General features: G+C 46.0%; 1 protein-coding gene across 1 annotated transcript; it reads left to right on the top strand.

The window, feature by feature from the left end:
- The first annotated feature begins 31,021 nt into the window (after nt 1–31,021).
- LOC139276474 (transmembrane protease serine 3-like) lies at nt 31,022–99,386 on the top strand. Its single transcript, XM_070894515.1, has 10 exons — nt 31,022–31,169; nt 33,096–33,219; nt 38,257–38,382; nt 40,540–40,583; nt 48,470–48,635; nt 53,418–53,587; nt 62,328–62,423; nt 64,484–64,626; nt 69,496–69,648; nt 99,207–99,386. Exons 1-10 carry the CDS (start codon nt 31,022–31,024, stop codon nt 99,384–99,386), a joined length of 1,350 nt encoding a protein of 449 aa, XP_070750616.1.
- Nucleotides 99,387–122,299: the final 22,913 nt, after the last annotated feature.

The following is a 122,299-nucleotide window of genomic DNA, read 5'->3' as shown; positions in this document are numbered from 1 at the left end:
CCCCCTCTACACCCCCCCTCCCCCTCTACCACCCCCCCTCCCCTCTACCACCCCCCCTCCCCCTCTACCACCCCCCCTCCCCCTCTACCACCCCCCCTCCCCCTCTACCACCCCCCCTCCCCCTCTACCACCCCCCCTCCCCCTCTACCACCCCCCTCCCCCTCTACCACCCCCCCTCCCCTCTACCACCCCCCCTCCCCCTCTACCACCCCCCCTCCCCCTCTACCACCCCCCTCCCCCTCTACCACCCCCCCTCCCCCTCTACCACCCCCCCTCCCCCTCTACCACCCCCCCTCCCCCTCTACCACCCCCCCTCTCACCCCCTTCCTGCCCCCCTCCCTCTCACCCCCTTCCTGCCCCCCTCCCTCTCACCCCCTTCCTGCCCCCCCTCCCTCTCACCCCCTTCCTGCCCCCCCTCCCTCTCACCCCCTTCCTGCCCCTCCCTCTCACCCCCTTCCTGCCCCCCCTCCCTCTCACCCCCTTCCTGCCCCCCCTCCCTCTCACCCCCTTCCTGCCCCCCCTCCCTCTCACCCCCTTCCTGCCCCCCTCCCTCTCACCCCCTTCCTCTCACCCCCCTCCCACAAACAGCAGTGTGATAATGGCCAGACAATTTGATTTGTTGCTGTTGATTGAGGGATAAATATTGGCCAGGGCACCGGGGCTAATGGCTCGGGCCTCTTGTTGAGACATGGGACAAGCGGCGCGAGCGCACTGCTTGCCACCTGCACAATGTCCGCCCAAGGTGAAAATTGGCCCCACTGAGTTTACACCAAGTCGCAACTAACATTCACTCCTGTGCAGCACTATTTGGACCTTATCTGCCTCACTCTTTGTTATAGTAAAGGTAGAGTACACAATTGAGGTGAGAAACTTTCTCTTGAAAGCAAAGCTGGAAACGTATTGTTTAGAAATGTATATATAATTTATCAACAGCTAGTACCCTAAGTCACTCATTCTCCGTCCAGGACTATATAGATCACGTAAGTCAAATACACACTTGGGCCACAGTTGTCACTTCACTCACCTCTGCTACAGTACTGATGCTAAACAAACAAAATATACCTCAATGAGGTACTGTTTGTTTAAATTTAAATGAACATAGAAACATAGAAAATAGGTGCAGGAGTAGGCTATTCGGCCCTTCGAGCCTGCACCACCATTCAATAAGATTATGGCTGATCATTCACCTCAGTACTCCTTTCCTGCTTTCTCTCCATACCCCTTGATCCATTTAGCCGTGAGGGCCATATCTAACACCCTCTTGAATATATCTTACGAACTGGCATCAACAACTCTCTGCAGTAGGGAATTGCACACGATAACAACTCGCTGAGTGAAGAAGTTTCTCCTCAGCTCGGTCCTAAATGGCTTACCCCTTATCTTGAGACTGTGTCCCCTGATTCTGGACTTCCCCAACATCGGGAACATTCTTCCTGCATCTAACCTGTCCAGTCCCGTCAGTATTTGATATGTTTCTACCAGATCCCCTCTCATTCATCTGAACTCCAGTGAATACAGGCCCAGTCGATCCAGTCTCTCCTCATATGTCAGTCCTGCCATCCCGGGAATCAGTCTGGTGAACCTTCGCTGCACTCCCTCAATAGCAAGAACGTCCTTCCTCAGATTAGGAGACCAAAACTGAACACACTATTCCAGGTGAGGCCTCACCAAGGCCCTGTACAACTGCAGGAAGACCTCCCTGCTCCTATACTGAAATTCTCTCACTATGAAGGCCAACATGCCATTTGCCTACTTCACCACCTGCTGTACCTGCATGCCAACTTTCAATGATTGATGTACCATGACACCCAGGTCTCGTTGCACCCCCCCTTTTCCTAATCTGCCGCCATTCAGATAATCTGCTTTCGTGTTTTTGCCACCATAGTAGATAATCTCGCATTTATCCACATTATACTGCATCTGCCATGCATTTGCCCACTCGCCTAACCTGTCCAAGTCACCCTGCAGCCTCTTAGCGTCCTCCTCACAGCTCACACCACCATCCAGCTTAGTGCCATCTGCAAATTTGGAGATATTACACTCAATTCCTTCATCATCTAAATCATTAATGTATATTGTAAATAGCTGGGGTCCCAACACTGAGCCCTGCGGCACCCCAGTAGTCACTGCCTGCCATTCTGAAAAGGACCCGTTTATCCCGACACTCTGCTTCCTGTCTGCCAACCAGTTCTCTATCCACGTCAGTACATTACCCCCAATACCATGTTTTTAAATTTTATACACCAATCTTGTGTGGAACCTTGTCAAAAGCCTTTTGAAAGTTCAAATACACCACATCCACTGGTTCTCCCCTGTCCACTCTACTAGTTACATCCTCAAAAAATTCTAGAAGAATTCCCTTTCATAAATCCATGCTGACTTGGACCGATCCTGTCACTGCTTTCCAAATGCGCTGCTATTTCATCCTTAATAATTGATTACAACATTTTCCTACCACTGATGTCAGGCTAACGGGTCTATAATTACCCGCTTTCTCTCTCCCTCCTTTCTTAAAAAGTGGTGTTACATTAGCTACCCTCCAGTCCATAGGAACTGATCCAGAGTCGATAGACTGATGGAAAATGGTCACCAATGCATCCACTATTTCTAGGGCCACTTCCTTAAGTACTCTGGGATGCAGACTATCAGGCCCTGGGGATTTATCGGCCTTCAATCCCATCAATTTCCTGACTAATAAGGATTTCCTTCAGTTCCTCCTTTTCACTCGACTCTCTGTCCCCTAGAAGGTTATTTGTGTCTTCCTTCGTGAAGACAGAACCAAAGTATTTGTTCAATTGGTCTGCCATTTCTTTGTTCCCCATTTTAAATTCACCTGATTCTGACTGCAAGCGGCCTACGTTTGTCTTCACTAATCTTTTTCTCTTCACATATCTATAGAAGCTTTTGCAGTCAGTTTTTATGTTCCCGGCAAGCTTCCTCTCACACCCTATTTTCTCCCACCTAATTAAACCCTTTGTCCTCGTCTGCTGAATTCTAAATTTCTCCCAGTCCTCAGGTTTGCTGCTTTTTCTGGCCAATTTATATGCCTCTTCCTTGGATTTAACACTATCCTTAGTTTCCCTTGTTAGCCACCGTTGAGCCACCTTCCCCGTTTTTATTTTTACTCCAGACCGGAATGTACTTTCACCAAAGTGTTTGTCTCGCATATCAAGTTTTCGAAAGAGCATAAGAAATCAGAGCAGGAGCAGATCATTGATGGAGCAGGCTCGAGGGGCCATTCAGTGAGATCATGGCTAATCTTCTACCTCAACTCCACTTGCCTGCACTATCCCCATATCCCTTGATCTCCCTTAATCAACAAATATCTTTCATCTTTCGAACAGTATGCTCATCACTATAGCGGTTCCTTAATTACCATCAGTAACTGCCCATCAAAGTTGATTGGTTAACCCCTAACTAAACCCATGAGCACCACTCCAAGAAGGACAAGGGTAGCAGGTGCATGAGAACACCACCGCCTCCAATTTCCCTGCCAAGTCATGCACCACTCTGACTTGGATATATATATATATATCGCCGTTCGTGGATCAATATCCTGGAACCCTCCTCAAGAGCAGTACTCCTAATCCTAGGTGCCCTATGTCCTATTGCCTTTTCCTTCAACTGTCTATCAAACCTATTCTTAAATGTTGATATGGGGGAGAGGGCGAATGATCACCAGTGTTCTCTCGATATCAGGTCATAACTTCCGCGGAAGGTCCAAGGGAACCCCAAATAAACCATTTCTGTCATTTCTTTGGTGTTTCCGCGGACCTTACGGCAACATTACGGTTACGTGAGACCTCCCACAGAAATTAGAGGCTTTGACATAGAGGTGGCAGATATAAATGTGGGCAAATGTCTGCCGGTTGAAGCTGGCTCCAAATAGGGCCATCTTGGTTAGGCACGTCGAGTGCGTTGCATAATTGACCGGGAGGTCATCGATCGGTCTCCTTGCTGATGGCATTGGTCATCCTGGATTCTGCAAAAGAGAGGTCCAGGTGAAGGTTGTTATCATCTTCTCCATCCTTCTGATTTAGTCTATCGACTGAATGTGAATTAATGCTGAATTAGAGGCAGCTTTGTGTTGTGTCCTTTTGCACCAGACTCTGCCTTGAAGCTGTCCAAATAAATTTCACATCGCTGAGTGGAGAGGGATTTTAACCCTACCCTGCAACAGAAACTGGACCGGCTGGGGGCGCAGTTAAAATGCACCGGGTTACTTACCTGCTGCAAAGCCGGCTGGGTCCTGCCGTTTCCAGTTTCACCAGGCTGATTCGCCCACCCAAAGCAACGAGGTCCTCTATGCCAATTAGGGTACCATTATGTCATCGGGTCCCGATAGCAACTTTAATTTTGACCTTTTCCAGGCCCTTGTGAAGAGGATGGGAAGCTGAAGAGGCCCCTTCAGGTACGTTCAGATCCATATTTTTCTTTCCTTTCCGGGATCAGAAGATCAGGATTTGCCAAACGGTCTGTTTCCATGTTGTAATTTCGATGTGTCTTTTGTGGCTTTGTTCATCATTGCTTCAGTGTTGAGTGCAAAATCTACTTGCTCCCAGATCCTTCTCGACCTCAAATGTCTACAGTTGACCCGTGAGGGTAAATAATGCAGAGAGACACCTTATTCTATAGTCTAAGATGGCGATAGCTAAAAATAATTTAACATTCTGGTTGCTTAAAAGAATCTTTTTCTAACCTTGTTTAGGAAACCAGGACAGAACCTCTTCAAAGTGCCATATTATTTCATCCAAGAAGCTTCTGATTTTAGTTGCAGCGGGCGTGTTGATCGCTGCCGTATTAGTTATAATTGCCATCGCTGTGGGTGGTGAGTACAATCATATCTCTACACTCCTCAATATTTCAGCTGTATGCGTTGGGTGATCTCTCTTGTAAATTGACAATATCCTTTTTTATACATGTTTTAAGGTTCTCAATCCTCTTTTTAGTCTCTTCAGTCCTCCAGGTTGGGGATAGGGATGGAGGGGGAAGAAATGTCCTACATCACTATGTGTTACTATAACAAGCCAAAATTTGTAAGTTTGTGTGAGATTTTAAGGACATTTTTTGTGGCTCAGTGGGTAGCACTCTCTCGAGTCAGAAGTTGGTCGGTTCAAGCCCCACTCCAGAGACTTGAGCCCATAATCCAGACCGACTCTCCCAGTGCAGTACTGAGGGTGCTGCACTGTTGGATGTGCCGTTAATGAGGCGTTAAACTGAGGCCCCGTCTACCCTTTCAGTAGGATGTAAAAGATCCCTTGATGCTATTGGAAGAAAAGCAGGGACATCCTCCCCAGTGTCCTGCACAATATTTATCACTCTTGTTCCCTCTCCCCACTCCTCCTCCATCCTTTACTCATGTACTTACTTCTCCTCTAACCTTTCACCAACACTGGAAGCTACAGACGAGACCAAAGAGGAGTTCGACTCCAGCCTCGAACAATTCCTATCCCGAGTACCAACGGACGACAAGCTGATCCTTCTGAGAGACTTTAACGTCAGAGTTGGAAAGGACACAGACCTTTGGGGTGTGATTGGCAGAGCGAGGATAGGGAAAACCAGCTCCAGTGGTACCCTCCTCCTGGCGAAATGCCTAGAACATGGCTTTGTCATCATCAACACCTTGTTCCATCAGAAAGACAAATACAAGGCTTCATGGCAACACCCTCGCTCCAAGCACGGCATCTGCTAAACTATGTCATCGTCTGAGCGAGGGACCGCAACGACATGTGCATCACCCACACCGTGACAGGAGCTGATGACTGCTGGACGGACCACCGCCTAATCCGCTCTGTCATCACCATCAACGTAGCCCCAAAACAGCGACGGCAACAGAAACAATGCCGCAGGAAAATCAACGCTGGAGTACTTCACAACCCGGCGAAGAAAGCACTACAACTGCCAACCTGGCAACTCCCAGTGACCCAGAGATGCAGAATGTCAAGGGCTTCATTAGCACCTGTGAAAAGACGCTCGGTCACTCGACCAGGAAACACCAAGATTGGTTCGACGTGAATGACCAGGAGATCAAGGAGCAAATAAGCCGCAAGTGCAAGGCATTCTTGGACTGGAACCAGTAACACAACTTGAGAGCAAGAAAGCAGCTCTACAGACGTCTGAAGGCCGAGGTCCAACAAAAAACTCGCAACCTAAAGAACAGATGGTGGGTGGAGAAAGTGCCAGCTACTAGCCGACAACCGCGACATGCGTCGATTCTTCAGCGCAGTCAAGACCAGCTACAGCCTAAGCACCCAAGGTCCTACCCCGCTGCTGGCCAAGAATGGAGAGGTACTCGTCAAGGACGGAGAGGCAGTCAGTGCTCGCTGGAAAGAATACTTTGAAGATCTCCTTAACCGAGACTCTGTCTTCAACGTGAGTGTCCTCGACTCCATCCCGCAGCATGCTATCTCAACACAACCCCAGCCAGGCATGAGGTCGAAAAGGCTATCCAACAAGTGAAGAACAAGAAGTCACCAGGAGCAGATGGAATCCCCGCTAAAGCACTAAAGCACATTGGACAAGGACTTTTGGTGTGAATACACAATCTCCTCTCGCTCATCTGGAAGGAGGAGAGCATGCCAGGGGATCTCAGAGATGCTGTAATCATGATCATCTTCAAGAAAGGCGACCAGTCCGATTGCGGTAACTGCAGAGGAATTTCCCTGCTGTCTGCCACAGGGAAAGTCATCGAAAGAATCCTCCTCAATCGCCTTCTCCCTGGGGCTGGAGAGCCCCTCCCAGAGTCGCAATGCAGATTCCGCCCACTAAGGGGCACAATGGACAAGATCTTCACCGCGCGGCAAATCCGAGAGAAATGCAGGGAACAGCACCAACCCTTGTACATGGCTGCCTTTGACCTCACAAAGGCCTTCGACACTGTCAACCGTGAGGGATTATGGAGTGTCCTCCTCAAATTCGGCTCTGCCCAAAAGTTTGTCACCATCCTCCGCCTGCTTCACGGCGACATGTAAGCTGTGATCCTGACCAACGGATCCACCACAGACGCAATTCAGGTTCGGACTGGAGTCAAGCAGGGCTGTGTCATCGCTCCAACGCTCTTCTCGATCTTCCTCGCTGCAGTGCGCCATCTCCCCCTCTCAGCTCCCCGCTGGAGTGGAGCTAACCTACAGAACAAACGGGGAACCGTTCAACCTCGGCTGCCTCCAGGCTGGATCCAAGGTCATCCCCCATCCTCTGTCATCAAATTACAGTACACAGACAACACCAGCGTCTGTGCACACTGAGGCCGAACTCCAAGCCATCGTCAACAGCTTCACCGAAGCGTACGAGAGCATAGGCCTTGCGCAAAACATCCGTAAGATAAAGGTCCTCTACCAACCTTCCCCTGCCATGCAGCACTGCTCCCTGATTATCAAAACCCATGATGGGGCCTTGGACAACGTGGACCATTTTCCATACCTTGGGAGCCTAATATCAACAAGGGCAGACATCGATGATGAAGTCCAACACTGCCTTCAGTGCAGCATTCGGTCGCCTGAGCAAGTCAGTATTTGAAGACCAGGACCTCAAATCCAGCACCAAGCTCACCAGGACCTCAAACCCAGCATCAGTCCACAGAGCAGTGGTGATACCCGCCCTCCTATATGCTTCACATGGACTATATACAGCAGGTACCTCAAAACACTGGAGAAGTACCACCAATGCTGCCTCCGCAAATCCATTGGCAGGATAGGTGCATCAACGTTCATGTTCTCGCTCAGGCCAGCATCGAAGCACTGATCACGCTTGATCAACTTCGTTGGGCAGGCCACATCGTCTGCAAGCCTGACACGAGACTCCCAAAACAAGCACTTTATTCGGAGCTCCAACACTGCAAGCGAGCCCCAACTGGGCAGAGGAAATGCTCCAAGGACACACTCAAAGCCTCCTTGAAAAGTGCAACAACCCCACCGACACCTGGGAATCCCTGGCCTAAGACTGCTCCGAAGTGGAGGAGAAGCATCCAGGAAGGCACCGAACACCTCGAGTCTCTACGCCGAGAGCAAGCTGAAGCCAAGCGCAAATCGTGGAAGGAGCGCACGACAACCCAAGCACCCCACCCTCCCGTCCCTCCAACCACCGTCTGTCCCACCTGTGACAGAGACCGTAGGTCACGCATTGGACTCATCAGTCACCTGAGAACTCCTCTTTCATGTGGAAGTAAGTCATCCTCGACTCCGAGGGATTGCCCAAGAAGAACTTACTTCTGCTCTAACATTTAGTCCTTCTCTCTCCCACCCTCAATCCTTCTCAGCAGAGCAGGAGAGTTCTCCCCGGTGTTATCCCTTAACCAATATCACTAAAAACAGACTCTCTGGTCGTTATCACATTGTTGTTTGTGGGAGCTTGCTGTGTGCAAATTGGCTGTTGCGTTTCTTGCATTGCAACAGTGACTACATCTCAGAAAAGTTATTTCATTGTCAGTAAATCGCTTTGGAACGTCCTGAGGTCGTGAAAGACGTTACATAAATTCTTTATTTTCTCTCAAAGACAGATGGAGTTGCACCTCCGCTGGGTTTCTCCCGATCGTCCACCATAACTTTGGCGGGAGATCGGCAGGAACGCTGGTGAAACGTTTTTGCCGTTTCTCCAGAGCTCGCACAGATCTGCTGCCAAGGTATCGGCCGGCGATCCGGAAAACCCACCGTGGAAATTCAACCCCACGCGATATCGGGTTTCCCCAACGGGGCAAAGTCTTGCTGCTCCATTTACAACACTGCCCGCCCACAAGGCAGACAGCCGACCTGTTCCGAGTCTCTGTCATTGCAGCTTGGAGGAGGTTGCTTGGCGTTGGGAGACAGTGGCTAGGTTAGGGTAATTGTCTAATTCCCCCTGCTCCGCCCCGACCCTCCCGGACACACTCTGGTGCCTTCTCCACGGATGTGCAACTAGGAATTTAAAATGTCTGCACATGAAGTAGCTCCTCTCTGAAATCCCTTGGGATGTTTCCTTCTGATTAAAGCTGCTACACGGCTGCAAGCTGGTGTTGTTGGATTTCCGTCTGTCTTTTGGCAGCAGGTTGTGCGAACACAGGCATTTGTATTGTTACATCGAATTTTACAGCACAGAAACAGGCCATTTGGCCCAACAGGGAGGTGGAGGTAAGGGGATTGGGGGGGTGAGGTGGAGAGGGGGGGGGAGTTTGAGGTGGTGGGGGGAGAGGTGGGGATTGGTGGGGGGGGAAGAGAGGGGGTGATTTGAGGGGGAGGAGAGGGGGTAGATTGGGGGATTTGGGGGGGGGAAAGAGGTGGAGATTGAGGGGGAGATGGGGGATTGGAGGTGGGGGGGAGAGAGATGGAGGGGAAGGGGTGACAAAATTGGCTAGGAAGAGCTATGAATGAGGTTTTAAAATAATGAAGCGAATAGATTGTGCCCGGTTAGATAGCATATTTAAGCAAAAAGTTAGGTTAGATGTCAGGAAGTATTTCTCCCCAGAGTCCGCACCCTCTGGAACAGATTACCAAAGCATGCAGTGAGTAAAGATTCCCTACAATCCTTCAAAAGGGAACCGAACACATTTGGAGTCGGCTAATGCCGGAATTTACCTTCTTCCTTCGAAGTGCCTCCTCAATGCAGCAACAAGGCGGCCCAACGGTTAATTCAGATGGACAGACTCACTCGGCTCGATTGGCAAGTCGCGCTGTTTCCGAGAGCCCCTTGTGGCTGGAGGCGTGGGGAGGAGGGTGCATATGGGAACGTCACATTTCATGGAACAACGGAAGTATCTCCACTTTACATTCAGAAAGTGGTTTTCCTATGAGAAGTCCTGAGAAAGGGTGGGGCGAGGTGAGGTGTACATTGAGAAGTGTGGATAGTGAATGAATCCTGGCCTAAATACACTCGTAACTGGTGTAAGGTTTAAAAAAAGTCCATCCACACAACACTAATTTATCACGAGGCTGGGAGGGAAAGATTGTTTGACTATATGATGTGTGGAGACAAGCTAGCCACAATAAGGAGTACCGGAATTTAAAACGTCTAAAGCCTGCCTCCTACATATATTTCACAGTTCGCAGGACTCGAGCCAACTCTCAGAGGATTGGAACATAGCAAATGTGATTTCATGGAATGAAGAATGAAATAATAGAATGAAAGGTTAATATAGCACAAAAAGAGGCCATTCAGCCCATCATGCCCTTGCCTGCTCATTGAAAGCTATCCACCACCCTTCCAGGCAGTGCATTCCAGATCACAACAACTCGCTGCAGAAAACAATGTCCTTGTGTTGGGGCTGGTTTTTTTTTTGCCAATCACAAATTTGTGTCCTCTGGTTACCAACCCTTCCGCAACTGGAAACAGTTTCTCCGTATATACTTTGTCAATACCGTTCTTGATTTTGAACACTTCTATCAAATCACCTCTTAACCTTCTCTGCTTTAAGGAGAACAAGTCCAGCTTCTCCAGTCACCGCACAGAGCTGAAGTCCTTTATACCTGGCAGCATTCGAGTAAATCGCTTCTGCTCTCTCTCCAAGGCCATGGCATCCTTTTTTTAATTATTCGTTCCTGGGATGTGGGCGTCGTTGCCAAGGCCGGCATTTATTTCCCATCATTAATTGCCCTCGAGAAGATGGTGGTGAGCTGCCGCCTTGAACTGCTGCAGTCCGTGTGGTGAAGGTACTCCCACAGTGTTGTTAGAGAGGGAGTTCCAGGATTTTGACCCAGTGACAATGAAGGAACACTGATATATTTCCAAGTCGGGCTGATGGGGAACTTGCAGGTGGTGGTGTTCCCCATGAGCCTGCTGCCTTTGTCCTTCTAGGTGGTAGAGGTCATGGGTTTGGGAGGTGCTATCGAAGAAGACTCTTGGCGAGTTGCTGCATCTGTAGATGGTACACACTGCAGCCATGGTGCATCGATGGTGGAGGGAGTGAATGTTTAAGGTGGTGGATGGGGTGCCAATCAAGTGGGCTGTTTTATCCTTGATGCTGTCGAGCTGCTTGAGTGTTGGACCTGCACTCATCCAGGCAAGTGGAGAGTATTTCATCACACTCCTGATTTGTGCCTTGTAGATGGTGGGAAGGCTTTGGGGGGGGAAGTCTCTGACCTGTACTTGTAGCCACAGTATTTATGTGGCTGGTCCAGTTATGTTTCTGGTCAATGGTGACCCCCAGCATTTTAATGGTGGGGTATTCAGCGATGGTAATGCCAATGAATGTCAAGGAGAAGTGGTTAGACTCTTGCTTGTTGGAGATAGTCATTGCCCTTTGGTGTGAATATTATTTCCTAAGGTGTGGTGCCCACAATTGAACACAATACTCCAGCTGAGGCCTTGCCATTGCTTTATAAAGATTTAGCATAACTTCCTTGCTTTTGTACTCTGTACTGCCTCTATTTATAAAGCCAAGGTTCCTTGTACAGGAAACCCAGAAGGTTAACATGCAGCTTCAATAAGCAATTAGGAAGGCAAATAGCACGTTGGCATTTATTGATTTTAACAGTTTCCTCAACTTGTTGTGCCACCTTCAAAGATTTGTATATATACACCTCCAGGCCTCCCTATTTTTGCACCCCCTTTTAAAATTGTACCATACTTTCCACCGAAATGTATCATTTAACACCTCTCTGTGTTAAATTTCATCCGCCATGTATCTGCCCATTTCACAAGTCTGTCTCCATAAAAACATAAAAATTAGTTGCAGGAGTAGGCCATACGACCCCTCGAGCGTGCTCCGCCATTCAATAAGATCATGGCCGATCTTCGACCTCAACTCCACTTTCCCGCCCGATCTCCATATTCCTTAATTCCTTTAGAGTCCAAAGATCGGTCTATCTCAGCCTTGAATATACTCATTGATTCAGCATCCACAGCTCTTTTTGGTTAGAAAATTCCAAAGATTCACAATCTTGTGAGTGAAGAAATTCCTCCTCATAGTCATAAATGGCCGACCCTTTATCCTGAGACTATTCCTCCAGTTCTACACTCTCCAACCACGAGAAACAACCTCTCCGCATCTACCCTGTCAAGCCCCCTCAGAATCTGATATGTTCCAATGAGATCACCTGTCATTCTTTTAAACTCGAGGGAGTATAAAAACATAAGAAATAGGAGTAGGCCATACGGTCCCTCGAGTCTGCTCCACCATTCAATAAGATCATGGCTAATCTGATCATGGACTCAGCTCCACTTCCCCGCCTGCTCCCCATAACCCCTTATCCCCTTATTGTTTAAGAAACTGTCTATCTCTGTCTTAAATTTATTCAATGTCCCAGCTTCCACAGCTCTCTGAGGCAGCGAATTCCACAGATTTACACCCCTCAGAGAAGAAATGTCTTCTCATCTCTGTTTTAAATCGGCAGCCCCTTATTCTAAGATCATGCCCTCTAGTTCTAGTCTCCCCCATCAGTGGAAACATCCTCTCTGCATCCACCTTGTCAAGTCCCCTCATAATCTTATAAGTTTTGATAAGATCACCTCAGTCTTCTGAATTCCAATAAGTAGAGGCCCAACCTACTCAACCTTTCCTCATAAGTCAACCCCCTCATCCCCGGAATCAACCTAGTGAACCTTCTCTGAACTGCCTCCAAAGCAAGTATATCCTTTTGTAGATATGGAAACCAAAACTGCACGCAGTATTCTAGGTGTGATCTCACCAATATCTTTTAAATATCTGTAGCAAGATTTCCCTGCTTTTATACTCCATCCACTTTGCAATAAAGGCCAAGATACCATTGGCCTTCCTGATCACTTGCTGTACTATATACTATCCTTTTACGTTTCATGCACAAGTACCCCCAGGTCCCATTGTACTGCGGCACTTTGCAATCTTTCTCCATTTAAATAATAACTTGCTCTTTGATTTTTATCTGCCAAAGTGCATGACCTCACACTTTCCAACATTATACTCCATCTGCCAAATTTTTGCCCACTCACTTAGCCTGTCTATGTTCTTTTGCAGATAGGCTCATATTTTGTAGATATAGGTCACTATATATTTTGCAGATATAGGCCCAATCCAATTAATCTCTCCTCATAGGACAACGCTCTCATCCCAGGAATCAATCTGGTGAACCTTCATTGTTCCGCCTCAAAGGCAAGTATAATCTTTCTCAGATAAGGAGACAAAAACTGTACACTAATATATAGCTCCACCCAGTGGACTACTGTGGTAATGCAGCCATTGCTGTTTACAACAATAAAGAGGGAACAGGTCACCTATCAGCCATCTTAGATCCTGTGTGTTTGTGAGGTCGTACAGAAGATATCACATTGGCGATGAAGGATAGGATTTCTGGATAACCTAGTGAAATTTTTGTTGGTGGATGATTCAGCCAACCGACAGAGAGACTTTGCGAGCTGCTTTGTTTTGATTAACGGCTAAAAATCCAAGGTAAATTATAAGTCCACTTGGCTGAACTGCCAGAGTCCAGATGGCTGCACCTATGGGAATAATAGGGCACTTGGGTGAGTTTAAACGTGACCGAGAGACTTTCGGAGCGTATATGGAGCGGCTAGAAATGTTTTTCACCGCGAATAGTATCATCGAAGTCCCCAATGATGAAAACCATAACGGGGTGGTGTTGGAAAGAAAATGAGCTAATTTCTTAACTGAAGCAGGCCTCAAGGTGTATGAAACCCTGAAAAATGTGCTTGTGCCCGTCAAGCCAAAGGACACATCACTTAAGTAGATTCTAATCACTACAGTCCTGAGCCCCTGGAAATTGCTGAAAGTTATCGTTTCGGAATACGAGATCAGTTAGCTTACGAAAGTATCAATGAGTACATTGTAGCATTAAAAAAGCTATCTATTCACTGTCATTTCTGAAACTTTCAGGACCGAGCATTGAGTGACCACTTTGTGGGATGGAAAATGAAGCGATCAAAAGAAAGTTGTTCACAACTCCTAACTTGACTTTTGAATTAGCTTGTCAGATAGCTATGTCAATGGACAATACCGAACAATATTCCATAACATTTCGAGTCGTCAGATAACCGAGGTGAATCGCCTGCAGGTTAAAAGTAAAAGGCAGTTGGGGGCCAAGGCCTCAGAAACTGGCCAAGATAACAATACATTGAAGTCAAGAATCGAAAGGGAAGCTTTGCCATTAATTTTTGGGGTCAAGAAGTTCCACAAATACTTGTATGGTCGTAAGTTTACAATCATTACGGACCATAAGCCCCTAACAACAATCCTCCACCCAAAGTCCCCAGTTCCAACATTAGCTGCAGCCCGAATGCAGAGATGGGCTTTGATTTTGTCAGCATATACATATGATATTGAATACAGACGATCAGCTGATCACAGTAATAGTATAGTAGCATTAGGCAGTCCCTCGTATCGAGGATGTCTCGCTTCCACACCAGAGAGGGATGAGTTCACAGGTGTTTCAATGAGGGACCTGACATTCTAGGTCCCGAACTACATAGTGAAGGGTGAAAGATTGCTGTGCGTGGATTCTTTTAACGTGGGGTGGCCGTTACACACCAGCCACCACACGGGCTTGACAGAGCTAGGTCTTGATCCAGTGGCAAGGGTTAAACAAGACGACTGGAGACCAAGCCCTGCTGCACAGACCTAGTGCGCACACATGCTCCTACTATCCATAGATCACAGTGTGGGCTGGCCCGTGCTGTCCCTGGGCCCCGAACCCTCGCTCCTGAGCCCCGATCACAGTGCTCCTGGGCCCTAATCTCTCTCCGCTCCTCCGCCCCAATCAAAAATGGAGCAGTCAGAAACAGGACATCAGTTAGTCTCCTCTTATCTTGGAGACATCAAATATCGACACTGTTATTTGAAATATCAAAATATTAAACTCCAGCCTAGTTGAAGGTTATTAACATTGGCAGAAACAAACAGAAACTAACAGAATGAACAGTAACGCAGATGCCATGTCTATATTGCCTTCCCCGCCAGAAGTTACACCCGATAGGGAAGAAGTGTTCTATTTTTCATACTTGATGAACTGCCAGTCACAGCTGAAGAGATTGGTAGAGCAACCAAACATGACCCAGTTATGTCAAAGGTGTATGATTACATCGCAGATGGCTGGCCAAACCAGGTATCAGAGAAAGATATTCATCCATTCTTAATTCATTTCTATGAATGATCAGTCGATAAAGATTGTATTATGTGGGATGCAAGAGTGGTTATACCAGATAAATTCAGGTCCAAGTTATTAGAAGATCTTCATGACCAGTACCTGGGATGTGCTTGACTAAATGTTTTGCACGCAGTTACTTATGGTGGCCAGGTCTAGATAAAGATATAGAGTACATCGTGAGTCAGTATACTACATGTCAATCAGTAAGCAAGAAACCACTATCAGTACCGTTATAGCCATGGAAATAGCCTCCCAGGGTATGGCAAAGGTTACATAGTGATTTTGATGAGCTAGAAGGACAACAGTTGTTCATTGTGATTGATAGCCATTCGAAGTGGGTAGAGGCATTTACAATGCGGAAAATAACAAGTAAAACATTAGACATTTTGCAAAGATTATTTTCTTCATATGGCCGGCCTCCCAGAAGAAATTGTGTCCAATAATGGACCACAATTTTGTTCAGAAGAATTTGCACAGTTCACAAGCAAAAATAGTGTGAAACATAGAAACATAGAAAATAGGTGCAGGATTAGGCCATTCGGCCCTTTGAGCCTGCACCGCCATTCAATAAGATCATGGCTGATCATTCCCTCAGAAACCCTTTCCTGCTTTCTCTCCATACCCCTTGATCTCTTTAGCCATAAGGGCTATATCTAACTCCCTCTTGAATATATCCAATGAACTGGCATCAACAACTCTCTGTGGCAGGGAATTCCACAGGTTAACAACTCTGAGTGAAGAAGTTTCTCTTCATCTCAGTCCTAAATGGCCTATCCCTTATCCTAAGACTGTGTCCCCTGGTTCTGGACTTCCCCAACATCGGGAACATTCTTCCCGCATCTAACCTGTCCAGTCCCGTCAGAATCTTATACGTTTCTATGAGATCCCTTCTCATCCTTCTAAACTCCAGTTGATCCAATCTCTCCTCATGTGTCAGTCCAGCCATCCCTGGAATCAGTCTGGTGAACCTTCGCTGCACTCCCTCAATAGCAAGAACGTCCTTCCTCAGATTAGGAGACCAAAACTGAACACAATATTCCAGGTGAGGCCTCACCAAGGCCCTGTACAACTGCAGTAAGACCTCCCTGCTCCTATACTCAAATCCCCTAGCTATGAAGGCCAACATACCATTTGCCGCCTTCACCGACTGCTGTATCTGTATGCCAACCTTCAATGACTGATGAACCATGACACCCAGGTCTCGTTGCACCTCCTCTTTTCCTAATCTGCCGCCATTCGGATAATATTCTGCCTTCGTGTTTTTGCCCCCAAAATGGATAACCTCACATTTATCCACATTATATTGCATCTGCCACGCATTTGCCCACTCACCTAACCTGTCCAAGTCACCCTGCAGCCTCTTCGCGTCCTCCTCACAGCTCACACTGCCACTAGGTTCCACCGTACCACCCTGCTTCAAATGGTGCAGCAGAGCGCACTGTACAAATTGTAAAACGTGCCCTCATCAAAGAGATGTTGGATCCAAATTCAAACAACAAGTTGTCATTGGACCACACATTGGCTAATTTTCTAATTACATATCGTAATGCACCTCACACAACTACTGGTGGAACACCAGCAGAGTTGTTTCTTAAATGACAGTCACGAACCAGATTCTCGTTGTTAAAACCAAACTTGGCACAGTTGATAGAAGAGAAATAATGAAAACAGAAAGAGAATCATGACAGAAGTAGAGTAAGAGAGAGAAGTGTGAAATTAAATCAGAAGGTGAGAGTGAAGAACCATTACCATAAATGGTTAAAGTGGTTACCAGGAAGAGTGGTGAGAATATGTGGTCAAGATGTTTGATCATGGACAGGTTAGGTTTGTTCTCATAGATCATATTTTACCTACAGATGTGGAAGGAGTTGAAGGTTGGGATGATTTGTGACTCATCAGATAGTTTTGATACAAGTACAGTACCAGTAGCATATCCTACATCAAATATACTGGAAACAAGTCCAAGAGAAAGTCAGAATTTAAGTCGGAGTCCGAGTCAGGCAGACAAACAATCTGAAGTTGTAGACAGTTCAAATGTAAATCAAGGGCATCCCTTGGAGGAAAACTTTCCTCAGGATCAGCCTAGAATGAGTCTAAGTTCGACACTATGTTTGGGAAGGTTCTGTTCGAGAGTGAAGGTAAACTCTTCGAAACAGAAAACCAGTGGTTAAGCTTGATTTGTAAATATGGCAAAATAAGTCCATATCTTTTGTTATGTATAACTATGCAAGTTATGTATGATTGTTTGTTATTAAGGAGGGAGAATATATATTCAATATATATATATATCTCCACCCAGTGGACTACTGTGGTAATGCTGCCATTGCTGTTTACAACAATAAAGAGGGACAAGTTAACTGACAGGTTCCTGAAGTTATCAGCCATCTTAGAGCCTGTGTGTTTGTGAGGTCATACGGAAGATATCACACTCAGTACTCCAAGTATGGTCCCGCCAAGGCCCTGTACAATTATAACAAGACTTCATTACTCTTGTACTCCAAACCCCTTGCAATAAAGGCCAGTATGCCATTTGCCTTCCTAATTGCTTGCTGTACCTTCAAGCTAACTTTGTGTTTCCTGGTATGAGGACATCTAAATCTCTCTGAACACCAGCATTTAATCATAGAGTGGTTGCATCACAGAAGGAGACTGTTTGGCCCGAGCCGGCTCTCTGCAGAGCACATTAGCTAATCTCACTCCCCCGCCCTTTCCTCATAGCCCTGCAAATGTTTTCCTTCAGATACTTATCCAACTCCTTTTTGGAAGCCACGATTGAGTCTGCTTCCAGCACCCTTTCGGCAGTACATTCCAGATCCTAGCCACTCGCTGCATGAAAAAGTTTTTCCTCATGTCGCCTTTGGTTCTTCTGACAATCATCTTTAAATCTGTGTCCTCTGGTTCTCGACCCTTCTGCTAATGGGAACAGTTTCTCTCTCTTCACTCTGTCTGGAACCCTCACACTTTTGAACACCTTTATCAAATCTCCTCTAAACCTCTCTGTTTCTAAAAGCTTCCCCACTATCGAGGTTACACTGATTGGCTGTAGTTGCTGGGTTTATCCTTGCATCTTTTTTGGAACAAGGGTGTAACGTTTGCAGTTCTCCTGTCCTCTGGCACTACTGCTGTATCGAAGGAGGATTGGAAGATTGTGGCCAGTACCTCCGCGATTTCCTCCTTAACTTTCCTCCGCATCCTAGGATGCATCTGCATTAATGACTTGGATGAAGGCACTGAATGCAATATATCCAAGTTTGCTGATGATACAAAGTTAGGTGGGAAAGTAAGCTGTTAGGAGGACTTATCAACTTTAAGTCATGACAGCGGGCCAAAATTCAGGGTCCGGATAAGACCTGTTGCCACCAGTTTGTGCCGGCCATGCGGCGGAATCCAATGGCCTTCGGCAGCTAAATTCAGCGGGGCGGGGGAGTGAGGGGGGAGGTTTCTGGCGGTCCCCACTTTCACCCCGGCCGCTGCCAAGTGACCGTAAGTGCATCATCAGTGCCCGCATCGCCGGGACCCCTCACCTCCGTCCATATTCAGCCCGAAAAATCGAATCCCCGCCGAGCGGTGCCCCCCACAGCTTTCTCTGTCAGTGCACCTTCTATTCTCACTGCGAGCCCTGGCAGTGCGGCAGCCATTAAAGGCAAGGGCCCAATGCCGCCGCCATTTTAATTTTTTTTTGCTGGCCGACTTCCATGTTGACCGGACTGTTGTGCCCCCAGGTTCGGCCGGGCCGCCAAGAGGCAGCCTGGCACCCCCACTTGGGTGACAGGCCACTGGTCACGCCGAAACCGCCCTGGTGACCCAGTGGCCGAACCTCCATAATAACCGATTCTCTCACCTTTAAAGGAGGGGAGACGCACAATGATGTCACCGCTGCTCTGCTGATGAGTGACAGCGGCGGAGAATCTGCCCCGCCTCCACTTCCGCCCCTCACCAGCACTTACCTCCACACTTCCGCCCCCATTATGACCGACTTCCAATCTGCTCAAAAAAAAAAAGACACGGAGCTGAATTTCAATCAAGAGTCGACCTCTTCCGAGACGGCGGTAAAAGCATTTTAAAAATGGTAAATACGTCAGCTTTCTGACGGGCCTGAATTCCGGCCCAGCCTTTCTAGTACCTCCTCTTTATCAATTTTTACCTCATCCAGTATCTCCGTCACCTCCTCTTTCATTATGACTTTGGCAACATCTTCTTCCAAGTTGAAAACAGATGCAAAGTACTCATTTAGTACCTCAGCCATACCCTCCGCCTCCACACACCGATCTCCCTAATTGGCCCCATGCCTCCCCTTACCACCCGTTTACTATTTATATGCCTATTGAGGACTTTTCGATCCCCTTTTGTGTTAGCTGCCAATCTTTCCCGTCTGAACTTTCTATATTCAGCCTGATTCTCACTTGTATTCTCAACCTGATATCTGTCATATACGCTCTTTTTCTGCTTCATCTTACTCGCTATCTCTTCCGTTATGCAGGGAGCTCTGGCTTTAGTTGCCCTACCTTTCCCCCTTGTGGGAATGTACCTCAACTGTACCCAAACTACTTCCTCTTTAAAGGCAGCCCGTTGTTTGATTACAGTTTTGCCCGCCAATCTTTGATTCCAGTGTACCCGGGCCAGATCCATTCTCAACCTACTAAAATTTGCCTTCCTCTAATTAAGCATTTTTACTCTAGATTCCTCCCTGTCCTTTTCCATAGCTAATGTAGACCTTATGTTACTGTGATCACTATTCCCCAAATGTTCCCCTACCGACACCTGCTCCACTTGACCCATCTCATTCCCCAGAACCAGATCCAGCAATGCCTCCTCCTTTTGTTGGACCGAAAACATACTGATCAAGAAAGTTCTCCTGAACACACTTCAGAAATTCTTCCCTCTCTGCGCTTTACACTATTACGATCCCAGTCTAAATTAGGATGGTTGAAGTCCCCCATTATCACCACTCTATAGTTCATGTACCTCACTGTAATTTCCCTGAAAATTTGCTCCTCTATGTACTTCCCACTAGTTGGTGGCCTGTAGTAGTGTAATGGCATCTCTATTATTTCTTAACTCAAACCATATGGATTCTGTCCTTGACACCTCCAGGATATCCTCTCGATGCAGCACTGTAAATTCTCCTTAATCAATACTGCCACCCACCTCCTTTCATTAAAGATAGTTAAAGCCAAGGAAGAGGCATATAAATTGGCTAGAAAAAGCAATAAACCTGAGGACTGGGAGAAATTTAGAATTCAACAGAGGAGGACGAAGGGTTTAATTCAGATTAGAAAAATGGAGTACAAGAGGAAGCTTGCAGGGAACATAAACGGACTGCCAAAGCTTCTATAAATATGTGAAGAGAAAAAGATTAGTGAAGACAAACGTAGGTCCCTTGCAGTCAGATTTGGGTGAATTTATAATGGGGAACAAAGAAATGGCAGACCGATTGAACCAATACTTCGGTTCTGTCTTCACGAAGGAAGATACAAATAACCTTCCGAATGTACTCGGGGACAAGTGGGTCTAGTGAGAAGGAGAAACTGAAGGAAATCATTATTAAGAGGGAAATTGTGTTAGGGAAATTGATGGGATTGAAGGTCGATAAATCCCCGGGGCCTGATAGCCTGCATTCCAGAGTACTTAAGGAAGTGGCCCTAGAAATAGTGGATGCATTGGTGATCATTTTCCAACAGTCTATCGACTCTGGATCAGTTCCAATGGACTGGAGGTTAGCTAATGTAACACCATTTTTTTTTTAAAAAGGAGGGAGAGAGAAAACGGGTAATGATAGACAGGTTAGCCTGACATCAGTAGTTGGGAAAATTTTGGGATCAATTACTAAAGGTGAAATAACAGAGCATTTGGAAAGTAGTGACAGGATCGGTCCAAGTCAGCATGGATTTATGAAAGGGAAATCATGCTTGACAAATCTTCTGGAATTTTTTGAGGATGTAACTAGTAGAGTGGACAAGAGAGAACCAGTGGATGTGGTGTATTTGGACTTTCAAAAGGCTTTTGACAAGGTCCCACACAAGAGATTGGTGTGCAAAATTAAAGCACATGGTATGGGGGGTAATGTACTGACGTGGATAGAGAACTGATTGGCAGACAGGAAGCAGAGAGTCGGGATAAATGGGTCCTTTTCAGAATGGCAGGCAGTGACTAGTGGGGTGCCGCAGGGCTCAGTGTTGGAACCCCATCTATTTACAATATACATTAATGATTTGAATGAAGGAATTGAGTGTAATATCTCCAAGTTTGCAGATGACACTAAATTAGGTGGCGGTGTGAGCTGTGAGGAGGACGCTAAGAGGCTGCAGGGTGACTTGGACAGGTTAGGTGAGTGGGCAAATGAAATATATTGTGGATAAATGTGAGATTATCCACTTTGGGGGCAAAAGCACGAAGGCAGAATATTATCTGAATGGTGGCAGATTAGGCAAAGGGGAGGTGCAACGAGACCTGGGTGTCATGGTTCATCAGTCATTGAAAGTTGGCATGCAGGTACAGCAGGCAGTGAAGAAGGCAAATGATATGTTGGCCTTCATAGTGAGGGGATTTGAGTAAATGGAGCAGGGAGGTCTTACTGTAGTTGTACAGGGCCTTAGTGAGGCCTCACCTGGAATATTGTGTTCAGTTTTGGTCTCCTAATCTGAGGAAGGATGTTCTTTCTATTGAGGGAGTGCAGCGAAGGTTCACCAGACTGATTCCCGGGAAAGGGTCCACAGCCAGCTAGTGAATGGAAGATCAGCAGGAAGAGCAGTGCAAGGAAGGTAGTGCAGGGGTCCCCTGTGGTCATCCCCCTGCAAAACAGATGCACTGTTTTGAGTACTGTTGAGGGGGATGACTCATCAGGGGAGGGCAGCAGCAGCCAAGTTCATGGCACCGTGGCTGGCTCTGCTGCACAGGAGGGCATGAAAAAGAGTGGGACAGCAATAGTGATAGGGGATTCAATGGTGAGGGGAATAGATGGGCGTTTCTGCGGCCGCGACCGACACTCCAGGATGGTATGTTGCCTCCCTGGTGCAAGGGTCAAGGATGTCTCGGAGCGGGTGCAGGACATTCTGAAATGGGAGGGAGAACAGCCAGTTGTCGTGGTGCACATTGGTACCAACGACATAGGTAAAAAAAGTGATGAGGTCCTACGAAACGAATTTAATGAGCTAGGAGCTAAATTAAAAAGTAGGACCTCAAAAGTAGTAATCTCGGGATTGCTACCAGTGCCACGTGATAGTCAGAGTAGGAATCGCAGGATAGCGCAGATGAATACGTGGCTTGAGCAGTGGTGCAGCAGGGAGGGATTCAAATTCCTGGGGCATTGGGACCATTTCTGGGGGAGGTGGGACCAGTACAAACCGGACGGTCTGCACCTGGGCAGGACCGGAACCAATGTCCTAGGGGGAGTGTTTGCTAGTGCTGTTGGGGAGGATTTAAACTAATATGGCAGGGGGATGGGAACCAATGCAGGGAGACAGAGGGAAACAAAAAGGAGGCAAAAGCAAAAGACAAAAAGGAGATGAGGAAAAGTGGAGGGCGGAGAAACCCAAGGCAAAGAACAAAAAGGGCCACTGTACAGCAAAATTCTAAAAGGACAAAGGGTGTTAAAAAAACAAGCCTGAAGGCTTTGTGTCTTAATGCAAGGAGTATCCGTAATAAGGTGGATGAATTAATTGTGCAAATAGATGTTAATAAATATGATGTGATTGGGATTACGGAGACGTGGCTCCAGGATGATCAGGGCTGGGAACTCAACATTCAGGGGTATTCAACATTCAGGAAGGATAGAATAAAAGGAAAAGGAGATGGGGTAGCATTATTGGTTAAAGAGGAGATTAATGCAATAGTTAGGAAAGACATTAGCTTGAATGATGTGGAATCTATATGGGTAGAGCTGCAGAACACCAAAGGGCAAAAAACGTTCGTCGGAGTTGTGTACAGACCTCCAAACAGTAATAGGGATGTTGGGGAGGGCATCAAACAGGAAATTAGGGGTGCATGCAATAAAGGTGTAGCAGTTATAATGGGTGACTTTAATATGCACATAGATTGGGCTAGCCAAACTGGAAGCAATACGGTGGAGGAGGATTTCCTGGAGTGCATAAGGGATGGTTTTCTAGACCAATATGTTGAGGAACCAACCAGGGGGGAGGCCATCTTAGACTGGGTGTTGTGTAATGAGAGAGGATTAATTAGCAATCTCATTGTGCGAGGCCCCTTGGGGAAGAGTGACCATAATATGGTGGAATTCTGCATTAGGATGGAGAATGAAACAGTAAATTCAGAGACCATGGTCCAGAACTTAAAGAAGGGTAACTTTGAAGGTATGAGGCGTGAATTGGCTAGGATAGATTGGCGAATGATACTTAGGGGGTTGACTGTGGATGGGCAATGGCAGACATTTAGAGACCGCATGGATGAATGACAACAATTGTACATTCCTGTCTGGCGTAAAAATAAAAAAGGGAAGGTGGCTCAACCGTGGCTATCAAGGGAAATCAGGGATAGTATTAAAGCCAAGGAAGTGGCATACAAATTGGCCAGAAATAGCAGCGAACCTGGAGACTGGGAGAAATTTAGAACTCAGCAGAGGAGGACAAAGGGTTTGATTAGGGCAGGGAAAATGGAGTACAAGAAGAAGCTTGCAGGGAACATTAAGGTGGATTGCAAAAGTTTCTATAGGTATGTAAAGAGAAAAAGGTTAGTAAAGACAAACGCAGGTCCCCTGCAGTCAGAATCAGGGGAAGTCATAACGCGGAACAAAGAAATGGCAGACCAATTGAACAAGTACTTTGGTTCGGTATTCACTAAGGAGGATACAAACAACCTTCCGGATATAAAAGGGGTCAGAGGGTCTAGTAGGAAGGGGGAACTGAGGGAAATCTTTATTAGTCGGGAAATTGTGTTGGGGAAATTGATGGGATTGAAGGCCGATAAATCCCCAGGGCCTGATGGACTGCATCCCAGAGTACTTAAGGAGGTGGCCTTGGAAATAGCGGATGCATTGACAGTCATTTTCCAACATTCCATTGACTCTGGATCAGTTCCTATGGAGTGGAGGGTAGCCAATGTAACCCCACTTTTTAAAAAAGGAGGGAGAGAGAAAACAGGGAATTATAGACCGGTCAGCCTGACCTCAGTAGTGGGTAAAATGATGGAATCAATTATTAAGGATGTCAAAGCAGTGCATCTGGAAAATGGTGACATGATAGGTCCAAGTCAGCATGGATTTGTAAAAGGGAAATCATGCTTGACAAATCTTCTGGAATTTTTTGAGGATGTTTCCAGTAGAGTGGACAAGGGAGAACCAGTTGATGTGGTATATTTGGACTTTCAGAAGGCTTTCGACAAGGTCCCACACAAGAGATTAATGTGCAAAGTTAAAGCACATGGGATTGGGGGTAGTGTGCTGACATGGATTGAGAACTGGTTGTCAGACAGGAAGCAAAGAGTAGGAGTAAATGGGGACTTTTCAGAATGGCAGGCAGTGACTCGTGGGGTGCCGCAAGGTTCTGTGCTGGGGCCCCAGCTGTTTACATTGTACATTAATGATTTAGACGAGGGGATTAAATGCAGTATCTCCAAATTTGCGGATGACACTAAGTTGGGTGACAGTGTGAGCTGCGAGGAGGATGCTATTAGGCTGCAGAGTGACTTGGATAGGTTAGGTGAGTGGGCAAATGCATGGCAGATGAAGTATAATGTGGATAAATGTGAGGTTATCCACTTTGGTGGTAAAAACAGAGAGACAGACTATTATCTGAATGGTGACAGATTAGGAAAAGGGAAGGTGCAACGAGACCTGGGTGTCATGGTACATCAGTCATTGAAGGTTAGCATGCAGGTACAGCAGGCGGTTAAGACAGCAAATGGCATGTTGGCCTTCATAGCGAGGGGATTTGAATACAGGGGCAGGGAGGTGTTGCTACAGTTGTACAGGGCCTTGGTGAGGCCACACCTGGAGTATTGTGTACAGTTTTGGTCTCCTAACTTGAGGAAGGACATTCTTGCTATTGAGGGAGTGCAGCGAAGATTCACCAGACTGATTCCCGGGACGGCGGGACTGACCTATCAAGAAAGACTGGATCAACTGGGCTTGTATTCACTGGAGTTCAGAAGAATGAGAGGGGACCTCATAGAAACGTTTAAAATTCTGACGGGTTTAGACAGGTTAGATGCAGGAAGAATGTTCCCAATGTTGGGGAAGTCCAGAACCAGGGGTCACAGTCTGAGGATAAGGGGTAAGCCATTTAGGACCGAGATGAGGAGAAACTTCTTCACCCAGAGAATGGTGAACCTGTGGAATTCTCTACCACAGAAAGTAGTTGAGGCCAATTCACTAAATATATTCAAAAGGGAGTTAGATGAAGTCCTTAATACTCGGGGGATCAAGGATTATGGCGAGAAAGCAGGAAAGGGGTACTGAAGTTTCATGTTCAGCCATGAACTCATTGAAAGGAGGTGCAGGCTAGAAGGGCTGAATGGCCTGCTCCTGCACCTATTTTCTATGTTTCTATGGCTGGACTGATATATGAGGAGAGACTGGATCGACTGGGCCTTTATTCACTGGAATTTAGAAGGATGAGAGGGGGTCTCATAGAAACATATAAAATTCTGATGGGACTGGACAGGTTAGAGGCAGAAAGAATGTTCCCAATGTTGGGGAAGTCCAGAACCAGGGGACACAGTCTAAGGATAAGGGGTAGGCCATTTAGGACTGAGATGAGAAAATTCTTCACTCAGAGAGTGGTTAACCTGTGGAATTCCCTGCCACAGAGAGTTGTTGATGCCAGTTCATTGGATATATTCAAGAGGGAATTAGATTTTGCCCTTACGGCGAAAGGGATCAAGGGGTATGGAGAGAAAGCGGGAAAGGGGTACTGAGGGAATGGTCAGCCATGATCTTATTGAATGGTGGTGCAGGCTCGAAGGGCCGAATGGCCTAATCCTGCACCTATTTTCTTTGTTTCTATGTTTCCCTATCTCCCCTGATCACTTCGGGGCCGAAATGCAGCCCCGCTGCAAACCTGGTGCCCCTACATTTTTCAAAGTGTTTTTACCGCCGTTTAGGATGAGGTCACCTCTTTCCCAAGTTTCAGCTCTTTGTCTTTTTTTAAGCAGTCAGGAAATCGGTCATAATGGAGGCAGAAGTGTGGCGCTAAGTGCTGGAGAGGGGCGGAAGTGGAGGCGGGGTGGATTCTCCGCCGCTGTCACTCAGCAGCGGTGAGGTCATTGTGCGTCTGCATCACCGCGTATCTCGCCTCCGTTAAAGGGGAGAAAATCGGCGGTTATTTAGGATTGGCCACTGGCTCAATCGGGTGGTTTCGGCCCGGCTCGCAGCCTGGCACCCAAGAGGGGGCGCCGGGCTGTCTGTTGGCAGCCCGGCCGAGCCAGGGGGCGGAATCGTCCGGCCGACTTGGAAGTCGGCCGACAAAACAAAAGTAAAATGGCGGCGGCGGTGGGCCCTTGCTTTTAATGGGCATCACGCAGCCAAGGCTCACCAAAGGAACGAAAGATTCACCGACCAAGGGCGCATCGCTCGGCGGGCATAAGATTTTTCGGGCTGATTTTGTGGGACGTGGGACGTGGGGGGTGGGGTGGGGGGGGGTCCCGGGGTGCGCGCGCTGATGACGCACACACGGTCGGTCGGCAGCAGAGGGGCGGAAGTGGGGACCGCCAGAAACTCTCCCTCCCCCCCCCCCCCCCCCCCCCGAGCTGAATTTAGTTTGCAGCGGCCATTCGCCCAGAAATCGGTGGCCATTGGATTTCATCGCATGGCTGTCGCAAACGGACAATAACAGGCCTTATTCGGGAGTTGAGTTTCGGCCCCAGCCTTGTATCCAGGAATATTTGAAACCCTATCCTACCCTTTTTTTGAGTCAAGTCTCCGTTTTCGCCATTTTCTCCCAATTTCTCACCATTTTAAAAAATATTCTGTGTTTCTATTCTTCCTACCAAAGTCGATAACCTCACATTATACTCCATCTGCCACCTTACTGTCCACTCAGTCAACTTATCTATATCCCATTGCAGCCTCTTTGTGCCCTGCTCACAGCTTACTGTCCCACCTAGCTTTGCATTATCAGCAGACCTGGATACATTACACTCGGTCCCCTCATCTAAGTCATTGATATAGATTGTAAATAGGTGAGGCCCCATCACAGATCCTTGCGGCACCCCACTAGTTACAGCCTGCCAACCCGTTTATCCCTACTCTCTGTTTTCTGTCCATTAACAAAACCTGCATCCATGTTAATATATTACCCCCAACCTCATGAGCCCCAGGAGTCTACGTCCTCCTGAAGTCTGTTACTATCCTCCTCTTGGCCTCTATATTTCAACAAGGATAACTAGGAAGGAATAGAGTTGATTCCAGAACTTAAGGGGATTAAAAAAATTAATTGACAGGATTAAAAATATTAATTGACGGAATATGGGTGTCGTTGGCAAGGCCAGCATTTATTGCCCATAAGAAGGTGGTGGTGAGCCGCTGCAGTCCGTGTGGTGAAGGTACTCCCACAATGCTACCTTTGTTACAACTGAGTAGGGCAGAGGGCAGTTAGAGACAACCACATTGCTGTGGGTCTGGAGTCACATATAGGCTGGACTGGGTAAGGACGGCAGATTTCCTTCCCTAAAGGAAGGACAGTAGTGAACCAGATGTTTTTTTTTTCACAACAATCCAGTAGTTTAATAGTCACCATTACTGATACCAGCTTTTTAATTACAGATTTTTTTAAATTAAGTGAATTTAAATTCCCCAGCTGCCATGGTGGGATTTGAACTCTCATCTTCGGATTATTACTCCGGGTCTATGGATTACTAGTCTAGTAACATAACCACTATGCTACCATACTCGTATGCATGACACATAAGGAAAGATTGTTTACTCTGGCTCTTTTCTCGCTTGAAAAAAGTCTGAGAGGATATTTATGAAATGTTTCAACAACTTGGATCCAAGTAAGCTTTTCTACCGTGTACATACTTTAAACACAAGGGTTCATATTTACAAATTATTGACAACAAAAGAAAATGGGAAATGCCGGAGGAACATTTTTACTGTGGAGGATGGGGAGTATGTGACAGATTATCAGCATGGGTGGTGGAACAAGAATCCTTAATGACTTTCAAGAAGAAACAAGACTGGTTCTTGTCAACAAATGGGTTCTGGGGTTATTTAGAAATGCGCCCTGAGGGAATACTGTGGCTAGGTGGACTAGATGGAGCGGATTCCTCTCCTGTCGGAAACTGTTTACTATGCTACATAGTGTACAAATCTATTAAAAAGAAAGAACTTGCATTTATATAGCACCTTTCATGACCTCAGGAAATCCCAAAGTGCTTCATGGCCAATGAATTACTTTTGAAATGTAGTCACTGTTGTAATGTCGGGAAACACCCCAACCAATTTCTGCACAGCAAGCTCCCACAAATCAAGAAAATAAAATTGAATTGATAGCTTGCCGTGAGGACTCTGTTGGTAAAGTTGACATATCACTGAGCCATGTAGACCAGAGGTCCTAGATTCAATTCTTGATCTGTGTTGAGTTAGGTGCCCTCACAGTTTATACGAGGGTGATGCAGTGACCCTCAGTGAACATGTATCAGGGAGGGCAAAATATCTCTTCACCTCAATTTTCCAGTGAGCTGTGCTGGAAGCAGACCTGTGATTCCCACATGGTAAAATAGCCTTGTTATTGATGTACACACATTGTACAATGGTTACTTGGGTCAGGTACCAGGATGCTGGTGGGACTGTTTCAAAGCCAAGGCAAATATGTTAATCAAATTTCAAACATAATTGCTTGTTAGATATTAGGTTGCTTTAAGAAGAAAAGCTTAACTTGATCTCAGTTCATCTAACCTCGGTAAGTCATTGATCGGTCATTCTATATCACATTGTCCCTGTTACTGTCACTCGATCTCTCTCACTCACATTTCTAGAGAGAAGCCATCACCTGAGTCTCCAAGCATTTGGAAAAAAACACACTATTAGAGCCATGTTGCTCCGATGAGCTTTTTCTGAGCTAGTCTTTAATACTGTCCATCTAATCATTCACCTTGCTGTGTTCCAGCTAACTTCAATGCTGCTTATAACCTTAGCTAACACAGGCGACATAACAAAATTAGGATTCATGTATCCTTTTGAAATAGACCCAGTTATTTGGCTTTTGCAGATCTGCATATCTAGACAGTCATTGAGGCAAGATGTGTACACACACGATTGGTGCAGCAGGAGAGGTGAGATCGGGGCGAAGGAGCTGTGAGAGGCTGTGGAGGGACGTGATCGGGGCCCAGGGGAGGCGGGAGTTCGGGGCCAGGGGCCCAGGGGCAGCACGGACCAGCCCACACTGCGATATGTGTGCGCACTAGGTCCGTGCAGCAGAGCTGGTCTCCAGTCGTCTTGGGTAACCCTTGCCACTGGACCAAGACCTCGCTCTGTCAAGCCCCGTGTGGTGGCTGGTGTGCAACGGCCACCCCACGTTAAAAAAAATCCACGCACAGGCATCTTCCACCCTTCAACATGTAGTTCGGGTTCTTCTTTCGAAACACCTGTGAACTCATCCTTTTTTGGCGTGGAAGCAAGTCATCCTCGTTTCGAGGGACCGCCGATGATGATGGTGATGTACACACCCATATGCTTAGGAACCTAAGGGCTGGAAATTCGGTGTTGCCTGCTTTGAGGTGGTGAGGTCGCCGAGATGTTAGCTTTAGCACCGGGTGATATCTACTGCCTCAAAGTGGGATATTCAGTCATGTCGCCCCAAGGAGAGTGGAGCGCTAAGGGAGGCGTTCCACACTCCTCTTTGGGTGCTAATGGAGCGATAGCGCAGGAGGCCTACTGAATCTTTGGCGCTAGGAAGCCGGTATTCTAGTGGCTAAGGATGAAAAAAAAATCATGTTGAAAAATTCAATCAACCTCACCCACACTTCCGCACTACCGCAGCAATTAAATAAACGTTTAGAAAGTGAAATGTCAGCATTTAACTTGCACTCCGGACGATATCGGCCTGGGATCGACGCTGGACCGACTGCTTCCTCCGGCTGGTCTCAGCGCCAGGCACTACGGCAGGCAAAAGGCTGAATTTTGCAAACGCTGCACTATGGGGGCGTTGCACACTCAGTGACATCACCGAGTGGGCGGGGCTAGCGAGCGCAGCACAAGCTGTCACTGAAGTTCGCGGTAGGCGCTGACAGCACGGCGCTCGGGCGGGAGGTACTTAGCGCCCCGTTAACACCCCTCTGGGGCACTAACCAACCAAATTTCTAGCCCTGACAGGATGCAACCTTCAGTTTTGATGGGGGATAAAATGGGCAGTCACAGGTCAGCTGCCCATTATAAATACCTTTCTTCCTATTGGAATAGTAATTGTAGCAGAATGAATGAATGTAAGTAACTAGGTAAATGTCTGAACAATTCATGCAGCGTGTTTTCATTTGAATTGATTGACCTGGCGCCTCCCTCAAGCAAAGCGGGCAACAATCAGCCAAACAATTGTTGCAGCAGAGCATCCGCTGAACCCGAGGGCTGATTTCTGAGAGTGAGCTTGATTTTTAACCCCTTGTGTAACATGAAAGTATTAAAGAAGCCAAAACGAATCTAGATGCCACCGTTAACTCTTGTCACAGCTGCATTTACTGTATAGCGTGGCGTCTATACAAAGTGGTTTCACTTCACACCAATGCTAACGTGTAAGGAATAATTTTGAGAGGCTGGGCTCAAGTCTCCACATCATCAATTACTCCGACAGAGTAAATCTTGAGTCAGGGGCACAACCTGACTCCATAGTGAAGTGGAGAGTCCCTGGAGGATGGAGTCGTTTCACCATCACTCTCGAGTAAATGAGATTGAAGTCATTATTTTTCAGGGGGGAAAAAATTAGATGGACAGAAAGTTTAACCCAAAACGCAGGAATGGAAGATCAGTCCCGTTGTTTATTTAATTTATTCTTGAACTAAGCTTATTGTAAGACAACAACTGTTCAAAGCCGGTAATGAATATTTCACCATTTAAAATTCTTTCAGTCACATACAGCTGCATTGGTAAGTTCCAGTGCCATACTTCCTCATCGTGTATATGGTACTCGGCTCGGTGTGACGGTGCTAAAGACTGCCCTTCGGGAGAAGACGAGCTGGGCTGTGGTAAAGCAGAAAATTCATTTCTTTACATGTACATTTTCTTAATGGGCCAAATCTTGCTGGAAAAATTAAGCGTTAATGCCACTCACCGTTATTAATGCGCAAATGTTCCAGCAAGTTCAGGGGATCAAGAGTTATGTGATGAGCTGTGATTCTCCAGAACTTGCTGCTCGATTTACACCGCTCCACCGTTTGCTTCACTCAACCGGCACCTCACCTCAACCTTCCCGTTATTGTTAAGAACTTGCTGGATTTGCACATTACTTGCCCGTTAAACTCACCGCAGAGAATTAATAGTGTAAATATCCTTTTAACAATGTGATCATTGTTAATACAATGTTAATACAATGCCAAACAACCCCTCTGGCCCAGAAAAGGAGCAATTTAACATATTCAATCTCATTTCTGCAAGTAGTAAATTCTTCTCCGACATTTCAAAAAATTCAAACCTTAAATTTTAACATTGTCACATTTTTCCTTCCTCCCTCTCTCTCTCTCTCTCTCTCTCTCTCTCTCTCTCTCTCTCTCTCTCTCTCTCTCTCTCTCTCTCTCTCTCTCTCTCTCTCTCTCAATCCAATCTTTCTCTCCCTCTCTCTGTTGCTCTCTCTTTTCCTGATATGACTCTAATTCACCCAATTTCCTTCCCTTGTTCCTCTGATTCTTTCTCTGTCCTTAAATCACATTGGTTCAGGAGATAATGCACGACAGCACCAACAGTCTAAGGTCCCAGGTTGCCTCGTTGCCCTCTCTGCACCGTGATCAGCTTCCAGCAAGTCACAGCACAACCATTTTTTTGAGCTGAAGCAAGATTTGGCCCAATTAATTTTTTGTGTTTTTTTTTTATAACGCGGGGGGACTATTGCTGGGAACGGGACTTAATTCCAATTCAAACAATGAGTGGACCAACTGATATGACAGATGAGCCACAGGCCTTCAGCATGGTGTTCATGTCTGTTTGGTTTGAAGAGTTCTGCAAGAGAATGGCTGCTGTTTATGCCTTAGAGTAAGGCCTAAGACAGGCTAAGTGAGTGTGCAAAAAGTTGGCAGATGGAGTATAATGTGGGAAAGTGAGGGGTTATCCACTTTGGCAGAAAAAATAGAAAAGCAAATTATAATTTAAATGGAGAAAAAATGCAAAATGCTGCAGTACAGAGGGACCTGGGGGTCCTTGTGCATGAAACACAAAAAGTTAGGATGCAGGTACAGAAAGTAATCTGGAAGGCAAATGGAATGTTGGCCTTTATTGCAAAGGGGATAGAGTATAAAAGCAGAGAAGTCCTGCTATAACTGTACAGGGTATTGGTGAGGGCACACCTAGAGTACTGCGTACAGTTTTGGTCTCCGTATTTGAGGAAGGATATACTTGCATTGGAGGCTGTTCAGAAAAGGTTCACTAGGTTGATTCCAGAGATGAGGGGGTTGACTTATGAAGATAGGTTGAGTAGGTTGGGCTTATACACATTGGAGTTCAGAAGAATGAGAGGTGATCTTATCGAAACATATAAGATAATGAAGGGGCTCGATAAGATGGATGTAGGGAGGATATTTCCACTCATCGGGGACATAGTCTCAGAATAAGGGGCCACCCACTTAAAACTGAGATGAGGAATTTCTTCTCTGAGGGTTGTAAATCTGTAGAATTCTCTGCCCCAGAGAGCTGTGGACGCTGGGTCATTGAATATATTTCAGGCGGAGATAGATAGATTTTTGAGCGATATGGGAATAAAGGGTTATGGGAAGTGGGCAGGGAAGTGGAGCTGATTCCATGATCAGATCAGCCATGATCTTATTGAATGGTGGAGCAGGCTTGAGGGGCCAAGTGGCCTACTCCTGCTCCTATTTCTTATGTTCTTATACTGTTGGCTGTGGTTTGGGCTATTACCCGGTCCAGCTGTAACCTTACCCTCTTTTTGCGTTTGGTTTTGTCAGTGCGAGTCAGTGGGAAGAGTTCAGTGGTGCAGATTTACACGGGTGGCACTTGGAGGACGGTGTGTTGGGAGGGGTGGAACGCTGTACACGGGACCGCTGCCTGCAAACAACTGGGATATAGCAGGTAAATTGAATCAGAATGTTGTTGTTTTTTTATTATTATTCTTCTCATAACCTTGTCTCCTAAAAGCATTAGTTCTCTGCTGAGGTCATTCAGTGCTGCACTGTCGGAGGTGAGATGTTAAACCGTGGCCCCATCTGCCCTCTTGGGTAGATGTAAAAGATCCCACAGCACTATTCAGAAGAAGAACAGGGGAGTTATCTATAATATTTATCCCCTCAATCAACCTCACTAAAATAGATGTTCTGGCCATTTATCTCATTGCTGTTTGTGGGATTTTAATATGCGCATATTGGCTGTCGTGGTTCCTACATTTCGACAGTGGCTACTCTTCAAAAAGTATTTAATTGGCTGTATTTAATTTCCCAGGGTCATGAAACATGCTATAGAAATGCGATTCTATCCTTTTTTTTTCTTTGTATATTTCCGTGCCAAAACAGCACTCTTTGTGACTTTGTCCAGACAGCCTTAATAGTTGGCAGAGCTTCGGTGGTGAACATCAGCTGCTAATTCAATCGGCAAGGCCACAACAGATGAATGCAATCTCACACTTGCCCAGTTTGTACATCCAATGGGGGCAATTATGAATTGGGGCCATAGTGTATAACAGATGATACGAGATCAGCTGCCCACAATATATCTCTCCCGCTCTTCATTTCAATTCGGAGAAATCTATATTGGCCAGCTAATCTGATATCGCCCGTTATACATGGTTGCCCAAGGTCATAATGACTCCCAGTTTCTTTGAGCAGGGGTTACTGGATAGCAATCAGGAGATGGGGACTTCTGCTTTATTCCCCCGCCCTAGCTCGGGGACTTTGAGAGCACCTATGGTCCCTGATGAGCTTAGATAGCGACTTCGGGAGAGTCCAAAAGCGGGAGAGTTGGCGAGTCAGTGAGTCGTGAGGTCAGCGAGTCGGTGAGTCGTGAGGTCAGCGAGTCGATAGGCCCCGAGGTCGGTGAGTCGTGAGGTCAGCGAGTCGGTAGGCCCCGAGGTCGGCGAGTCGGTGAGTCGTGAGGTCAGCGAGTCGGTAGGCCCCGAGGTCGGCGAGTCGGTAGGTCCCGAGGTCGGCGAGTCGGTAGGCCCTGTGAAGTCGGTGAGTAGTAAGCAAGGAGGTCTTCCTGTGCTGAATGGTATATACTTTAATGCAAGGAGTATAGCGAATAAGGCGGATGAGCGAAGAGCACAGGTAGACACTTGGGAGTATGACATTATGGCCATTACAGAAACATGGCTGAAAGAGGGGCAGGTTTGGTAGATCAATATTTCTGGCTACAGGATTTTTAGACCAGATCAACAGGGGTGTAAAAAGGGTGGGAGGGGGGTTTGCGGTACTGATTAAAGAAACTATTACAGCGGTGAGGAGGGATGATATGTTAGAGGGATCATTAACTGAGGCCATATGGGTCGAATTGAAAAATAAAAAAGGGGCGATCACATTGCTGGGCTTGTATTATAGACCCCCAAACAGTGGGAGGGAGATAGAGGAGCAAATATGTAGGCAAATTGCTGTGAAGTCTAAAAACCATCGGGTAGTAAGTAGGGGATTTTAACCATCCAAATATTGATTGGGACAAACTTAGTGAGAAGGGTATAGAGGGTGTGGAATTCTTGAAATGCATTCAAGAGAACTTTTTTAGTCAGTATGTAGCACAACACGAGAGGATTTAGTTTTGGGCAATGAAGCTGGGCAGGTTGAAGGGGTATTAGTGGGAGAGCACTTGGGTGCCAGAGACCATAATTCAGTCAGATTCAAGTTGTTTATGGATAAGGACAAGAATAGGCCTGGAATAAAAGTTCCAAATTGGGGAAAAGTGATTTAGCCATGGTGGACTGGAAACAGCAACTTGTGGGTAAATCAGTGTCGGAACAGTGGGAGGCATTCAAGGAGGAGATCCGGAAGGCTCAGGCCAAACATGTGCCCTTAAAGAAAAAGGCTGTGAAAAATAATTCTAGAGCCCCTTGGATGTTTGGGGACTTACAGGGGAAGATTAAGAAAAAAGGGATGCTTTTGTCATATATCAATGGCTAAATACTACAGAATCTTTAGAGGAATATAGAAAGTTAAGAGGCAAAATGAAAAAGGATATTAGGAATGCTAAGAGAGAACACGAAAAATTCTTGGCCAGTAAAATTAAGGAAAACCCTGAGATGTTCTATAAATATATTAAGAGTAAGAAGGTAAATAAAGAAAGGGTAGGGCCTATTAGAGACCATGAGGATAATCTTTGTGTGGAGCAGGAAGATGTTGGTAGAGTTCTTAACGAATACTTTGCATCTACTTTCACAAAGAAAGGAGGTAATGCAGATACTGCTATCGAGGAGGAGTGTGATATTCTGGATGAAATAAATATAGTGAGAGAGGAAGTATTAAGGGGTTTAGCAGCTTTGAAAGTAGATAATTTCCCAGGCCCGGATGAAATTCATCCCAGGCTGTTGAGCGAAGTAAAAGAGGAAATAGCAGAGGTCTTGATCATCATTTTCCTGTCCCCTTTGGATTTTGACATGGTGCCGGAGGTTTGGAGGATGCTAATGTAGTACCCTTGTTTAAGAAGGGAGAAAGGGATAGGCCGAGTAATTACTGGCCTGTCAGTCTAAGCTCAGAGGTGGGAAAGTTATTGGAAAAAATCCTGAAAGACAGGATAAATCTGCATTTGGAAAGGCAAGGATTAATTAGGGACAGTCTGCACAGATTTAAGGGAAGATCGTGTCTGATTAACCTGATTGAATTTTTTGAGGAGGTAACCAAGAGGGTCGATGAGGGTAGTGCGTACGATGTGGTATATGTGGACTTTAGCAAGACTTTTGATAAGATCCCGCATGGTAGACTGGTCATGAAGGTTAAAGCCCATGGGATCCAGGGCAAAGTGGCAAGTTGGATCCAAAATTGGCTTGGAGGTAGGAAGCAAAGGATAATGGTTGTTGGATGTTTTTGTGACTGGAAGGATGTTTCAGTGGGGTTCCTCAGGGCTCAGTAATGGGACCCTTGCTTTTTGTGGTTTATATCAACGATTTAGATTTGAATATAGGGAGTATGATTAAGAAGTTTGCAGACGACACTAAAATTGCTGTGTGGTTGATAATGAAGAGGAAAGTCATGGGCTGCAGGAGGATATCAATCTACTGGTCAGGTGGGCAGAGCAGTGGCAAACGGAATTTAATTCAGAGAAGTGTGAAGTGATTCAGTTTGGGAGGGTTAATAAGGAGAGGGTATACACATTAAGCGGTAGGCCATTTAATACTGTAGATAAACAAAGGGACCTTGGAGTGCTTGTCCACAGACCCCTGAAAGTAGCCGACCAGGTGGATAAGGTGGTTAAGAAGGCATACGGAATGCTTGCCTTTATTGGCCGAGGCATAGAATATAAGAGCAGGGAGGTTATGCTTAACTTGTATAATACTTTGGTTAGGCCACAGCTGGAGTACTGCATGCAGTTCTGGTCGCCGTATTATAGGAAGGACATGATTGCACTAGAGAGGGTGCAGAGGAGATTTACTAGGATGCTGCCTGGAATGGAGAATCTCAGATTGGATAGGCTGGGTTTGTTCTCATTGGAATAGTGGAGATTGAGAGGAGACCTCAGTGAGGTGTACAAAATATTGAGGAGCCTGGACATAGTGGATAGTAAGGGTCTATTTCCATTGGTGGAGGGGTTGATTATGAGGGGGCATAGTTTTAAGGTGGTTGGTGGAAGGTTTAGATGGGATTTGAGGAGGGGGCTTCTTTACGCAGAGGGTTGTGGAGATCTGGAACGTGCTGCCTGTAAGAGTGGTGGATGCAGAAACCCTCACCACTTTTAAGAGATGGTTGGATGAGCACTTAAAGTACATAATCTGCAGGGTTATGGACCTAGAGCTGGTAATTGGGATTAGACTGGATGATCTTTTGTTGTAAGGAGCAGATATAATGGTAAGTACTGCAGGGAATAGAATCCGGCCAGGATGATCTCCCGGACTAGTTTCGATCGCCTGGATGGGTCGGAGAGGAATTTTCCCAGGTTTTTTTCTCCATAAATTGGCCTGGGTTTTTATCTGGTTTTTGCCTCTCCCAGGAGATCACATGGCTCCAGTTGGGGTGTAGTGTAGAATGTTTTAGTATAAGGGGTGTCACAGTTGTGTGAGGTGGACTGGGTGCTCTTTGCCTTTCCGTCATTGTTCATAGGTGAAGTGTCTCAGTGCAGCGCCCGTGGAGGGAGGCAATGCTCATTGAATTATGAGCATTGATGAGTATCTGGAGGATCTCCCCCAAATGGCTATGGATGTTGGGCCAATTGAAACGTTCAAGACTCGGGCCGATCGTTGGGTAAACAATAGCGAGGGATATGGATTACATGTGGCTAAATATAGTTGATGTACAGATGAACCATGATCAAATTGAATGGTGGAACAGACGCAAGGGGCTGAATGGCCTTCTCCATTACCATACAGCGCAGCATTCTCACATACCACTGCAGGCAGGGCAAGTGATTTATTCATGATCAGATCCACTCAGAAACTGGCACTTTCACTGCCTCTGACGTGTAATAGTTGGACAGCAGATGTACCACCTCATACAAAAGGTAGGTACATACTACAAAAATTTATCGGGGACAGAGAGATCTCGTAGACTTGGGACGGAGGGGGGTTGGTGGGTAGGGGGGAGAGGAATTTCCGAGGTTTTCTTTATATTAATTGGCCTGAGCTTTTAAGGAGATCACATGGTTTGGGTGAGGTGGAGAATGTATGTACTGCGATACATAAGGTGTCACACAAGGTATTGCTATTGTGTGGGACAGGCTGAATGGACTAGTGGGTCTTTTCCTTTCTATCATTGTTCATATGTTCGTACACGCAATGAAGCGTGGAAATTTCCTGGATTTGCCCCAGGACGTCACATGGTGCTGGGACAATTGCCCTAGACACGACTTCCCAAGCTGAATACATGCTTAACGTATTTTGCATCTTCTTTGAATATTTATTTGGACGGTTGTAAAGTGCTGTTGGATTTGTCTTTGCGGGCAGTGAGACCTGTTCCTTGTGTCTCCCTTTTGTGTTTCCAGCTATATAAACTCCACAGAGCTTCCCATCGCATCCATCGAGGAGAAGCTAAAGCATAACTTTGTGGAAGTAAATTTTAGCGAGCCCAGAATCCACAGCCCCAGGATACAATTGGTGATCCCACTGAGGTACGATCCCCAAACTATTAAAGCTTGGTAGTGCTGTTTGGTTTTATTAGCTTAATGCATTCATATAAATTACTTTGTCTTGGTATAAGGACATAAGAAATAGGAGCAGGAGTAGGTTACTTGGCCCCTCGAGCCTGCTCTATATGATCAATAAGATCATGGCTGATAGGATCATGGTCTCATCTTCACTTTCCTGCCTGTTCCCCATAACCTTCAACTCCCTTGTAGTTCAAAAATCTCTCTCAATTTGCCTTGAATATATTCAATGACCCAGCCTCCCCAGCTCTCTGGGGCAGAGAATTCCACAGATTCTGAGAAAATAAACTCCTCCTCACCTTTGTCTTAAATGGGCGATCGTTCTGAAACTATGCCCCCTAGTCCTAGATTCCTCCACGAGGGGAAACATCCTCTCAGCATCTACCTTGTCAAACCACCTCAGAATCTTGTATGTTTCAATAAGATCACCTCTCATTCTTCTAAACTTCAATGAGTACAGGCCCAACCCTGCTCAACCTGCTCAACCTTTCCTCATCTCAGGAATCAACCTGGTGAACCTTCTCTGAACTGCATGTATATCCCTTCTTAAATAAGGAGACCAAAACTGTACGCAGTACTCCAGGTGTGGTCTCACCAATACCCTGTACAGTTGTAGCAAGTATGTCATTAGCCTATTCATTTTAAATTTAGAAATATTCCCAGACAATATGTATTGAAAATATTACTAGGTTAGGAAGCCCGTGGGTCAATAATTTGATTAATGTATGATAATTTTGGTCAGACTCACCAGTTATGATTTATTTCAGTCACTGCCTTTTCCTTTAGAATTGATTTTCTTCCTACATTCTGCTGGAAAGTTTATTGCAAGTTGAGAGATTGCGAACGGTTTGAAGCTACTGTAGTTTTACTGTGATCATAAGGTCACAGGAGCAGTCCGCACGAAGAAAGCTCTGCAGTCCATTTTATCTCACCTTTTCAGGATATTAACTCATTACAATAGCTAGCTTGTTTTTAAGAGTTTGAGGGGATGGGGGTTACATAAGAACAAACATGGCTGATCTTCGACCTCAACTCCACTTTCCTGCACCATCCCCATATCCCTTTATTCCCTTAATATCCAGAAATCTATCGATCTCTGTCTTGAATATGCTCAAAGACTGAGCTTCCACAGCAGAGAATTCCAGAGATTCACCACCCTCTGAGTGAAGAAGTTTCTCCTCATCTCAGTCCTAAATGGCCGAGCCCTTATCCTTAGACTGACCCCTGGTTCTAGACTCCCCAGCCCGGGGGAAACATCCTCCCTGCATCTACCCTGTCGAGCCCTGAGAGAGTGTTGTATGTGTCAATGAGATCACCTCTCATTCTTCTAAACTCTAGAGAATATAGAGTCTACTCAATCTCTCCTCATAGGACAATCCCCCCATCCCAGGAATCAGTCTGGTGAACCTTCGTTGCACTCCATCAATGGCAAGTATATCCTTCCTTAGGTAAGGAGACCAAAACTATACACAATACTCCAGGTGTAATCTCACCAGGGCCCTATATAATTTCAGTTACAATTTTGAGGTCTGGAGTAAACCTAACTTGTCATTGGGCCTGTAAAAGTGACAGGTTATTTTAAAAGCATATGGAAGATGTGTACAGGAATTATTACAAAGTTGTTCAAAGTTCATTTCCGTCGAAATAAAATTAAAAATGAATCTTCAGAGAAACTCAATTATCTTTTTTTGTTCCACAGTATTATTTGTTATCTTAATATTTTAATATAAAATTCTTACAGGGCTTGACAGGGTAGATGCAAGGAGGATGCTTCCCCGGGGCTGGGGAGTCTAGAACCAGGGGTCACAGTCTCAGAATAAGGGGTCAGCTATTTAAGACCCAGATGAGGAGGAATTTCTTCACTGAGGGTGGTGAATCTTTGGAATTCTCTGCCCCATAGGGCTGTGGAGACTCAGTCGTTGAGCATATTCAAGCATATTTTGAGATCAAAAGATTTTGGGATATTCAGGGAATCAAGGGATATGGGGATCAGGTGGGAAAGTGGAGTTGAGTTTGATGATCAGCCATGATCCTAGTGAATGACGGAGCAGACACTGCTCCAAGTTGTTATGTTCTTATTTATTTACTCAGTTTTGATTTGTTTTCTGTTTTTCTTTGCAGCACCGAGTGTAATTCAGGCAAGGTGACATCGCTAAAATGTTTAGGTGAGTTTCGTAGAGAGAAGGTTATGTTCAAGTCCCTGATTATTATTGACAACAATTTGCGTTTAGATAGTGCCTTTGCATAATCAGTCACGAGACACATAAGGAGATACAGGTACAATGTCTCAAATCCAGCAGCTTCGGAACCGAGACTGTGCCAGTTTTCGGATTTTTCCGGATTTCAGACAAGAAAATCAAGAGCTTCCGAGACAGACAAAGTACTAATGGCAGTGTGGGTCAGGTCACTTGGGCCGGTTCAAGTGTCATTCGGCAAGGCTCGGATCAATCGCACGGCACTTAAAACACAGCGGCAAAGTCGATAACTAGTCCGGCCCGCTGGTCTTTGGACAATAATTCCAGATTTTATTTTACTGAATATCAAATGGAATTTTCTCAAAAATGTCCAGTTTTCGGACAGTTCTGATTTTCAGACCGCCGGATTTGAGACGTTGTACCTGTATTAAGAGAGGTGATCGAAAGCTTGCTCAAAGAGGTTGATTGTAAGGAGGTCTTAATAGAAGAGGAAGGAGGCATAGAGGTTTAGGGAGGGAATTCCAGAGGTTATGGCCTAGCTGGCTGAAGGCACGGCCACCAATGGTGAGTCGAAGGAACCCAGCACAATTTTACCCTCCTCCCAAGAAATCCCTTTAAGAAATTGCAAGAAGGATAAACTTCCAGCCCTACAACCCTCCGAGATCTCTGCACTCCTCCAATTCTGGCCTCTTGCTCATCCATGATTTCCTTCATTCCACCATTGGTGGCCATGTCTTCAGCTGCCGAGGACCTAAGCTCTGGAATTCCGTCTCTAAACCTCTCCGCCTCTCTAAGACTCGCCTTAAAACCTACCTCTTTTACCAATCATTTGTCATCTGTCCTGATATCTCCTTTGTAAGCGGTTTTGATCCTAGTCCAATTGCTAGACGGACGGTTCGAATCACCCCTGCCTTACGAGAATTCTATACCCGGGGATTATTATTCAGAGTGTAAATGGAATGAGTCACGGACAGGAATGCTTTGGTGAAAAATCATACTTATATTTATTTAGTCTAACATACACTGATTAAAACATGTACTACTAAACAGAATCACTGTCTCTGTGGAGAATAAGATCCAGGTTACAAACAACATCCAGTACAACGCTGAGGACCGCTAACATGCGGTAATTCCCTTGTTGCTCTGGTGGATTCGAACTCCATCCCTACCAACAAATTACCCAGTTGCAGCCTCTTTGCCTGACTAAACCAAACAAAGCTTCCTCCCGAAAAGCTTCACTTCTGAGAAAACCCCGAGCCCTTACACCTCACCCAGCTCGCCTGGGATATCTGGTTAGCGGGTTGGGACACTCGCGACCACGCTCACCCCCACACACACACTGGGTCTCGATCGCTCAGCTCAGCTGTGGGAAGTCACTGGAGGTCGTTCCCTGTGAGGGGTATGCGGTTCTCTGTCTCAGCGGCTTCTTCTGTGGGACTGCGGCTTCTTCCTCTTGTACCACTTGTTACGTCGAGAGCGAGAGGGAGAAGGGATGGCGGGGAGCGAACTGGTGGAAGAGTCTATCTTTGTAGGAGTCTTGCTACCCCTATCTTTCCCGCCAATCTTTAAAACCCTTTGGTTTCTAAGCACGGGCACTTAGTCAGTGATGGGCCATCAGACCCATGTGTATTCCGTGATTGAACTAATGGCCCTGAGTCTGACACATATCTCGGTCTTTGGCACCTCTTTGGCTGGCCAGGCTAGTGGGTTCATTGTTCTGCTTCTCTTCGGAGATGGTGTTGAGAAGTGCTTTTGCCTATGGCCCCTTCCTTTAGCGAGGACTGGTGGGCGAACCCGTACATTCTGGATGACTGACAGTTCTTTTGGCGCAGCCAACTGCACAGGGTGATCCCATCGCAGGGAAAAATACCCCAGAAAAATCCCATAAAGTCCACTAAATAATCTCGACTGAGTCCATTCTTTAAACAGCGACTTTGCGATCTCTTCACATTATACAGAGCACCTTTAACAGTAAAATATACCTTGCAGTTGCGGGTCACAAAGGTTATTTATAGAAGTTAGAGAGGCTAACAAGGCTTCTTCAAACAAAAATATCATGAGAAAGTGATTGACAGACTGAAGTGTAATATGCTGTAAATCTCAAACAACAAACACCCCGGCTAAATAAATGAGATGGTCAGGGTGCAGTACCATGCATTGCCTTCAGGTGGCACTGCTGAGATCATTGTCTTTTATTGGTGCAACACCGCCACCTCTTGGAAGGTAATTGAATTGCAGGTTTTTGCAGACTTGGTGTAAAAATGGGCTAACTACAAATGTGCAGATACTATGGGGGAGATTTTCATCCCCATTTTCGAGTGGGAAATAGGGCAGGTAGTGTTGTGTTCCTAACACAGATGAGACTGCACACAGGGAGGCTAAGTAACAGTGACCTCAGCCTTTATTAAGACACTCCAGAGTGAGTAACAGTCTTGGGTGCCAGCTTATATACAGTGCTCCCAAGGGATGCTGGGATCCCTTGGGACTTCAGTAGATGCGCTCCCTGGTGGCGGAATATGGGAGTGCATGCTTTACAAATACACAACATCACTCTTTTCCCCCCCCCCCACCCCCCTGAGCCAAAAGTCGAAGTGAAAACTATTTACAAGGTGAGGGGGTCGGGAGCCTTTCTTTCCCTGGTGGACCGCCTCGGTACAAATGTCTGTTCTGGTGTGTTGGCTGTATCCTCGCTGGGCTGGCGTGTTGTTGGCCCTGCAGGGCTGCTGGGTGAGCCTGGCCTTGCTGGGCTGTTGGGCGTGATGGGTTCGATTTCCTGGTCCAGGGTGGTGTCGTTGATCCTTTGGGTGTGTGTTGTGGGCTCGAAAAAGGTGGTGTCTGCTGTGGGTTGTTCAGGGCAGTCTGTGAACCGCAGCCTCATTTGGTCCAGGTGCTTTCTGCAAATTTGTCCGTTGTCTAGTTTGACTACAAACACCCTATTCCCTTCTTTAGCTATCACCGTGCCCGCGATACACTTGGGACCATGTCCATAGTTTAGCACATATACAGGGTCATTCAGATCAATTTCCCGTGACACAGTGGCGTGACCATCGTTTACATTTTGTTGCTGCCGCCTGCTCTCTACCTGATCATGCAGGTTGGGGTGAACCAACGAGAGTCTGGTTTTAAGTGTCCTTTTCATGAGTAGCTCAGCCGGGGGTACCCCTGTGAGCGAGTGGGGTCTCATGCGGTAGCTGAGCAGTACTCAGGACAGGCGGGTTTGGAGTGAGCCTTCTGTGACTCGTTTAAGGCTCTGTTTGATGGTTTGTACTGCCCGCTCTGCCTGCCCATTGGAGGCCGGTTTAAACGGGGCCGAGGTGACGTGTTTGATCCCATTGCGGGTCATGAATTCTTTAAATTCGGCACTGGTGAAACATGGCCTGTTGTCACTGACCAGTATGTCAGGCAGGCCGTGGGCGGCAAACATGGCCCTCAGGCTTTCAATGGTGGCGGTGGCAGTGCTTCCCGACATTATTTCACATTCAATCCATTTTGAAAAAGCATCCACCACCACCAGGAACATTTTACCGAGAAACGGGCCCGCATAGTCGACATGGATCCTCGACCATGGTCTGGAGGGCCAGGACCACAAACTTAGTGGTGCCTCTCTGGGCGCGTTGTTCAACTGAGCACACACGCTGCATTGCCGTACGCAGGACTCTAAGTCAGAGTCGATACCGGGCCACCACACGTGGGATCTGGCTATCGCTTTCATCATTACTATACCCGGGTGTGTGCTGTGGAGATCCGAGATGAACGTTTCCCTGCCCTTTTTGGGTAGCACTACGCGGTTACCCCACAACAGGCAGTCTGCCTGAATGGACAGCTCGTCCTTTCGCCGCTGGAACAGCTTGATTGGTTCTTGCATTTCAACAGGAATGCTGGCCCAGCTCCCATGCAGTACACCGTTTTTTACTAGGGACAGCAGAGGATCTTGGCTGGTCCAAGTCCTAATCTAGCGGGCCGTGACGGGTGATTTATCATTTTCAAACGCTTCCATGACCATCAACAAGTCTGCGGGCTGCGCCACCATCATCAAGTTTGCAGGCTGTGCCATTTCCACCCCCGTGGTGGGCAATGGTAGCCGACTGAGAGCATCTGCACAGTTCTCGGTGCCTGACCTGTGGCGGATGGTATAGTTATACGTTCATAGCGCGAGTGCCCACCTTTGTATGCGGGCTGAGGCATTAGTATTTATCCCCTTGTTTTCAGTGAACAGAGATGTGAGGGGCTTGTAATCGGTTTCCAGCTCAAATTTGAGGTCAAAAAGATACTGATACATTTTCTTTACCCCGAACACACACGCTAATGCCTCTTTCTCAATCATGCTGTAGGCCCTCTCTGCCTTAGACAAGCTCCTGGAGGCATAGGCGACAGGTTGCAACTTCCCCGCAACGTTAGCTTGTTGTAATACACAACCGACTCCGTATGACGACGCATCACATACTAGCACGAGTTTTTTACACGGGTTATACAATACAAGCAGCTTGTTGAAGCATAAAATGTTTCTGGCTTTCTCAAAAGCCATTACTTGGGGTTTTCCCCATACCCTGTTCTCACCTTTACGCAATAACATATGTAGGGGCTCTTAGATGATGCTTAACCCCGGTAGGAAGTTACCAAAATAGTTGAGGAGTCCCAGGAACGACCACAGCTCCATGACATTCTGTGGCCTGGGCGCATTCCTGATAGCCTCTGTCTTGGTGTCTGTGGGCCGAATGCCGTCCGCCGTGATCTTTCTCACCAAAAACTCCCCTTCTGTTGCCATGAAGACACATTTCAACCTCTTCAGCCGCAGCCCTATGCGATCCAGTCGCTGGAGGACCTCCTCCAGGTTTTGTAGGTGCTCGACGGTGTCCCGACCCGTGACCAATATGTCATCCTGAGAAACCACCGTGCGTGGTACCGACTTGAGTAGGCTCTCCATGTTTCTCTGGAAGATCGCTGCAGCCGACCGAATTCCAAAAGAGCATCTGTTGTAGATGAACAGTCCCTTGTGCGTGTTGATGCAAGTGAGGCCCTTCGAAGACTCCTCCAGCTCCTGCGTCATGTAGGCCGAAGTCAGGTCAAGCTTGGTGAACGTCTTGCCTCCTGCCAGCGTCACAAATAGGTCGTCTGCCTTAGGTAGCGGGTATTGGTCCTGCAGCGAGAAACGATTAATAGTTACTTTATAATCGCCGCAAATCCTGACCGTGCCATCACTTTTGAGTACTGGAACAATCGGGCTGGCCCACTCGCTGAATTCCACTGGGGAGATGATGCCCTCACGTTGCAGCCTGTCCAGCTCAATTTCCACTCTCTCCCTCATCATGTGAGGTACCGCTCATGCCTTGTGGTGAATGGGTCGTGCCTCTGGGACCAAGTGGATCCGCACCTTCGCCCCGGAAAAGTTTCCAATGCCTGCCTCAAAAAGGGAAGGAAATTTGTTAAGAACCTAGGTACATGAGGCCTCATCGACATGTGATAGCGCTCGGATGTCATCCCAGTTCCAGTGGATTTTGCCCAGCCAGCTCCTTCCAAGAAGTGTGGGGCCATCGTCCGGGACAATCCAGAGTGGCAGTTTGTGCACCGTGCCCTCGTAGGTGACCTTGACCATGGCGCTGCCCAGGGCAGTGATAAGCTCTTTGGTGTACATTCTCAGTTTCGTGTGGATGGGGCTCAGGGCTGGTATGAGTGCCTTGTTGCACCACAGTCTCTCAAACATCTTTTTACTCATGATGGATTGGCTAACGCCAGTGTCCAGTTCCATAGCTATGGGTAAGCCATTCAATTTTACATTTAGTGGTGGACATTTCGTCGAAAGTGTGTGCACCCCGTGCACTTCAGCATCTGCCTCCTCTCTCTGAGGCTCGAAATTGCTTTGATCCACCATGGACCAATCTTCCTCTGCCACGTGATGGTTAGCAGGTTTTGCAGAGCTTGCAGCTCGTCTGCAAGCTCGTTGGAGGTGCCCCATCATTCCACAGCTCTTGAAAACATACCCTTTGAAGCGGCATGAATAGGCTGAATGGAAGCCTCCACAATGCCAACAAGGTGTGAATTGCCTTGCATTCATCCTTTGTTGCAGACTCTGAGTCATCTGGGCCACCTGAGGCCTGCTGGCAGTTGCAGACTTGTGGTTTCTGCCCTGTACATTTCTGCTCGCAAACACAGTTCTAGTTAATTTTTGAACATTGCTAGCACTTGTGTGCTGAGAGATTTGTTTGGTGTTATCACTGGTGGACATAAACGTCTGTGCTATTGCAATGGCCTTACTGAGGGTCTACAGTCAAAAGTTTTCGTAGGATGGTCTCGTGGCCAATGCCCAGTACAAAAAAGTCTCTGAGCATTTGCTCCAGGTAGCCATCAAACTCACATTGTCCTGCAAGTCGCCTTAGCTCAGCGACGTAGCTTGCCACTTCCTGATCTTCAGATCGCTGGTACGTATAGAACCGATACCTTGCCATCAGCACACTCTCCCTCGGGTTAAGATGCTCCAGAACCAGTGTACTCGGCTCCTCATACGACTTATCTGTGGGTTTCACCGGAGCCAGAAGATTCTTCATGAGGCTGTAGGTCGGTGCTCCGCAGACCGTGAGGAGGACCGCTCTCCTTTTTGCAGCACTTCCTTCTCCGTCCAGCTCGTTGGCTACAAAGTACTGGTCTAGCCATTCGACATCGGCTTCCCAGTCCTCACCCTCCGAGAACTTCTCCAGGATGCCCACAGTTCGCTGCATCTTTGCATTGGATTCGTATACTCGTCGCCAGTTGTTGTGTTCTTAACACAGATGAGACTGCACACAGGGAGGTTAAAGTAACAGTGACCTCAGTCTTTATTAAGACACTCCAGAGTGAGTAACAGGCCTTAAGGGCCGGCTTATATACATTGCTCCCAAGGGCTGCTGGGATTCCTTGGGACTTCAGGGGATGCGCTCCCTGGTGGCGGAACATGGGCGTGCATGCTTTACAGATACACAACAGGTAGCAGGCCGAAAAATGTGATGCACTACATACCGCCCCATTCCGACTGACGTCAGGCCCGATAAGATTTTGGATCAGGTAACGAATCAGGCGAACAATGATCATGTCCGAAACAGGCGAGGGACTCATTAAATTTGAAGAGCAAGGTAAAGAAAAGAAGAAGAAAGAAGTTGCATTTATATAGCGCTTTCACGACCACCAGACATCCCAAAGCACTTTACATCAAAAGAAGTATTTTTTGAAAGTATAGTCACTGTTGTAATGTAGGAAATGCAGCAGCCAATTTGCGCACAGCAAGCTCCCACACTCAGCAATGTGACAATGACCAGATAATCTGTTTTTTAGTGATGTTGAATGAGGGATAAATATTGGACCAAGATACTGGGGAGAACTCCCCTGCTCTTAGAGAGGGATTGAGGGTGGGTGAGAGAAGGACCAAAGGTTGGAGAAGTAAGTGAGTGGGTAAAGAACGGAGGAAGAGTGGGGAGAGGGTACAAGAGTGAGAATGAGGGAGTGAGCGTGAAGGAGGGAAGGGGAGCGTGCGACAGTGAATGGGGAGAAGGACTGTGGTAGGGAGAAGGAGGGATTATGAGGAGTGAGTTAGTTGGGGAGAGTGGGTATGAGGGAAGGAAAGAGCACAAGTGAGTGTAGGAGACGGTGTGAGAGGGAGTGAGGAAGAGAGAGAGCGCGATTGAAAGGGAGTGAGTAAAGGAGGGAGTGTGTTCAGGAGTGAGTGAGGGAGGATGTAGTGATTACACGAGAAGGAGCGAGGGAGGGTGATGGAGGGAGAGAGAAGTGACAGAGCACGATGGGGGAGGGATCGGCAGAGAGGAGAGAAAGAAGACAGAATCTGAAAGCGCGTTGTTTGCCCTGAAATTGGTGTGGCTTCCCCTGTGCAGAGTGTGGCTCCAGATCCAGATACTCGCCCCGGATTGTTGGTGGGAATCTCTCGGTGGTTGGCCAGTGGCCGTGGCAGGCTAGTCTTCACTTCGATGGACAGCACCTGTGCGGAGGATCCATCATCGCCTCGCAATGGATAGCAACCGCTGCACACTGTGTTGTCGAGTAAGTCACTGCCTCATAACTCAAACCAACACAATGACTGGAACCAAATTACTCGGTGTATCGATGGGAGTGATGGCTTTTAGTTACAATAAGATAGCATTGTTCTTTCAGCAGATCACAGTGGTCAGTGAGCACTGGTCAGACCTGACTCTACGATTCCGCTTTCCATTTCCTCTAGAGTTCCACCCGGCACCTACCTCCCCCCACAACAGTCAGCTTAAACGTTGATTGAGCTGAAGTAAACGAGCAAAAATACATTGAATTAACCTCTCCCATCCGCCCCCTGACCTCCCCTTTTACATTTCCTCCATGTCCCATTCCCCCCTCACTCAATGAACCGTTCTCAGGTGGAAGTCGAGAAGGTAGACCTGGATGGGGGAAGGCCATTCAGCCTCTTCCCAGCTCCTCCATCCCGGAAAGACCCATCATTCCCTCCGTCACCATGTCTAACTGTTCCTTAAATTATTCCCAGGGTTTTCCCCCACAGGTCCATGCCACATGTTGATCACGTTAGGTGCCATCTGCACCCACGCTCTTTTGGAAGCTGAGGAACAGCATCTCGCCTTTCTACCAGGCATCTTGCACGAGCACTGTGAATTGTGTGTGTTAACCTCACCCTTCAGATCGGATTACTTTTGCACCATAAATTGCTGGAAGTGCGAGCTGGTCACGGTCAAAGGGGCCTCTGGGACCTCCCGAAAGTCGGGTCCAATGATCTATCTCCTTAACTAATGAGAGCAGTTCAGAGAAGGTTCACTAGGTTGATTCCGGAGATGAGGGGGTTGACTTATGAGGATAGGTTGAGTAGGTTGGGCCTCTACTCATTGGAATTCAAAGAATGAGAGGTGATCTTATCGAAACGTATAAGATAATGAGGGGGCTCGACAAGGTGGATGCAGAGAGGATATTTCCACTCATAGGGGAATCTTGAACTGGAGGACATAGACTCAGAATAAGGGGCCGCCCATTTAAACCTGAGATGAGGAGGAATTTCTTCTCTGAGGGTTGTAAATCTGTGGAATTCTCTGCCCCAGAGAGCTGTGAAGGCTGGGTCATTGAATATATTTATGGCAGAGATAGACAGATTTTTGAGCGATAAGGGAATAAAGGGTTATGGGGAGTGGGCAGGGAAGTGGGAGCTGAGCCCATGATCAAATCAGCCATGATCTTATTAAATGGTGGAGCAGACACAAGGGGCCAAATGGCCTACTTCTGCTCCTATTTCTTATGTTCTTACCTAAGGATCGAGAAAGAAACCGAGTTAATGATGGAGAATGAAATTGGGTGAATTTGAGTCAAATTGGATACAGAAAGAGAAATAATGAGCGAGAACTGAAAACAAGTGGATTAAGAGAGAGCGAGAGAGCAATGAGACAGAAAGGGAAAAAAAATTCACATTTGAAATTTGACAAACCTCTAGGAACAATGTACTACCTGTGGAAGTGAGAGTCCACGGTTTCAATTGCTCCCTTTCTGGGCCTTCGAGGCTGAGTGGTACTGCAGGACCATAAATCATCCCATTAACGGATGAGACTAAGTCACATTTACCGTGCAAATCCAGCAATTTCTTGGCACTCAGTGAATGTCACGGGGAGGTTGAGGGGGAGATCCGATTTTCATGAGGCTAACGGCAGAGAGGCAAATTGTGGCGATTCACAACTCACGGCGTGTCTCTTTCTCGTCAAAGAGTGCTGTGTTTTTTTTTACACACTAGTAACCGTGGGTGTCATGAGCTAGCCATTATCTGCCCAACAATTGTCAGACCTTTGACTTTAATGACCTCAGACCTGAACTATAGCTCTCACTTTCTATCGTGCATTCCTACTCTACCTGCTGATCCTCCATTTATCTGTCCCCTTCAGATAGTCACGCACTCTCTCTATCTCAAATATTTATCTCATTTTTTTGATTTCTTTCATTATTGCCTCTTTTTGGCTTACGTTCTGTTATTTAACCTGCTGTGTAGTTAAGCACTGTACAGTCATTCTTTTGCTGTAATGTATGCTCACACGTTTGTAGAGCTGTTACGAGAGGTGGGCACTGGAGGTGTGTCATCACCCCCGGCAACCACATTTTAATTTGATTTAAGTTTACGGTCAGAAGTTTAATTTGTTTCATTTGTCGATTTTAGTGCCCTTTTAATGGGCTCAAGTTTCGGCTTGAGTTAGTCATATTTTTTTGGAGCAATTAGCTTAGTATGGAGTATCTTAGAAATTGCAATTCTCGGCATTTAGTTTGCTCCAATTCTAGTGAGTTAGAACAGTTTTTTTTTCAAAAGGGGGCATTACCAGCCACTTACGCCTGTTTTGAAAGTTTAGGCAGCGAAAACTTACTCCAAACTAACTTAGAATGGAGTAAGTGCAGATTTTTGTATGCTCACAAAAACCTTGTCTACACTTAAAAATCAGGCGTAGGGTACGAGAGATGGGGGGTGGGCAGGGAGGGAAGTTTACAAACACTTAACACTTCAGTTTTACAAATAAAGAGCCATCATCAATAATAAATGATAAATAAATCAATAAATCAACCAATAAATCAATCAAAAAATTAAAACAAAAAATAATAAAAAATCAATAAATAAATAAAAAATTAAGTTTCTACTCACCTACTGCAACACCGGGAGCCCTCCAACAGCGTGCTGGGACACCCCCCCTCCCCGCCCAAGTGTCTGTCTCTCTCTGTCTGTCAGTGTCTCTGTGTTTCTGACAGTGAGGAGTGGGGGGAGGAGGGACGAGGGAGGAGGAAGAGGGGGTGAGGATGCGGAGGAGGGAGAGAGAGAGGGAAGGGCTGAACGGGAGGGGGGGAGGGAGGCTGAACGGGAGGGAGGGGGGGTGAGGATGAACGGGAGGGACGGGGGTGGGAAGAGGCTGAATGGGGGGAAAAGGGGAGGCTAAAAGGGAGGGGGTGGGAGGCTGAGCATGGGAGCGGAGAGGGGAGGCTGAACTGCAGAGCATCGGGCTGCAAGAAGCTTCTGCACATGCGCGCACACTCTAGCACGCATGTGCAGAGGTCCCGACACTGTTTTCAGCGCCGGGACCTGGCTCCACCCCCTCCCTCACCCCTTGTGCTGTGCCATGCCAAGCACGTCCTGAGAGCGGGGAGAATCACAAGGTAAGTTTTTGACGCCCTTTTTATTCCCGAAAGTCTGCGCACCTTATGGAGGTGCGCCGTTTTTACAGAGGGCAGAAACTTGGGCCCCATAAGGGGGGGCACTTGATTTATAGTTTCAACTTAAAATAGTTGTAGAGCTGTTGCATTGTGAGTGGTTCAGCCAGTCACGTGATGGTCGCAAGACTTAATAAAACCCCAGTCAGTACATGTTAATACCCAAATAGTCCTTAATAGCAATGTGTTGAGGCCAATTCACTAAATATATTCAAAAAGGAGTTAGATGAAGTCCTTACTACTAGGGGGATCAAGGGGTATGGCGAGAAAGCAGGAATGGGGTACTGAAGTTGAATGTTCAGCCATGAACTCATTGAATGGCGGTGCAGGCTAGAAGGGCCGAATGGCCTACTCCTGCATCTATTTTCTATGTTTCTATGTTTCTATGTTTCTATGAATTCTTAAGCAAAGAACCCATGAAGCAAATCCATTACAGGGTCCTTTGTGCGGTTCCTTTTTAAATGCTGTGTGGCTGTAATATCTTCCAGTTCTGAGGAAGGGTCTGTACCCAAAACAGCAATGTTTCTCTCTCTGCAGACCCTGCCTGACCTGCTGAGTGTTTCCAGCATTTCTTGTCTTGGTTTTACATTCACAAAATCCACAGTATTTGGCTTCCAGCTGAGGCCTGTTCTCGCCTCAGTCTAACACCTCCCCAAGGGAAGGGCCAGGACTGACTCTTCAGTTGCCAAGTTTCCCGAGGCCTGGGAAACCCGGCCGCCTGGGGTTAAACATAGAATGGCTGTTAAAATGAAGGCAGGCAGCCCCCATTATAATATTTAAATTATCAACCCGCTACCCGCACGCAGATTGGTCTGATAAAACTGGAAGTGGACGGGTTCGGTTCCTGTTCCAGATATTTTGCATTTTAACCTCTGGCACGACCCCGACCCACCCGTTTTGGGGGCGGTTAAGATTCGTCCCCTGTGGAACAAATTCTGCAATCCCACGCTCGCTGTGCGTGCAACTTTCTGCTCGGGAGAGGAAGGGGAGGTCGGGCCATGGCATTAGTCTCTTTAAATTTAAACTTAGATTTAAACATCTGCATCTCCCTGACAACGGAGGCAGCTCGAGCCTGGAGCTAATACAGGTCCTGTCAAGGGGAAAAAATGAGAAATAAAAAGTAACAAAATTATGACATCACAATGATGGAGGGCGGTGATTGGTTCTTCCATATTAATTGAATCACTGGACAGGGAATGAATCTTAAAGAAAGCTAATAACTGATTTAATTTGATTCAATTGCTGATTTTCTAATTTTAATTTAATTTATAATTATGGTATATATTAATTTTGTTTAATTATAATTAATCATTATTATACCGATTTTACTATTGTGTACTCCTTATTGTATTGCAATGTAATTTGAATTTCTTTTTTAAACATTTTTTTACGCTTGTGTCTATCTGCATGCGCATTTTCACTGCTGCTTTGGACCCAAGCCTTTACTCTCTTTTTACACGTCCTTCTCCCGCTTTTTCTCTTTGGTCAATATCTAACGTGTTGTAAAATTGTTGTGAAGCGCCTTGGAATGTTTCACTATGTTAATGGCACTATATAAATAAAAGTTATTATTATAAAGTTTATAATCTAATTCAGTTCTGACCCTTCTGGCCTCAGGTTTATATTCCTCTCCTCGTGGAAAGTGTATGTTGGCATTGTTGAGCAACCTCTGACTGAAAATTCATTCTACATTGTGGAGAAGATCATATACCACAGGAAATACAAAGGAAAGAACTACGATTACGATATTGCGCTCATAAAACTGTACAGGCCGCTGGCGTTTAATGGTAACTCTACCTCCCATTTTGCTCTTGAAACCTCACAAAAATATCCTTAACTTTGTTTTCTTTTTGGACTGTTTTTGAAAATGAAATACAATAGCAATTGTGTTATGGGACATGTTAGCAAGCTGGCCTTTCACATTCATAGAAACATAGAAACATAGAAAATAGGTGCAGGAGTAGGCCATTCGGCCCTTCGAGCCTGCACCGCCATTCAATGAGTTCATGGCTGAACATGCAACTTCAGTACCCCATTCCTGCTTTCTCACCATACCCCTTGATCCCCCTAGTAGTAAGGACTTCATCTAACTCCTTTTTGAATATATTTAGTGAATTGGCCTCAACAACTTTTTGTGGTAGAGAATTCCACAGGTTCACCACTCTCTGGGTGAAGAAATTCCTCCTCATCTCGGTCCTAAATGGCTTCCCCCTTATCCTTAGACTGTGTCCCCTGGTTCTGGACTTCCCCAACATTGGGAACATTCTTCCTGCATCTAACCTGTCTAACCCCGTCAGAATTTTAAACGTTTCTATGAGGTCCCCTCTCATTCTTCTGAACTCCAGTGAATACAAGCCCAGTTGATCCAGTCTTTCTTGATAGGTCAGTCCCGCCATCCCGGGAATCAGTCTGGTGAACCTTCGCTGCATTCCCTCAATAGCAAGAATGTCCTTCCTCAGGTTAGGAGACCAAAACTGTACACAATACTCCAGGTGTGGCCTCACCAAGGCCCTGTACAATTGTAGCAACACCTCCCTGCCCTTGTACTCAAATCCCCTCGATATGAAGGCCAACATGCCATTTGCTTTCTTAACCGCCTGCTGTACCTGCATGCCAACCTTCAATGACTGATGTACCATGACACCCAGGTCTCTTTGCACCTGCCCTTTTCCTAATCTGTCACCATTCAGATAATAGTCTGTCTCTCTGTTTTTACCACCAAAGTGGATAACCTCACATTTATCCACATTATACTTCATCTGCCATGCATTTGCCCACTCACCTAACCTATCCAAGTCGCTCTGCAGCCTCATAGAATCCTCCTTGCAGCTCACACTGCCACCCAACTTAGTGTCATCCGCAAATTTGGAGATACTACATTTAATCCCCTCGTCTAAATCATTAATGTACAGTGTAAACAGCTGGGGCCCCAGCACAGAACCTTGCGGTACCCCACTAGTCACTGCCTGCCATTCTGAAAAGTCCCCATTTACTCCTACTCTTTGCTTCCTGTCTGACAACCAGTTCTCAATCCATGTCAGCACACTACCCCCAATCCCATGTGTTTTAACTTTGCACATTAATCTCTTGTGTGGGATCTTGTCGAAAGCCTTCTGAAAGTCCAAATATACCACATCAACTGGTTCTCCCTTGTCCACTCTACTGGAAACATCCTCAAAAAATTCCAGAAGATTTGTCAGGCATGATTTCCCTTTCACAAATCCATGCTGACTTGGACCTATCATATTACCTCTTTCCAAATGCACTGCTATGACACCCTTAATAATTGATTCCATCATTTTACCCACTACCGATGTCAGGCTGACCGGTCGATAATTCCCTGTTTTCTCTCTCCCTCCTTTTTTAAAAAGTGGGGTTACATTGGCTACCCTCCACTCCATAGGAACTGATCCAGAGTCAATGGAATGTTGGAAAATGACTGTCAATGCATCCACTATTTCCAAGGCCACCTCCTTAAGTACTCTGGGATGCAGTCCATCAGGCCCTGGGGATTTATCGGCCTTCAATCCCATCAATTTCCCCAACACAATTTCCCGACTAATAAGGATTTCCCTCAGTTCCTCCTCCTTACTAGACCCTCCGACCCCTTTTATATCCGGAAGGTTGTTTGTGTCCTCCTCAGTGAATACCGAACCAAAGTACTTGTTCAATTGGTCCGCCATTTCTTTGTTCCCCGTTATGACTTCCCCTGATTCTGACTGCAGGGGACCTACGTTTGTCTTTACTAACCTTTTTCTCTTTACATATCTATAGAAACTTTTGCAATCCGTCTTAATGTTCCCTGCAAGCTTCTTCTCGTACTCCATTTTCCCTGCCCTAATCAAACCCTTTGTCCTCCTCTGCTGAGTTCTAAATTTCTCCCAGTCCCCGGGTTCTCTGCTATTTCTGGCCAATTTGTATGCCACTTCCTTGGCTTTAATGCTATCCCTGATTTCCCTTGATAGCCACGGTTGAGCCACCTTCCCTTTTTTATTTTTACGACAGACAGGAATGTACAATTGTTGTAGTTCATCCATGCGGTCTCTAAATGTCTGCCATTGCCCATCTACAGTCAACCCCTTCAGTATCATTCGCCAATCTATCCTAGCCAATTCACGCCTCATACCTTCAAAGTTACCCTTTTTTAAGTTCTGGACCATGGTCTCTGAATTAACTGTTTCATTCTCCATCCTAATGCAGAATTCCACCATATTATGGTCACTCTTCCCCAAGGGGCCTCGCACAACGAGATTGCTAATTAATCCTCTCTCATTACACAACACCCAGTCTAAGATGGCCTCCCCCCTAGTTGGATCCTCGACATATTGGTCTAAAAAACCATCCCTTATGCACTCCAGGAAATCCTCCTCTACCGTATTGCTTCCAGTTTGGTTAACCCAATCTATGTGCATATTAAAGTCACCCATTATAACTGCTGCACCTTTATTGCACGCACCCCTAATTTCATGTTTGATGCCCTCCCCAACATCACTACTACTGTTTGGAGGTCTGTACACAACTCCCACTAACGTTTTTTTCCTTTGGTATTCTGCAGCTCTACCCATATAGATTCCACATCATCCAAGCTAATGTCCTTCCGAACTATTGCCTTAATTTGCTCCTTAACCAGCAATGCTACCCCACCTCCTTTTCCTTTTATTCTATCTTTCCTGAATGTTGAAATCCCCTGGATGTTGAGTTCCCAGCCCTGATCATCCTGGAGCCACGTCTCCGTAATCCCAATCACATCATATTTGTTAACATCTATTTGCACAGTTAATTCATCCACTTTATTGCGGATACTCCTTGCATTAAGACACAAAGCCTTCAGGCTTGTTCTTTTAACACCCTTTGTCCTTTTAGAATTTTGCTGTACAGTGGCTCTTTTTGTTCTTTGCCTTGGGTTTCTCTGCCCTCCACTTTTCCTCATCTCCTTTCTGTCTTTTGCTTTTGCCTCCTTTTTGTTTCCCTCTGTCTCCCTGCATTGGTTCCCATCCCCCTGCCATATCAGTTTAAATCCTCCCCAACAGCACTAGCAAACACTCCCCCTAGGACATTGGTTCCGGTCCTGCCCAGGTGCAGACCGTCCGGTTTGTACTGGTCCCACCTCCCCCAGAACCGGTTCCAATGCCCCAGGAATTTGAATCCCTCCCTGTTGCACCACTGCTCAAGCCACGTATTCATCTGCACTATCCTGCGATTCCTACTCTGACTATCACGTGGCACTGGTAGCAATCCCGAGATTACTACTTTAAGGTCCTACTTTTTAATTTAGCTCCTAGCTCCTTAAATTCGTTTCGTAGGACCTCATCCCTTTTTTTACCTATGTCATTGGTACCAATGTGCACCACGACAACTGGCTGTTCTCCCTCCCTTTTTAGAATGTCCTGCACCCGCTCCGAGACATCCTTGACCCTTGCACCAGGGAGGCAACATACCATCCTGGAGTCTCGGTTGCGGCCGCAGAAACGCCTATCTATTCCCCTCACCATTGAATCCCCTATCACTATTGCTCTCCCACTCTTTTTCCTGCCCTCCTGTGCAGCAGAGCCAGCCATGGTGCCATGAACTTGGCTGCTGCTGCCCTCCCCTGATGAGTCATCCCCCTCAACAGTACCCAAAGCAGTGTATCTGTTTTGCAGGGGGATGACCACAGGGGACTCCTGCACTACCTTCCTTGCACTGCTCTTCCTGTTGGTCTTCCATTCCCTATCTGGCTGTGGATCCTTTCCCTGCGGTACGACCAACTCGCTACACGTGATACTCACGTCATTCTCAGCATCGTGGATGCTCCAGAGTGAATCCACCCTCAGCTCCAACTCCGCAACGCGGTCTGTCAGGAGCTGGAGGCGGATACACTTCCCGCACACGTAATCGTCAGGGACACCGGAAGTGTCCCTGAGTTCCCACATGGTACAGGAGGAGCATAACACCCGACCGAGCTCTCCTGCCATGACTTAACCCTTATATACACTTAAATTGGCAACAACAATGTTAAAAGTTACTCACTGATATAGAAGAGAAAAAAGAAAAACTACTCACCAATCACCAGCCAATCACTTACCCTCACTTATTCCTGACCTGGGTCAAGATTTAGTCCAGACTGACGGAGCGAAGGTGTCTACTCTCTGCCAGATTATATTGATACCAGCGAGCCTGGACCCATAGTACAGAAGCTATTCATAATTAGGGTCACAGTCTGAGGATAAGGGGTAAGCCATTTCGGACCGAGATGAGGAGAAACTTCTTCACCCAGAGAGTGGTGAACCTGTGGAATTCTCTACCACAGAGAGTTGTTGAGGCCAATTCACTAAATATATTCAAAAAGAAGTTAGGTATAGTCCTTACTACTCGGGGGATCAAGGGGTATGGCGAGAAAGCAGGAATGGGGTACTGAAGTTGCATGTTCAGCCATGAACTCATTGAATGGCAGTGCAGGATCGAAGGACCGAATGGCCTACTCCACCTATTTTCTATGTTTCTATGTTAATTAGACAGCAATTGGCCTGTGGACATTCAGTTGGCAGATGGAGTATAATGTGGCGAAATCTGAGGTTATTCACTTTAGTAGGAAGATTAGAAAAACAGAATATTTTTCAATGGTGAGAAACTATTAAATGTGGGTGTTCAGAGAGATTTGGGTGACCTCGTACAGGAAACACAGAAAGATAGCATGTCGGTACAGCAAGCAATAAGGAAGGCAAATGGCATATTGTCCTTTATTGCAAGCTGGAGTATAAGAGTAAGGAATTCTTGCTACAATTGCACAGAGCCTGGGTGAGACCAGACCTGGAATACTGTGCACAGTTTTGGTCTCCTTATCTGAGAAAGGACATACATGCCTTAGAGGTGGTGCAACAAAGGTTCACTCGATTGATCCTTGGGATGAGAGGGTTGTCCTATGAGGAGAGATTGAGTAGATTGGGCCTACACTCTCTGGAGTTTAGAAGAATGAGGGGTGATCTCATTGAAACATATAAGATACTGAGGGGGATTGACAGGGTAGATGCTGAGAGGTTGTTTCCCCCGGGCTGGAGATTCTAGAACTAGGGGGCACAGTCTCAAGATAAGGGGTCGGCCATTTAAGACCGAGACGAGGAGAAATTTCTTCATTTCGAATTCTTTGCCCGAGAGAGCTATGGATGGTGAGTCATTGAGTATATTCAAGGCCGCACCTCTCGGCTAACCTGGCATGCCTTGATGACCCCGAGACGCAGAGTGCCCACAGCGCTTGGTCTGCCCTCCAGGCCTCCATAACCAGTGTCTGCGAAGAGACGCTCGGTCACTCAACCAGGAAACTCCAGACTGGTTTGATGAAAACGATCAGGAGATCCAAGAGCTAATAGATCATAAGCGCAGGGTAATTCTGAGCCTTAAACAACAACCCAACTTGGGAGCAGCAAAGCAGCATTACAGGCAGCTCAAGGCTGAGGTCCAACAAAAAACCCGGGACCTAAAGAACAGGTGGTGGACAGAGAAAGCACGGGAGATACAGCAGCTGGCTGACAGTCATGATGTGCGAAGATTCTTCATCGCAATCAAGGCCACCTACGGTCCAAACTCCCAAAGCCCCACCCCACTGCTGGCCAAGAATGGAGAAACACTCATCAAGGACACCGAGGCAGTCAGGGCCCACTGGAAGGAGCACTTTGAAGATCTCCTCAATCGAGACTCTGCCTTTGACCCGAGTGTTCTCGACTCGATCCCGCAGCATGTTACCTGCCACCACCTCAGTGAGACCCCAACACTGCACGAGGTAGAAAAAGCCATAAGACAGCTAAACAACAAGGCTACGGGTGTGAACGGAATCCCTGCTGAGGCACTGAAGTATGGCGGAGGGGCACTGTTGGGGCGAATACATGACCTCATCTCTCTCATCTGAGGGAGGAGAGTATGCCGCGAGATCTCAGAGATGCAGTGATCGTGACCATCTTTAAAAAAGGGGACAAGTCCGACTGTGGCAACTACAGAGGAATCTCCCTGCTATCAGCCCCTGGGAAAGTTGTCGCTAGAGTTCTCCTCAACCCTCTTCTCTCTGTGGCCGAGGAGCTCCTCCCGGAGTCACTGCGGATTTTATCCCCTACGGGGCAAAACGGACATGATCTTTGCAGCGCGACAGCTGCAGGAAAAATGCAGGGAGCAGCGCCAGCCCTTATACATGGCCGCCTTCGATCTGACAAAGGCCTTTGACACTGTCAACCGCGAGGGTCTATGGAGCGTCTTCCTCTGTTTTGGATGCCCCCAAAAGTTCGTCACCATCCTCTGCCTGCTCCACGACAATATGCAGGCCGTGATCCTTACCAACGGATCCATTACAGACCCAATCCACGTCCGGACTGAGGTCAAGCAGGGCTGTGTCATCGCCCCAACCCTCTTCTCAATCTTCCTCGCTGTCATGCTCCACCTCACAGTCAACAAGTGGAACTAAACGACAGAACCAGTGGGAACCTGTTCAACCTTCACTGTCTCCAGGCCAGGTCCAAGACCACCCCAACCTCTGTCGTCGAGCTACAGTACGCGGGCGATGCCTGCGTCTGTGCACATACTGACGCTGACCTCCGGGGCATAGTCTGTGTATTTGCTGAGGCGTACGAAAGCATGGGCCTTGTGCTAAACATCCGTAAGGCAAAGGTCCTTCACCAGCCTATTCTCGCCGCACAGGGTTGCCCCCCAGTCATCAAGATCCACGGCACGGCCCTGGACAACGTGGACCACTTCCCTTATCTCGGGAGCCTCCTATCAACAAGAGCAGGCATTGTCGACGAGATCCAACACCGCCTCCAGTGCAGCTTTCGGCTGCCTGAAGAAAAGAGTGTTTGAAGACGGGGCCCTCAAAACTGCCATCAAGCTCATGGTCTACAGGACTGTAGTAATACCCGCCCTCCTGTATGGCTCAGAAACATGGACCATGTACAGCAGACACCTCAAGTCGCTGGAGAAATACCACCAATGATGTCTCCGCAAGATCCTACAAATCCCCTGGGAGGACAGACGCACCAACGTCCTCGACCAGGCCAACATCCCCAGCATTGAAGCACTGACCACACTTGATCAGCCCTGCTGGGCAGACCACATAGTTCGCATTCCAGACACGAGACTCCCAAAGCAAGCACTCCATTCAGAACTTCTTCACGGCAAACGAGCCAAAGGTGGACAGTGGAAACATTTCAAGGACACCCTCAAAGCCTCCCTGATAAAGTGCAACATCCCCACCAACACCTGGGGGTCCCTGGCCAAAGACCGCCCTAAGTGGAGGAAGTGCACCTCGAGTCTCATCGCCTAGAGCATGCAGAAATCAAGCGCAGGCAGCGGAAAGAACATGCGGCAAAACAGTCCCACCCACCCTTTCCCTCAACAACTATCTTCCCACCTGTGATAAAGACTGTGGCTCTCATATTGGACTGTACAGCCACCTATAACCTCATTTTTAGAGTGGAAGCAAGTCTTCCTTGATTCTGAGGGATTGCCTTTGATGATTCAAGGCCGAGATATAGATTTTTGTACTCTAAGGGAATCAAGGGATATGGAGATCAGGCAGGAAAGTGGAACTGAGGTCGAAGATCAGCCATGATCTTATTAAATGGCAGAGCAGGTTCGGTGGGTGGGGGGTGGGGGGGGGGGGGTCATATGACCCACTCCTGCACCTAATTCTTATGTTTTTATGCTGTCACTACCACTCAGAGTGGCTACACAAAAGACTAATGTTGCAAATGTGCATCTCACAATAAGAGTAAGACTCTTCTGAGAGTAAGACTTTATCAATCTTGGCTGTCCCAACTCAGCTAAATCTAGGCTCCCTCAGGGTTTGGAGGATTTCTGATGTGGGAGATGAAAATCTCACTCAAATAGGCATTCTTTGTCCAAGGATGGGTTTTGATGCAGACAGAGTAGAGGGAGCTTTATCTGAATCCGGCCCTGATCTGTCTGACATGCAAGTGCACTGTGGGTGAAAATATTGTTCCATTCTCTGCGACGGGCATCACACAGCCGGCCAGGAGCTCCCAGAGAGACTTCGGCAAGATTCAGAGCACCTTCTGGTGCCCAGTGGGGTCAGGAGAAGATTGGGAGCAGATCACCTGGTATTTCAGCGAGGCGTGGTGGAGGAAGGCCGAGAATGGGCTCCTGGTCCGGCAAGTTTAAGGTTCTCTTCCTTGTTTTCAAATCCCTCCATGGACTCATCCCTCCCTATCTCTGTAACCTCCTCTCCAACCCTAGAACCAACCCGAGATCTCTGCGCTCCTCCAATTCTGGCCTCTTGCACATACCCAATGCCCATCGCTCCACCATTGGTGGCCATGTCTTCAGCTGTCTAGGCCCTAATCTCTGGAATGGAGAAAGAGAAAGTACTTCATCCACTCTCTCTCTAACCCCCATTGCCACATCCACTCCCCCAAAAAAGAGCTCATTAACTCAAGGGAATCAAAGGCTTGTTTATCAACCTGTGCTATTTTAGGATTTTGTTTAGAAATTCTAGTTTTGAAAAGTACTTCCAGGGAATGATGTCCAGTTTTTTTTTGCAAAACACAGATTGGATTCAGCCCATCTGCCTTCCCAATTCGGGGCAGGACTTCGCAGAAGGTAAAACCTGCTGGATCTCGGGATGGGGTCTGACCGATGAAGGAGGTAAAGAGAGTTTTAGGAATAATTACGTGATCTCAACCAACTGGCACAGTACAACTCGGCTCAATAGTGCTGGGCCATGGAGATGCAAGGTTACCCAGGGGCCCTGCTCCTGATTGTGTAACGACCATTGTTGAGAAATGCATACGGTGGAGGCTTTAGATGAAGCCAAAATCTATCTCCAGGGTCAAATGAGCTGCTGACACTCGCATGCAAAGAATGGCCACTTGGGTGATGTGCCAGAGGGCTGCCCTACCCAAGGAATAGGCCATTCAGCCCCTCGAGCCAGAGCCAGCGCCTTCGAAAGGGGAGGAGTGAAGTTTGAAAGAGGGAAAGTAGGTAACATCCTGCTGGGGGATGGCACAGTGCTACAGTGCATTAATACACAACCATGTGGGGGATGGCGGGTGTGCCTTGTGATTTCCCCATATGCAATAAGTCAGATTTAGTAACAGGCAGGAGAAAATCAGTCAGGGTTGCTGCTCCTGATCCCGATCCATGCTACAAACATATGGGCATTGGGTTAGTGAAACTTGGCGATGATGTTATTCACTGTGTAGTAGTCCACCAGCCCTTACCGTCCAGGCTCACATATAAACAGTGAGCGAGGCTTCAGAGAGTTGACTGTTCACCCACAGAACTGTAGCACAGCAAGGGCTCAATGGGGTGATTTTGACTTTGGGCCAAAGTGTATCAATATCGGATCAATAAAGTCAATGAAGAGCGACGTATAACGGGGACCTGAAATGTTATCACCCAAAGTCAAATACCCCCAATGTCTACATGAGAGGAGAGGAGGGGAAAGGGAGAACTTAGGAAGGAAGGAAAAGTAGTCAGTTTCGAACGGGTGTGAATAAACTAGGCGCTAATAAATTATGTAACATTACCAAAAACTCTGCAACCAGGGGTATGGACTCGGGCTCAGGAGTGGGAAGGTCAACGGACAATTGAGATTGAATAGCTTCACACACACGGTAGTGAATGTTTGGAAATGTAAGAGGGAGCTGGATGGTTTTTTGGGGGCAAGAGATAGTGTGTGATTATTTGTTGGAACTTTGGGACCAGCTAGATCAACTGTGAAGGGTTATGGGGAGCGGGCAGGGAAGTGGAGCTCAGCCCAAGATCAGATCAGCCATAATCTTATTAAATGGCGGAGCAGGCTTGAGGGGCTTATGGCCTACTCCTGTTTCTATTTCTTATGTTCTTATGTTATGTAATGAGCTTTTCCAATCCTGTGCATCGCTTTGTAAATTAAAAATAATAGCTCAGATTTTGTTGGAGTGTGGCATCTCACACCGTGCCCCGCGAGTTAGACATTTTCCCTCACCCTTCAGCTCGAAAAACATTTGCCCTGTAAGTTGCTGGAAGTGCAAACTGATAACGGCACACCAAGGGCAACAGGACATCGGGACCTTGGTAAAGGACGGGCCCAAGAATCGATCTTTGTAATCAAGTATTGCGAAAGAAACAGAGGAACGGCAGAGAAAAAAATAGGGTGAATTAGAGTCGAAGCGAAAGAGAAAAAAAAGAGAGGAAAAGAAAGATTGGATTAAGAGAGAGAAAAAGAAGAGATGGAAAGGAAAAGTAAGAAAAATTGTTAACATTTAAAATTTTAAAAATCTCTAACAACAATTTACTACCTGTAGGAATGAGACTCCACAGTTTAAATTGGTCCCTTTCTGGGCCAGAGAGGTTGAGTGGCATTGCAGGAACAAAAATCTTCTCATTGAAAAGTACCAGGCCTAACTTTCTGTGGCGAGTGTAATTAATTCACAAATGCAGTAACTTAATGAAACATTCTGGGAGGCTGAGGGTGAGGGTGAGATGCCGTTTTCATGAGGCTAATGGCGAAGAGGCGCATGTCATCCAACAACTTGTGGTGATTGGCAGTTCACGAGGTATCTCACCCTTGTCACCAGTTGCTGGATGATGTATACATTAACATCATCGAGCACCATTAAACCCGTCGATATTTTGCCAGCAAAGCATATGTCAATATATTTTTGAATGTGTCATCCCGTTGAGTGAAACGTACTGAATGACGTGCCTTTGTAATCCAGCAGATGAAATTTCGCTCAGTCTGAGGGAAGCCCAAGTACCTCTGATACCCAATAACGTGTGCAGCCGGCCTGAAGTTTACTATAAGAGGATAAGCTCCAGAATGATTTGTGCTGGGTACCTGCAGGGAGGCATTGATTCCTGCCAGGTACGGTTTCTACCTGGATTAGGACTTTATTCAAAGATGCGCTACAATTCTTGTCAATTCTTCTCAATTCTGTCTTTCGGATGAGACGTTAAACCGAGGACCCGTCTGCTCTCTCAAATGTACGTAAAAGATCCCATGGCATTATTTCGAAGAAGAGCAGGGAAGTTATCCCCAGTGTCCTGGCCAATATTTATCCCTCAATCAACATAACAAAAACAGATTATCTGGTCATTATCACATTGCTGTGTACAAATTGGCTGCTGCATTTCCCACATTACAACAGTAACTACACTCCAAAAGTACTTCGTTGGCTGTAAAGCGCTTTGAGAAGTCCGGTGGCCGTGAAAGGCGCTATATAAATGCAAATCTTCCTTTCAATTGGTCACTAAAATGGACTTACAGACCCTTTTTTCAGCAAGACTTCTCACCATCATAGAAACATAGAAAATAGGTGCAGGAGTAGGCCATTTGGCCCTTCGAGCCTGCACCACCATTCAATAAGATCATGGCTGATCATTCACCTCAGTACCCCATTCCTGCTTTCTCTCCATACCCCTTGATCTCTTTAGCCGTAAGGGCCATATCTAACTCCCTCTTGAACATATCCAATGAACTGGCATCAACAACTCTCTGCGGTAGGGAATTCCACAGGTTAACAACTCTCAGTGAAGGAGTTTCTCCTCATTTCAGTCCTAAATGGCTTCCACCTTATCCTTAGACTATGTCCCTTGGTTCTGGACTTCCCCAACATCGGGAACATTCTTCCTGCATCTAACCTGTCCAGTCCCGTCAGAATTTTATATGTTTCTATGAGATCCCCCCTCATCCTTCTAAACTCCAGTGAATAAAGGCCCAGTCGATCCAGCCTCTCCTCATATGTCAGTCCTGCCATCCCGGGAATCAGTCTGGTGAACCTTCGCTGCACTCCCCCAATAGCAAAAACGTTCTTCCTCGGATTAGGAGACCAAAACTGAACACAATATTCCAGGTGAGGCCTCACCAAGGCCCTGTACAACTGCAGTAAGACCTCCTTGCTCCTATACTCAAATCCCCTAGCTATGAAGGCCAACATACCATTTTCCTTCATCACTGCTTGCTGTACCTGCATGCTAACTTTCAATGACTGATGTACCATGACACCCAGGTCTCGTTGCACCTCCCCTTTTCCTAATCTGCCACCATTCAGATAATATTCTGCCTTTGTGTTTTTGCCACCAAAGTGGATAACTTCACATTTATCCACATTATACTGCATCTGCCATGCATTTGCCCACTCACCTAACCTGTCCAAGTCACCCTGCAGCCTTTTAGCATCCTCCTCACAGCTCACACCGCCACCCAGCTTAGTGTCATCTGCAAACTTGGAGATATTACACTCAATTCCCTCATCCAAATCATTAATGTATATTGTAAATAGCTGGGGTCCCAGCACTGAGCCCTACGGCACCCCACTAGTCACTGCCTGCCATTCTGAAAAGGACCCGTTTATCCTGACTCTCTGCTTCTTGTCTGCCAACCAGTTCTCTATCCACATCAGTACATTACCTCCAATACCATGTGCCTTAATTTTGCCTACCAATCTCTTGTGTGGGACCTTGTCAAAAGCCTTTTGAAAGTCCAAATACATCACAACCACTGGTTCTCCCTTGTCCATTCTACCAGTTCCATCCTCAAAAAATTCTAGAAGATTTATCAAGCAGGATTTCCCTTTCATAAATCCATGCTGACTTGGACTGATCATGTCACTGCTTTCCAAATGTGCTGCTATTTCATATTTAATAATTGATTCCAACATTTTCCCCACTACTGATGTCAGGCTAACCGGTCTATAATTACCCGTTTTCTCTCTCCCTCCTTTTTTAAAAAGTGGTGTTACATTCATTAGCTACTCTCCAGTCCATAGGAACCAATCCAGAGTCGATAGACTGTTGGAAAATGATCACCAATGCATCCACTATTTCTCGGGCTACTTCCTTAAGTACTCTGGGATACAGACTATCAGGCCCCGGGAATTTATTGGTCTTCAATCCCATCAATTTCCCTAACACAATTTCCCGCCTAATAAGGATTTCCTTCAGTTCCTCCTTCTCACTAGACCCTCGGTCCCCTAGTATTTCCGGAACATTATTTGTGTCTTCCTTCGTGAAGACAGAACCAAAGTATTTGTTTAACTGGTCCACCATTTCTTTGTTCCCCATTATAAATTCACCTGAATTCGACTGCAAGGGACCTATGTTTGTTTTCACCTAATCTGTTTCTCTTCACATATCTATAGACGCTATTGCAGTCAGTTTTTATGTTCCCAGCAAGCTTCCTCTCATACTCCTATTTTCCCCCTCTTAATTAAACCCTTTGTCCTCCTCTGCTGTATTACAAAATTCTCCCAGTCCTCAGGTTTGCTGCTTTTTCTGGCCAATATATATGCCTCTTCCTTGGATTTAACACTATTCTTAATTTCCCTTGTTACCACGGTTGAGTTACCTTCCCCGTTTTATTTTTACTCCAAACAGGGATGTACAATTGTTGAAATTCATCCATGTGATCTTTAAATGTTTGCCATTGCCTATCCACCATCAATCCTTTAAGTATCACTCGCCAGTCTATTCTAGCCAATTCAGTAATGATCAACCTTGGTATTTTGTGTTGATTATAGGAGTTTGCATTATCTAGCTCTCTCAGCGCAATGGCTGGATCACTAAATATTCATTTCCATGCCTTTCAATGGTGTCGGAAAAATGTTGGCTACAAATTTCCTCAGGGCCATGGACATATCTTCGGTGGAAGGCTGAAAATGACGGGAGGAGGGTGCCGGAATTGGGCGGGACCCACTGACGCTGTGTCTGTGGCCCTCTGATGGCTCATCAGGAATTTCCACAGTTCTGCCAATCCTATTGAAGACTTGGCATGATTTCTCAGTGCACCTGCCTCCTCGGCCCCAGTTAACTGGATCCCAGCAAGGTGCCGCTGTCTAGCCTGGGACAGGAATGACTTGGAATGTAGCACCCTTGCCTCTGCGTCAGTTGGTTATGGATTCAAGTCTCACTCCGACAACTTGAGCACATAGTTTAGGCTGATGCTTCAATGCATTGCTGAGGTGACCTCAGGACATCCCACAGAGCTTCACAGCCAATGAAGTATTTTGAAATGTCGTCACTGCTGTAAGTAGATAGTGGCCGAAATTGATGAACTTACCGTCCACTGCCGCCGACGTTCCTCTGGTTTAACCGCCAGTGCCACTTTCGACGTGACCTGGAACAGGCGGGAGGGAGGGGAGAGCTGCCGGGAACCGCCCACTGACATCAGCGGACAGCCGAGTCGCGCAACGGAGCTCCTGCCCGCCGAGATGCGATATTGATGCGGGCGGGACTCGGGGACAGAATGGGGGGGGGGTACCGCTGGCTGGAGGCTGGTCTGTCCCCAACGGTAAGTAGGAAGATGCTTCAAAAAAAGGTTGGTGAACTTTTTGTAATTTATTTCTTTATGGGGACTTACCTGGATGGGGGTCCCCTGAAGGTCTTCAGATGTTTGTTTTTTTGTTAATGTTTTTTCTTTCCAGCTCTTCGACCCTCCCTGCGCCCGACCCCATCCTCGGCGGCACTTAGGCGGCAAGTGCCTTTGCCGTCCAGATTGGTGGCGTAAGTCACTCATTTGCCGCCCGCCGACCTTCAAGGGACCTTGTTGATGAATATCCCACCCAAAGAACCACCAGGGACCTCGGCAGCCATCAGCAGTCACTTGGGTGGCACTTGGGTGGGTGGAGGCCTTCATCAATTTCGGGCCCATAGTATTTACAGCATAGAATCAGGTCATTCGGCCCAACATGTCCATGCTGGTGTTTCTGCTCCACACAAGCCTCCTCCCACCCTACTGTCAGAAATACAGCAGTCAATTTGCACACTGCAAGGTCCTACAAACAGCATTGAGATAATGACCAGATAATCTCCTCTAGTGAAGTTGGTTGAGTGTTTTGGCCAGAAGGAATGACAACTTTTGACAATGCAGCTCTCTCCCAGTGCTCTCCCAGTGTAAGCGTACAGGCAAATAAGCCATACTGATACGAAGTAATTGCGGAACAATACATGGCGTAAGCAGTTTTATAGAATCTTACAGTACAGAGGAGGCTATTCCGCCTATCGTGGCTGTGCTGGCTCTTTGAAAGAGCTCTCCAGTTAGTTCCCCTCCTGTGCTCTTTCCCCGTAGTGCTGCAAATTTTTATTTTTCAAGTATATATCCAATTTCCGTTTGAAAGTTATTATTGAATCTGCTTCCACCATCCTTTCAGACAGCACATTCCAGATCATATCAACTCGCTGTGTAGCAAAATTCTCCTTATCTCCCCTCTGGTTCATTTGCCAATGACATTAAATCTCTGTCCTCTGGTTACCCACCCTCCTGCCAGTGGAAACAATTTCTCCCTATCTACTCTATCCAAGCAGCTCATCATTTTGAACACCTCTGTTAAATCTCCCCTTAAGCTTCTCTGCTCTAAGGAGAACAATCCCAGCTTCTCTACTCTCTCCACAGAACTGGTGTTATTTTTTTAGATTTCCCACATTTCAATGTTGGCAGGTCAACAATTCCAATGTCCCGTGCTCCACGGATCCACCCCATTAGGCAACGCAGCCCTTGAACTGCAGAAAATTTGAATGTTTCTCAGTTCTGCTCCCCAAAGCTGTGCATAATTAGACATGTATATTTATTTGCGTATATGTACCTGTGTACACCTGCCCTTGTATTTGCATTTGTGTGTGTCCCCATGTATATCTGCATGCATGTGACATTCACATATGCACCCAGACTCCCTTTAGAGGGACAGGTAACCCCCGATTATCGCTTCATCTTTGGATTTCCTCTTTGCTTTTCTACCAGGGAGACAGCGGAGGTCCCCTCGCCTGCAATGAGAACAATGCTTGGAAGTTAGTTGGAATTACGAGCTGGGGAGCGGGCTGTGCAAACCAGAACAAACCCGGCGTGTATGCTCGGGTCACCGAATACCTAGACTGGATCCACCAGCAAATGGAGGTACGCGCGGCAGAATCTGGACTCCGTGCTCATAGCTTTTACTTACTTTGCGTTCCCCGGTCTGTAACAATGTCTGTTCCCTCTCCCTGGGCTACTTCCCCATTCTCTGATCTAGTGGGCAAAGAACCAAGGCCTCTAACAAAACCAATCAGTTGGTAGGACATGGGTGTTATAGAGTTGCCTGCTGGTCCGGACCGTTCCTCAGGGCCCGTTGGGTGATTTTTGGACAACGAAAGTCTGGTTTCAAAATATGTAATTTTTTCCCCCACTTGCCTCTGTGTCTCATAACCATATCATTGAAGTTATGGCTTTAATGGCTGCAGTTTTCAGCTTTGCTTCCTTAGTTCAATGGACTGTCAATCGGGTGGGCTAGACGCGGGGCAGTTCCACAGGGGGCAGGCTCTACAATGGGCGAGGGATCAGCTCCACCAATTACTGCCCATGCGGCAGAGTTCAAACTTACCCCTTGTAATTACACATATATGCAAACTGTCATGGGGGAGCTCTGTCTGTCCTGGCCAGAGAGCAGGCATAAACCAGAGCCTTAACCATTGTATATGGGAAGGCTAAATCCTCCACCTAGGCTCTCTGCTTCTCCGATACAAGACTGCACTTTCCACTTCACCACTAGCGGCCGCTCACTCAGCCATTGTGTCACTCTTCACTGGATCTCCCCTCAATCCTTTTTCTTAAAAGATCCTATGGCATTATTTCGAAGAAGAGCAGGGGAGTTAATCCCGGTGTTCTGGCCAATATTTATCCCTCAATCAGCATAAAGAAACAGATGATCTGGTCATTATCACATTGCTATTTGTGGGAGCTTGCTGTGCACAAATTGGCTGCCGCGTTTCCCATATTACAACAGTGACTGCACTCCAAAGTATTTCATTGGCTGTAATGTGCTTTGAGACATCCGATGGTCGTTAAAGGCGCTATATAAATCCAAGTCTTTCTTTATTTTCTTTTTCTTCCTGACCACTCTACTTCTGGTGTCAAAAGACCTCCCAAAATACTTTATCTTCCTCTGTTCCTTGATTTCCTCCAAACCTGTCCCTGCTCCCGTTCTGCCCCCTGCTGTCCCTTCTCCATCACTCGTGCTCTGAGATCTCTCTCGCTCTCTCGCTCTCGCTCTCTCTGCATGTCAAAAAGGGAAGTTGTTGTAGCTAATCGTGCTTTCAATTAATTTTTATTTCACAGAAAGAAGAGTCCAATGACTGAAGACAATAAAAAATAAAATATTTTAATAAAAAGTCTCCTAAACTTTGTCCTAATTATAACATTAATTGTATCTTTGGAGTGAGGTTTTATTTTTAGCACGTCTTCTCGCTCTTCCCTTGGGAAACAGTGTGAAGCAGTGGAAGGAACAGCAGGCTGATTAACAGTCTGACAGGCCATAACATGGACACACATTCCAGCGCCGTCACCATCTTTAATCCAGCCAATAGGGTGGGAGGGTTTTGTGAGCTGCCCCAACATGAGTCGCTTTTTTTCGACCCAGATCGAGCTATGAATGTTCCGTATTTAAAATATAACTATCTATTGGGAATGTGAGAATTATTGACCTCTTGCTTGGCAGATACTCAGTCCATTGAATGAGTTGTTATTGGGGGAAAGTTAAGACCATTCGCCCCCTTTACTTTGTGGAAGGAAGAAACGCTAATGTGACCTGACTGAAGTCCCAAAGAGTATAAGAGATAAGAGTGATACAGTGGAGAAGGACAAAGTCCAGGGGATGTGACGTTAAAAATGAGGAAGTTAAGAGAGGGAAGTGAGCTGGAATATTTTTATACAAACGGGAAGGTTATTATTAACACAGTCATTTGGGGTAAATGTTCATCTTCACTTCCTGGGCAGTAATCTGCTGAAGTGGATCTTCAGATTATTAGATGAACAAAAATTGTTAGGTGAGGAAGTTGTGTCAGAAACGAGCGTACTATGCTTAAACAAAGGGGACTACAGTGGGATGAGGGCAGAGTTGGCTAAAGTAGACTGGAAACACAGACTAAACAGTGGCACAATTGAGGAACAGTGGAGGACTTTTAAGGAGCTCTTTCAAAGTGCGCAACAAAAATATATTCCAGTGAAAAAGAAGATCGGTAAGAGAAGGGATAACCAGCCGTGGATAACCAAGGAAATAAAGGAGAGTATCAAATTAAAGACCAATGCGTATAAGGTGGCCAAGGTTAGTGGGAAACTAGAAGATTGGGAAAATTTTAAACAACAGCAAAGAATGAGTAAAAAAGCAATAAAAAAAGGAAAGATAGATTACAAATGTAAACTTGCGCAAAACATAAAAACAGATAGTAAAAGCTTTTACAGATATATAAAACGAAAAAGAGTGACTAAAGTAAATGTTGGTCCCTTAGAAGATGAGAAGGGGAATTTAATAATGGGAAATGTGGAAATGGCTGAGACCTTAAACAATTATTTTGCTTTGGTCTTCACAGTGGAAGACACAAAAACCATGCCAAAAATTGCTGGTCACAGGAATGTGGGAAGGGAGGACCTTGAGACAATCACTATCACTAGGGAGGTAGTGCTGGACAGGCTAATGGGACTGAAGGTAGACAAGTCCCCTGGTCCTGATGAAATGCATCCCAGGGTATTAAAAGAGATGGCGGAAGTTATAGCTGATGCATTTGTTATAATCTACCAAAATTCTCTGGACTCTGGGGAGGTACCAGCGGATTGGAAAGCAGCTAATGTAACGCCTCTGTTTAAAAAAGGGGGCAGACAAAAGGCAGGTAACTATAGGCCAGTTAGTTTAACATCTGTAGTGGGGAAAATGCTTGAAACTATCATTAAGGAAGAAATAGCGGGACATCTAGATAGGAATAGTGCAAACAAGCAGACGCAGCATAGATTCATGAATGGGAAATCATGTATTAACTAATTTACTGGAATTCTTTGAGGATATAACGAACATGGTGGATAGAGGTGTACCGATGGATGTGGTGTATTTAGATTTCCAAAAGGCATTCGATAAGGTGCCACACAAAAGGTTACTGCAGAAGATAAAGGTATGCGGAGTCAGAGGAAATGTATTAGCATGGATAGAGAATTGGCTGGCAAACAGAAAGCAGAGAGTCGGGATAAATGGGTCCTTTTCGGGTTGGAAATCGGTGGTTAGTGGTGTGCCACAGGGATCGGTGCTGGGACCACAACTGTTTACAATATACATAGATGACCTGGAAGAGGGGACAGAGTATAGTGTAACAAAATTTGCAGATGACACAAAGATTAGTGGGAAAGCGAGTTGTGTGGAGGACACAGAGAGGCTGCAAAGAGATTTGGATAGGTTAAGTGAATGGGCTAAGTAAGGTTTGGCAGATGGAATACAATGTCGGAAAGTGTGAGGTCATCCACCTTGGGGGAAAAAAACAGTAAAAGGGAATATTATTTGAATGGGGAAAAATTACAACATGCTGAGGTGCAAAGGGACCTGGGGGTCCTTGTGCATGAAACTCTTTTGGAGTTTACCTGTAAAACATAACATTAATCGATTCCACCCGACCTGGATGACACACCAGATATTTACAAGGCCCATTTTTTTTCTTTTTTGTGTTTTTTTTTGTGTTTTTATTTTTTTGGGTTTTTTTTTTGGGCACTAAAATCAAATTTTTTTTTCCTCCAGTGCCCCCTATAAAAGAGGAGGGGGACACTAAAAGCACCGGCAATTAAAACAAATTAAACTTTAAAACGTAAAATCAAATTAAAATTTGGTTGCCGGGCGTGATGATGCACTCCAGTCCCTCCGGTGCCCACCTCTCGCGGAAGGCCGCGAGCGTACCGGTGGACACCGCGTGCTCCATCTCCAAGGACACCCTGGACCGGATGTAAGAGTGGAAGAGAGGCAGGCAGTCAGGTTGAATGACCCCCTCGACCGCCCGCTGCCTGGTCCGGCTGATGGACCATTGGTGCATGAAACTCTTTTTGAGTTTATCTGTGAAACAAAAAACATTAAACCGTGCCACCCACTCTGGATGACACAGCAGACATTTACAAGGCCTTTTTATTTTTCCTTTTTTGTGGGGTTTTTTTTGTGTTTTTTTTTTGGGTGCTAAAATCACATTTTTCCAAGTGCCCCCTCTAAAAGGGGAGGGGGACACTAAAAGCACCGGCAATTAAAACAAATTAAACTTTAAAACGTAAAATCAAATTAAAATTTGGTTGCCGGGCGTGATGATGCACTCCAGTCCCTCCGGTGCCCACCTCTCGCGGAAGGCCGCGAGCGTACCGGTGGACACCGCGTGCTCCATCTCCAAGGACACCCTGGACCGGATGTAAGAGCGGAAGAGAGGCAGGCAGTCAGGTTGAACGACCCCCTCGACCGCCCACTGCCTGGACCGGCTGATGGACCATTGGTGCATGAAACTCTTTTTGGAGTTCATCTGCAAAACAAAAAAAACATTAAACGGTGCCACCCGACCTGGGTGACACTCCAGACATTTACAAGGCCCTTTTTTTTCCCCCCTTTTTTTTTGGGCACTAAAATCACAATTTTCCCCAGTGCCCCCTATAAAAGGGAAGGGGGACACTAAAAGCACCAGCAATTAAAACAAATTAAACTTAAAAAACGTAAAATCAAATTAAAATTTGGTTGCCGGGCGTGATAATGCACTCCAGTCCCTCCGGTGCCCACCTCTCGCGGAAGGCCGCGAGCGTACCGGTGGACACCGCGTGCTCCATCTCCAAGGACACCCTGGACCGGATGTAAGAGCGGAAGAGAGGCAGGCAGTCTGGCTGAACGACCCCCTCGACCGCCCGCTGCCTGGACCGGCTGATGGCACCCTTGGCCGTGCCCAGGAGCAGTCCTACGAGGAGGCCTTCGGACCTACCCGCTCCCCTCCGCACAGGGTGCCCAAAGATCAGGAGAGTGGGACTGAAGTGCAGCCAGAATTTCAGGAGCAGCCCCTTCAAATAATAAAACAGGGGCTGCAACCTTGTGCATTCCATAAAAACATGGAACACGGACTCTTCCAGACCGCAGAAATTGCAGGCGGCCTGGGAGTCCGTGAACCGGCTTAAAAATTTGTTGCACGGCACTGCTCCGTGCACCACCCTCCAGGCCAAGTCCCCGATGAATAGTGGGAGGACCCCTGCATAGAGTGCCCTCCATCGGGGACCCCCGCCTCCTCCGGACGGCAAGATGGACATTGGTGCATGAAACTCTTTTGAGTTTATCTGCAAAACATAAAGACATTAAACGGTGCCACCCGACCTGGGTGACACTCCAGACATTTACAAGGCCCTTTTTTTCCCCCCTTTTTTGTTTTTTTTTTGTGTTTTTTCTTTTTTTTGTTTTTTTTTGGGCACTAAAATCACAATTTTTCCCCAGTGCCCCCTATAAAAGGGAAGGGGACACTAAAAGCACCGACAATTAAAACAAATTAACTTTAAAACGTAAAATCAAATTAAAATTTGGTTGCCGGGCGTGATGATGCACTCCAGTCCCTCCGGTGCCCACCTCTCGCGGAAGGCCGCGAGCGTACCGGTGGACACCGCGTGCTCCATCTCCAAGGACACCCTGGATCGGATGTAAGAGCGGAAGAGAGGCAGGCAGTCAGGTTGAACGACCCCCTCGACCGCCCGCTGCCTGGACCGGCTGATGGCACCCTTGGCCGTGCCCAGGAGCAGTCCTACGAGGAGGCCTTCGGACCTACCCGCTCCCCTCCGCACAGGGTGCCCAAAGATCAGGAGAGTGGGACTGAAGTGCAGCCAGAATTTCAGGAGCAGCCCCTTCAAATAATAAAACAGGGGCTGCAACCTTGTGCATTCCATAAAAACATGGAACACGGACTCTTCCAGACCGCAGAAATTGCAGGCGGCCTGGGAGTCCGTGAACCGGCTTAAAAATTTGTTGCACGGCACTGCTCCGTGCACCACCCTCCAGGCCAAGTCCCCGATGAATAGTGGGAGGACCCCTGCATAGAGTGCCCTCCATCGGGGACCCCCGCCTCCTCCGGACGGCAAGATGGACATTGGTGCATGAAATCCCAAAAAGTTAGTTTGCAGGTGCAACAGGTAATCAGGAAGACGAATGGAATGTTGGCCTTCATTGTGAGAGGGATGGAGTACAAAAGCAGGGAGGTCCTTCTGCAACTGTATAGGGTATTGTTGAGGACGCACCTGGAGTACTGCGTGCAGTTTTGGTCACCTTACTTAAGGAAGGATATACTGGCTTTGGAAGGGGTACAGAGTCGATTCACTAGGCTGATTCCGAAGATGAGAGGGTTACCTTATGATGATAGATTGAGTAGACTGGGTCTTTACTCGTTGGAGTTCAGAAGGATGAGGGGTGATCTTATAGAAACATTTAAAATAATGAAAGGGATAGACAAGATAGAGGCAGAGAGGTTGTCTCCACTGGTAGGGGAGACTAGAACTAGGGGGCACAGCCTCAAAATACGGTGGAGCCAATTTAAAACCGAGTTGAGAAGGAATTTCTTCTCCCAGAGGGTTGTGAATCTGTGGAATTCTCTGCCCAAGGAAGCAGTTGAGGTTAGCTCATTGAATGTATTCAAGTCACAGATAGATAGATTTTTAACCAATAAGGGAATTCATGGTTACGGGGAGCGGGCAGGTAAGTGGAGCTGAGTCCACGGCCAGATCAGCCATGATCTTGTTGAATGGCGGAGCAGGCTCGAGGGGCTAGATGGCCTACTCCTGTTCCTAATTCTTATGTTCTTATGTTCTTATGAAAAAAGACCAAGGTCAGTCTTGTCTGCCTTCTACCATTCTGGTAGTCAGCTGTGGCTCAGTGGGCAACACTCTCACCTCAGAGTCAGAAGGTTGTGGGTTCAGGTAACGCTCCAGGGACATAAGCATGTAATTCTAGGCTGACACTCCAGTGCAGTGCTGAGGGAGCGCTGCACTGTCGGAGATGCCGTCTTTCGGATGAGACGTTAAACCGAGGCCCCCCTGCCCTCTCAAGTGGACGTAAAAGATCCCACGGATCTATTTCGGAGAAGAGCAGGGGAGCTACCCCCGGTGTCCTGGCCAGTATTTATCCCTCAATCAATGTCACTAAAACAGATTATCTGGTTATTATCACATCGCTGTTTTTGGCAGGTAGCTGTGCGCAAATTGGCTGCCACATTTCCCACATGACAACAATGACTATACGGCAAAAGTTCATTGACTGCACAGTGCTTTGAGATGTCTGGTGGTCGTGAAAGGCACGATACAAATGCAAGTCTTTCTTTCTTTCGTCACATGTTACATATGGAGCTGTTGGATAGTCATAGCAATCAATCTCCCTTAATTAGTCAATTAATCTACAACAGACCCAGACATGACAAGAGCAAGTGGGAGAGATCAGAGCTTGCTGCGGAGGCGGGTGGTCATAGCCCAGCAATTGGGAAGGAGGGAGGAGGGCTTGGGGCTTTCGATGGGTGGGGGGGGGGGGCGGGGGTTTGGGTGGGGGGGGGTCATAGAAACCTAGAAAATAGGTGCAGGAGTAGGCCATTTGATCCTTCGAGCCTGCACCACCATTCAATAAGATCATGGCTGATCATTCACCTCGGTACCCCTTTCCTGCTTTCTCTCCATACCCCTTGATCCCTTTAGCCACAAGGTCCATATCTAACGCCCTCTTGAATATATTCAATGAACTGGCATCAACAACTCTCTGCGGTAGGGAATTCCACAGGTTAACAACTCTCTGAGTGACGAAGTTTCCCCTCATCTTAGTCCTAAATGGCCTACCCCTTATCCTAAGACTGTGTTCCCTGGTTCTGGACTTCCCCAACATCGGGAACATTCTTCCCGCATCTAATCTGTCCAGTCCCGTCAGAATCTTGTAAGTTTCTATGAGATCCCCTCTCATCCTTCCAAAGTCCAGTGTATAAAGGCCCAGTTGATCCAGACTCTCCTTATATGTCAGTCCCACCATCCCGGGAATCAGTCTGGTGAACCTTCGCTGCACTCCCTCAATAGCAAGAACGTCCTTCCTCAGATTAGGAGACCAAAACTGAACACAATATTCCAGGTGAGGCCTCACCAAGGCCCTGTACAACTGCAGTAAGACCTACCTGCTCCTATACTCAAATTCCCTAGCTACGAAGAACAACATACCATTTGCCTTCTTCACCGCCTGCTGTATATGCATGCCAACTTTCAATGACTGATGTACCATGACACCCAGGTCTCGTTGCACCTCCCCTTTTCCTAATCTGCCGCCATTCAGATAATATTCTGCCTTTGTGTTTTTACCACCAAAGTGGATAACCTCACATTTATCCACATTATACTGCATCTGCCATGCATTTGCCCACTCACCTAACCCAGTCACCCTGCAGCCTTTTAGCGTCCTCCTCACAGCTCACACCGCCACCCAGTTTAGTGTCATCTGCACACTTGTAGATATTACACTCAATTCCTTCATTTAAATCATTAATGTATATTGTAAATAGCTGGGGTCCCAACACTGAGCCCTGAGGCACCCCACTGGTCACTGCCTGCCATTCTGAAAAGGACCCGTTTATCCCGACTCTCTGCTTCCTGTCTGCCAACCAGTTCTCTATCCACATCAGTACATTACCCCCAATACCATGTGCTTTGATTTTGCACACCAATCTCTTGTGTGGGATCTTATCAAAAGCCTTTTGAAAGTCCAAATACACCACATCTACTGGTTCTCTCTTGTCCACTCTACTAGTTACATCCTCAAAAAATTCCAGAAGATTTGTCAAGCATGATTTCCTTTTCATAAATACATGATGACTTGGACCAATCCTGTCACTGCTTTGCAAATGCATTGCTATTTCATCTTTAATAATTGATTCCAACATTTTCCCCACTACTGATGTCAGGCTAACCAGACTATAATTACCCGTTTTCTCTCTCCCTCATTTTCTAAACAGTAGTGTTACATTAGCTACCCTCCAGTCCATAGGAACTGATCCAGAGTCAATAGACTGTTGGAAAATGATCACCAATGCATCCACTATTTCTAGGGCCACTTCCTTAAGTACTCTGGGATGCAGACTATCAGGCCCAGGGGATTTATCGGCCTTTAATCCCATCAATTTCCCGAACGCAATTTTCCGCTTTATAAGGATATCCTTCAGTTCCTCCTTCCCACTAGACCCTCGGTCCCCTAGTATTTCCGGAGTGTTATTTGTTTCTTAATTCGAGAAAACAGAACCAAAGTATTTGTTTAACTGGTCCGTCATTTCTTTGTTCCCCATTATAAATTCACCTGAATCTGACTGCAAGGGACCTACGTTTGTTTTCACTAATCTTTTTCTCTTCACATATCTATAGAAGCTTTTGCAGTCAGTCTTTATGTTCCCTGCAAGCTTCCTCTCATACTCTATTTTCCTCCTCCTAATTAAACCCTTTGTCCTCCTCTGCTGTATTACAAAATTCTCCCAGTCCTCAGGTTTGCTGCTTTTTCTGGCCAATTTATATGCCTCTTTCTTGGATTTAACACTATCCTTAATTTCCCTTGTTCGCCACGGTTGAGCCACCTTCCCCATTTTATTTTTACTCCAGACAGGGATGTACAATTGTTGAAGTTCATCCATGTGATCTTTAAATGTTTGCCATTGCCTATCCACCATCAGCCCTTTAGATATCACTCGCCAGACTATTCTAGCCAATTCACGTTGCATACCATCGAAGTTACCTTTCCCCAAGTTCAGGATCCTAGTCTTTGAATTAACTGTGTCATTCTCCATCTTAATAAAGAATTCTACCATATTATGGTCACTCTTCCCAAGGGGCTTCGCACAACAAGATTGTTAATTAGTCGTTTCTCATCACACATCACCCAGTCTAGGATGGCCAGCCCTCTAGTTGGTTCCTCGACATATTGGTCTGGAAAACCATCCCTAATACACTCCAGCAAATCCTCCTCCATCGCATTGCTACCAGTTTGGTTAGCCCAAACAACATGTAGATTAAAGTCACCCATGATAACTGCTGTACCTTTATTGCACACATCCCTAATTTCTTGTTTGATGCTGTCCCCATCCTCATTACTATTGTTTGGTGGTCTGTACACAACTCTCACTTGCGTTTTCTGCCCTTTGGTATTCCGTAGCTCCACCCATACAGACTCCACATCATCCAAGGTAATGTTCTTCCTTACTATTGCATTAATTTCCTCTTTAACCAGCAATGCCACCCCAGCTCCTTTTCCTTTCTGTCCTTCCTTCCTAAATATTGAATACCCCTGGATGTTGAGTTCCCAGCCTTGGTCACCCTGGAGCCATGTCTCCGTGATGCCAATTACATCATATCCATTAACTGCTATCTGCGCAGTTAATTTGTCCACCTTATTGTGAATATTCCTTGCATTGAGGCACAGAGCCTTCAGGCTTGTCTTTTTAACACTCTTTGCCCCTTTAGGATTTTGCTGTAATGTGGCCCTTTTTGCTTTTTGCCTTGGGTTTCTCTGCCCTCCACTTTTACTTTTCTTCTTTCTATCTTTTGTTTCTGCCCCCATTCTACTTCCCTCTGTCTCTCTGCATAAGTTCCCATCCCCCTGCCATATTAGTTTAACCCCTCCCAAACAGTACTAGTAAACACTCCCGCTCGGACATTGGTTCCGGTCCTGCTCAGGTGCAGACCGTCCGGTTTGTACTGGTCCCACCTCCCCCAGAACCGGTTCCAATGTCCCAGGAATTTGAAGCCCTCCCTTCTGCATCACTCCTCAAGCCACATATTCCTCTGAGCTATCCTGCGATTCCTACTCTGACTAGCACGTGGCACTGGTAGCAATCCTGAGATTACTACTTTTGAGGTCCTACTTTTTAACTTAGCTTCTAGCTCCCTAAATTCGTCTTGTAGGACCTCATCCCTCCTGTAAAGCAAAGCCACCCATGGTGCCATGGACTTGGCTGCTGCTGCCCTCCCCTGATGAGTCATCCCCCTCAACAGTATCCAAAGCAGTGTATCTGTTTTGCAGGAGGATGACCGCAGGGGACCCTTGCACTACCTTCCTTCCACTGCTCTACCTGTTGGTCACCCATTCCCTATCTGGCTGTCTAACCTTTACCTGTGGTAAGACCAACTCACTAAACATGCTATTCACATCATTCTCAGCATCGTGGATGCTCCAGAGTGAATCCACTCGCAGCTCTAGTGCCGCAATGTGGACTGTCAGGAGCTGCAGGCGGATACACTTCCCGCATATGTAGTCGTCAGGGACACTGGAAGTTCAGGAGGAGCATAACACGTGCCTGAGCTCTCCTGCCATGACTTAACCCCTAGATTAACTTAATTTGGCAACAATAATGCTAAAGGTTACTTACTGATAAAGAAAAGAAAAAGAAAAAACTCCTCATCAATCACCAGCCAATCACTTACCCCCTTGGCTGTGACGTCACCTTTCGATTTCTTTCTACTTTTTTGCCTTGTCTCCTTGCTGCAGCTGCACCAGCTCACCATTATAGGCCACTCCGACGTCCCCGAACCTCTAGCTGTGACGTCACACGTCGATTTATTTTCCTCCCAGGTCGGGGAGTCAGCACTGGTGGGGAAAACAAGACAACGCAACACCTCCCACTTGCCCGAACTCTCCCATTTACCAAACTCTCACCTTTGCACTCTGACCTGCCGCTGCACTCTGAGCAAGATTGCACCAAGCCCCCTCTTTTTATACTGTTCCTGGCTGACTCACCACTGGCCTGTTTAGGGAACCAGTTTTTACTAGCTGTCCAATTAACTAAGCTAGCTTGCTTGTTTTCTCTGCTTAAACCGACAAGAATCCTGTCAGAGGGTCAGAGCCTGGCAGGAGGCTTAGGATCGGGGCTTGGTGTGAACGGGGGGGATGGTCAGCGATTGTAGCAGCGAGGAGAGGCCACAATCTGCAGGAGGGACGCCGAAGATTTATTTGAAGGGCAAGGCCGGAGATTCTGTGCCCGGTGTAGAAATTCCTCCCCGGAAGCGAAATTGGGCTTACTGCCCCTGTCAGAAGTGGAGCGCAATGCTAGGCCAACTCCTCTCTGGGCAGGCTCTGAATTCCAGTGACCCGGGCACTACCAGTGGGGGCGTGGTACTACAGGCTTCACAATTTCACAGGAGCCAATAGCGACCCCCCCCCACCAGGACAAAAACACTTTTGCACCCCGTTAGTGCCCCTTAGAGGTGCTAAAGGGAGGCACACAGCAGGGGAATTTTGCACCCTAGGTGTTTTTTCTGATAGTTTTATTTTTCTATCCTTCTGCTTTTTGGGGTTTTACCCAGTCAAGGGGATGGGATAAGGACCTGTTCCCAACCGGTGAGCAACCCCTCGCTAGTTCATTCTCTGAATTTGTTTCTCAGTCTGTGAAGAAGTACCTCGCTATGCTGACATAGCCTGATGAGCAAGTCACGGGCTCAGGCCTACATGTTATCACTCCAGGGCACTGAAGCCTCAGTGTGGTGTGCTGTCACGTTACCTTTATTTGATTGTAGTTTCATGACTGTAACAAGTTCGATTTCTGACTCCAAGGCTGGAATCTTCCCAGCCCTCCAAGTGCAGGTTTGAAGGTGGTCCCGCTGATAAAATGGTTGTGATTGACAGCGGGGGTCGGGAGCGGGGGGCGGAGTCAGTTTCCAAAGTGTTGGGTCTGGCTGCAGTTCACAGACCCAATATCAAGTGGTGGGCTAGCCAATTAACATTATTAAGAGGTATTTAAAAATCATGTACTTTTTCAGGAGCTTCCCGTCACTCGGGCTTCACGTCAGGTAAGTGTGTCGGGTTCTCATTGACTCTCCATTGCCTTGGCTATTTAACAGCTGCAGAAGTGGTATAAAAGCTACCATTTCACAGCTGTTCACTTTCCAATCTCAAAAGTTGAAGCCTTCAGGATTTGGAAGACACTTTTGAGCTGTATGCAGTTCGGAAGAGTTTGCGGTGAACTCTCTATTCACTGTCACCTCCCTTGGAGCAACCTCTCTCACCAGTGACAGATCGCTTCTGTCATCTCAACTTCACCTGCCATCTATTCCAGCAGCATTGGTGTCCTTGAGAAAATCTCACCTTGGTCCTCAGAATAGCACCATGCTCAGCCCCCACACCAACATCACTAAACATATCAGCATCACCACCAACAACACCAACCTTCTCCGTAATCACCTGATGCTGCACAGAACACAAGGCATCAGCACCCGACCACATTGCTGCCCAGGATGCCAGTGATGGACTCACCATGGCCACATTTACTTCTCCTCATGTTGTACACCCTGACTGCCACATGATGTACCAGGTTGGCACTATGCCACACTAACACCATAAAGCATCCCTGCAATGCCCGAGCCATTCCTTTCTCACTCATCACCATTGTGGGGGGTACTGTTATGTCTCACCATTCACTGCAACCCACTAAACCACTTCCAAAGATGCACACAAACCTGTCCAAGAACGCAAAGTGTTCAAAATAAAGATTTCATCTTTTGACAACATATTAGCAGAAATTCTACATGAACATTGGCTAAAAGATACAAGTACCAATCCTTGTGTGTTGCTAGTTGATATGATTGGATAAGGATGAGTGTAAGGTGTGGCTAGTTAGATGGGGATGCGATAATGTAGATAGAGTGGGAGGGATGGATGGAGGTACAAGGTCAGTTGGTGTGAGTAAGGATGTGCAGGAGTAGGGTAGGGAAAAGTGATGGGGATGTGATGAGAGGCACAGCAGGATGAGGTTGAGTGTGGCTTTGCAGTAATGTTTCATGATCTACTGAGAGGTTGTGTCACTGCAACCTGGTCCTCCTGACGACATTTCTGCTTGCGCCCTCCTGTGCAATGTGCAACCAGCTGTGTTGGTGCCCTGGGAGGTCTCTTCTGCCCATTGGAAGGGAAGAGAACCTTCCTGCATGCTGAGTCCCTCCATAAGCATACGGAGGGAGTGATGGGAGAGCCTGGGTGCAGCCCTGCACCTCTGTGTTGTGATTGTCAGTGTTTGCAGCACCTCACTGCTGTAGAACACTGACAGCACAACTGTCAAATTTAAGTTGGCCCTGGTCCCTTTGAGGAAACTGGCTGATGACGCGTCATCAAATGACATCATTAGACCCACTTCCTTCAATTGGCCGGGGACCTTGGAGGACGGGTTTAACAAGTCCCATCAACGGAAGATTCTTCACACAGTGTGGACTGGAACCAGGAGCGGGGTCACCACCTGCTACCAACACCGGCCGCCCCAGTCCAGCCACGGTTGGCGAGATCGCGGCCCAAATATGGATGCAACATAAATCCGTTTATTGTGTTCGACCAAGTCCAGACACGCACAATATCTTTAAACAGTAGACATATAGCGAAATAAACCATACTACCGTGGGGGCTTTCCCTGGGGAGGGTCTTGTTGTTGTTCCTTTCCAAACCTGCTTTTCTCCACAAATTGTTAAAGAAATCTCAAGATCTTTACAGACCACTTCTCACGGAATACCGTCATTGCTGATTGATTATGGCATGAAAATTTTATTGTGAACAAGACCCCAAGAAAGAATATATTTCCTACAAAGCAACAGATGCTAACTTGTTTTTATCCTGACATCATTGTTCCATCTCCTTAGCTTAAAATTGCCTTGGCTAACTGTTTCCTAACATGGCCATGAATACAAGTCAAGAGACACAAGTCTTGCACATCCTGGAAACAATTAAACACACACTGTCAGCTAAATTTTTACCTGACACATCAAATCATAAAGCATCCTGGGAATGAACAACTTTTAACCATTTCATAATTAAAAAGAAACCAAAAATTTCAATCATATGAGTTTAAAGCAAATCCGAATCCTACGTAGAAATGTATCTTACATGAGCATTACTGAATGGCATAGTACGGCATCAGACAAACTCTCTGGGCGAGAAATTGTGTGCATTTACGCCTCCGGAGCACAAATGACTGCGAGCGGGCGCAGCGCCACTAACGACTCCCGCTAAATTCGGCGGGAATTTATCAGCGGCGCGACAGCGTTGCGCGGCGAACTCCTGCGTCCGGAGATCGTGAGGTCATCGCTTAAATTGCGTTTGGCCCCCTGAAGCTGCGCTGGGCGATAACAGGGCGATGTGCACGGTGATGATGTCACGATCACCGTGGGCCAGCGGATGGGTACCCGGCGGCCGGCCGGGAACCGGGGCAAATATTAAAGGAGAGGTGGCGGGCTGCTGCAAATTAAAATCAGTCGTTTCACTTCCCACTCCGGTGCCGCCCTGGTCGCAGGGTCGGTGCCGCGATCGCTCAGCCCAGCACGCGCTCCCCGGTGGTCCTGGGAGGTGGGCTCCTATTATGCAGAGTATGTAGCTTGGGCCGTTCCCTTTACTTCAGGGAAGCTATCCTCGTATGCGGCAGCACTATGCGGCCCAGTGCGCAGCGCTGCTGGGCCGTGCGCCCTGCTCAAATCCCAGGAAGGAAGTGGAGGGCTTGATTTAGAGGGCGGTAACCCCAATTTTCCGCGAGGGTCAAGACTTCTGCGCCTGGTGCAAAGGCTCACCCCTCGAGAGAGAGAGAGAGAGAGAGAGAGAGAGTTACCACCCCTAAACAATCCAATTTCTAGGCTTTTGGATTTACCAGGACTCCCAATCATTGCTATCATATGTTGTCTTAGTGACAGCTCCCAGTGACTATCAGAAATAATGGCGGGGGCCGGAGGGCGGGGGAGGGGGTTTTATCTAACTCACCGAGACCGAGACCCACGGGATTGGGGGAACGCCCGTTTTAATCCCCGCCCATGCTATTCTCCATTGGCTTCAAGCAGGGCATTGCAGCCGATCCTATCAGTTTCCCGATGGCGGGACAAATTAAAATTGTCCCCATGCGTCAAAGAATTTAGAGTTGGCAAATAAGCAGAGCAGGGAAATCAGGTGAAATCTTATCACCCAAAGGGTAATATAGTTGTGGAATAAATGCGAGGGAAGGCCATAAAGGGGCTGTCATGATGATACTTGGATTTATATAGTGCTTGATCATGTCGAAGCTTTTTCAAAGTTCTTCAGCCAATAATTAAGTTCAATGGGATTCAAGAGACAATCAGATACATCTCTGGAATGAGTATGGATTATGTGGTATCATCAGATAATAATATGTCATCGATTGATAAAAGGGGCCGGTTATGGAGTTCTTATAATATTTTACAACAATCTAACTATTACAATGGCATCTCTCAGTTCTCATTCGATAGCACTCCATCGCTGCTAGTGCTGCACGCAATGAAGGGAGAATTTGCATAAAAATGTCTGTTTCCAGGTGATATCGGACCAGCAGTGTCAGCTGTGGCTCAGTGGGTAGCACTCTCGGTGGGAGGGGCTAGGAGTGAGCAGGTGCTGCTGATTACGGGTTAGAGTGAGTTTGTAAAAAGCTGGTGGTGGGTTTTTGTTTTTTTGTTTTCACATTTTGGGGCTTTTTTGGTCCATAAACATCAACCAGATGCTGCTGAGGGGCCTGGCGTGCCGGGCCCCTCAGAGCACAATGCTCCCAGTGTGAATTTAATCAGGGGAGAGAATGTCTTTAGAAGGGAGAATAAAAGGCCCAAAGATTTGGGTTGGTACCCCAGGAGGTTTGGAAAAGAAAACACGGTGGTGGTTCACTGCCAGGATAAGGAGATGCGAGCTTGAGATATCATACAGGTGGTACATTAGCTTGGATGATGTGGAATCTATATGGGTAGAGCTGCAGAAAACCAAAGGGCAAAAAACATTAGTGGGAGTTGTGTACAGACCTCCAAACAGTAGTAGTGATGTTGGGGAGGGCTTCAAACAGGAAATTAGGGATGCATGCAATAAAGGTGCAGCAGTTATCATGGGTGACTTTAATATGCACATAGATTGGGCTAACCAAACTTGAAGCAATACGGTGGAGGAGGATTTCCTGGAGTGCATAAGGGATGGTTTTCTCGACCAATATGTCGAGGAACCAACTAGGCCATCTTAGACTGGGTGTTGTGTAATGAAAGAGGATTAATTAGCAATCTCATTGTGCGAGGCCCCTTAGGGAAGAGTGACCATAATCTGGTGGAATTCTACATTAGGATGGAGAATGAAACAGTTAAATCAGAGACCATGGTCCAGAACTTAAAGAAGGCTAACTTTGAAGGTATAAGGCGTAAATTGGCTAGGATAGATTGGCGAATGATACTTAAGGGGTTGACAGTGGATGGGTAATGGCAGACATTTAGAGACCGCATGGATGGACTACAACAATTGTACATCCCTGTCTGGCGTAAAAATAAAAAAGGGAAGATGGCTCAACCGTGGCTATCAAGGGAAATCAGGGATAGTATTAAAGCCAAGGAAGTGGCATACAAATTGGCCAGAAATAGCAGCGAACCCGGGGACTGGGAGAAATTTAGAACTCAGCAGAGGAGGACAAAGGGTTTGATTAGGGCAGGGAAATGGAGTACGAGAGGAAGCTTGCAGGGAACATTAAGACAGACTGCAAAAGCTTCCATAGATATGTAAAGAAAAAAAGGTTAGTAAAGACAAACGTAGGCCCGCTGCAGTCAGAATCAGGGGAAGTCATAATGGGGAACAAAGAAATGGCAGACCAATTGAGCAAGTACTTTGGTTCGGTATTCACTAAGGAGGACACAAACAACCTTCCGGATATAAAAGGGGTCAGAGGGTCCAGTAAGAAGGAGGAACTGAGGGAAATCCTTATTAGTCGGGAAATTGTGTTGGGGAAATTGATGGGATTGAAGGCCGATAAATCCCCAGGGCCTGATGGACTGCATCCCAGAGTACTTAAGGAGGTGGCCTTGGAAATAGCGGATCCATTGACAGTCATTTTCCAACATTCCATAGACTCTGGATCAGTTCCTATGGAGTGGAGGCTAGCCAATGTAACCCCACTTTTTAAAAAAGAAGGGAGAGAGAAAACAGGGAATTATAGACCGGTCAGCCTGACATCGGTATTGGGTAAAATGATGGAATCAATTATTAAGGATGTCATAGCAGCGCATTTGGAAAGAGGTGACATGATAGGTCCAAGTCAGCATGGATTTGTGAAAGGGAAATCATGCTTGACAAATCTTCTGGAATTTTTTGAGAATGTTTCCAGTAGAGTGGACAAGGGAGAACCAGTTAATGTGGTGTATTTGGACTTTCAGAAGGCTTTCGACAAGGTCCCACACAAGAGATTAATGTGCAAAGTTAAAGCACATGGGATTGGGGGTAGTATGCTGACTTGGATTGAGAACTGGTTGGCAGACAGGAAGCAAAGAGTAGGAGTAAATGGGTACTTTTCAGAATGGCAGGCAGTGACTAGTGGGGTACCGCAAGGTTCTGTGCTGGGGCCCCAGCTGTTTACATTGTACATTAATGATTTAGACGAGGGGATTAAATGTGGTATCTCCAAATTTGCGGATGACACTAAGTTGGGTGGCAGTGTGAGCTGCGAGGAGGATGCTATGAGGCTGCAGAGTGACTTGGATAGGTTAGGTGAGTGGGCAAATGCATGGCAGATGAAGTATAATGTGGATAAATGTGAGGTTGTCCACTTTGGTGGTAAAAACAGAGAGACAGACTATTATCTGAATGGTGACAGATTAGGAAAAGGGGAGGTGCAACGAGACCTGGGTGTCATGGTACATCAGTCATTGAAGGTTGGTATGCAGGTACACCAGGCGGTTAAGAAAGCAAATGGCATGTTGGCCTTCATAGCGAGGGTATTTGAGTACAGGGGCAGGGAGGTGTTGCTACAGTTGTACAGGGCCTTGGTGAGGCCACACCTGGAGTATTGTGTACAGTTCTGGTCTCCTAACTTGAGGAAGGACATTCTTGCTATTGAGGGAGTGTCGCGAAGGTTCATCAGACTGATTCCCGGGATAGCGGGACTGACATATCAAGAAAGACTGGACCAACTGGGCTTGTATGCACTGGAGTTCAGAAGAATGAGAGGGGATCTCATAGAAACATTTAAAATTCTGACGTGTTTAGACAGGTTAGATGCAGGAAGAATGTTCCCAATGTTGGGGAAGTCCAGAACCAGGGGTCACAGTCTAAGGATAAGGGGTAAGCCATTTAGGACTGAGATGAGGAGAAACTTCTTCACCCAGACAGTGGTGAACCTGTGGAATTCTCTACCACAGAAAGTTGTTGAGGCCAATTCACTAAATATATTCAAAAATGAGTTAGATGTAGTCCTTACTACTCGGGGGATCAAGGTGTATGGCGAGAAAGCAGGAATGGTGTACTGAAGTTGCATGTTCAGCCATGAACTCATTGAATGGCGGTGCAGGCTCGACGGGTCGAATGGCCTGCTCCTGCACCTATTTTCTATGTTTCTATGACTGCGGTGAGGGAAGTTGCTTTGCTTGCTGACCAAAGCGGAATGTTGGATTCGAGGTGACGGTTAGTGGCCGAGAGGAGGTGGAGAGACTTTTACTGAACCTGAAGGTTGGTGAGAAGGACTTGGATGTATCTTTGCTGTATTCCAAAGAGTTGGTAGTTTCATTCTTAAACCTGCCGGTTTATGTTGAGGACGATGTGCTGATAAAAAAAGTGGAGATGTGAGACATTAAACTTTGCTCAGTAATAAAAAGGAGATACTATCCTGGAACGCGGGTAGCCGATGGAACCCATTATTTAAAATGCAGTTCCCAGAGGGGGTGAAGTCATTACCCTACAGCATGAACTTTTAGACAATGGAAGGAATGCAGTACTTCCGTGTTCTGCATAATAACCAGGTGAAGGTTTGCTATTACTGTCTTGATCACGACCATTTAGTAAGAAGCTGTCCAGATCTGCACTGTTGTAACTGTGGCAAATCTGGACATTTCGCTCGGACATCCCGTATCAGGGACAGAGTCGAGCCATAATATGGCTCACCTTCAGGTGTCCGTGGGGAGAGCAGAGGCGGGTGCAGGGTGCGGGGTAAGTGTAAGTCCTCCAAAGAGAGACGGGGAGTTGTACATCTTGGGGAGCAGGAGGGGGCAAGACCAGGAGAGGGTGCAAGAGGCAGGAGGCTTAAAGGGGCAGCAGGACGGGAGCAGGGAGACAAAAACGCCAAGAGGGAGCAAGATGGGTGCAGATGCGCCATTGTCCCAGAGAGAGATGAAACGGGGAGCAAGGGTCAGCGGTGGAGGTGAGGCCGAAGAGAGTGGCACTGTTGGAGGACTCTGTAAGGGAGATTCTGTTTCTGACGGGAGATTACAGAAGATCTCGAGAGTGAGGAATCAGAGGAGAAACATAGAAACATAGAAAATAGGTGCAGGAGTAGGCCATTCGGCCATTCAAGCCTGCACCACCATTCAATAAGATCATGGCTGATCATTCACCTCAGTACCACTTTCCTGCTTTCTCTCCATACCCCTTGATCCCTTTAGCCGTAAGGGCTACATCTAACACCCTCTTGCATATATCCAATGAATAGGTATCAACAACTCTCTGCGGCAGGGAATTCCACAGGTTAACAACTCTCTGAGTGAAGAAGTTTCTCCTCATCTCAGTCCTAAATGGCTTACCCATTAGCCTTAGACTGTGTCCCTTGGTCCTGGACTTCCCCAACATCGGGAACATTCTTCCTGCATCGAACCTGTCCAGTCCCGTCAGAATTTTATACGTTTCTATGAGATCCCCCCTCATCCTTCGAAACTCCAGTGAATACAGGCCCAGTCGATCCAGTCTCTCCTCATATGTCAGTCCTACCATCCCGGGAATCAGTCTGGTGAACCTTCGCTGCACTCCTTCAATAGCAAGAATGTCCTTCCTCAGATTAGGAGACCAAAACTGAACAAAATATTCCAGGTGAGGCCTCACCAAGGCCCTGTACAACTGCAGTAAGACCTCCCTGCTCCAATACTCAGATCCCCTAGCTACGAAGAACAACATACCATTTGCCTTCTTCACCGCCTGCTGTACCTGCATGCCAACTTTCAATGACTGATGAACCATGACACCCAGCTCTCGTTGCACCTCCCCCTTTCCTAATCTGCCACCATTCAGATAATATTCTGCCTTTGTGTTTTTGCCACCAAAGTGGATCACCTCACGTTTATCCACATTATACTGCATCTGCCATGCATTTGCCCACTCGCCTAACCCAGTCACCCTGCAGCCTTTCAGCATCCTCCTCACAGCTCACACTGCCAACCAGTTTCGTGTCATCTGCAAACTTGTAGATATTACAATCAATTCCTTCATCTAAATCATTTATGTATATTGTAAATAGCTGGGGTCCCAGCACTGAGCCCTGCGGTACTCCACTAGTCACTGCCTGCCATTCTGAAAAGGACTCGTTTATCCCAACTCTCTGCTTCCTGTCTGCCAACCAGTTCTCTATCCACATCAGTACATTACCCCCAATACCATGTGCTTTAATTTTGCACAGCAATCTCTTGTGTGGGACCTTGTCAAAAGCCTTTTGAAAGTCCAAATACACCACATCCACTGGTTCTCCCTTGTCCACTCTGCTAGTTACATCCTCAAAAAATTCCACAAGATTCATCAAGCATGATTTCCCTTTCATAAATCCATGCTGACTTGGACCGATCCTGTCACTGCTTTCTAAATGCGCTGCTATTTGATCTTTAATAATTGATTCCAACATTTTCTCCCCCACCATTGTCAGGCTAACCAGTCTATAATTCCCTGTTTTCTCTCTCCCTCCTTTCTTCAAACGTGGTAGAAACATAGAAACATAGAAAATAGGTGCAGGAGTAGGCCATTCGGCCCATCGAGCCTGCACCGCCATTCAATAAGATCATGGCTGATCCTAAGACTATGTCCCCTGGTCCTGGACTTCCCCAACATCGGGAACATTCTTCCCGCATCTAACCTGTCCAGTCCCGTCAGAATCTTATATGTTTCTATGAGATCCCCTCTCATCCTTCTAAACTCCAGTGAATACAGGTCCAGTCGATCCAGTCTCTCCTCATATGTCAGTCCAGCCATCCCTGGAATCAGTCTGGTGAACCTTCGCTGCACTCCCTCAATAGCAAGAACGTCCTTCCTCAGATTAGGAGACCAAAACTGAACACAATATTCCAGGTGAGGCCTCACCAAGGCCCTGTACAACTGCAGTAACACCTCCCTGCTCCTATACTCAAATCCCCTAGCTATGAAGGCCAACATACCATTTGCCTTCTTAACCGCCTGCTGTACCTGCATGCCAACTTTCAATGACTGATGTACCATGACACCCAGGTCTCGTTGCACCTCCCCTTTTCCTAATCTGCCGCCATTCAGATAATATTCTGTTACATTAGCTATCCTCCAGTCCATCGGAGCTGATCCAGGAGGATGGAGATATAGAATTAATGGGGGCGGGGGGCATCATGTGGAAAGGGAAACGTTGGTGAGGGGCAGAAGGAAGGAAAGGGGCAGTTCTGTGGCCTAAATTTAATGTAAAGAACAGGCTGAAACTGCAGGGAAAGTTCAAACAGGAGGTGAAAAAGAGCCGGAGGCTGCAGGAGAACACAACAGCTGCCCAAAATGTTGGTCTCGATTAATGTGAACGGACTGAGGGGGGAGAGAAAATTGCAGTAGTTGTTGCAGTGTTTTAAAGGCACTGACCTGTTGTGTCTGCAAGAAACCTTTTGGGATGAGGATATCCTAGAAAGAGTTCGGAAGGTTTGGAAGGGCGAAATGCTTGCAAGTTGTGCAAATAATAACCATGGCGGGTTGGCTGTTTTAGTGAGTTTATCCATAAAAGAGAATGTTGTATTGGTGGACAAGGACATTGAGGGGAGATTTTTACAGCTAAAAGTGCAAATGGATGAATTGAATTGTGATCTCTTTAATCATCTCATAGGTAAAACAAGGATGACTTGCTTCCACGCCAAAAAGGGATGAGTTCACACGTGTCAATGAAAAACCTAATATTCCAGATCCAGAACTACATGTTGAAGGGTGGAAGATGCCTGTGGGTGGATTTTTTAACGTGGGGTGACCGTTACACACCAGCCACCACACGGGCTCGACAGAGCTAGGTCTTGGTCCAGTGGCAAGGATTAACCAAGTTGACTGGTGAACAGCTCTGCTGCACGGACCTAGTTCGCACACATATTGCAGTGTGGGCTGGCCCTGGGCCCTCACCTCTCCTGGGCCCCGACCATATCCCTTTACAGTCTCTCACCACTCGTTCACCCCAACCTCGCCGCTTCTGCTGTAACTCACGCTCCAATCAGTGACCTGGTTCTTGGTGACGTCCAATCCAGTCGCTCTCTTCACAGCCATCACCCTCCTGCAGCAGCACGCGTGCTCCCTCTAATGGCCCTGGCCTGCTGATGGTCTTGCAGATGATTTCTTTAATATCTATGCGCCGAATGACACGTGAGTTTTTTCGGTGGTTATTCTCGAAGTGGCAGAGATGGAAAACCCTTGTATAGTGGGGGATTTTAATGTATTTTTATCTCGGATGGATATTTCAGCCCAGATGACCTTTAAGGATGATAACTCCAGAGAGATGATTGTAAAAATGATGGCAAATTTAAATTTGAGAGACCTATGGAGGGATCGGAATCCCATAAAAAGGGAGTTCTCCAGAAGAGGTTATGTGAGTTTTAAAACTGAACCGAATAGATAGTGTTAATGCGGGAAGAGTAAGTTCTGAGGTGATGGAGATTTATTATAAAAAAGTATTTTTTAGTGACCACTCGGCTTTGGTTCTTAAAATTAGGAACAGCAGAGTTAAGATCGGTCCAGAGGTGTGGATTTTAAACAATCAGTACCTGAAAGAAATTGCTTTTAAAGAAGGGATTTTAAATATAATAATGAATGCTCAGAAGGAACCTTTATTCTTGAAAGAAAAAAGAATTTGGTAAGACAATTTCAAATATGAGGTAAATATTTTTTCGGTACGTTATGGAAAAGAAAGAGCAATAGTTAACCGTCCTCAAGAAGAGAATATAAACAGAAGGTTTACAGATATCTGTAAAGCAGTTGACGGAAGGGATAAGGGAGCAGAGACTAAGTGGAAGGTTTGAAAAGAAGAGTGGAAATTATTGCAAGCTGAAAAATGCCAGGGGGCCGTTCTTCACGAAAAGGCTAAAGATGCATTGGAGGGAGAAAGATGCAGTAGATATTTTCTAGAGCAAGAGAAGTTGCGACAAAGGTTATCATTAACTGGAGAATTGAAGATTGGGGAAAAGATCATGAATGAAAGTGGGGAAATTATGGAGGTGGCTAGTAGCTTTTATCAAGAGTTATATACAAAAGAAGACATTTCCAAATTGGCGATGGAAAAGGTTAGTGCTTTTATTGGAGGGTTTACAAGGAGGATGAGAGAAGCATGTATGACAAAGAAGTCGGTTTAGCGGAAATAAAAGTAGCAATAAGTGGAATGAAGAGGGGGAAAAGCCCAGGGTCCGATGGATTAAGTGCAGAATTTTATAAAGAATTTTTAGAGATTTTAAGTCCAATAGTGTTAAAGGATTTTAAGGAGATTAAAATTGAGGGAAGCCTAGCCCCATCTATGAGGTATCATAAGTTTAGCTTATAAAAATAAAGGATCTGAAGAATTGGAGGTCCATCACATTATTAAATGTGGATTATAAGATCTTGGCGAGGGTTACGGCCAATTGTATGAAGAGGTGATGCTGCAGATAGTTTCGCCCTCTCAGTCCTATGGAGTCATAGGCCGGGACATCGCTGACTCTGTGGTCTCAATCCGAGATGCAATAGATCTCATGGAAGAGAGTGGGAGGGAAGCTTATGTGCTAAAGATGGATCAAGAAAAAGCCTTTGATAGAGTCTCTCATGAGTTTTTATTGTTGGTTTTGGAAAGATTTGGTTTTGGAAAAAATGTCATTGAGTGGATAAGGATTTTTTAATTAAGGTTTCCCTCAGTTTTGTCACATATGCTTCTCTCATCCTCCTTTAAACCCTCTTCAATAAACGCACTAACCTTCTCCATCACCAATTTGGAAATGTCTTCTTTTCTATATAACTCTTGATAAAAGCTACTAGCCACCTCCATAATTTCCCCACTTTCATTCATGATCTTTTCCCCAACCTTCATCTCTCCAGTTAATGATAACCTTTGTCGCACCTTCTCTTGCTCTAGAAAATATCTACTGCATCTTTCTCCCTCCAATGTTAAGTGTAATCTTTTTTTAATCCAAATATTTTCCAATACAGAGATCAGTGAGCCAGGGTTGTCCCCTGTCCCCATTGTTATACACATTGGTAGCAGAACCATTGGGTTACATGATGCGAAAGGAACAAGGCGTGGTCGGGAGTGCGGTTCCCAGTTCCGGGCCGGTGTCGTGATACACCAATATGCAGGTGACACAGCCTTAATGGTGAGAAATGTGGAGTCAGTGAGGAAAGCTATGGGAGTAGTGGAGAAATATTGTAGAGCTTCAGGAGCCGGAGTAAATTATACTAAGTCCCAATGCCTGGTTGTGGGAAGGAGTGTGGGAGGGGGGGGCACTGGTTGGAGGAAAGCCCTTTTAAGGTGGTGGAGGTTTTGGAAGTTCTGGGGGTGCAGATGGGGTAGAAGAAGGATGAAATGGATCGACTAAATTGGGAACCGAAGGTTTTGAAAATTAACAAGATTTGGGGAAGATGGGAGAGAAAGTGGTTGAAAGTGCAAGGAAGAGCGACAGTGATGGCAGCTCTCCTGTTATCTAAATAATGGTACTTGTTGATGGTGGAGGATATACCTGAGTGGGCAGCAAAGTCCATCCGAGAGGCTTGTGTAAAGTTTCTTTGGGAAGGGAAATCAGCTTTGGTTGCTTACAATACCATCATTGGACAGCAAAATCAGGGAGGACTCAATTTCCCAGATATTGATTTGAAGAAAAAAGCCTTTAGAATTAAATGGGTGAAGAGATTTCTTCAGAAATCAAATACAAGTTTTTGGAAGAGTTGTTTCCAGCATTTTTTGAAATTAAGTGGGATAGGAGGACAGGGAATATTTTATATGGAATACAACAATATGTTTTTGAAATTGATTAAACCCCTCCCTAGGTTTTATAAGGGGGTTGTAGACACTTGGGCCCAATTTTTAAAAGTGTGCAGTTTATGCCCAAAGGTGCTGAGGAATTTTTGGACAGCCCTTATTTTTGAACAGGTTGATCAACATTGAAGGAGAGTTATTATTTAATCAAGCTTTTATAAAAGCTGGTATTAAAAAAGGAGGGAGAGAGAAAACAGGGAATTATAGACCGGTCAGCCTGACATCGGTAGTGGGTAAAATGATGGAATCAATTATTAAGGATGTCATAGCAGTGCATTTGGAAAGAGGTGACATGATAGGTCCAAGTCAGCATGGATTTGTGAAAGGGAAATCATGCTTGACAAATCTTCTGGAATTTTTTGAGGATGTTTCCAGTAGAGTGGATAAGGGAGAACCAGTTGATGTGGTATATTTGGACTTTCAGAAGGCGTTCGACAAGGTCCCACACAAGAGATTGATGTGCAAAGTTAGAGCACATGGGATTGGGGGTAGTGTACTGACATGGATTGAGAACTGGTTGTCAGACAGGAAGCAAAGAGTAGGAGTAAATGGGTACTTTTCAGAATGGCAGGCAGTGACTAGTGGGGTACCGCAAGGTTCTGTGCTGGGGCCCCAGCTGTTTACACTGTACATTAATGATTTAGATGAGGGGATTAAATGTAGTATCTCCAAATTTGCGGATAACACTAAGTTGGGTGGCAGTGTGAGCTGCGAGGAGGATGCTGTGAGGCTGCAGAGCGACTTGGATAGGTTAGGTGAGTGGGCAAATGCATGGCAGATGAAGTATAATGTGGATAAATGTGAGGTTATCCACTTTGGTGGTAAAAACAGAGAGACAGACTATTATCTGAATGGTGACAGATTAGGAAAAGGGGAGGTGCAAAGAGACCTGGGTGTCATGGTACATCAGTCATTGAAGGTTGGCATGCAGGTGCAGCAGGCGGTTAAGAAAGCAAATGGCATGTTGGCCTTCATAGCAAGGGGATTTGAGTACAGGGGCAGGGAGGTGTTGCTACAGTTGTACAGGGCATTGGTGAGGCCACACCTGGAGTATTGTGTACAGTTTTGGTCTCCTAACCTGAGGAAGGACATTCTTGCTATTGAGGGAGTGCAGCGAAGGTTCACCAGACTGATTCCCGGGATGGCGGGACTGACCTATCAAGAAAGACTGGATCAACTGGGCTTGTATTCACTGGAGTTCAGAAGAATGAGAGGGGACCTCATAGAAACATATAAAATTCTGACGGGGTTAGACAGGTTAGATGCAGGAAGAATGTTCCCAATGTTGGGGAAGTCCAGAACCAGGGGTCACAGTCTAAGGATAAGGGGTAAGCCATTTAGGACCGAGATGCGGAGGAACTTCTTCACCCAGAGAGTGGTGAACCTGTGGAATTCTCTACCACAGAAAGTTGTTGAGGCCAATTCACTAAATATATTCAAAAAGGAGTTAGATGAGGTCCTTACTGCTAGGGGGATCAAGGGGTATGGCGAGAAAGCAGGAATGGGGTACTGAAGTTGAATGTTCAGCCATGAACTCATTGAATGGCGGTGCAGGCTAGAAGGGCCGAATGGCCTACTCCTGCACCTATTTTCTATGTTTCTATGTTTCTATGTTTCTATATGTGTGAAAGATGTATTAAATGAGGTAATTCCAGGTTGGTTGCCGGAAGCGATAGTGAGGGACATGGTTTGGGAGGAAGATCAGGAGGTAGAGGAAAAAGCAATTATGATCATGTGTGAGAAGATTGTGAGGGCAATGCCACAGGATTGGATGGAAGAAATAAATACACAAATCTCCAAAGGAGGTGTAATGCGTCCCGCTTTTCCAAGCTTTCTGCTGGAGAAAGGGGAAGAGTTGGTCCAAGTTGACAACTGTAATACTGAAGATTTCTATGGGGCATTTAGAGAATGGAGATTTAAGACGCCTGCTGATCAAGAGTTTTGGCAGAATATATACCCACAGCTGGACTTCAACAGGATTTGGAAGGGAGTGTGGGTGAGTTTTAAATGTCCAGAGTGGATTGAACTGTATGTTTACCATGATAGTCTTATGTAAGATTGGGTGAGTAGAGGGGGCAACTTGCCCAGTGTGTGGGACGCGGAATGAGACTCTGTCCCATTTGCTGGTGTTATGTCCGCAGTTAAAGGATTTTAAGTACTATGTTCGACAGTTGTGTGAGGTTTTCTTCCTGGGTGAGGACCAAAGAGCAAGAATGGGAATCGCGTGGGACTCCATTTTGAGATGGGGTTTTCAGGAGAGTCTGCCCGAGTCTAGCGGAGCGGCAATTAATGTAATGTTCAGTTTGCTAGATTTGTGATTTTGTAAAGAAGGAATGCTCTGTTTTTTAAGTGGAGGAGAATAAACCTAAAAGAGTATTTTAAATATAAACTCAAAGATCATGATAAGGCTCTGTGGATGTTTTATTCAGAAAAGGATTTAAAGATAGTATTTTATGAGCAATTTGTAAAGTACAGTAGATTATTATATGTTACAGGAGACAAATTAAACTTCAGGTTTTGATGTTAATATGTGTTGGAGGAACGGCTGTGCAGAGGGGCAAAATGGATTTGTATGATACAATAGAATCATCACGATGTTGTAAATGTTCTTAATGTTCAATAATTATTAATATTATTAAAAAAATGTAGGTAGCACACTCGCTTCTGAGTCAGAAGGTTGTGGGTTCAAGTTCCATTCCAGGGACTTGAGTACAAAAATCTAGGCTGACATTCCAGTGCAGTGCTGGGGGAGCGCCGTCTTTTGGATGAGATGTTAAACCAAGGCTTCGTCTGCCCTCTCAGGTGGACGTAAAAGATCCCATGACACTATTCTGAAGAAGTGCAGGTGAGTTAGCTCCGGTGTCCTGGCCAATATTTATCCCTCAATCAACATCACTAAAAAACAGATTATTTGATCATGATAACATTGCTGTTAGTGGAATCTTGCTGTGCGCAACTTGGGGCTGTCGTGTTTCCTACATTAGAATAATGACTACACTCCAAAAGTACTTCATTGGCTGTAAAGCACTTTGGGATGTCCGGTGGTCGTGAAAGGCGCTATAGAAATGCAAGTCTTTCTTTTATAAAAATATAAGAGAGGTGGCCAAAAGATACCTACATAGAGATTTCTCTCTTTGTGGTATTTGAGATGACTGCAGTTCCTCTCCAATGATATTATCATGATATTATCCATGATATTATCATAGCATTTATTAAAATGTCCACAAATAAACTTAGAACTAGAAAACGGAATAATTTTCGCATGATGCATCCAAAGGTGAGAATGGTTGAACGGGAAACGGGATCAGAGATGGAATCAACAAATCAAAGGTCAATTGATACTTCTGCGATTCAAGTGCAGCTATGACTAAGAGAACCTGAATAATATCACGACTGTAATATTTCCTTCAGCCTCGAACAGTTGGGCGTAATTTTCCATCATTTATGTTCACATTGGAATAATGAGATTAGTTTTGTGTGTTTGTGTTATTTTGCTGTAGGAGGGCAGGTCTAAATGAAGATGAGTGTTTGGAATCCAAGGACTTTTGCTTATTTGCACCAATTATTCAGCAGTGCATTCCACTGGCAATGATGACTAAACTGATGGTCATTATCTCTGAGCCAATCCACGTGCTTTCATCGGATACAGTTCATTTTGTGTGGAAACCTTCACCTTTGGAAATGTGTTGTGTATAGTATTTCTGTTGTCATTTGTAATGTCTGTAGCTCCACACTGTGGGCTCATGTGTTACTGCAGCCAGTGCTGTTTATAATAAAGAGACCAGGTCAACTGATAAGGAGACTTCTGGAAGCTTCTGCCATCTTAAAGGCTGTGTGTGCTGTGTGCTCTTCTGGAAATATCACAATAGCGATGAGGATGGGATTAAGCGGATAAAACAAAGCTGAAGGATTCAGCCAGCTGACAGAGAGACTTTGAGAACTTCTCTGATTAGATTAACAGCTAGAAATCCAAGGAAAATTACAAGCACATTTGTTTGGACTGCCAGAATCCAGATGGCTGTACCTATGGGGGTAATAGGGCATTTGGGGGAGTTTCAATGCGACTGTGAAAGTTTCAGAGCATAAGTGGATTGGCTAGAAATGTTTTTCACTGCAAATAATATCATCGAAGTCCCCGAGGATGAAAAGAATAACCGGATGCTGTTGGAACGAGAAAGGGCTATTTTCTTAACTGAAGCAGGGCCCGAGGTGTATGAAACCCTGATAAATTTGCTTGTGCCTGACAAGCCAAAGGACACAACTCTGAAGCAGATTCTCAGCACTGCAGCCCCGTGCCCTTGGAAATTGCTGAAAATTATCGTTTCGGAATACGAAATCAGAAGGCCGAAGAAAATATCAGTGAGTACGTTGTAGCATTAAAAAAGCTATCTATTCACTGTAATTTCGGAAACTTTCAGGACAGAGCATTGCGTGATGCTTTGTTTGTGGGATGAAAATGATGCGATCAGAAGAAAGTTATTGATAACGCCGAACTTGACTTTTGATTTAGCTTGTCAGACAGCTATGCCAATGGACATGGCCGACCAATATTCCCGAGAATTTCATACTATTTTCAGTCATCAGACAACCGCGGTGAATCGCCTGCAGGTTAAAAGTAAAAGGCGGTTGAGCCCCAAAGTCTCAGAAACTGGCAATGGTAACTGAGCATTGAAGTCCTGCTATCGGTGCCTGGGACAACACATTGCTCAAAGTTGTCCATATGTGAAGGCAGAGTGTTTCATCTGCAGGAAAACTGTGTATCTTGCAAAAGCATGCTGACTGAAGGGTAAAGTTATGAGTAGAAATTCCCAGAGACTACATAAATGGAAGAAAAATAACAGGACGAGGAGATGTTAGAGATAAACATCACCCGGAGCACGAGGTTAACTAACAGCGATTCGAAAAGTATCATAATCCACATAGATGTTGCAGGATTCAAGATACCCATGGAAATCGACACTGGTGCATCCGTGATTGTAGTACCGGAGTCACTATACCTCGACAAATTGCGTGATTTCCTATTGGAGAAATCCAAGATGGAGCTGCGAGGCTACTCGGGAGAGAACATTCCTGTGGTAGGTCGTGTCACCATACTGGTGAAATACAAGGATCAATTTCAGAGCTTGCCTCAAATAGTAGTGGCAGGAGACAAGCCTGCCTTACTAGGAAGAAATTGGTTGGGATCACTGAGCTGAATTGGAGTGAGATTTTTCGTATTGAAACGAGATTTGCATCAAAGGATGATGTCATCGAGAATTATTCGAAGGTGTTCTGCGAAAAGGGCAGTCCGATCCAAGGCTTCAAGGCGAGTGTCAGGGTACAGAAGGACGCTAGATCAGTTTACTACAAGCTACGTTCCGTACCATATGCGCTCAAGGAGAAAGTTGAGCAAGAACTCAAAAGACTAGAGACTGAGAACATTATTTCTAAGATAGATCGATGTAATTGGGCTACACCCATTGTTGGTGTACCTAAGTCCGATGGTAAGGTAAGATTGTGTGGTGATTATAAAGTAACCGTAAACCAGGTTCTAGAGGGTAATGTCCCCAATACATTGCCAAATGTAGAAGATGTGTTCACAACACTGACAGGTGGTCAGATCTTCTCAAAGTTGGATCTTACAAATGCCTACTTACAGCTTGAACTAGATGAGGAGTCCAAGTCATGTTTGACTATAAATACTCATCTAGGCCTATATCAATTTAATAGGCTGCCGTTTGGAGTGTCTTCCGCCCCTGCCATATTCCAAGGGGTAATGAATCAGATTTTGCAAGGTATTGAAGGGGTAGTATGTTATTTAGATGACATATTAATTTCAGCACCAAATAGGCAAATTCATAATAACTTATTGAATGAAGTCCTCAAACGGCTGGAGAAGCACAAAGTGTCTGCTCGCAAGTGCGAGATATTTGAAAACTCAGTGGAGTACTTAGAGTACAGAGTAGACAAAGATGGTTTACATCCAACCAAGGGAAAGCTGGAAGCAATCAGAAATGCACCCACTCCCAAGAATGTCACTGAACTTCGATCATTTTTGGGTCTTTTGAACTATTATGGGAAGTTCCTACCAAATTTGGCTACAGTATTACATCCACTGAATGAACTATTGAAAAAACAGGTCCATTGGCAGTGGTCAGAAAAATGCGATACAGCATTCAAGGAGTGTAACAACAATTTGTGGAGAGCACCATGTTAGTTCATTCTGCTGTATCTAAGGAGATCAAGCTAGCATGTGACGCCTCTCCGTATGGAGTTGGGGCAGTGATCTCTCATGTATTACTTGGTGGGGAGGAGAGACCAATTGCTTTTGCTTCATGCACTGTCAGCGCCAGTGAGAGTAATTATGCGCAAATCGAAAGGGAAGCTTTGGCATTAATTTTTGGGGTCAAGAAGTTCCACAAATACTTGTATGGTCATAAGTTTACCATCATTAATAACCATAAGCCCCTGACAGCAATCCTCCATCCAAAGCCCCAGTTCCGACATTAGCTGCAGCCCGAATGCAGAGATGGGCTTTGATTTTGTCAGCATATACATATGATATTGAATACAGACGATCAGCTGATCACAGTAATGCTGATGCTATGTCTAGATTGCCTTCCCCATCACAAGTTACACTCAATAGGGAAGAAGTATTTTATTTTTCATACATTGATGAACTGCCAGTCACAGCTGAAGAGATTAGTAGAGCAACCAAACGTGGCCCAGTTATGTCAAAGGTGTATGAGTATATTGCAAACGGATGGCCAAACCAGGTAATAGGCAAAGATATTCATCTATTCTTTATTCGTAGGAATGAATTATCAGTCAATAAAGATTATATTATGTGGGGTGCACGAATGGTTATGCCAAATAAATTCAGGTCCAAATTATTAGGAGACCTCCATGACCAACACCTGGGAACGTGCTTGACCAAGAGTTTTGCACGCAGTTACTTATGGTGGCCATGTCTTGATAAAGATATAGAGTACATTGTCATTCAGTGTACGACATTTCAATCCGTAAGCAAGCAACCGCCATCAGTACCATTACAGCCATGGAAATGGCCTCCCAGAGTGTGGCAAAGGCTACATATCAATTTTGCTAAGCTAGAAGGACAACAATTGTTCAGTGTGATTGATAGACATTCAAAGGGGGTGAAGGTGTTTACAATGTGGCAAATAACATCAAGTAAAATATTAGTCATTTTACGAAGTTTATTTTCTTCATTTGGCTTCCCAGAAGAAATTGTTTCTGATAATGGACCACAATATCGTTGAGAAGAATTTGCACAGTTCACGAGCAAAAATGGTGTGAAACATACCAACGTTCCACTGTACCACCCTGTTTCGAATGGTGCAGCAGACACACTGTACAAATTGTAAAACGTGCCCGCATCAAACAGATGTTGGATCCAAATCCAAAGAAAGGACAGTTATCATTGGACCACAAATAGGCTAATTTTCGAATTACGTATCGTAATAGGAATAGTGCAATCAAGCAGATCCAACATGGATTCATGAAGGGGAAATCATGTTTAACTAATTTACTGGAATTCTTTGAAGATATAACGAGCATGGTGGATAGAGGTGTACCGATGGATGTGGTGTATTCAGATTTCCAAAAGGCATTCGATAAGGTGCCACACAAAAGGTTACTGCAGAAGATAGAAGTACGCGGAGTCAGAGGAAATATATTAGAATGGATAGAGAATTGGCTGGCGAACAGTAAGCAGAGTCGGGATAAATGGGTCCTTTTTGGGTTGGAAATCGGTGGTTATTGGTGTGCCACAGGGATCGGTGCTGGGACCACAACTGTTTACAATATACATAGATGACCTGGAAGAGGGGACAGAGTGTAGTGTAACAAAATTTGCAGATGACACAAAGATTAGTGGGAAAGCGGGTTGTGTAGAGGACACAGAGAGGCTGCAAAGAGATTTAGATAGGTTAAGCGAATGGGCTAAGGTTTGGCAGATGGAATACAATGTTGGAAAGTGTGAGGTCATCCACCTTGGGAAAAAAAACAGTAAAAGGGAATATTATTTGAATGGGGAGAAATTACAACATGCTGCGGTGCAGTGGGACCTGGGGGTCCTTTTACATGAATCCCAAAAAGTTAGTTTGCAGGTGCAGCAGGTAATCAGGAAGGCGAATGGAATGTTGGCCTTCAGTGCGAGAGGGATGGAGTACAAAACAGGGAGGTCCTGCTGTACAGGGTATTGGTGAGGCCGCACCTGGAGTACTGCGTGCAGTTTTGGTCACCTTACTTAAGGAAGGATATACTAGCTTTGGAGGGGGTACAGAGACGATTCACTAGGCTGATTCCGGAGATGAGGGGGTTACCTTATGATGATAGATTGAGTAGACTGGGTCTTTACTCATTGGAGTTCAGAAGGATGAGGGGTGATCTTATAGAAACATTTAAAATAATTAAAGGGATAGACAAGATAGAGGCAGAGAGGTTGTTTCCACTGGTTGGGGCGTCTAGAACTAGGGGGCACAGCCTCAAAATACGGGGGAGCCAATTTAAAACCGAGTTGAGAGGGAATTTCTTCTCCCAGAGGGTTGTGAATCTGTGGAATTCTCTTCCCAAGGAAGCAGTTGAGGCTAGCTCATTGAATGTATTCAAGTCACAGATAGATAGATTTTTAACCAATAAGGGAATTAAGGGTTATGGGGTGTGGGCGGGTAAGTGGAGCTGAGTCCACGGCCAGATCAGCCATGATCTTGTTGAATGGCGGAGCAGGCTCGATGGGCTAGATGGCCTACTCCTGTTCCTAATTCTTATGTTCTTATGTTCTAATATGTAGATTAAAGTCGCCCATGATAACTGCTGTACCTTTATTGCATGCATCCATTATTTCTTGTTTGATGCTTTCCCCAACCTCACTACTACTGTTTGGTGGTCTATACACAAATCTCACTAGCGTTTTCTGCCCTTTGGTATTCCACAGCTTCACCCATACCGTTTCTACATCGTCCAGGTTAATGTACCTCCTTACTATTGCATTAATTTCCTCTTTAACCAGCAACGCCACCCCGCCTCCTTTTCCTCTCTGTCTATCCTTCCTAAATGTTGAATACACCTGGATGTTGAATTCCCAGCCTTGGTCACCCTGGAGCCATGTCTCCGTGATGCCAATTACGTCATATCCGTTAACTGCTGACTGCGCAGTTAATTCGTCCACCTTATTCCGAATAGTCCTTACTACTCGGGGGATCAAGGGGTATGGCGAGAAAGCAGGAAGGGGGTACTGAAGTTTCATGTTCAGCCATGAACTCATTGAATGGTGGTGCAGGCTAGAAGGGCTGAATGGCCTGCTCCTGCACCTATTTTCTATGTTTTCTATGTTTCTATGTTTCTATGAATACTCCTCACATTGAGGCACAAAGCCTTCAGGCTTGACTTTTTAGAATTTTGTTGTAATGTGGCTCTTTTTGTTTTTTGCCTTAGGTTACTCTGCCCTCCACTTTTACTGTTCTCCTTGCTATCTTTTGCTTCTGCCTCCATTTTATTTCCCTCTGTCTCCCTGCATAGGTTCCCATCCCCCTACCATATTAGTTTAACTCCTCCCCAACAGCACTAGCACACACTCCCCCTAGGGCATTGGTTCTGGTCCTGTCCAGGTGCAGACCGTCCGGTTTGTACTGGTCCCACCTCCCCCAGAACTGGTTCCAATGTCCCAGGAATTTGAATCCCTCCCGTTTGCACCACTCCTTAAGCCACGTATTCATCTGTGCTATCCTGCGATTCCTACTCTGACTAGCATATGGCGCTGGTAGCAATCCTGAGATTACTACTTTTGAGGTCCTACTTTTTAATTTAGCTCCTCACTCCCTAAATTCATCTCATAGGACCTAAAGGCACCACGACAACTGGCTGTTCACCCTCCCTTTTCAGAATGTCCTGCACTCGCTCCGAGACATCCTTGACCCTTGCACCAGGGAGGCAACATACCATCCTGGAGTCTCGGTTGCAGCCACAGAAACACCTATCTATTCCCCTTACAATCGAATCCCCTATCACTATCGCTCTCCCACTCTTTTTCCTGCCTTCCTGTGCAGCAGAGCCACCCACGGTGCCATGAACCTGTCTGCTGCTGCCCTCCCCTGATGAGTCATCCCCCTCAACAGTACCCAAAGTGGTGTATCTGTTTTGCAGAGGGATGACCACAGGGGAACCCTGCACTACCTTCCTTGCACTGCGCTTCCTGTGGTCACCAATTTACTCTTCGGCTGTTTACCCTTTACCTGTGGTAAGACCAACTCGCTAAACATGCTATTCACGTCATTCTCAGCATCGTGGATGCTCCAGAGTTCATCCACCTGCAGCTCCAGTGCCGCAATGCAGTCTGTCAGGAGCTGCAAGCGGATACACTTCCCGCACACATAGTCATCAGAGACACCGGAAGCATCCCTGACTTCCCACATGGTACAGGAGGAGCATAACACGTGTCCGAGCCGTCTTCATGACTTAACGCCTAGATAAACTTAATTTGGCAAAAACAATGCTAAATGTTTCTTACTGATCAAGAAAAGAAAAAAGGAAAAGCTACTCACCAATCACCAGCCAATCACTAACCCCCTTGGCTGTGACGTCTTTTTTGCCTTCTCTTCCCACTGCAGCTGCATCGGGAACTAATTAGCAATCTTGTTGTGCGAGGCCCCTTGGGGAAGAGTGACCATAATATGGTAGAATTCTTTATTAAGATGGAGAGTGACACAGTTAATTTAGAAACTATGGTCCTGAACTTAAGGAACGGTAACTTCGATGGTATGAGACGTGAATTGGCTAGAGTGGATTGGCGAATGATACTTAAAGGGTTGATGGTGGATATACAATGGCAAACATTTAAAGAACACATGGATGAACTTCAACAATTGTATGTCCCTGTTTGGAGTAAAAATAAAATGGGGAAGGTGGCTCAACTGTGGCTAATAAGGGAAATTAAGGATAGTGTTAAATCCAAGGAAGAGGCATATAAATTGGCCAGAAAAAAGCAGCAAACCTGAGGACTGGGAGAAATGTAGAATTCAGCAGATGAGGACAAAGGGTTTAATTAGGAGGGGGGAAATAGAGTATGAGAGGAAGCTTGCCGGGAACATAAAAACTGACTGCAAAAGATATGCAAAGAGAACAAGATTATTGAAGACAAACATAGGTCCCTTGCAGTCGGATTCAGGTGAATTTATAATGGGGAACAAAGAAATGGCAGACCAATTGAACAAATACTTTGGTTCTGTCTTCACGAAGGAAGACATAAATAACGTTCCGGAAATACTAGGGGACCGAGGGTCTAGCGAGAAGGAGGAACTGAAGGATATCCTTATTATCCAGGAAATTGTGTTCGGGAAATTGATGGGATTGAATGCCGATAAATCCCCAGGGCCTGATAGTCTGCATCCCAGAGTACTTAAGGAAGTGGCCCTCGAAATAGTGGAAGCATTGGTGATTATTTTACAACAGTCTATAGACTCTAGATCGGTTCCTATGGACTGGAGGGTAGCTAATGTAACACCACTTTTTAAAAAAGGAGGGAGAGAGAAACCGGGGAATTATAGGCTGGTTAGCCTGACATCAGTAGTGGGGGAAATGTTGGAATCAATTATTAAAGATGAAATAGCAGCGCATTTGGAAAGCAGTGACAGGATCGGTCCAATTCAGCATGGATTTATGAAAGGGAAATCATGCTTGACAAATCTTCTCGAATTTTTTGAGAATGTAACTCGTAGAGTGGACAAGGGAGAACCAGTGGATGTGATGTATTTGGACTTTCAAAAGACTTTTGACAAGGTCCCACACAAGAGATTGGTGAGCAAAATTAAAGCACATGCTATTGGGGGTAATGTATTGATGTGGATAGAGAACTGGTTGGCAGAGAGGAAGCAGAGAGTCTGGATAAACGGGTCCTTTTCAGAATGGCAGGCAGTGACTAATGGGGTGCTGCAGGGCTCAGTGCTGGGACCCCAACTATTTACAATATACATTAACGATTTAGATGAAGGAATTGAGAGTAATATCTCCAAGTTTGCAGATGACACTAAGCTGGGTGGCGGTGTGAGCTGTGAGGTGGATGCTAAGAGGCTGCAGGGTGACTTGGACAGGTTAGGTGAGTGGGCAAATGCATGGCAAATGCAGTATAATGTGGATAAATGTGAGGTTATCCACTTTGGTGGCAAAAATACGAAGGCAGAATATTATCTGAATGGTGGCAGATTAGGAAAAGGGGAGGTGCAACGAGACCTGGGTGTCATGGTACATCAGTCATTGAAGGTTGGCATGCAGGTACAGCAGGTGGTGAAGAAGGCAAATGGTATGTGGCCTTCACAGCTAGGGGATTTGAGTATAGGAGCAGGGAGGTCTTACTGCAGCTGTACAGGGCCTTGGTGAGGTCTCACCTGGAATATTGTGTTCAGTTTTGGTCTCCTAATCTGAGGAAGGACGTCCTTGCTATTGAAGGAGTGCACCAGACTGATTACTGGGATGGCAAGACTGACATATGAGGAGAGACTGGATCGACTGGGCCTGTATTCACTGGAATTTAGAAGAATGAGAGGGGATCTCATAGAAACATATAAGTTTTTGACGGGACTGGACAGGTTAGATGCAGGAAGAATGTTCCCGATGTTGGGGAAGTCCAGAACCAGGGGTCACAGTCTAAGGATAAGGGGTAAGCCATTTAGGACCGAGATGAGGAGAAACTTCTTCACTCAGAGAGTTGTTAACCTGTGGAATTCTCTTCCTCAGAGAGTTGTTGATGCCAGTTCATTGGATATATTCAAGAGGGAGTTAGATTTGGTCCTTACAGCTAAAGGGATCAAGGGGTATGGAGAGAAAGCAGGAAAGGGGTACTGAGGTGAATGATCAACCATGATCTTATTGAATGGTGGTGCAGGCTCAAAGTATTTTCTATGTTTCTATGTTTCTATGTAATGCTGCACTGTCAAGAGTCCCCGTTTTTCAGCTGCGGCCTTAAACTAAGGCCCTCTCAGTTTTCCCTCTCAGTTGCTTGTCCAGTGACTACATTGCAAAAGTACTTCATTGCCTGTAAAGCGCTTTGGGATGTCCTGAGGTTGTGACAGGTGCTATATCAATGCAAGTTTTTTCATTAGCTGTATAGGGCTCTGGTGAGAGCACACATTCAGTACTGCGTCAGGTTTTAGTCACCAAAAGGCGTGAAGATAGCGCAGAAGGCAAGACTGATCACTGGGATAAAATGACTGAGTTATGAGGAGAGACTGAAGAAAATTAAGCTTTTCAACCTTGCAAGCCGATGACCGAAAGAAGATCTCAAAGAGATAACAAACAGTAGCAATAACAGCTTGCATTTATCTAGTGGGGCCTGATGTAGAATGGAATTTGGGCACAAGAGTCTGGGATGAGCTGAGGTTTGTGAAGGATGGAAAATGGAAGTGTGTCGATGAAAGCATTGGAATAGTCGAGACTGGATGTGACAGTCCCAGGCATGAGGGTTTCTGCAGCAAATGGGCTGAAGTAGGGGTTGTGAGAATACTAAGAACTTGGACAATATCAATCAGTAACGGTGGCTCATTATTAAGATTATACAATGAGTACACACATTTAGAGACGTACAGCACCGAATGTGTTCTACATTACCCGGGTCAGCGTAGTGGATGTGCAAAGTGGTGTCTTCACGTTCCTTCCTTCCTCCTTGGTCGGATACGCACACTGGATTCCTCGCTACGACTGCCCCGATCCTCCTTCGATAATATCCTTTCTCTCAATCAATCCTTCTACACGTACACTTTTAATGGTTCTCTGATTCTCGTCTGGCACATTGTAGGGTTTTTCTGTTTTCTCGTCCTTTCAGACCTATTGCGCTTCCAGGGGTCAAGGGTCAGTTCGACAGCTGGTCGAGGGTTTATTTGTCTCTCAGTCAAACAGTTTTAGAATGATTGGCAGGTTACAGCAGTTATCAGCTCAGATTAGTCACTTTTGATACACACACTTTGGCAAAATCAACACATGCCATTCTTGCCGTTGCAAGCTAGAGCTTGATCTTCTTCACGTCACAATCATCTCACAACGAATATCTTTGGCGTAAAGCTTAGGTCAATTTAATTTAAAAAATGGCTTAGCTCTGCAGCAAGGCACCAGTCTTACCTGCTGGATCTTACAGGGTGGAGGCAACAATATCACGGAGGTGGATGTAAGCTGTCCTTGTGACCGAGAGGTTATGGGGCTGGAGCAGTGGGTGTCCACAGCTCCTAATTTAAATGAGGCCCGAGGCCCAATTTTGGTCAGGCCACGGGCCTGCCTATTCCCTGCACTCAGTCCATGCCAGCGCTATCCAATCGCTGTCCGTCCCTTCAAGGATTACCGGTTTGGCGGCTGTGCATCTGAGAAAGCTGATGGCTGACCGCATGGCGCATGCTGCAGTCCATCACATACCAATTTCGCAAAGGGGTCTGAAATAGGCATCAGGCCCCCGAATTGCATAGGCCACAGGCTTTCAGGCAGACGGCTGATAGACTACAGGGCTCCCTAGCCAATATGGCGTGTGGCACGCTTGCGGCGCGGACTGAGTGTGGGCACGGTATACGCCATGTCGAACTGCTCATTTGCTTTTTGCCTGAAGAAGAGGTGCTGTGTAAACGAATATCGAGGCCAATGTGCATTGCGTGGAATAACATTCTGTCCGTATGCAGTGCCATATTCTCTAACTAATCCTGCTGGTTATGCAAAAATCCTGCACTATTTTGCCTCGTTATAAAAATGTTATTGCTGAAATGTAATTACTTTTTCTTCGATGCAAATTAAGGTTGACAGGTCTAATGGAAGTTTGACATATTCCTAAAACTAAACAGTGTCATGTTGCCTCCCAGCTGTTTCAAGGGCTCTTGATGAATTACAATTAATGCTTGCTCTGCTGGTAATTTTCATGATTGTACAGACTCTGATGTGATGTTAGTTAATTATTATTCATAATTTGCAACATTCTGTATTCCCCGCATCAGCTATCACTGTACCTACTTTGAATGAAGTTCTGCTCCTTAACCTCAGAGCAGCTGCAATCAAGGTAGAATCTGGGAATGGATAAAAACCTGGCTGATGTTCAGAAGCAGCAGGTACTTGTGAGGAGTTGAGGGAACGATGAGTGGACTGTGCTAGCGATCGGTGCTGGGGCCTCTAATGCTTCTAATTTACATCAATGAAGCAGATTCAGAGAATCATTGCAAGCGAGTCAAATTCACACTAAATAAAACATTTGGAGGAGGAGTTCATTTGAATCTGAGGAGGCAGCCAGGGAGTACAGCATGAGTCAGAATAAACACGTAATTATGCACGACAATGGCAGATAATGTTTAACACATACAAAAAATACATTGGGCTAGAACCTCCACTTTTGAACTTATCGCCCAAAAATCGGTGTTATTTCTGGCGTGGGCGGTAAGAAAGGGTTTTCAGATCGCCGGCTTCTCGTCTATTCTCAAAACACCTAGTTTACATTTTTGAAAATGGGCGTTACCACGTGCTAGCGTTTAATTTTCCTGACCTTCTGCCGCAAAGTGTGGCCACCCTTAGCAACGGCATGGCAACGTTCGATTCCCGTGATTCAGGAGGTCAAGGGTCATCATGACATGCGCAGAAGAGGGGACAGAGAGCGAGGGAGCTGAGAGGGACTGAAAGCGTGTGTGGGTGTGGTGTGTGCTTGTTTGGCTGTTGTGGGAGGCATGAGAGAGATTCAACAGCAGCAAAAAGCCCACTAAGCACCAAGAACATAGTTGGCACTGAGTTTTTGTCCAACAAATAAGACATAACATGGAAGGGATGGAGGAGGCCCTGGAGCTGGTAGCCAGGAACACTGGTGGCAGAGGGCTCCCAGTGGTCCCGGAGCGTGGCACTGCACCCCAAGGTGACGCACCCCCATTGCCAACCACACATGGGAACCAGCAGCAACATCTTGCTTCTGGCTCGGAGCACATTCCCACCTCGGGACCATCTCTCCCGTATCTGTCCAAACAGCGCCTCAGCCGTCACCCACCTCCCAATGAAGCATCACCTGAGGACCTCCTCGGCCAGGCGGCAGGGAGTCAGGAGGGGAAGGGGTAGAGGTGGGGAGGAAAAGCGGTGGGGGGGGGGGTGGAAGGATTGGTTTGTACAGAAATACTGATGATTTCAGACTAATGTTTGATTTAATTGTTTTTTATTTAACAAAACCTTGCAGCACATTCGCTCAGATAGCTGCACCATTACATGCTGGTGATTTCTTAACATCAAAGGGTATAATCACACTTAACTTCAATCAACTTAAACTTTAACTGTCACCAAGGTGATGCCCACCATTGATGTATGACCTGCACACCCAGCAGTGTGTCAGCCTTGTAAGTAACACCAACGTTCTTTCAGGCAAAGTGATCATTGATGAGCTCCTGACATAAGGCTCTTGCAGTTATCATGCCACCATGGGCCCTTTCATGTGGTCTACAGGGGGGCGGGGGCATGGCTTCAGTATCAGCCTGATTGTCTGGCCTGAGGTCAGCCTCCGCCTCCTCGTCCTCCTCTTCCTCTCTCTGGTGAGGTGGACTGTCAGACTCATCAGGCAATCCTTGTCCCCTCCTGATAGCCAAGTTGTGCAGCATGGAGCACACCATCACGAATTGAGCTACCTGCTCAGGGTGGTATTGGAGCTCGGCTCCTGAGTGGTCCAGGCATCTAAAGCCCTGCTTCAGCACTCCAATGGTTTTCTCATGGTATTGCAAGTTGCTCTGTGGCTCTTGTTGTATCGCTCCTTGGCCTCGGCGTGGGTGTCACACAGGGGGGTCATCAGCCAGGTGGCGAGGCCATACCCTTTGTCACCAAGCATCCAGCATTGACCTTGTGGCTGATTGTTAAACAAGTCACATACAGTGCTCTCACGCAGGATGTGAGCATCATGGATGCTGCCCGGAAATTGAGCATTCACTGCCAGTATAATTTGCTGGTGGTCGACAACCAGCTGGACATTCAGGGAGTGGAATCCCTTGCGGTTCCTGAAAACCTCAGCAGCCTGAAAAGGTGCCCGCATCGCGATGTGTGTACAGTCTATTGCTCCCTGCACCTTGGGGAAGTTTGTAATTCTGGAGAATCCTAGAGCCCTCTCACTCTGTGCCTCCCTGGTCATAGGGAAGCTGATCAGGTCCCTCCTGCGTGCGTACAGGTCTTCAGTGACCTGTCTAATGCAGTAATATGTGGCATGCTGAGAAAGTCTGCAAATGTCGCCAGCTGTGGCCTGAAAAGAACCCGAGGCGTAGAACGACAGTGCCGTGGTGACTTTGATCTCGACAGACAGTGCAGTACTGATGGTGCTGGCAGGCTGCAGATCTGCCCTTATCAGCTGGCATACCTCAGTGATAACCTCTTTGTGGAAGCGCAGTCTCCGAAGGCAGGTGGTGTTGGGCAAGTCGAGGTAAGAATGCTTCTCCTTGTACTTAGGGGGGGTGTAACGTCTGGTCCTCCTCATCAGTCTGTCATGCCTTACATTGGGCACATAATGCAGTGCAGCGTTCCTTCGGCAATCTCAAGTCTGCTGCATGTAATTGGTCACCAAGAGAGGGTGAGAAAGGATAGGCCCCATTGCAGTAGCTCTCTGTTTTGCACCAATTGCTCACAAACAAGGAATGTCCCAATGAACACACCTCTTCAATTCCAATCGGTCACAGTGTGGTCAAGATGTTTTTAGAGATGTTCACGTCAACTCCAACGACCTGCAGAGTACAAACGAACTCCGCTGAGGTTGAAGCACAGCAGCCTTTTAAAGGACGCAACATGTGATCTACAACATGGCATCCATAACTCTGTTATTCATTCCGGTTAGTTCCACTTTTTGTGGGCGGTTTTTTGAGTGAGCACTATTGTGGGCGAAATGTATGCGAGGTGGTGAAATTGATGATGGCCGATCTCCATGGCCGCTAGTTTGGGTAAATATGCTCTTTACGACAAAAAACAGTCGGCAGGCGTTAATATTGAATCTCGGCGTTAATTCTGTGCGGAAAGTAACGCTGGGCGATATTATGGGCGTTGAATTTGCCCATCCTGCTGATTCCACCCAAGAAAAGTGAGCGGGCGGTCATTTTTTCTCGCTGTTAAGTACATGGGGAAAGTAATGCTCGGCGATAAGTTTCCGAAAAATGCCCGTCAGTTTCCATTTTGTGCCAAAATGGGCGCTATATGGGCGCTATATGTCATTTCAGCAGTAAAATGGGCGTTAAGTGGGTGTTAAGCATGCAAAACAAGTGGAGGTTCTAGCCCATGATCTTTCTCTCAGCTTAATGTGTTTATAAAGCAAAAACTTTACCAGTGTGTAATCGGTAGTCTCTCTCACACACACTACACATAGAATCAAGGAGGAGGTCATTTGGCCCATCGTTACTGTGCCGGCTCTTTTAAATTCTACCAACAAATCCCATTCCACACCTCTTTCCCCTTAGCCCAGCATTTTTTTTAACTTTTTAAGTATATATCCACTTCCCCTTTGAAAGTTATTATTGAATCTGCTTCCACCATCCTTTCAGGCAGCTCCTTCCAGATCAAAACAATGCGCTGCGTAAAAATAATGCTCATCTCCGCCTGGAGTTTTTTGTCAATTATCTTCAGTCTGAGTCCTCTGGTTCCTGAGCCTCCTGCCAGTGGAAACGGTTTCATCTTATTTACTCTATTAAAATCTTTCATGCTGCTGAACACCTCTATGAAACATCCCCTTAGCTTTCTCTGCTCTAAGGAGAACAATGCCTGCTACTCTAGTCTCTCCACATAACTGAAAACCCTCATCACTGGTATCACAGCCTCTGTTCAGAAGAAGAAAACACACAACATAAACTTTACTTGAATAAATCCTTTCTTCAAAGCAACTAAGCACAGAAGATTAAGAAAAATATTCCAGTAGTTCATCTGACCAAATGTTACTAATACATGCTGCTGGATTGGATACATTGCACATGCTCAGACCATACAATGAAGGATTAATACATTATCTCACAGTAAAGGATCCTTTAGGAAAGAGTGATCATAGCATGGTTGAATTTCAAATTCAGTTGGAGGGTGAGAAATTCGAATCTCAAACCAGTGTCCAGATGCTAAATAAAGGCAATTACAAAGGTATGAAGGCAGAGTTGACTAAAGTGGACCGGGGAAATAGATTAAAATGTAAGATGGTTGATAAGCAGTGGCACAAATTTAAGGAGCTATTTCATAACTCTCAACAAAAATATGTTCCAGTGAGAAGGAAAGACTTTAAGAGAAGGGATCACCATCCGTGGTTAACCAAGGAAGTAAAGGATGGTATCAAATTGAAAACATTGGCATACAAAGTGGCCAAGATTAGTGGGAGGCCAGAGGATTGGGAAACTTTTAAAAATCAGCAAAGGACGACTAAAAAAATTATAGAGGGAAGATAGATTATGAGAGTAAACTAGCAAGAAATATAAAAACAGATAGTAAGAGCTTTTACAGGTATATAAAAAGGAAGAGTGGCTAAAGTAAACGTTGGTCCCGTAGAGGATGAAACTGGGGAATTAATAATGGGGAACTGGGAAATGGCAGAGACTTTGAACAAATATTTTGTAGTCTTCATGGTATAAGATGCAAAAAAAATGGATAATCAAGGGGCTATAGGTAGGGAGAAACTTAATACTATCACTATCACTAATGAAGTAGTACTAGGTAAAATAATGGAGCTAAAGGCGGACCAGTCCCCCGGACCTGATGGCTTGCATCCTAGGGTCTTAAAAGAAGTGGCTGCAGAGATAGTGGATGCATGGTTATAATCTACCAAAATTCCCTGGATTTTGGGGATGTCCCAACGGATTGGACAACGATAAATGTAATGCCCCTGTTTAAAACAGGAGGCAGACAGAAAGCAGGAAACTATAGACCAGTTAGCCTAACATCTGCCCTTGGGAAAATGCTGGAGTCCATTATTAAGGAAGCACTAGTAGGACATTTAGAAAAGCATAATACAGTCAAGCAGAGTCAACATAGTTTTATGAAAGGGAAATCATGTCGACAAATTTGCTAGAGTTCTTTGAGGATGTAATGAGCAATGTGGATAAGGGGGAACCAGTGGATGTACATAAGAACATAAGAATTAGGAACAGGAGTCGGCCATCTAGCCCCTCGAGCCTGCTCCGCCATTCAACAAGATCACGGCTGATCTGGCCGTGGACTCAGCTCCACTTACCCGCCCACTCCCCGTAACCCTTAATTCCCTTATTGGTTAAAAATCTATCTATCTGTGACTTGAATACATTCAATGAGCTAGCCTCAACTGCTTCCTTGGGCAGAGAATTCCACAGATTCACAACCCTCTGGGAGAAGAAATTCCTTCTCAACTCGGTTTTAAATTGGCTCCCCCGTATTTTGAGGCTGTGCCCCCTAGTTCTAGTCTCCCCGACCAGTGGAAACAACCTCTCTGCCTTTATCTTGTCGATCCCTTTCATTATTTTAAATGTTTCTATAAGATCACCCCTCATCCTTCTGAACTCCAACAAGTAAAGACTCAGTCTACTCAATCTATCATCATAAGGTAACCCCCTCATCTCCGGAATCAACCTAGTGAATCGTCTCTGTATCCCCTCCAAAGCCAGTATATCCTTCTTTAAGTAAGGTGACCAAAACTGCAAGCAGTACTCCAGGTGCGGCCTCACCAATACCCTATACAGTTGCAGAAGGACCTCCCTGTTTTTGTACTCCATCCCTCTCGCAATGAAGGCCAACATCCCATTCGCCTTCCTGATTACCTGCTGCACCTGCAAACTAACATTTTGGGATTCATGCACAAGGACCCCCAGGTCCCTCTGCACCACAGCATGTTGTAATTTCTCCCCATTCAAATAATATTCCCTTTTACTGTTTTTTTTTCCCAAGGTGGATGACCTCACACTTTCCGACATTGTATTCCATCTGCCAAACCTTAGCCCATTCACTTAACCTATCTAAATCTCTTTGCAGCCTCTCTGTGTCCTCTACACAACCCGCTTTCCCACTAATCTTTGTGTCATCTGCAAATTTTGTTACACTACACTCTGTCCCCTCTTCCAGATCATCTATGTATATTGTAAACAGTTGTGGTCCCAGCACCGAACCCTGCGGCACACCACTAACCACCGATTTCCAACCCGAAAAGGACCCATTTATCCCGACTCTCTGCTTTCTGTTAGCCAGCCAATTCTCTATCCATGCTTATACATTGCCTCTGACTCCGCGTACCTTTATCTTCTGCAGTATCCTTTTGTGTGGCACCTTATCGAATGCCTTTTGGAAATCTAAATACACCACATCCATCGGCACACCTCTATCCACCATGCTCGTTATATCCTCAAAGAATTCCAGTAAATTAATTAAACATGTTTTCCCCATCATGAATCCATGCTGCGTCTGCTTGATTGCACTATTCCTATCGAGATGTCCTGCTATTTTTTCCTTAATGATAGTTTCAAGCATTTTCCCCACTATAGATGTTAAACTAATCGGCCTATAGTTACCTGCCTTTTGTCTGCCCCCTTTTTTAAACAGAGGCATTACATTACCTGCTTTCCAATCCGCTGGTACCTCCCCAGAGTCCAGAGAATTTTGGTAGATTATAACGAATGCATCTGCTATAACTTCCGCCATCTCTTTTAATACTCTCGGATGCATTTCATCAGGACCAGGGGACTTGTCTACCTTGAGATCCATTAGCCTGTCCAGCACTATCCCCCTAGTGATAGTGATTGTCTCAGGGTCCTCCCTTCCCACATTCCTGTGACCAGCAATTTTTGGCATGGTTTCTGTGTCTTCCACTGTGAAGACCGAAGCAAAATAATTGTTTAAGATCTCAGCCCTTTCCACATTTCCCATTATTAAATCCCCCTTCTCATCTTCTTAGGGACCAACATTTACTTTAGTCACTCTTTTCCATTTTATATATGTGTAAAAGCTTTTACTATCCGTTTTTATGTTTTGCGCAAGTTTACTTTCGTAATCTATCTTTTCTTTCTTTATTGCTTTCTTAGTCATTCTTTGCTGTCGTTTAAAATTTTCCCAATCTTCTATTTTCCCACTAACCTTAGCCACCTTATACGCATTGGTTTTTAATTTGATACTCTCCTTTATTTCCTTGGTTATCCCCGGCTGGTTATCCCTTCTCTTACCGCCCTTCTTTTTCACTGGAATATATTTTTGTTAAGCACTATGAAAGAGCTCCTTAAAAGTCCTCCACTGTTCCTCAATTGTGCTACCATTTAGTCTGTGTTTCCAGTCTACTTTAGCCAACTCTGCCCTCATCCCACTGTAGTCCCCTTTGTTTAAGCATAGTACGCTCGTTTGAGACACTACTTCCTCACCCTCAATCTGTATTACAAATTCAACCATACTATGATCACTCATTCCGAGAGGATCTTTAACCAGGAGATCGTTTATTATTCCTGTCTCATTACACAGGACCAGATCTAAGATAGCTTGCTCCCTTGTAGGTTCTGTAACATACTGTTCTAAGAAACAATCCCGTATGCATTCTATGAATTCCTCCTCTAGGCTACCCCGTGCGATTTGATTTGACCAATCGATATGTAGGTTAAAATCCCCCATGATTACTGACGTTCCTTTTTCACATGCCTCCATTATTCCCTTGATTATTTCCCGCCCCACCGTGAAGTTATTATTTGGGGGCCTATAAACTACGCCCACCAGTGACTTTTTCCCCTTACTCTCTCTAATCTCCATCCACAATAATTCAATATTTTGTTCATTAGAGCCAATATCGTCTCTCACAACTGCCCTGATATCATCCTTTATTAACAGAGCTACCCCACCTCCTTTCCCTTCTTGTCTATCTTTCCGAATCGTCAGATACCCCTGTATGTTTAATTCCCAGTCTTGGCCACCCTGCAACCACGTTTCTGTAATGGCCACCAAATCATACCCATTTGTAATGATTTGTGCCATTAACTCATTTACTTTATTTCGAATGCTGCGTGCGTTTAGGTAGAGTGTTTTAACACTAGTTTTTAAACCATGATTTTTAGTTTTGACCCCTCCTGCAGCCCCTTTATATTCAGTGGCCCTTTTTGTTTTTTGTGATGTGATGTATTTGGATTTCCATAAGGCATTCGATAAGGTGCCACATAAAAGATTACTGCACAAGATAAAAGCTCACGGGGTTGGGGTTAATATATTAGCATGGATAGCGGATTGTCTAACTAACAGAAAACAGAGAGTCGGGATAAATGGTCCATTTTCTGGTTGCCAAACAGTAACTAGTGGGGTGCTACAGGGATCAGTGCTGGGGCCTCAACTATTTGCAATCTATATTAATGACAAGGATGAAGGGACCGAGTGTAATATAGCCACGTTTGCTGATGATACAAAGATGGGTGGGAAAGCAAGTTGTGAGGAGGACGCAACAAATCTGCAATGGGATATGGACAGGCTCAGTGAGTGGGCAAACATTTGGTACATAGAGTCTAATCTGGGAAAGTGTGAGGTTATCCACTTTGGAAGAAAAAAATCAAAAAGCTAATTATAATTTAAATGGAGAAAAGTTGCAAAGTGCTGCAGTACAGAGGGACCTGGGGGTCCTTGTGCATGAAACACAAAAAGTTAGTATGCAGGTACAGCAAGTAATCAGGAAGGCCAATGGAATGTTGGTCTTTAATGCAAGGGGGGGGGGGGGGGAGAATGAAGTATAAAAGCAAAGAAGTCTTGCTACAACTGTACAGGGTATTGGTGAGGCCGCACCTGGAGTACTGCGTACAGTTTTGGTTTTCTTATTTAAGGAAGGATATACTTGCATTGGATGCAATTCAGAGAAGGTTCACTAGGTTGATTCCTGAGATGAACGGGTTGAATTTTGAAGAAAGGTTGAGCAGTTTGGGCTTATACGCATTGGAGTTTAGAAGAATGAGAGATGATACTGAGGGGGTTTGACAAGGTGGATGCAGAGAGGATGTTTCCCCTCGTGGGGGAATCTAGAACTAGGGGCATAGTTTCAGAATAAAGGGTCGCTCCTTTAGAACTGAGATGAGGAGGAATTTCTTCTCTCAGAAATTCGTAAATCTGTGGAATTCTCTGCCCCAGGGAGCTGTGGAGGCTGGGTCATTGAATAATGAATTGAATGGTGGAGATAGACAGATTTTTGAGAGATAAGGGAGTCAAGGGTTACGCGGAGCGGGCAGGGAAGTGGAGTTGAGCCCAAGATCAAATCCGCCATAATCTTATTAAATGGCGGAGCAGGCTCAAGGGGCCAAATGGCCTAATCCTGCTCCTATTTCTTATGTTCTTATGTTAGAAACCTAAGGGGAAAAGGAAAAAAAAATTAAAATGTTCAAAATCTGAAAAAAACATAAAATGGTGGACATACACGTCAGATCTGTGAGCATCTAGAAATAACAAAAAGATGGTGCATGCATGTATGCACCTGTGAGGGCAGTCCCGTGCAATAAGTTTTTAAGTCGGTTCACAGACTCCTAGGCCACCTGTATTTTCTGTGGTCTGCAGGAGTTCGTGTTCCATGTGTATGTACAGACTATGATGTTGCAGCCCCTGTTCCATTATTTGAAGGGGCTGCTCCTCAATTTCTGGTTGCACTTCAGTCCCACGCTCCTGATCTTTGGGCACCCTGTGCGGAGGGGAGCGGGCAGGTCATAAGGCCTCCTCATAGGACTGCTCCTGGGCCTGGCCAAGGGGGCCATCAGCCGGTCCAGGCAGCGGGCGGTCGAGGGGATCATTTTGCCTGCCTGCCTCTCTTCCGCGGCTACATTCGCTCCAGGGTGTCTCTGGAGATGGAGCACGCGGTGTCCACCGGTACGCTCGCGGCCTTCCGCGAGAGGTGGACGCCGGAGGGACTGGAGTGCATCATTACTGCAGGGTACAGAATTTTAATTTGATTTGGCAAGGTATCCTTTAATGTTTATTTGATAATTTGTGGGTTTTGGTGCTCTTACAAAAGGGTTTAATGTTATAATTAAAATAGTTGTAGAGCAGTTGCATTGTGAGTGGCTTAGCTAGTCTCGTGATGTTCACAATACTCAATAAAACCCCAGTCATTTGGGTCTTGGTCATCCATGATGAGGTATGCAGTTGTGAGCCGAGTGGATGAACTGGTAATGTATGGCGTGATTGTTAAACCTTTGTTAATAAACCAACTAGCTCTTAAAAGCAATGTGTTGCTATGAATTCTTAAGCAAAGAACCCATGAAGCAAATACAATGCAGATGTGGACACTCCATGTTGTGAAGAATAACACCATAAAAGATGAGGCATTGTTTGAAAGCAGCATACAAAGAGACAAGGTTCTTAAAAATATTGATCTTTATTTAATCGTTCCCATTTTAAGCAAACACAAGTGATATAACTGGCCAACATCAGTACATATATCCATTCCCCCACCCTGCCCGACACATATAAATTGAGTACTGAGATACATTTGACATCTCAAAAAGCATTAAAACATATTTTGTACTAAAATTGTTCACACGGGTGTCTAAAAGTAGGGACAGTTTTGTCACCAGATCTGTTCCAGCAGTTTAAAGTTGACAGATGTGCTATCTAAACGACCGGAACTTTCCAAAGATCCTGGTAAATAAGAGCTAAATTTCTTGGAAAGAAGCATACGCACGGCTTGCAATACTGCCCAAGCAGCCCTACCCAGTCTTATTTCAACGACAAGTATTTGTGAGTGACTTCAGTGAGTTTATCTGGCCAATATAAGTGAAGGCCTAGAGAAGGAATACTGCCTTCCATTGTTTTACGCTGTTGCCGTGACGACATTTGTAGCCTGAATTGACCAAACAGCACAAGGCCCAAAATGGCCTCGGACGCTCGTGCGCTCTCTAGGGTTGCCAACCCTCCAGGGTTGTCCTGGAGTCTCCAAGAATTGCAGATTAATCCCCAGGACATTGCATGTGAGCACCACACCAGGGAGAAAGATCGTCGGGGCGTTAAAAAAAGTGTTTTCTTTTCATATTTTTATTTATTAGTTATAAAAAATATTTGCCATTGGAAATAAAAGGCTGTTTGACAGACAATCAAGAATCATCCAATCGGATAATGAAGAGTCTGTTTGCCTTCCATGGTGGGGGAAGATGGGCGCGGATGGGGATTTTAGATGATCGTTGGCGGGAATGTGAGGGTGGGGCGGTTGGAGGCAGGCGGCCACGCAATGAAACCTCCAATAATACACCCAATTATAGTTGGCAACCCTAGCTCTCGCTGGTTTTCTGTCTGGACAACTCTTCGTATTTTTAGCTCGTAAAATAAGACATTTATTTCTTCATGACAATATGCCACATGCATCGATAACATAAACCCCAATACACACCGGGCTGAAAGCTAGAACTAGACCCTGGATTTATGTGTAAGTTGCATCCTCAGCTGATTAAAGGAGGCACTGTCTACTTGAGAAAAATGATGGCAAACCTTTTTTGTTTGTTTCCCAGCACAGTAACGCGAAGCAGATCCTCGCGACATACGTTCTTCTGACTCAGTGGGTGCAGAAAGTTTTGGCAAACACTTTTAATGTTGTTTTTAAACAGTGACTGTTTAACCGTGCTCCAAAGGAGCAGATTTCATAAATAACTGGACCTTAAACTGTGAGGTAATCTCCTGGGGATGCAAGTCCAGGAGCCATTCATGGCATGCTCTTAGCTCTAAGAGCATTGCCCTGTTGAAGCATGGTGGTCGCTACTTGCTTGACTTCTACTCTATCTGGCCATCAACTGGTGTCTATTCGCCAGTGGTCCAAAGATGTGACTGAGCATTGTGGCACCCAAGAGGAGGGGCTGGAGGTTTTTGCATGACAAGAGTTCAGCGTCTGTCGGGAAAACCTGACTTGGCAACCTCTCGTCGCTTAAATCCTCTGC

This window comes from Pristiophorus japonicus, chromosome 11 (assembly GCF_044704955.1).
Source record: "Pristiophorus japonicus isolate sPriJap1 chromosome 11, sPriJap1.hap1, whole genome shotgun sequence".
Taxonomy (NCBI): domain Eukaryota; kingdom Metazoa; phylum Chordata; class Chondrichthyes; family Pristiophoridae; genus Pristiophorus; species Pristiophorus japonicus.
The sequence above is the reverse complement of the archived record's forward strand: the minus strand, read 5'-3'. Positions and strand labels throughout refer to the sequence as shown.

What these genes read in the sequence shown, in the direction of transcription:
- LOC139276474 (XM_070894515.1), top strand. Translation starts at nt 31,022, where the DNA reads ATGAATATTTCACCATTTAAAATTCTTTCAGTCACATACAGCTGCATT. An exon ending in AGAAGACGAGCTGGGCTGTG is followed by an intron (nt 31,170 to 33,095) that starts GTAAAGCAGAAA and finishes TGGTTTTGTCAG; the next exon opens with TGCGAGTCAGTGGGAAGAGT. An exon ending in GACATCGCTAAAATGTTTAG is followed by an intron (nt 40,584 to 48,469) that starts GTGAGTTTCGTA and finishes TCCCCTGTGCAG; the next exon opens with AGTGTGGCTCCAGATCCAGA.